Source organism: Eleginops maclovinus, chromosome 6 (genome assembly GCF_036324505.1).
Source record: "Eleginops maclovinus isolate JMC-PN-2008 ecotype Puerto Natales chromosome 6, JC_Emac_rtc_rv5, whole genome shotgun sequence".
NCBI lineage: Eukaryota > Metazoa > Chordata > Actinopteri > Perciformes > Eleginopidae > Eleginops > Eleginops maclovinus.
Window position 1 is genome coordinate 14,298,698 of NC_086354.1, and position 107,864 is coordinate 14,406,561.

Consider the following 107,864-nt stretch of genomic DNA (forward strand, 5'->3'; position numbering starts at 1 on the left):
CATCTAAGTGATAGTCTTCATGGAATTCCTGTTAAACAGAGGCATTTCTCAGCCTGCATACCTCATCCTATTGAAACCATCTGGTCTAACGTGTGAATCTGAAATCTTTTACAGATCCACACAGCAAGAGCGACATGCATTTGTCTTTGTGCATGCGTGGAAGTTTGAATTGTCTCTATTATTTTCTGTGCTGAGAAACCAATGTTTTCTGACTGCTGCAGCCTGAGTCCTGATTCCAAATTGTTAACCAGTGAGAAAAATAGCTTCTCCAACACTGCCTTCTTCAAAATAAACACATTCACGCACACATGGGAAAAGGGTAAGACATAAGAATACTTAAATGATTTACTTCTCGTTTTATGACGTGGATGTATTTCAGTTTGATAGGCAAAGTTGGCAAAAGATGTCCAAAGCCAACTGACAGTACCCTACGTCAATGCTGACCCCACATCCTGCACAATTAGTCATGTTGTGATGCAAAACATGGAAGGATTGGAGCTGAAAAGCATGGGGAGAAAATAAGTCCATCTAACTTCATGATGTCCTTTGGTACAAGCATTTCAGAAAGGCTAACAATCGGGCAAGGCACGCAACCCCTGAGCCAGAGAAAGATCACTGTATCTCAGTTTATTTCAATAGTTTGATTTATCGCGGACTTGAGACACTTATAACAAAATCAACAAAAGCATGTCCTGCGGTATTAGGAAATGTTTTCTTGTAGAGGGTTGAATGTTGAAAATCAAGTGTTTTAGGAGCTTTGTTATTTCAGTCAACCACATGATTCATGTTCCTGAATAAGATTCGATCAAGTTAAAGCTCCACGATATAACACTAGTATTATTCAAACCCTGCTGAATGCTGTAATAAACAAAAAGTGGAACTCAAAGGCAACATGGCACATTGCACAGAACGCAGGATCTGGAGGGACAGCAGTTTAGCCATGACAAATTATCTATAAACATATTATTTAAAATGTGTGATTTGAGAGGATGCAATGTTTTTACTTGAACAACATTATTGTTCAAGTAAAATCATTATTTGTATTAAACAAATAATCCCATGTGAAATCAGCCACTAACAGACATTCAATTCATAATCTCCATTTAATTATCCATGTTCAAGTCCTTATTGTTACTTTATGGCATAACTTCCAACTGTGAGAGGTGCATGGTTCTGTCTGTCGGTCACTGGAAGCATTCTTGGGTGTCGGGGAGAGGCCGAGAGATGTTGTGGAAAGCCCACTGCAAGATGCTGTCAATGGAGCCGTGCTGGGACCCAGAGAGCAGAAACAAACAGCGGGATCAATCTCTGAACACAAGGCTGAGTCATGGTGACATCATTTGGCAAGCTTGTACATTATGATGTCCGTGACAACGATAATGTTACACAGCGACAATCGTTATCAGATTATTACTGCTGTTATCAAATTATGTCAGGGTATGTTTGAAGTCTTAGGTCATTCGGTCATCACATTCACATTTCCTCCGTGTGGGAGTCAACTGAAAAGTTCAGCCAGGAAACAAAATCAAATATTTCCTCGTTATAATCATCTTAGTTGGTTAATGTGTTAGAGTTGCTGTATGTATTTGAACAGTTTTTGATATATGAGGTGAATATGAGGCCCTAAAAAGGTCCAATCCTTATAATCATAAAGAATTCATAGATTTTTAAGAGTAAAAACATTTTAACAACCAGAAGGTGAGAAACGCATATTGTCTATTCTGAAGAAAAAACTAAGAGTATGTTGGTAGTATTTGAACAATGACAGTTAATGAATCTGGCCTTCCTGACATGCATTAAAGAGGCGTTGTTTTGTGGGAAAACAAGCAGCTTCATGGCAACTCATTCCCTGTGTGTGTGACATGCATGGCTGTATTCATATATCATGTCTACATCTGTGTTATCGACATGTAACTGTGCCTCACTCACGTCTCCCAGGATGGAGTCCAGCTCATCTTTATGAGGGACGGGCTCAGGGACAGAGGGGGTCTGATCATGAACCGCTGGGGCGAGCTAGACACACACAAAAGATCCACATCATCCTACAATCCATCATACTCGGATAATGAAGATGTATATATATATTATATATATCATGTGTAAACACACGTGTAGACACACCTGTAAGACTCTGGATGATTCAGACTCCCTCCCAGCGGAGCCGCCCCAGGGCAGGGAGCAGGACAAGCAGATGGATCTCCCTCTAACAAACACAAACACACAGATGGTGAGTCAGAGTGTTTCTGTGGTACATTTCTCTTTACTGTCAATCAATATGTGAGCAACACTCTTGAGCAATAGCTTTCAGATGGAAAACTGAACTGTTTGCTCATCATGTAAAAGGTATTATGCAATGATTTGACATTTATAAAATGCTGCAAACTCCAATGAGGTTTCAGGTTACATTTCATGTTCTGCTACAAAAGGTTAAGGAATCTCAAATTCATCACCAACTATCACACAAAAACTAATAAGTACATGATATCACAGATTAAAAAATGTTTCATTTCTGTTCAGTATCTCTTGTAATATTGAGATTTATCATTGAATTTTATTTGCATTCTACACATGGAGAGATTACTTAAAGGACATAGTGGGCCAGAGCCTCTTGGGAAGTAACAAGAGACACAAAAAGTCCACAAAGAGGTGCACAACTACGGGTAAGAGATGCACAATAACCCAAGACACAAAACAACCAAATCTCTGGCTCTTGTTCTCACTGTATGTCTGAGGGGAGGGGTCCCTTTACATGTTTGTGCCCCGGGGCCCATGGTCTCATAATCAGATCATGAGTATACATTAAATTGCACACCCTGCTGCAACTGTCCATTTAAAATCCATTAGTCACCATTAGCAAGATAAGGATTAGAGCCTTAATGCACGTTGTTGATCAACACAAACACAAACAGGAATTCAGGGAAGGTCTTTATCAGCGAGGACGTATTTACACTCTGATGCATGGATCACATTGAGGCGGAGATTAGAAATGTCAAGTTTGTGGGAAGTATGCATGTCATCTTTTGAAAACGTATAGACAAAATGATAGTGAGGAGAGTGTGTCTTACTTGGAGAAATGGCAATGCACGTGGAAGCGCTGCAAACACTGGAGGCAGGGAGTCAGGTCTCCCTCTCGCTTACAAACACCGCATACCTCCCTCACACTGAGCAGATCTCCATCTGAACACTGGACACACATTTGATGCAGTTTTAGCCAACATCACAGAGTGACCAAATGGTCAGAGCAACAGTTTTTCTGTATGGCAAAATGAGTGACAATATGAAGGCAGCACCAATCAGATCATCGAGTTTTTACCTGGCTGCGGCCACTGAGCTCATTTGTAGTCGCTGCGACAGCAGTAAGAGACGAGGATGAGAGCGAGGAGAAGAAGGAGACGTCCATGATGGAGTTACTGGAGCTTGTGTTTGTTTGCTGGGTCTGGGCAATGAGTGGCTGTGATGTAAAATGTTATGACCATGATCAGTACTGGAAAATATCGAGCACAAACCATTCCGACTAAAAACTAATTTAACACTTTATTGTTGAAAATGTATTATCAGATAATAAAGTTTTAAAAAGCAGTGTGTTTAAGGCTACTGTGATGCCCATAACAAATACAATAAATGTAATATACTAGGATACAATAACCAATTAAACAACTGATTAACTAACCGACTATCTGACGATCATGAAAATAACTGTAAATATTATTTATTTCAGGAAGCAGATCATTAATAGTACTGTCCATTACTCAATGAGTCAAACAATAACCATTATGATCTGAAAATATGATATCATGTTGTGTGGAAGCTTTTTAAAGAAAATAAAAAACTAAATACAAACCATTTTAATGAATGCATACAGTCTTTATATATTTCCTTTTCTGATACTTACTTGTAAATGGTGATGGGCCATCTCTCTTTTCACCTTGTTGCCACCGCAACAGTCACACTGCCACCTGCCACTGCAAATAAAAAAATATAATGATACATTAAAACTTATTTTCAAAGCTTAACGTAACAATAAATGACACAAAGTCAGAGGGTGATTCAAATCTTTCATTCTTCACCATGGTATAGACGTGAGTGGAGGGACAAGGCAGGTCAGATGAAAAGCTCGAGGACATCCATCACAACAAATCAGCTCCCCCCCGTCCTTACACACTGCACACTCATCATCATTATACTCAACCTTAAACACAGAGGTACAGAACACTTAAGACACATAAGTAGACAAACTCAACTTCATAAGGAAATACATGTGACTGTGAATGAGGGAAGGCTGAGAGGATCTATACCATGCGTGCGTTTGTCTCCCCCTGGTGGTGAAACATGTTCTCAGCAGCTTCGGATGCTCCATTTGTTTGCTCCGGGTAAAACTCTTCACCCACTTGTATTCCTGTTAAAAGACAACCATATTGATTTGATAAAATAATAGTTGCTTATTTCAATACTATGCTATTTGATCCAGCTCGACGCATCATTTGAATTCTTCAATATAATTAAAGCAAAGTAAAAAAAATTATTTGTACATCATAATGATCATAAAGATACACATCATTTTCACTAATACGTGGATTTACAGGTTTTTTTTATTTCGTTGGTTTTCTCTTGATAAGTGTGAAGAGTCTATGTCGAGGAACAACACGATAAAGAGAGCGTAATTGTTCTGAATATTCTGCTTTTTATCTTGCTACTGGCACAGGCCAATGGTGGTTAGAACCATGCAACACATTCACACATTTTAATACTCCTAAAGAACCCATTGCCAACCTACATGTAAATCAAGTGTTGGGGTTACATTACTTTTATATTGTGATTCTTGGATTAGGTTTTCCAACAGGTAATAGGTAAATGTATTGGATTACATTTGTAAAGTTAACCTTTCAACCTGCTGGGTAGTTTTATCGATATTTGTAGTCTTACCGTCTGAAATAAACATCTGTTGGATATGGATCTTCTCTGTGGCTTCATGGCTGACTAGCAGCTCAGTTAAGGAGGAAGAGGAGGACAGAGAGACTGGTCTCTGGACAGAAGATGACACCGCATCTGTGGCAGAACTAGGGTTCAATGTTTCTGTCATATTAAATTATCATATAAACATATTTTGTAGAATATGACTGATTTGTAATTACTGTTTCCAGATGTTGGCAGTGGGACTGCAGCTTCACTCTTCACTCTGTACAGTCTCACTTTGCCCCCTGGAGAAAACACACACATTTCATCATCATCATCAGGAGCTTAAACATGTTCTTTGTTAGAAATCAGAGTCTGGGCCGATGCATTATGGGAAATAACCTGGTCCATCGCTTGTTTTGGCATGATACTGAGGTTGCAGATAGTATGATTTTGTCTTTCTGTCCTCGTGGCTCCTCTTCTTGATGTGAGATGTTTTTGTGTTTTTAGACGATTTCTTCTCACCTCTGGCATCTGCTGCATCCCATTCTGTCAAAAAGATGGGAGAAAATAAATAAATTCATACTATAACTTTTGACAAAATATTTTGTTGAAACTTGAATGTTACGGACTGGAGTGAAGGTTAGTGAGCAGCGTCTGCAGTTTAGGGTAGCTGTCCAGGTTGTACTCTTTGGACAGGTTGCTCCAGAAAGCCTGGATGGTGGATCTGCTCTGTTCCAGGACCCAGGACAGAAGGGAGTACATGGCCTTATGGATCCCTTCACTGCCTTCCTTCTCCAGAGTGTCCTATGAAAACAACAGGGGGTATGTGACCTCCTCAGTCTGAATTGTTGTCGCAATCTAAAAGAATGCTCCTGGATTATAATCTCAATTACAAAACAGGAGAATAATGTCATTACATCGCCTCAGCTTGTTTTCAGTGTTTGATCGTTGCGAAAATGGCAAATTCTTGTAATCAATGTGGAATAACAAGTGAAAAAAGGCTTTTGTTCGTACCTTCAGTAGTTGGTCAGTGATGATGTTTTTGTCCACCAACCCGTAGACAAGAGGGAAAGGGTCATCTACCGCCATGGCGATATCTGTCCGCAGCCCCCTCAGCAGAGAGCGGAGGCTTGTGTCCCGAAAAGCTTCCACTCTAGACATGATCCACTTTGTGTGTGAATGAACTCCAAATTGATCCGAGATCATATAAGAAGTACTTCGGATGTAAGAGGTGTGTCCTTCTCAGGGAGGAACATTTTGTACAGGTGCGTCGTTTCCTGCTTACCTTTATTTCATTATTGATACATTTGCTTTTTCTAGATTAATTGTTCAGTCTACTAATATAATAGATATGGATAATGTAAACCGAAAAATGTCCATCAGCTTGTCAGTCCAAGGTGTTGTCTTTAAATGTTTTGTTTTGTCTGTCCAAAACCTACAGATATTCAGTTTTATAGGATATAAATCAGAGAAAAGCAAAACATATGTGAAGGGCATTTGTTGCAGAAGTATGTACACACATATTACTATGCATATGTACAACACTGACGCCACTGATTTTGAGTGGCTGAGGTTTTTTTCTCCACATTGAAGGTTTCACCCTTATGGAAATCGAACCAATGCCCTTCCACATCTTGTCTGAGTGTGTCTCTGTGGAGTTCACGTGTCCACTAACAGCAGTAACTGTCTCCCTCCGTCTGTTGACCCTCATGGGGGTTGTATGAAAAGCTGTCCATCTAGGGGAATACCTGTCCTCTTGTATCGGGAGGACTTAGTGTAAATGTCTTTAAAATGTCATGTGACAGTTTCCTTCTTAAAAGGTTCTTTCCACCACAACTTCCCCATAGCTATCAGATTTTCAGACACTGACTCACTGTGGGGAGCTCAGGATTGGTGCAATAATTATGACAAAAATTAACAGTGTCAACAATTCAGTGATCGGCATATTGATGAAATAGTTGGTTGCTGTGTAACTTCATTCTTTGTACACTCAAGAACAATAAAGACAGCCTTTCCAAACTGTGCAGTTTCTTCTATTATATCCTTTTCATTATTGTGACTCTTTGATTTAAGTCAATCCTTAACAAAAATGAAAGACACTGGAGCAATATGGCCTATTATTTTTGTTCTTGCTACCCTTTTCCAATTTAAAATGAAATGATAGGGTACTTTTCTGAGAAAGATTTTTGTCAAACCTTGTATTACTTTATTTAAATTTTCATAAGGGACCACAGGGTTCTTTCACTAAAGATCCCCCCCAAAAAAGTAAGGGTTCATTTTAAAGCCATTGCCAATAGTCTGTAAGTAAAGGCATATCATTGACCCAAAACTACTTCACCTGCACTTTGACCGTATGTTTCTTTAGCATTCGTCAAATGATGCTCTGATGTTTCAGTTAATTGTCATTTAAATATCAGTTAAGGCTCACTGTGGGCTACTAAAAATACCTATTTGCTTAGTGCAAAACTTTTCTTACAGTATCCAGTGACTTACCCCAACATACTCTGACCCCGGATAGTGTCACCTCTGGAAGGAGGCAGGCTAGTTGTTACTCCGTTTTCAGTCCATTTGCTAAGCTAAGCTAACCATCTCCAGTGGAATTGACAGATATATTAGAGTGGCATTCCTTCTCGTCTACCTCCAGCTTATATAGCAGCAAAGTTTGCTTCTAAAAACAATTATTTAACTATCTGTTTTTATCTCTGCATTTCAACATGTGGATTTAATGAACTACCTGCTACTGTTAACGTTTGCTAACTATGCGCTAATGACAACGGTGCTCAGCAAACAGCCAATCAAAATCGTCGAGGGGCAATCTGCCACACCTGTGCCATTCACACAAAGGCATTTGTTGATACTCAAAAACATATAGGCTACTTTAATTGTTAGAGAAACCCTATACTTACATGATGTAGGCCTCTTCTATATTTCTTAGTTGTTTGTAAATACTACAGGGATGTAAAACTTTGTGAAAGAAGTAACATGTTTAGATCTGTGAAACCGAAAATGAAATCATAGTTTAAATACACCATTTTGCTTTCAGGTAAATGTTGATGGTTAGGAGAGTGAAGCCCTTTAATCTGTAATTTATTAATCATTAAACATTATTACATTATTCATACTGGTGAACAAGGACCACTTCTACAGAGGGACGTTCACAACATACATATTACATTATTATATACAGTGCAGTGCATTACAGTGGATCGTTATATGTGTATTAACGGGATGAAGGGATTGGGATACTGGGAAGGAGAGAGGGTTTGAGGAAAGGGGAAAGGGGAAAGGAGTGTTTGAAGGGAGGGGGAGTTGTGATAGTAAGTTGTCTTTTACTACTTTTTTTTTCAACCACAGTACAGTTTGTTCTATAAAAGTTAAACCATAGAGAGATAGAGTGCCACATTTTCACAGCTACTGTAAGGTGAACCTACTGAAAGTTGACTCTTGTGGGAATATCAAATGAGATACATTTTGTCATGAGATGCTATAGAGAGATGCTATAAAACATTCTAAGATAGTCAACCTCCTTCCAGGGTATGGAGACCCTGGATGGCAAGTCAAAGATCAGATCAACGTGCATGCGTGCTGCAGACATTCAGACGTGTTCGGCCATTGAGAGTGGCCGACCCCCCCACTATTTCTTCCTCTGTGTTCAGGCATCATTTTTGGTGCTTTCCCTTTTTATATATAAAAAATACAAAACATAACAGCGAAAAGAATTCTGTTGGTTGTCCCGTTTTTCATTTTTCCAAAACTGTTTTTGTTCGTTTTCATTTCCTCATTTGGTTGGGCTATTTTTTTCCCCTTTTCTCCTCCAGTCACTTACATATTGACAAAGTATACAATATTTTACAACTGAACAAGACTGAAAGATAACATTTGATTTGTCCAATGAGATACAAGGCCCGCATCCTATATCCAATTAGAGAAGTCAACTGGAAGCTAACCAGTAGTAAGCAACACAACAAGCCTATGGTGTGAAGGGAGCTGTCCGATTTCAGCTCTGCATTAACAAGAGCACCCGCCCTCAGGGACAGTGGGCTCTGCCGGTTTGATCAGATTGATGTCAATCACTGGGAAGAAACGAGTTAAAGAAAGTCAGGGGATAGGTGAGAGAAAAGTCAAATATTATGACAAAATATCTGACAGTAAAATGGCAAAATGCACATGTTCTTAAACCTTTATGAAATGTATGTTCTTCTGGACATACAAAAGGCCTTATGGAGCTTTTTTTTTTACATAATACCCCTCATGTATGTACATACTCTGTACAGTATGTACTATACTTTATAGGCTGTATTAAAAAAGGAAAACTAGTTGTACGTTTTTGAATGATCACATTTCAGGAATTGAATGAAGTAGTCTCATGTATAATGTTTCCATGAATAATTTACATGTATTGATAAGTATCTCTTTTCAATTACTCCCTTATCCATCCTCCATCACGTATCCTCGATGTAAGTCACTTCCCAGACGACCACTATGTGGTGCTGTTCCTGTGCATCCACATTACGTTCTTGGCTCTATGCATTTCCTCAATTAGGCAAAAACAATCTAATGGCTGATGCCTCAGTAGACAGTAGGCAGGGCGGTCTGTTTGTGCTGGTGCCAACAACCTCTAAGAGATTAAAAATAAACTGCCCGTTTCTTGGCTGTGTGGTTCTTGGCACAGCAATTCACAGCGGCTATAAAGGATACTGCCTTCAGGATTTGCATCATCCAAACTTTCCATTCCAGGTAGGGCTGCTGCAACACGACGAAACAGCTATGAGGAGAGAAAGGAGGAGAGGAGAGGAGAGGAGAGGAGAGGAGAGGAGAGGAGAGGAGAGGAGAGGAGAGGAGAGGAGGAGAGTTAGGTATTAAAAAGAAGATTAACAAAGAGGAGGTAGTAAAGGAGAGAGCATTTAAGAGATAACAAGAGTAGGAGGGTTACATTTATCCTTTATGAACTGCAACCTCTTTGTGAAGATATAATTAGTTTTACATACAGAATGAATCCTTTAATATGTTTTAATAAGTTACATTTCAGCTATGTTTTGTAGAGGATGCAATATTCATGGTACAGTCTACCTCTCTTTTTGTTTGCTACTTTTGCACCGCACCCACTATTGTCAGATGTGCATACTATTCGACCTAAATTTACAATATATGTACATATGGATTCCTTTATCTATTGAAGTTGATGTTTGAATTACCTTGGATAGACAAAGAAGTGGCAGAAAAAGCTTGGAGTTAATGATGGCCAAAATGCTGAGAAATATGGTGAAACTGCGGGGTTCACCTGTTTGACATTGCAGCCGGTCTTGGCACTGGTCTCGATGAACATGACGTTCAGCTCTTTGGCTCTCTGCTCTCCTTCCTCGATCATGATTTGCCTGCAAGAAAAATCAGGCCAGGCTCAGCAACATGACATCGAAGCATAATTTATTCAGTACTGACATGTTGAATTTTACGACTTGCTTTCTGCTCAGTAAACAAAATATCTTCATGTCAAAGACTACATTAGCTAAATGTTGTATCTGACATATTCACCTCTTCTCTTCCAGATCTGTTTTGTTGCCGACTAACATGATGATAACGTCACTTCCTCTCTCTGTCCGGACGTCATCGATCCATTTGCAGGTCTGCTGGAACGAGTTCACATCTGTGTAGACAAGACACTTTGTTCAAATCCAGTCTTTTTTGTGTTAACTATATTATAATCCCATGTAAAAATATTGCTTCTTTACTGGGTTGTTCTGTTTTTCAGACAGATCAAAACATACAAGACAATGCATACATGCTCATAGATAAATTATCACTCACTTGTAATGTCATAAACGACAACAGCTACAGTAGAGTCTCTAATGTAGCTTGGGATGAGACTCCTGAAACGCTCCTGCCCAGCAGTATCCCACAGCTGCAGCCTTACCTGTATTTACACCACAATCACACAAACACACACACACAGAAGCTGTTTCAACATCATACTACACACCGTCTATCCAGGCCTTGGGGTAAGTACACATCCAAAGTGATAGGCCAGTATCAGATCGTGTGCAGGCTTACCGAGCATAATATCCTGACAAAAAAATACTATTAATACAGCTAAATGGATGATCCATGCAGGAAAGGACTTTGACTTCTTAGGCTAGAAGATCAAAGACTATTAATAGCAGAAATAAGCTAAGTATAATCGTGTTAGTCTGTGAAGTGAGAAGTTATTAAGGAAATCAAATCACAGATTAGTGAAACCAGAGTGGAAATTGGGACATTTTTTACTCAGAAGGTTTACTGGCTTTAAAGGACAGTATTTATAAAACATGAATTCATCTTTATATGTTTACATGAATTTTAAATGACATTAAAAGCTTCCTACTGTTCGGTCTTCCAGGTACATTGTCTTAGATAGGAAGTCTATTCCAATGGTTGCCTGCGGTGGAGAAAGAACAAAAGATCATCAGTATTATACAGATTTTAAAAGCTAAATGTCTCCCTGCTCCATCAGTTGTTCAGACCAGATTGACTGTTGTTCAAATGAAGGAAAACACAAAAAGAACAGCCAATAAGCCCTGGAATTGAATCAGACTGAAAAACGAATTCAATTTGTATCACCCTCAGGGCTCAATCATTCAGACTTGTTACGTAGCTAACTCCTAAGAAAGGCAGGGACAGAAAAATCTGTTTTCTCTTTTTACTAAAAGCCTATTACTGCATAGCATTTCCTTTTGATAACTGCAGTACAAATTAAATTATTTTATAAAAACCCTGATTTGTAATTTGCATATCAAACAGCCATTTTTGACATTATTCTGTTAGTCTGTCACTATTTTACCAAAAAGGGCTTATTATATTTGAAAGCTTTATTGTGACTAGTGTTACTCTATTTAATCAAATCTATCATCAGAGGATTATTGGCAAAGAAAATGGCAAGAAGTAGAATTTATTCAAGGTGTACGTAGTAACTTCTTCAGTGCAGTATCATGCATTATCTTCTTTTTTGTGAGGCTGGTCCGAGTCTTACCTGATACGTGTTGTCGAAACTGTCATACATGAATCTAGTAATGAGAGATGTTTTCCCCACTGGAATAGAAACAGAAGTAAATTCAATATAACGATATGACAGTTTGTCTGTTCAGAAAGTGACAGAAAGATATTAAAAGATGTCAAGATGTGTAATAACATTCAATCACTGCCATTGTAACCATCACTTTTAAAAGAAGGAATATATTTCATATCTATTTCGAAATAGGAATATGACATGAAAAGTCAAAATCTGCCGTTTCAGTCATATATCCACAATGCAAATTATCTGAAGTTAAATTGATTAATATCTTCGATAAAAACCTAATTTTAAGTAACTTCCCTTGCATGGCAAAACAGTGCATTTAATTGTAACGTTAGTAGACCAAATAAATGTCTACATTGTGTGTTCTAAAGAGAAGAAGTATATAAATGAATGTGATAAAATTAACATCAGTATCTATCAATATTGCAAGAATGAATCGTTTTCCAACATACATTTTTTCACTGCTCAAAAAGATGTGTTAATGTTCCTCACTATGAAACAATGTGAAATAAATGCTTGGCAATCAGCAATGGTCATAAAGGGAAACAAACTAATGAAGCATTTTAGGACTATTACTGAATTTATATTTATTATCAAAACATCCTTAGATGATTTCTTTAATTATTCCATTCATTGTTTAGTCGATGCCTTTTAAACATCGAGCCTGGTGACAAATTTTTTGTCGCATCAACAGTGAGAAGAAATACAAAATAAGCAGGAAACCCTCACATTAGAGGAGCTGACCATTCACAGGAAATGTTTGTTCAATTGATTAATTTAAAGGATTTATTGACTATCAAATTGTTTCAATTGTTGTATTATTGTATGATGGTTTATGTTTTGTTTTAATGTATTTTCAAATGTTGTATTTTGTTATAATGGCCCATCTAGGGCTGCATTGTAAACCAGATCAGGCCATAAATGCTGTGTTATGTGGACATTTTCTAGAAAAGCTCTATAAATAAATTATTATATATCTAATTGTCCCTATAAATATAACATGATATTGACAAAAGAATGGTTGCAGATTTCTTTTCTGTTAACCACCGGATTGATTGATGGACTAATTGACTCGGTTCTATTTTCTTTTATTCTTTCGTTTAGTGATGAGGAAAAATTGTGTGGTAGAAAAATAAGGAAAAGAGAAGTTGTGCCTGATAATTATCACTAAAAATGCACAAGGCCATCCTAAAGCAAACAGATGTATGTCGGTGTGAATCATGGTGACTCCTCAGAGGATCAAGGTGAACCAGATTCTTATTTACATCCCACCATCTTTAGCACCATTTTACTTCACATCTACAACATGACTGAGCAGTGGAATTTTGCAACAGGCCCCAGGCCCTCATGCAGAGTCTTTCAGGGCAGACAGCTGTGGTTTTGAAGCCAGTGATGGGCAGTGGCCACACCAGGCCTCGATACAGCACCATTGACAGCAACATTGCAGCGCAGGCCACACAAACACACACACACACACACACACAACACACACACACACACACACACACACACACACACACACACACACACACACACACACACACACACACACACACACACACACATAGGGAGGCTCGAAGTCGACACACAGCCTCCTCATAGACATGCAGCACACACACACACACACACACTGGGGCTTTACAATGTAAGACACCAGTCAAGCTGTTGTCATATTAAGCCTATTTATGTGTATTCTGCTGCTGTATTGTATGGGATGTGTGTTCCTCTGCTGCCACTCTGGATGTCTGGTGTCTGAACACGTATTCAGGCAGCTTTACAGCGCTAAACCATTATCGATCAGCACCTCCCGAATTTGTGCCATCACATTAAATAACACACACCGTCATCCCCACCCTAAAAAAAAAGATGGCATATTGAAAACATAGAATAATGCTGTGGCGCTGTCAAGCTCGTTTATATTTTATTATGTGTGGGACTGAACCGGAGACTGCGAGCTTTAGAGATGCTACAGACATCGCCAGCCTAGGGTGTGTCCCGAACTGACACATGGGGGACTGTTTATTATCTTTTCCAAATAAAAGAAATACCCCAGAGGAAAAGGAAATTATTACACACTGTCATGTAATGGATTAAACGATTGTTCTTGTTAGAAATAAGCGATGTGAGAGAATTATAGCGGTTATCTGAAAACAGGCTGAGAATATTTTGTCGGTCACTGCAGTACATCAAAACATCTGAATTCATATCGCCTGCTATGATGCGAATTATGACAATTGGCGACAACTAACAATTATTAAGGCTATTCAGGGCAATGAGCATTGAGTGGTCATGATAGTTATAGTAAATCCAAGGGTGACATTTACATGCATGCGGTTTTTTTCTTCTTCTTCGGGTAATCAGATTTTCTACAGTCACATATTGTGCCCAGAGGTCCATGGGCGTGAAATTAGCAAAGCCGGCCACATCCTTTAGATTCAGATAAAACTTTGTAAATCAACAAGGATAACATACATGGCCTTCCACATATACGCATGTTAAGCAATAGAGGGGAGTCAACACCGAAACCTCCCAAAGATCTGACTCACCGCTCTGCTCGCCCAAAAACACGAGTTTAAATTTCCTCAGGGGGTTCCCCAAATCTCCTCCAGCTGACATAGTGGCAGATAAAGAGCTCAACTTGGATTATTTTATATGTTCTTATTGCTCGGCGTCTCCTTCGTTGTGGGTGCGCAGGGGGATCCTCCTCTACTCACAGAATGATGGGAATGCAGCTCAGCATCCTCCTGTCAATTTACGGAACTTCTGCGCATGCGCGACCTCACCTATTTTAATTCGTCACCTTTCAATAGGAAACCGAACGAAACTGTGTTTTTAGTGTAGATTTAAGATAATAACAACGTGCACGATTGTTAAACATAAGTAAATAAATGTTTGGTCGATTAGAGTTAATGCCAGTGGTATATTTCAGCTATTGTAATTTGAACCTTTCATTGAACCCTTGTATTTAAAGTTAATGTTAGGGTTAAGGTTCAACCTATTTCTCAGACGAATATTATACTTTTAGCTTTAATATATTTCTTTGCCAGCAATATCGGCTTTACAAATTAAAACATGTGATGAAATGTTTCATCATCTTAAAATATGCGTTTTTGAATCAAACAAGCGGCAAATTGCAATGTGCGTTTATGCATTATTGACAATAATCCATAAATATAGTACAGCAATACAAACACATTATTACATGTATTGGAGTAATTCTTTACCACTGTTTGGCAACTTTAACGTAAGATTTGATTACAGAGTGCTAACAAATTCTATCAATTCTCTGAGATCTTAAAGAAGGCATTCAATTGTATGAGTTTTCGGTGGTCCTGCTGTCAGAATACACATATTATACATCGTAAGCTTTTTCGAATACAAAAAGGATTTTGTTTGTGTTTGCAGTAAAAAATATATTTAATCGAATGCCTATCTTCAAGGCCTTTGTCAAAAATTGGGATATAAATAAATAATAACAGTAATCATAAACTCAGCTTGCCATAATAATGATTCTCAACATCATTTTATTCAGCTTTCGAAAACACACCGACATGTCATCATTTTGTGCAAAATTATTGAATGTAACCTTAATACTAATGTGCAAATTCAAACAGCTCTGCCTCCTTCTCCTTCCAGAAAGCAAAGCTACGGTCAATATATTTACAAATGTCTTCGTTGTTGAAACAAGAGAAGTTAGAGTCCCTGCCGCACTCATCTGCAGCCACAGTTTGAATCACAACTTTGGGTACTAGTCTGGAATCTGCCAATATGGAGGATGATGGACAGTGGCACGGTCTTGAGTCCCCAAAGAAGCGAACTTTGATGTCTTCGAAGCCGTCGCTCCACTGTCGACTCCCTGCCTGGATTTCCTGAAGAACGGCCTTGTGGAAGTCCCTCACCTTCTCCCAGGAGAAACTGCCGACATGGTCAAAGACTTCGAAGCAGAGTAGATGCCTCATCTTCCTCTCCTCGGGCAGCAGCTCTTGCTCTAGGATGTGGAAGTATCCCACCATGAAGAGATCAAGGGTCAAGCTGTCATGGGTCACTGCAACATCATCCATATCTGGCAGGAATTGCTCTGGTGAGAATATTACTCGAGAGGAGTTTGAGGAGGACAAGCAGGACTTTTTCGTTTCTTTGAATCCTAGTTTATTTCTCCAGCAGATAAGCACCTTGTCTACAGCACGTCGTTGTTGGCAGTATTGAAACATGGAGGTGATTTTCTGTTTGGGCAATGCTGCTGTCACTCTCCCAGGCAGTGCTTCCTGTCCCTGGCTCTGCCTCGCAGCTCTCACTGAAATAGCATATGCAGATTTCTTCCAGTGGCTAAGGAACAGCACCACAATACGCTCTTTCCTTAAGCTGGTAGTCTCCATCACAGGTTTAAGTGTTTTGAGAGGATCGCAGTGATTATTCAGGTTGTTTACTGCTGAAGCTCCAAACATTACCTGTCCTCCTTTCATAACCCCAGCAAAGGGATAAATGCTGCCAATCTGACCCTCAAAGTTGGACCTGAGGTTTCTGACCGACACCCCGGACTGTTGGATCTCCCGCTCCACTCGCTCCCTTCGGGCTCGGCTGTAGCTGTTGGTCTCAAGTCTATGGCTGAAAGCGGACGCCATCCCTATGTGAGGAATCCTACGTCCACTAGAGTTCTCGTCATGGGCCGGCACTGCCTCTTGGTCCTGTTGCACCAATCCCTGGTCCAAATCAATTCCTAAACTGTTGCTAACACCCTGCAAACCCTTCATCTCCCCCATTATTCCATTCACAAAACTCCTCTCACCCCCTTCTTCTGTGGTTTGCGTCAGATTAGCCACCAGCAGCGACATACTCTTAACAATATCTGAGACGCGACTACACCACAGTGGCAAAGTTGGGTGCATTTTCCCCTCAGCGTCCATGTTTTGTAGGACCTCTTTGTTGAGGGAGATGTTCACAATGGGATCAGGTAAAATGGACCGCAGCTCCTCGGTGAGCCTAGTCAGCTCCAGCTCGTAGGCCTGGCAGCGCTTCTGTAGAGAAACAGTCTCAATTTGCTGCTGCAGGTACACCAGGTCATCCTCTGTTAGGAGCTCTCCAAAGGGCCCCAATACAGCGTTGTGGGTTTGGGAGTACTTCCAGCCATCCACTGGTGTGTAGCCATTAGTCATGTCCTGTTAGAGGAATGAATAGATTTTCAGAATTAATGTTGAGTGATAGGATTGCTAGCTGATATTTGGTCTACAGGCCTTTACATGCACTCCACTTGTTCCCCCCAAGCTCAATTATCGCCCTGGTAAGCGCAACCCTATTCGAGAAACACTAACTTAAACCAAATAACTTAACTTATCTTTTTTAATCTATACACACAATATTTATTGCACGTCTGGCCATCCTGGAAGAGGGATACCTCCTCTTTTGCTCTCCCCGAGGATTGCCATTTTTTCTCCAATAATTATGGGGAGATTTTCCTTTTCCGCTGCGAGGACTAAGGACATATGCTGTACACAGTTTAAATCCCAAATGTTTATTTCCTTATCTGTTTTTTTGATGTATGGATTATAAGATTGATTGGTTGGTTGGTTGGTTGATTGATTGATTGATTGATTGATTGATTGATTGATTGATTGATTGATTGATTGATTGATTGATTGATTGATTGCTTGATTGATTGATCGATCGATCGATTGTTTGAACCACTCCCTACCTCTTCTAATCCTACCAAATAGGATTGGGTATGCAGAAGCATACATATCCAATAACATACATTGCCCACATATTTTACTGAGATCACACTAAAGTGCACTTGCTTACCTGTCTCCTCTGTTCCTCCTCATCCTGTAGCCTGACCTGCAGCTGCCGCACCATCACCTGTCGCTTCCACTCTGTGATGGGCCGGCCGGCTTCATCGTGAGTCGGCACCAGGGAGTCGATGTCAGCCAGGATCACATCAGTGTTCGGTACCTCCTCCAACAGTTCATGACTATTAAATTGCTGCACAACCATCTGAGACAGTAGTGGTCAGTATTAAAGGTTTGTGAAATACATCACTTTCATAAAAACCTAAGACGAGTATTTTTTCTGATGTTCTTTCATTCTTTGTATACCATATGTCAAAACTAAAACATCATGAATTTAATCCTCACACCCATTTTCCATCCACATATTCATCACTTAGTTTTGATACAGTTTTGTCATTTTTATTGAGACCTTACGAGCCAAGGCCTAATAAACTATTCGCCTATCCCTCTGCTAGCTATAATTGGACAACAGTAATTGTCCAATTTAGTCTCGTATAATTATATAGGGTTGTGTCATGTATGCAATTATCGAGTACATATCCAAGAAGCTTTTTCTGTTTTATTTTAATTGTTTTAAAATACAACTTACCGTTTGTCCAGTAAAGATGGCCGCATTCTTCAGAGACTTAATGGACTTCATGTGGGACAACAGGGGGAGATCCCTGTCTGGAGGCTTCAGGTAGCTGAACGATGTCACCACTGTAACATAACAGAGGGTAAATGTCAACAAGTAAATCTTCAAATTAATCAATATTCATTTTTCTTGTTTTTTATGTGAAATAATTGTGGTTTGTGTTGGTTTACTGTCATTGTACTTAACGTAATAGTCCCTGTTAATCACCTGAGGAGGCCAACTGCACATTCTGCATGGTGCCTGATTGGTATTTCTTTGAAGGGGCGGCAGGGGTCACAGAGGAAGAGGTCACAGGAAGTGGTGAAGGGTTGCGAGGCAGGGGGAGCACCTCTTTCACTGGCTGCTGGGGGACACACAGCAGGGGTGAGCCATGATTAAAGGGACAGTTCTGCTTAATGGAACACTTCAAATGCCTTTATCCAGGCATTATTTTCTGTTTTGGTGGCTTCATTGCTCATTACTGTTTACAGTATAGGGAGGTGTTGAATGAGACTGTTAATAATGTAATACGTTTTGCTGATATTTTAGTGAAAGGCGATTTGTAGCCTACAGTAATCTACTATTTTAAGTGTAAGCACTCTGCAATGATTTCAGCAGATTATTTTTTAGTTTTCAAATGCATTCATTCTCATTCATTTCCTTCATGGTCCCCTTGGGATGCTGAATACATTCTGTCATATCACAAAAAGCAGGTTATATTAATAAAAGCACATTTGAAGGAATTAGTGATTCTATTAGTTACACCTGTGTTGTCCAGGTTCAATTCTCCTATTATCTTTTTCAGTCATTGCACCGATGATTGGTCACCTTGCTGTTCTCCATGTTGGTTCTTTTCAGTCACAGTCCAGTCTTCTGGAAGCAAAAGGAGCTCCTCTTTCTGAAAACGACCTTAAGAATAACAACATGTGACAAAAACTAGATAAAGTGAGCAAAAGAGGACCCCTCCTGGAGAGAAATGCGACACAGAGCATCAAACAGCAGTGAGTATAAACAATCTCAAAGTAATCTTCTAAGAGACCCCCTTGATGCCACAAGGTCAATGTAACAAACGTGGCTGGTAGTACTTGGATCGAAAACAAGAAGTAGTAAAACAGGAGCCCCGTCAGAGTAGGTAGTGTAGGCTGCACAGAGTGCATGAGAAAGTGTGTTAGAGTTATGAGAGACATAATATCCTGCTTCAGGTAACCTTCCGGATTTCTCAAAACCTCCACGCCATTCAAAAGCCTAAATAATACACGGACAATTACATGTTTGTCCTAATTAGATGCATATGCAAGAAGTCGGATGCAAAGCTTTGTGAATGCTTTGTAACCAACTTGCATAATTAGAATTTTAAAATAAGTAATGTTAAGTTAATGTGTCACCTAACATAAACCTGTGATTACAAAAAGGTTTGAAACACACTTGATTCTTTTATAGGCCAGATCAATTATATGTAGTGCCCTTACCAATCTGTTGCTTTCATTTCACCTCAATGGCAAAGGTTTCCAATACACAGGAAATTAAAACATTGTTTTATATATATAAGTTGGGCTTTGATGGTTAATAAATATAAAATGTCAACTTTCCAGAGAGTAATCACACAATTATGTGTGTTTTAATTTCAAATAACATAGCTTCAAAATCTATTTGTCAGTTGCCAATACTCGTGTTCCTGAGTTCCATCTCTTAACATTACTTTGAAGATCTGATAGTATTATTTTTAAATATATTAATGCATGCAGTACTTACAATATATCCAGGAACTGGGAAATCCCCAACAATTTGAGAGTAGATTAATTCTAGGAGAAATAATTTAAAAAATAAATGATATTGAAAATAAAGACAAGCTGTTCACTCCAGAAGGTGTTGTCTCTCTACTCTGGAGCAGCCAATAACCAGGCACACCAAGGAGCAGCATCACCTGGACCCAAACCTCAGACGGGGGCCCTTCTTTGTGTGCATAATTAACGAGGAGGGATAGGGTGACTGCATCAGGAAGTATAACAATTGCTCTGTGAATGTATGTAGGAGACAACATACTGTATGCTGTGTGTGTGTTTGTGTGTATGTGTGTGTGCATGGACACCTTCTCACATGTTCACATGTTCACACTTGAGACCGGAGATGAAAGTCAATATCCGAGGCTGCTGCCAAGTAATTCACATCTTGTGGCACACACATTTGGCTTGGAGCAACCTGTAGTTTTGTATTTCAATGTCAGCATTTAAGTTAATAGCTGTTTGTTTTAATTGAACACGTTACTATAGCAACTCCTACTGGCACAGTTTCCTAGCAGTTAAGCTAACGCTGTTCCATCAATCTTATGGTCAGATTTGTGACCAAGCAAATAAATTGCCCTGCATCTTTTATCTTCTCCTCATTAGAACAGTAATGTAATGGATATCAAGGGTGCTGGAGGGGGGCTGCAGTACAGTATTACAATAGCTGTGGCCGATAGCCTTTTGAACCATAGGTTAATCAATTACTGTTAACCTGCTCCATGAAATTAATGTTGATCTTTCAGTGGTGATACTTTTCTTTGTTTTGTTGTTGTTGTTTCGTTTTTTTTTCAACTCAACTTATTTGACAGTAACTGGGAATCTCCTTCGGTAGAAAGCGAGACATGAGCGGTGTGAAGGTTTTCTGTCATCGAATCCACACCGACATTGTCTCCACTGGTTGGTTAATCTTCCTTCACAGGCCAATGTTTACTAAACCAAAATAGTTTTCGTGTTGACTCCAAGAAATCAACAGCATTGGAATATAGTGAATCATTCCAAGTGAAAGGAATTTGAATTAATCAGCAAGCTCTGAAACAGACTGCTCTTTCTGGTAACTGCACTTCACCTAAGGAGTCTAATAGAGGCTATAACATTTTCAAAAATGTGTGTGTGTGTGTGGGGGGGGGGGGGGGCGGATCTCAAAGATTGAGTGTGGATATATAAGTTTAATAAAATGGAAGCACATTTCTGTTCATCTATTTTTTGTGAATCCATTTTCATTGTCAGTGTATTTAAGGTGCGGTCAGTATATGAATTACTGATATGTTAACTATTTAGCTCACATTGAGAACAAACAGCTAGTGAATGTGAGGAGATATTTAATCAGATTAAAATCACTGAATGCACCTCTAACGTATTTTTTAAGTTTTGGAGCAAATCTTTTCTTTACCAAAGCATCTTGTTTTCTCATTTGTTATCAATATATTCTTTTCCACAATTGCTTTCATTGAAGATTTTGAAGGCAGTTGCTCTCTATTGGTGGTATGTCAATCTTCCTGCTGTGCACCCACAATACAATCAAAAAGAGGGCAGTTGCACAGAGATATTGAAACAGAACACATGATTAAATATTCAACATCCGTTACACATAAAAGCCCTGCAGATATCTTACCAAACTTATTGTTCATCAATAGTGGGATGTAACCTCAGTGTCTGGCCTGGGCCTTTGTGTGCAGTCCAGTATTTCTGCCTGTGTAATAAGGGGGATTAGTGTGACCGGCCCTGATGCAGCTAAGTACATGGTGAGTACATGATCAATAATGGAGGGCTGCAGAAACGCAGAGCAGTCTCACACAGCAGGCGTTCACATGTGTCTATACTGAGCAAAACAACAAACTAAAGTTATAAAAAGCATTATGTTGTATTAACGATTTATGAGGAGAAAGAAGTACTCAGATTGCTTAAGTAAAAGTGGAAATACTAAAGTAAACATAAAAATAGTCAGTTATAAGCAAAGATTTAAATTAAAGTACAGAAGTACTTGTGATAGACCAAATTGTAATGACTATATACTGCTGCTGGCATCGTAACCTATAAGTACATTTCAACATATTTAGTTATCCGTTTTTTTTATATTTTGTATTACATTATAATCTGAATCTGTAAAGTAACTCAAGCTATCAAATACATGTAGAAAAAGAAGTAATGCATTTGCTTAAAAAATACAGTAAAAAAGACATTTAAAGTAGCATAAAATAAAAATGTATCAAACAAAGTACAAGTACCTCTTATAGTAAGTACAGTACTCGAGTAAATGTCATTCATTTCATTCCACTACTGTCAATGTATTAGATTGTTCTGTAAACAAGAGCCCTCTCCTGTTGGGGACATTTTGTTTCTCTCTCCACATTTTCCACCAAATGAGATGGACAGAGCAGGAACAACTTGTTACAGAAGACATTGTCACGTGTCAGCCAGGAAACATGGTGTGCTGCACAGAAGTAGTCACAACAACTCTGGATAAATACACAGCTTTTTTTGGTTTTAACTGTTCTTTAATGGACTAAAGGCTGTTTTTTGATATTTACAAAACACAGAATCAAGATTTAAAGATCCCCCAAGCACATTTTCAGATAAATCAGAATGCGATGGTTATTCCTGCGCATAACCGTCAGTGAAAAAACCTGTTTTATCTGTCAGTTGCATATGAACAATCATGTTTTTTCTCATAAATAGGAAGTAATGAACGCAAGATCAAAAACTCAATACCTGATAGCCATAATTCTTCATGGACAAAGTCATCCTATTCTTCAAATTGTACGGGTGATTTGAGAGTTTAAGGGTTTTATTTTGGAAATTAAACTAGAAATTTAGTAATTTTTATGACATACCTTTGATGAATAAGACTGACAGTCACAGCCAGTATTATGTATTTTCTTTTTTAGATGTCAGTATGTATGTATGTATGTATGTACAGTGGGGCAAAAAAGTATTTAGTCAGCCACCAATTGTGCAAGTTCTCCCATTTAAAAAAATGAGAGAGGCCTGTAATTTTTATCATAGGTATACCTCAACTATAAGAGACAGAATGAGAAAAAAAAATCCAGAAAATCACATTGTAGGATTTTTAAAGAATTTATTTTCAAATTATTGTGGAAAATAAGTATTTGGTCAATAACAAAAGTTCATCTCAATACTTTGTTATATACCCTTTGTTGGCAATGACAGAGGTCAAACGTTTTCTGTAAGTCTTCACAAGGTTTTCACACACTGTTGCTGGTATTTTGGCCCATTCCTCCATGCAGATCTCCTCTAAAGCAGTGATGTTTTGGGGCTGTCGCTGGGCAACACGGACTTTCAACTCCCTCCAAAGATTTTCTATAGGGTTGAGATCTGGAGACTAGCTAGGCCACTCCAGGACCTTGAAATGCTTCTTACGAAGCCACTCCTTCGTTGCCCTGGCGGTGTGTTTGGGATCACTGCCATGCTGAAAGACCCAGCCACGCTTCATCTTCAGTGCCCTTGCTGATGGAAGGAGGCTTTCACTCAAAATCTCACGATACATGGCCCCATTCATTCTTTCCTTTACACGGATCAGTCGTCCTGGTCCCTTTGCAGAAAAACAGCCCCAAAGCATGATGTTTCCACCCCCATGCTTCACAGTAGGTATGGTGTTCTTTGGATGCAACTCTGCATTCTTTCTCCTCCAAACACGACGAGTTGAGTTTTTACCAAAAAGTTCTATTTTGGTTTCATCTGACCATATGACATTCTCCCAATCCTCTTCTGGATCATCCAAATGCCCTCTAGCAAACTTCAGACGGGACTGGACATGTACTGGGTTAAGCAGGGGGACACGTCTAGAACTGCAGGATTTAAGTCCCTGGCGGCGTAGTGTGTTACTGATGGTAGCCTCTGTTGCTTTGGTCCCAGCTCTCTGCAGGTCATTCACTAGGTCCCCCCGTGTGGTTCTGGGATTTTTGCTCACCGTTCTTGTGATCATTTTGACCCCACGGGGTGAGATCTTGCGTGGAGCCCCAGATCGAGGGAGATTAGCAGTGGTCTTGTATGTCTTCCATTTTCTAATAATTGCTCCCACAGTTGATTTCTTCACACCAAGCTGCTTACCTATTGCAGATTCAGTTTTCCCAGCCTGGTGCAGGTCTACAATGTTGTCTCTGGTCTCCTTTGACAGCTCTTTGGTCTTGGCCATAGTGGAGTTTGGAGTATGACTGTTTGAGGTTGTGGACAGGTGTCTTTTATACTGATAACGAGTTCAAAAAGGTGCCATTAATACAGGTAACGAGTGGAGGACAGAGGAGCCTCTTAAAGTAGAAGTTACAGGTCTGTGAGAGCCAGAAATCTTGCTTGTTTGTAGGTGACCAAATACTTATTTTACAGAGGAATTTACCAATTAATTCATTAAAAATCCTACAATGTGATTTCCTGGATTTCTTTTTCTCATTTTGTCTCTCATAGTTGAAGTGTACCTATGATAAAAATTACAGGCCTCTCTCATCTTTTTAAATGGGAGAACTTGCACAATTGGTGGCTGACTAAATACTTTTTTGCCCCACTGTATGTATGTATGTATGTATAGTAAGTATGTATGCAAGTATATATGGACAATATAGCACGCAGCAGTCCTACAAGCTGATTAGAATTGTGCATAATAATGCTAATCATCCATTCAACATCATATGAGGTGTCACATGCTGTGTAATGATAAATGCAAACAACAAACATTGATAAAGGTGACAATCATACACATCACACTTAAATGTTGCATAAGTTTCAACACTCATTTATTTTTATTCGCCTTGTTTTTTTTTCTTCACAACTTTTGTTACGTGTCCACAGACATGAGAAATAACTCCAGAACACTCAAAAGCTAAACGTGAGCACTGAGATTAAAACTTGATCACAGGCTGAGACCCGATTCTGCTTCTGTCAAGCAGCTCAGAGCAAGAGTGGCAAACCTGGGATCATCTACTCTGTCCACGATCCCCACCTCACCCACACTGAGCTGAAATGTGCAAAACTGATCCCCGCTCAGCACTCTTAACTCTGGGGTGACGCTAGACGAAGCAGCAGGCCAGTTATTCTAATTCATCATGGTATACAGAGGAAGAGAGAGTTAATATCATCTGTGTGACGAGACCCAACACAGAAACATCTCCATTTATATACAAGACGGAGCCAGGAGGAAGGTTTCCAGTTAGTCATACAAGGATCATGAATGACAATACTTTACAAGCAGCACTTCAGGGGGGGAAGCTGTTGTCATTAGCAAACTGTAAGGCAGGAGAGAGGGACAGAAAACAGCAGAAGATAAGTGGACCTGCATGCTTTGATCCGGAGCTGTGACAGTTAAAAAGCAGCCAAATATAAATTAATCAACTCATTAAGCTCTCAACGTTTATTGGCCAGTACACTAAAACTGTCTCACAAAGTGTTTTCTTTTAAACATGATATCCTTGAACTATTGCGGCTGGAAGCCTAGACAGTCATCTGTATATTAAAACATGGAAATAATCAATGCATTTTGGTGCAGTATTGTTCGTGGTTTGATTGCTGAAGCAAAAATGGCACAGATTTAAATCTAATCCTCTCCCTCCAGGACAGGGTTGTTATTGGTTAATGTTTTTATACAAACCAGTATTTTCCATACATTCCTAACATCATGATATGAAATCATATTAAATAAAGATGCTTTGTGCATAAGTGCAAAATATAGAACATAATCCATCTTCTAAACTTTATAAATAAACCTTCTCCTTTGTCTTCTGTTCCAGCAGACAACATACCGTATATATATAGATATATATATATATCTATATATATCTATATCTTTAAACATTTTACAAAACAGTTGATTATACCCAAAATGACCCAAAAATCAATGATGCTATCCTATTTATTAGATTTTTGTAGTGTAAGGCTGCATTGCTCAACAGGTTGGTTGGCCTGTGGCATACAGAGTCCTAAACACTATATGTTATCTGATTATGTCAGGTTTAACAAAAGCAAATATCAAAGAGGGCAATGGGAAAGACAAAATGGTTGGCCGACCATGTCTTTGACAGATTTCCAAAAGAAGGAGGTGAAATCAGGTGTAGATAATAATGCATTTAATGCTATCGAATTATCAAATAATGTACACCTTAGGTATATTTAGTTACTTTTTTCTTTCCTGTGATAATATGGATCTCAAAATAACATTTAGGGTCATCTTGGTACAATGCAAGATAACAAGACAGTCGGTGAAAGCGACTACAAATCATTCCCTGAACATAAAAAACAAAACAACACCAAGCGAATCATACTGTACTGGTTTCTGACACAAGCATCAAGCTGTGAAATATCTAGCAGCTACAGTAAAAAAGCTAAGAGGGGGGGATTGCTTTTAAATGCAAAATTTACAGTCAGTGATAATGAGATACACGCTGCACTATTACAGGCTATACCAACATACTATATAGCATCATCAATAATATTTCCTCTCCAAAACAATTACATAGATCAAAAAATGACGGAAAAAAAAAAGGATTCACAGCCTCTATATTTACTTTACGTAAAAGCCCAATCTTGGGCACGTTATAAACTTTAGCATTGATGTGAAGGAGGGGGAGAGAAGTGAAAGAGGTGAAGAAAGGGAGGCACTATCTGGTGCATGGACAACACTCCTGCCCACCCAAAGCAACCGCCTTCAGCAGATCACAGGTCCATCGTCAATTACAACCTTTCATTTAGCTACTAGAGGAGCCGTAAACTTATTAGCTCTGCTGGCCCATAACAGACAGAATAAGTGCTTATTTGATTAAAGTTAAACAGTTGTGGCCCTGGTGCATTTATCATCTTAGGTTAATTTAGATATAATAAAAAAAAAAGTTGTTCAACAATTTGGGAAATAAGCTTGTTTGCTTTCTTGCTACATGGAGTGTGAGATTTGCGTACCTGCGAGGATGGTGCACTGGGGTTCATGCCTAGAAAACAGTTAGCAGAGCCTGGCGTTGAACATAAAAACTGCCTCCATTTATAGACAAAACAGTTAGGCTACCAGAACCTTTAAAGCTCACTGCTATGCATTAAATCTCACTTGTGTTTTCCTTTGATTTTGTCAAGAAATATTCGGGCACAAACATCATACTTATTAAATGAGATATAATGTGCTAATAGTGAGTTTTAGAGTTGCAGCTGGCACATTTAGTTACTTCTGGACATGCTAACTGTGTCCCTCTGGTTCCAGTCTTCATGCTAAACTAAGCTAACGTTCTGTTGGCTGTAACTACATAATTACATTATCATTCTGCTCATATAACTCATAGCAAGAAAGCAAGTGCATTTCCAAATATGTCAAACTATTTCTTTTATGTTTTAAATATCTGCTCAGCAGCACAGTGGACAATGATTTGAAACATTAAAACAAGAAAATAATGCTTTGGTTAAACAACTGAGTAAAAGATACATTAACTCAACAAAGACAGTAAAGTGCCATGCAACAAAACTGGTAAGTGGTCCTGTCACAAATAAATAACAGTGCAGAAAACTTACAATAGCAACAATAAATATCATTATGCTTTACGGTTCTATGTGCACAAGGGATTATTACTTTAAAAAATAAGAAGCACATAACAAGAACAAGGCAAGGACATGAGTTATCTCTCTTGATATGGGATTATTCTGCGTTATTTCAGCCAAAGAACTCGGTTTTCGTGGAATCAGTTAAAAAAACAACAACACATGAACAACAACGTACCCTTTTGTCCTAGCAAATCCCACATGCTACTTCAGTGTTACAATGACTATCTGAAACCTCTGCAGTGAAACAAATACTCTATGCTGGAGAACACCAAGCAAACCCAAACTGAGGTAATGTACAGTATACGACGGATATATGCAGAGCGATCATCCCTGCACTTAACACACTTCTACAAAGAGAAACATCCGGTTTGCAACTTCCCGCTCGCCTGATGCCATTAATTATAAATACATGAATGGCGGATTTAAAATTGGGACTTATTCTTACGTTATAATGACTGAAGGAGGGACTGACCACTGACTAACTCTCTACAGGGATTCACAGATACTGGATTATCTACACCAAAAGCTAATCAAAACTAGTCCCAATGCCCAGCAGAGGTAAGTTTATTTACGGGTTTGGGTGATTAGTTTGTCTTATGTTTCTTCTAAAGGTCAGGTTGGAGCACATCATGCAGGGTTTTGAGGAAGGACTGCAAAAAAGACATGAAGGACAGTTTTGTTGAGTTTCAGGATGAGCAAACAAGTGATGTTTGGGACAGGGACGGTCATCATATAGAAGGGTATTTAAGTGGTTTTATGTATAAGTTTGTTTATATGGTCTATGTTCATTAGAGCAGGATGCTGAGTTGAGCTTTTGGATTGTATTGTTTTGTTTTTTTGTTGTTTTCCACCGGGTCGGTTCACCTCTCACATCCTCAGGGCAGCAGGGACCGACTGCACCGACTTTCTCCGGGAGAGCTTGGACCTGAGGACAGGAAATCGAAGAGCATTGTAAATACACCCAAATAATTTGTGGTAATCTGCATTTTGCATGTCATGTTACCAATCATTTCCAAGAACTTTTTTAACAGATCTAGACTAAAAGACGTTTTTCTCTATATTTAATTATTGTATGCTTGTTTGTGAACAAATTCTAACATTTTTGGAAGTTATAATGTACCTGATGCACACCGACTTAAACACAATGGAATGCATAGTTCACAATACTATGTGAGGAAAGTTTATTACATCCCCTAATAGGTTTGATCCATCAATGCCAAAACAATTCAGGTCTCAAACATACGATACTGTTGTATGACTTTACATATGCATTTATTGTACCTGATTTTAAATTCTGTGAATTCTTGGTAATGTTCAATCTGTAAGTCTGTTAAAGTCCTTCCAAAAGAATTACCACTTTTCTTCATTTCGGCACTTAAGGTATAACCTATAATAAATAGTGGCCTAAGGTACTCTACTACTACAATACTTACCTTAAAGGGTTTATAAGCAGAAAAGGTTGAAAACCCTTGCTCTAGGTTTTATAATTGAAATGTTACACTACCTCTATTTTCCCAGTAGACAAACTGTAATCATTAAGATCTCATTTCTTTCTAGGATTACTAAATGAAACCACAGGATCTGTAAAAGTGTTACATATATACATATATTATATTTAAGAGCAACATCTGTGTTTCTAAACAGATTTTCCTTATGTTTTATGTGTATTTTTACCTATACAGAGTCTCCCCCACTCACCTGATGGTGCCGGCTAACAGAGGGTTGAAAGCATACAGCCAGTCATGCATCTCTTTGTCGTTGGTGGCCTGCAGCAGAATCCCACGATGCTCAGTGCACACAGCAAACGTGTTGGGAGTCTGGTAACAAGAGGTAAATTAAGTTAATTAATCAAGTTTCCTGCACAACAATTTATCCATTGATCTTTATCTTGTTACTATTGAGCAGAAGCTTGGTAATACCCGCAGCAAGGTTTGTTTGTCTTCGCTGTATTCCACCTTGGCAGACGACAGGTTGATGACAGCTCTCTCCACGCTGTCCCTCTCGCTGCGATACAGGTAGACGTAGGGCCGGCGCACCACCACGAAGCGCTTCACCCAGCCGCTGGTGTGGGGCTCCAGGAAGTGCAGGTAGCCTTTCTTTGACACAATAGGGCTGCACACCATCAAATAAATACAAATGTTAAAACAAAACTGATTAACCTTTTCTTAAATAATGATTGTTTCCGAAATAGGAACTGGGGAATTTGCAGTAACAAATAAAATGTTAACTTTGTCCACAGTGACTTAAATTTAATTATAGTCCGAGTGCTCTGACCTGACACGGATCTCCTGTATGTCAGGAACAAAGGTGCATCCTCGGAGAGTTTTCTTCCTGTCTACCGGGCTGTATGGGTCCAGATCTGGAGTGGAAGCTCCTGAACTGGGATCAGTGTGTCTACGCGACACAAACAAGGAACAAGGAACATCAATTAACAATTTGAAAGCTCTACTGTATATATTGGCCTTTAAACCTGACTGACGCTTTTTCTTATTCCACAACAAAGGTTTTTAATTATCAGATATAAGCGACTGTTCTTGTAATTTAGTTAAGTATTTCTATTTTATGCCATTTCAAAAGGATATATTGCCTTTTTTACTCCACCAAGCTCAACAGATTTAGATGTTTAGGTAGTGACAATCGTCTCCCCACGCTGACCTGCTTTCTACATTGAAAAAACTTACATGTTACTGCATCAGCACTAATTATCCAATCTGAAATTGTTGACTTAATAATTAGACATAATAAAAGAACAGCCTGAAAGGAAGGGTTCTGCTTATTAAGTACTTTCAACAAGTGTATTTGCTGATCATGCTGTTCTACTTTTAATAGAGTAAGATTTTGAATGCAAGACCTTAGACCAGGACACCAAAAGTATTTTTACATTGTGTTATTGCTAGATTTAATGATTTGCACACTTGATGAAATAACAATACTTTTGCAGAATATCTGGTATTGCCTGATTTTGAGCTGAAACACAACATTTCTCATGTACAGAGTATTAACATTTTAAAAATATGACAGGTCAATAAGCTGTTTGATACTGATAATGAGTCGAGTAGCTGCATGTAGTTTATACCTAATGTCGTAATTCCCCTCGACCAGTGAGGGGCAGGTGGAGGACGGAGTGAGCGTGCTCAGTCCAGACGAGCAGGAGTCTCTCATCAGCGACGCGGACATCTCAGAAAGCTAAAGTACACACACACACGCGCACACACATCGAAACACATTCACAACAAATCATGCATTGAGAAGCACACACACAAACACACACACACACACACACACACAAACACACACACACACAAATACAAGTACAGACAAAACATACCGGCAAACAATTAAGCACGGACAACACACACATGCATTCAGAGAATAATTCAATCAGTATGTTTGTCATTTTCTAGCGATGTACAGTAGAACCACCTCTGCACCATTTTTAATCCTCATTATCTAAGAGCCCCTCGCTAGTTAACATGTTTAGGAGGACATGCAGGAGTAACATCGCATTAGTGGGAGCCCTGCAGGCTCTGGAGAAGGGGGGCAATGAGGGAAGATGCCAGGATAAAAGGAGGAAGGGGAGGGAAACCTCAAGTATTTTAAGGCATGAAATATGGAAAAATAAAATTTGGAATAAATAGATGAGCAGTAGACCTGGGTCAATATTGTGTAATATTCAAGGTGTTTCTTATATGATTGATCAAGCTCAAATTCAAATAATTATTTGTGAATTATATTAAACCCCAGCCTACTGAGTGGTTATAGGGTACTGCAGGAATGAGTTAGCATTTTAATATTTCAGGATCCCTCATCTCAATTTTTTTTTTAACCAGAGTAATGTGGTGTAGTGTGGAGAGATGCCTGAAAGACCTATGTAGACCGTGTTTAACACTATATTAAGAGAAATGTATTTTTTGTTACACAACATAAAATACATCAGTAAATATGCCTTACTTGAATTTTAAATATTTTACCTTCCTTAAAAATGTGATGCAATATAATAAAGATAAATAGCTAGTTTTCTGCAATTATCCAAAATCTAAAATTAAATTCCCCATAATAGGTCACCCCTGCGGCATTTTGTTAAGAAATAATGTTAAGAAAACAGAGCGAAATGAAAAAGAGGAATAAAGACATGGTAAGAAAGACAGGATTATGTGCTGAAAAAAATGAATGAAAAATAAGTGAATGCAATGGCAGAGTGAGGGTAAAGTGAGGGGCTTAAGTATTTTGTGGAGGTTATCGCTAAAGGTTGGAAAGGGATAACGGGCCGGGTTAGAGGGCCTAGGCTGGGGCTCACCTTGCTCTCACTGGCACTGCTGCTCACCTGGCTGTACTCCCTGTTGAAGGTGTGCATCAGCAGACGCAGACACTGGAGAGAAGATGTGAGAAAGAACAAATGATGTTGAATAAAATCTGAAGTTGATCAAAACAGGTAAAAAAAAGCCTCAGGGAGCAGCAGTCACCTTGGCAGCCAGCTCCCTCTGCCTCTGGTTGGGGCTGTCGAGGGCAGGGCTGCTGCCGGGGCTGTGGCTGAAGACGGGACTTTTTGCAAAATCACAGATGTCGCTGTTCTTGAAGAGCGCATCCTGCCCGGCCAGCAGAGTCGCCTCCAGCTTCTCCCTCAGCAACAGGTAGTGCCTGGTCTTCTCCACCTAAAAACATAAGCACATACACACTTCAACGGGTTGGGTCTTCTGTGGGTTGTACAGAAGAGGATCTATATATGCTTTCCTTTGCTGAGACTAGATAAATGCACCAACGGTACGTTTCTTTTCTCTTTATCTCTCTTTAGTGTTCTGCTAATTATTAAGCGTTCCATCTGCAGAGTCATCTGTCAAATAACTTTTCTCATTCCAATTATCTAGAAGTCATCTCACTAACAAACCTCTCAATTTTAAACACTGACCTCCTGCAGTAAACTGAGCTTCTCCAGCTCCCACTGGTGATCCAGGATGAGGCTGTCGCTGCGAGGCCTCCACCCAGCCAGATTCTCCTCTCCTCTGACATACGCAACAGAGGTGTCCAACACACGCCTGCGACGACGCTGCATCCCTGAAGAAGAAGATGTTCTGTGAGGATTTCAAATTCAAATAAAAAGACTAGTTAAACAGAAACCATTATATTTGATTTTGTTTTACCTGGACTTCCATTGTCGGCCACATGGCAGAGGGTGACTTCATACACTCCAGTGACGCGGTTACTGAGAAAGAAAGAATTTCATTCAGAATTTAATTACCAATGTTATCGAACACATTTCTGAGATCGAGAATTTATCAAATTCCGAATCAGAACAAGATCTAGTATGTATCTAATCCATAAATGTGTACCTCTCAGAGGGCCTGAGGCAGCCAGTGCTGAAGAGGTTTCTGATGGAGCGAGAGGCTGGCAGCTTTGCGTCACGGGAATAAAACACCATGCAGAAATCTTTGGTGATCACTGTCGGCTGAGTGCAGTTCTCCATCTAGGTAAAATATAACAAACAGCAACAAATCAAAATCCAGGCGAGTCTGATTACACATTGGCAGAATTTATTATTTCATATTAACATTTTTTATCTATAAAGAAACTAAATCTGTACAGAAAATGTCACTTAGTACAGTACCTCTAGATAAGCAGAGAGGGTGATGTAGATCTTCTCCCCATAGGGAGTGACTCTGTTCAGGAGCAGAGAGTTGTGCATGGAGCTGTCCCATGCCGCCTCAAATCGGTAGAAAGTTCTGCAGCAAAAACATACATTTAGTCATCTACTGTAACCACACAACATTTAGCAGATAAGTGTTAACCTCATTACAAGCCTGTGAGCTAATATTGTTATTTTGTAAATAATAATAGATAAACATTTTAAAATGATTGTCATTTATACCTATGATCAACTCCCAAGGAGACGCTGGCATTAGCAAAGGATAAAGAGAAACAGGAAACGAGTTAGAAACTTTTAACTGCGGATGTTAAAAGTTTGAAACCAGCAAACCATACTGATCCATGCAAAATAAAAAATGCATTGAGGCCAAATAATATTTGATTATAAAAGGCACATTGAAGCAATGGTAAAAATATAGGTTTTAGGTTTGTTAACAAATTCAAAGAGGGAACCTTCGTTGAATTTCAAATACACAGAAAGATAGTAAGTAAATCAGAAATGTGATGAATATACTTGTCACTGTGTTTTGGCCAGAAATATCCAGAAGACAGGATGTTGAGGGACAAGATGTTGGGGTCTATGATGGTTTCATCTGCCTCTGGTGTGTTTCGAATACGACCTGACGTTAAACAAAACAGTATGAAATCTAAATCTAACCAACTGGGCCAATGATGTTCTTAAATTGTTGTTTTTACTCACCAATAACCAGCTCCTTCACCTCTTTCCACTCAATATCATTTCCAGTCTCATGAGCGATGGAGACTGTGATCCTCCTCTGGATGCCCTGAAGACAAGATTCAAAGAGTTGAGTGGGTTGGGCTTGATGATTCTCATTAATGTATTTTATTTCTTTTTACAGTTTTGTTTTTCTTCTATACTGTAAGAAACACAAATGCTGAATACAATAATGAAAATAATGTATTCTAGGCTATATACATATATAGTCTGATGATATTGAACAGCTAATATAAAAGTATGTAACTGGTAAACTTGATGTTGGTTCAGACCTGATGTAAGAGGTAAGTGCCGTGGCAAGGCATCCCACTCCTGTGGTCAACAACCGCTGGGATGTAGCTATAGAAAGGGAGACAATTACCACATTAATAAATACTCACATTTTTTACTGAGAATATTTGATTTGCTGCAGCACCAGAGATAAAAGGGAATATTTCTGCAAAGAGTATAGAAAAGCGGAAACACAGCAATAATCACAACTCACTCTCCGTTAGCTTCCAGCTCACAGATCTCAAAGAAGACCATCAGGTCGTATTTGGCATGACAAGGTCCGGCAGTGGAGCGAGTCAGAGTGCTGAGCTTTGTGGCCGGCACTGGAGGAACAAAGAGGAAACAGATTCAAGAGTGAAACTGAGTCAACTTGACTGTACTGTCCGAAATGAATGGTATATTAAATGGGAGGCTGAGAAACAGATCATAAAGTGGAGATTAAATCATGAAATATATAAACTTTTGAAATATCCTCAGGCACATTGAATATCACTGCTTACCTGGTTTGGATAAGGGCATCACTCTGGGGAACTGCCTCCTGGAGGGTCTCAGTGGACTAAAAAGACAAAGAAACTAAATACTACGAAGCTTTCTAAAATATCAGCTGGTGGAAATTAAAGGTCAAATTTCTTCCTTACCTGATAAGGTCTTTGCAGAGCGGAGGGAAGGGCTGTTTCTGATAGTGACCAAACACCTCGAAGACAATGGGTTGAGTCTTGATGTACTCCACAAAGGACTTAGTCACCTCCACTGTGATCTACCAGGGAAGAGGGAAATTACATCTTAAGCAAAGTCCTAACACAGTTGTCTGTATCCAGTAATATGTGTTAATAATAGCTCTGAATGTTTACATTTTGAACATGGTAGAAGCCCAGCGGAGGTCCTCTGCCCGTGTTCTTCAGCGGCTCAGTTGAGAAAGCTTCATCATGGCGGTGGATGAAGCTGGAAAAAGGGAAGCCATTAAATTAGACGGACCTCCCTTTGCTCTTCCTGCACAATATGCTGACCGAAAGCACCCAGCTGACCACCACAGATGATGATCACTTTGTGTAATACCACAAACCACATACATTAACAATCAGTGAACATACATGAAACTGTAAATAGTAGTTAGTGGATTGTTTCCAGCATTCAGGACACATTAAGCATTGAGTAATATGTTCAGTAACAGTTGACAGGTATATATGTGCAAGCATTATCATTATTTAAAAGCAGTAAGTCCAATTGAAATATTTAACTAATTTTACTGATTTTTAAATACAGTTTCACATTTATATTGCATGTTTTGCATTTTGCTTTCCTAGAAATAGATTGCTGACAAAGATATGTGCATTCAGTAATAAATGTCAGATAGATGATTTTATTTCCAGCACTTTAGTGGAGAAGGCATGCTTGAAACTCACTTGAATTGGCAAAAGATGTCGGCATATTCGGCTGAAATGCTGGAGGCCTGCAGGACGGTGACTCTGAATGTGAAGGTGCTGCCGATCTTCAGGTGGGACAGAACTTTCTCTGGGGAAAGGTCCAGAGGGAGATCCAGTCCCAGAGCTGAACTCTTCACCGGGCTAAGGGGAGCCTCTAGGATTTCTACACAGAGACACAGAGGAACAGACACAGATGTGTTTATTTAAATTCTTTATATATTTTTACTTTTAACTTAAGAATGTATTATATAACTTATTAGTTTACGATGAAAAAAAGCTAGGTAAACTTAAATATAAAAATATATTAATGTGTGTTGCTTTGATCTAGACTGTTAATGTACACTGTGGCTGGAATGATTTTCACTGCCTGTAAAGGTTTTTCCTATCACCTGGACAAGTGTTGTTGTTGACTTCATCTGCTGAGATTCCTATGTCTGCGCTCTGTCCTTCTCCCTCCACGATGCGAAGTTCCTCCTGCGATGTGTTGGATTGAGAGAGAACACCAGGACACGACTCGGTCTGGAACTGGACCAAAACAGAAAAACATCAGCCTGATCTTACACCAATCATATACTGTGTTTACTCTTTTGACTTATATTGGTTGTACGGGACAGATTCAGAGAACTAGAACAAGTACCTTCTCAAACTGTTTGTCTTCAAAGGAGATCTTAGCAGTGCCTGACTGCCTCACACCAGAGCCGTAATCAGGGGCCTCCTCATCAGCTAAAAAGATACGAAACAGAGAGATATGAGTTTGTTTAAACAAACTAACGGGCATGTCCAAGAGTACCAGACTGTGTCTGATATTCAACCTGTATTCGTACCTGAGATTGCCTGCACAGCCACTCTGAGGAAGCCTTTCACTTCTCCTTTCTCACTGACGATGGCCACGCGGTGCACCAGGGGCACGGGGTACAGCAGGTTGCTCAGGTACACAAAAGCCCTGAGGAGGAGGTAGGAGGGTATGAGAGGATGTCAGTTTGTAACAAGCATTTATAGTGTAATAAAATAAATAGCAGGGTTTTAACTCAATACTGCTTCCAGGAGGGAGGAGACGTACCTGCCGACCAGGCGGAACCAGGGGAAGCGGTCGTAGAAGGGGTCTCCTCCGGTCAGAGCGTGGTCACAATCCTCCACAGCGCTGCTGGGGAGCTCTGCAGCTCGGTCGTACATCTCCCTCATCAGGTCCAGCCTCTGCCTGCAGGGTGCAGCGTGAAAAGAGAGAAAACCCGTTAATAATGACCTCCCTCACAAGAGTTTACTGTGTGCACTGGTTGAATGGTTAAAAACGATATGATGACTAACTTAAAATAAAAAGCATATTATGATGGATCAAAGACACTGTTAGAGAATATTTGGTTTAATTCTGGTTAATTTTAAGCTTATATTAAAAAGATATTGGAAACGAGCCATGGCTTGTATGTTTTTAGTGTTGTCTATAATATATTATTATCAGATAAAAGGGATGCCACCTTCAATATTTCAATCATTTTGGCTACATTCTTTTTATCATTAGATGACACTGTACCTGAGTTTCTCCAGAGTCCAGTAATGTGTGGCTCCATTCTTCTGATCTTGGACTTCAACGGCAACGATAGTTCGGGGGAAAGGTCGTTTCTCTCTCTCTTTGGCCACGCTGGCAGGCAGCAGGTCGGGAGGCAGAGGAGAGTAGAGAGTGTCTGTCAACAGGACGAACTGGAACTGCACCTGTGGACGACAAGAGACATATAAACATAAGTTATTGCTGGTTTAAACCCCTCCTGCATCGTATCTGCAAAATGAGGATTTTCCTGCCTTTAAAATATCATTTAAGAGTATAGTTACCATTGCAGTTGTAAATAAACTCTTCTATCATCACAACAAAGAAGAAGACTGGGAAGGTAACATTTGTCATTATCAAATATTTCTATTAATAGTAGGCTCCTTTCTTTGATATCAGCTTTGATATACAGTACATTACCAAAGTAACAATTCAATATTTTACTTATTAATTTCAAAAACTGGATGAGGCACAATGCAGTAAAGTTTTATTTAAGCCTAAATAGGCATTATCATACACACCTTTTGTTAAAAGGATGGCTGGACAGAGCTTACATGCAAAATACAGCACTGTGTAACTTGTGACTCACGACAGAAAATATGTCACAGTGCTAAAAAAAAACGTTTTACAGTAACAAACAACCCACCTTTTTCTTCAGCTCCACACTGATAGCATTGGCCTCTTTGAGGAAGATGGCGTTACCCCACAGCAGATCCCTGAGAGAGGTGAACTGGTAGAAGCGCCACTTCCTGAAAGCCCACAGAGCCAACTCTGTCTCACGGGGTGTCCACGGCACTAAAGGGGAGAGTCAAATGATGTGTAAGTACGTTTGACCAAATAAAACCTGTTTAACAGATCATTTTATGATGAGTGAGTTAAAAAAGTGACAGGGTCACCTTCTTCTTCAGGCTCCTCTTCTTCCTCAGGAGACTCCAGGTAGCGGGAGTCCACTTGTTTCTGAAGAGCCTCTAGTTTACTCTCATAGTCCTGAAAGAAAACATATGATTCAGATTCAGTTTTCATTACATTGGAAGTTTTTCTGTATGAATGTGCACTCACCAGCCTCTGCTGCTCCAACAGGTTGCTGGCTTCTTCTCTCTCTTTGCGGTATTGATCCTCGAGCTCCTGAAGCCTGAAAAGGATTCAGAACTATATGTCAGAAAAGTTATATGACTAAATGTAAATAAATAAAAGGGTGTGTTCTCCAGCCACCTCTGCTCCATCTCCTGCTTCATGTCGATGCCTTGTTTCTCCAGCAGCTCTCTCTGAGCGAAGGCCCAGTCAACCGGCTCCACCGGCGTCTCAGCGCACGGCGTCCTCTCTCGCTCCAGACGAGCCTGCTCTGGGTCGTTGAAGCGAAACACATGGCTCTTTCCCATGATGATGCGGTTGCCTAAAAAGTGTGTATGATAACAAGTTATTCAAAAATGTAATGATCATTTCAAAACCAATTACATTTTTATCCAGCAAGCAAACTCATTGCTTCCAGTAAATGGTCATGTAAAATGACAATTCCCTGTACAACGCAGAATAATAATTATTAATAGATTAATATTAATGATAATAAAATACAGTATATTGTTAAGAAAAGCCAAGTTAGAAGTTTATTTGGCCATTGTGATGTAACACAGAGTTTTCTCTTAGACTCTCTGTCTCCTCTCTTGGTACAGTTACTTGGATTTACACCTTTTTTTTAACAAAATGATATGAAGCTTCACACGTACCAGACCGCAGGACGATGGGGGAGCTCACTCTCTTCCCGTTGACGTACGTCTCTGAGCCCTCACATGGCTCCATGATGACGCATCCTGTTTGAGGAAGTTGTATAACTTTAACAACAAAGTCTTATAGCCATACACATTAAGAAGTATTCCTTTTTAATATTGTTTTTATGCAACGACATCTATTAAACTGTTATTTTTAGGACAGAGCAGCAAGTCTACCTTCTCCTTGAGGGCCCGTGGTGCTGCTGAAGGTGCAGTGCTCGTCTCGGATAAAATGGCCGCTGAGAACAATGTCCTGGCGAGTCTTGGCATCTTCACGGCCAACCCTAAGGGAAGATGAGGTAATCCATTAGAGACATATTCACAGAATCTCGATGACATTTCAGGAAATAAAAAACATTTCTAATAATTACTTTGTGATGCCGTCTTTGATGTAGTACAGCAGACACTCTGACATCAGAGGGTCTTCATTCAGGTTCACCAGGTGGGGTGTCTAAATAGGAAATAATGACAGACGTGTTCAGTCTGTGGACGGATGTCGTACATATATTAAATTATTTTTGCAAAAGGGAGGAGCATCTTACCTTTTTTGGAGAGAAGACGCCCAGAGTGCCTCCATCTTCTCTCATGGCAACACCCATCTCAGCCAGCAGGGCCTCCCTGCAGGAAGCAAACACACACGATGATCACATGGCTAAAAATATGTTGTTTGTATTAACATTTTCAATATCAACTGGCAATCCAGAACTGAATATATCCTTTTAGACAGTAAAACAAAATACAGCTCAAGGGTCAAAGCATCAAAATGGTCCATATAAAAATGATGATAATAAACAAATCAAAAAACGTATTCGCACACACACAAGGCTGCATACAATACATTACATAAAAACAAAGCAAATGTGTCAAAAACAAGCAATATGAAAGTTTAGTTTAAATTAATTGTAGATTTATTGGGGGTGGGGGAAGAGTATTCTATTTTAATTGCATGAAACTATGAATATATTTGACAAACCTCTCCATACGGATGGCCTCAGTACGTCGCAGCTTCTCTTCCCATGTCTCATTGAGCTCTGCAATGATTTTCTCAGTTTCCTGTTGGCAAAATAAAGACAAATATGTTACATTAATACACATAAGGCGTTAACTTACTTTTACTTTCCAACTGATTTCTGTGCCTTTCCTTTAATTAAATCATTCTGGCTCTGCTTGTGTCCACAGGCCATTATCTAACCTCCCGTATCCCGTCTCCACGTCCTGAAAAATGTTCAGCATCATCGTTCTTACCTTGAGCCTCTCGATGGCCTCTTCACTGGCCGGGCTGAAGATGCGGTCTTGGAGGTTGTTGATGGAGCCAGCGCGACTGGACAGGACCGAGAGCGAGGGGGAGGGACTCATTCCTGTCATGACATTGGACACTGCGGAGAGATCACCCCTTTGATTGACAGCCTGGCGATTATTCACAAAGTTCTTGTAATCGCTCAGGTCTGTCAGAAAGAGAGGCGTTGCATGGGAGTGAGCAAGGAAGATAAGGAGGAAGGAAAAAAGGAAGGACAGAAGGACGGAAGGACGGAGCAGACGCCAGGCAATTAAAGAGAAACATCAGGAACGAGAGGAACACGCAGAGAAACGGATAAAAAGGAAAAACGTAGGGGCAACAGGGAGGAGTACAAAAGAAGAAGAGAAAGCTCAAATAATGGTTCAAAGCAGCAGAGGTCAAATCTATACCAAAGCCATCGCAGAATGAGAGAAAAGAAAAACTTAAACTGATAGAGGCTGAGAGTTAGAGCCTTTTCTTGACACTGAAATACATGTAGACACATTCGACAAGCTAGCAAGCATGAGGATGTTATGAGTAATAAAACTATGAAATTATATACATCACTATAGTGCATTAAGACCAAATACAGGCTAATGCTCACTTGTGTTGCAGGTCTTAATGTTTTCAAGTGTTTTTTCAAGCGCAGCCTTTGGTTGCACAGCTACCGGGGATGCAGGCCTCTAAGCACCTGACTCATAACTGCATTTAGCTCCACACACAGAGAACCAGGATGCAATGAAAGAGTCCCCAAGCAATCTAAAATGGCATCCTCTCAGTCTGTGCTTTCTTCAATGATCACTAGTGGTGCAAAACAAAATGCATAACAAAGCATGCTTTATTCAAAAGCTGACTAGGGCTCTGTTTGCTTTCCTGTTTCTGCAGATACAAATTGTCGGGCAGCTCAGGTTCTTAATGAACGGCTACAGGATTGAAGCTTCTCTGTGAAATAGAAAATCCCAGCCAATTTAAAATTGAGTTATGAGGATGAAAGTTTTAGGAGGCTGGATATCCTGGATTAATTAAGAGAAAGAAAGGGTATATCACCATGGAAACCAGAGCTAATGGGGAAAAATGGAGGCCATTTTGCAGAATTTGTTAGAAAGAGAAACTAACTACAGCTCTAAGTGCTGTACACTACTAAGTGCTGGCTCTCCTAACTTATGTCATGTCTGACTTCACATGTTCTTTCTAGAGATTGTTAGTCAGGTGTCTTATGTGTTGGAGGAAGAAGGCCAGCTCAGGATTCATTTCTTTTAGTAGCAAAGCGCAGGCTTGCTCGAGTTATACACACATTTCAAACCAGCGATGACGGGGTCGGTGCAGCGATACGCTGATAGGACAGAGGAGAGAAGAGAATGGGTGTGAGAGACACCCTCACTCTAAGTTAAACTGTCATCCTCTGTCTTCCATGTCAGAAATAAACTGCACACAAGTCTAAAATCAGGTTTCTTTTGTGTGTATGTTTGTGTATGCCTATGTAAGTGAGCATTGTGTTTCTGGGTGCGGCACTCACTCTCTATGATGTCTCCCAGACCCTGAGAAAAGAGCAGGTCTCTGAGGCGAGCCACCTCCTCTTTGAGCTCACGCACCAGACGGTTGTTGGGGTCCTCGTTGATCACAGCGTTACAGCGGATCTGTTTAGCGCGATCGGCGTACCTGGAGGGACAAAGGTCGTCTAGTTTAAGAAGACACTAAGCTATGTAGCATGATTCCTCTACCGAGCCGCTCAATTTATATGCAACAAATTGTTAAAAGTCTTTCCCTACATCTCTTCTGCAGGTTGAACATTAGGAAAGAAACAGGTTTTCTCACCGGAGGGTACTGAGGGTCTCATCATAGTTGATATCAGCGGGGCTGAGGGCGGCAACCATGGCTGTACGAGAGTTTCCTCCTGTAACACAGAAAGTGAGAATACATTATCTGGCAGAACATTTATTGTTATTGGTAAAAGCTAACGTTTATGATTATATTTTATATCATATTTTTTATTATTATTATTATGTATGCATACCCAAGTTCTCCCTAAGCAGCCAAGTCAGAACTGAATCTCTGTAGGGGATGAAATTCTCCACCTTCTTCTTCTTCTTGTTCTGCACACAAAATAAACACAAATAATTATCTTATCTGAAAGTATTGTTTTCAAAATATTTTATAATATTATATAAAATATCCAATTTGCATTTAATACTGCTTACTGACCTTGTTTGGCACAGAGTCCTGGTAGTTGGAAAAGAAATGCCAACATTTGTTAATTTGACACCTAAAAGAATAGTTTTTAAATATATGTTTCTGATGAAGTGTGAAAAAACATACCACTTCAGCCAGAGCAGAAATAACCTTTCCCAGTGTAGTCAGAGATTTGTTGATGTTTGCTCCTTCCTACAAATAAAAGTCAGTCTCATTACGAACTGTCGATCTTTTAATACATTTGTTTCTCTCTCTAAACAACCGCTTTCTCCTCTCACCTTCAGCCTGGTCCCTTTGGCTCCGGTGGAATCGGCTCTCTCACTGCCAGCCAGGTCCACCAGGCTGATTTTGCTGACCTGATGATACAAAACATTTTCAAAATAAGATGCTCTGTATGAAATGACCAAACATCTATCTCAGCTAGCATATTTTCCCTGATCTTCAGTGGGGGAACTGGCAGGAAAGTGTTACATGTGGTTATCAAACAATACACTAACTCATTCGATGATAATAATAATAAGATGGCCTCCACTCAGGTGATAGAAGGCAATTACATCATTGTTTAGCATCGCTAAGGCTGGTGTGGTGAAACGAGAACAATAAAGCTATTCCTCTTATTGATCTGTTATTCTGAAGAGCAGGACAACATCATTTCAGTCATGTAAGTTGATTTGTAAGGGAGTTGTTATAAGTACCTTTTCTGACGTGTTCTCTGAATCCATGTCGTGTTTCTTCTGCGTGAAGATGATGTTGAAGACAGCATGGGAGCGGCTGCTGGTCTCATTCATGTTGGTAGCAGCCACAGTCCTGAGAATAAGGAATAAATGCCATGTTTGGTGCATATCACTGATAGATTATCTGCTCCATCCATCTTCGGTTCCAGCCACTGATTTATGTATTCATATAACTCTTATATCCCTCCATAACACAGTATAATCCGAGGAGTCATTCAGCCTTGCTCTGTTACCTGGCCTTATTTCCGGAGTCCATCAGATCCTGGATGTCATTGTACGAGGTGACGGCTAATTTCGAGAGATCTTCCACGTAGGGTCCCATGAGAGGGTGCTCTCTGACACGCAGGTTTCCTTTGTTCTTGGGGTTCAGCAAGTCACGCACACGCTCACAGTAGATCTCCATGTAACTCACCTGGAGGAGGCACAGGGTCGGTGATCTTGTTTTGTCAGTTATCAATCAGTTATTATGTATACTGGTAGCTCATGGGACATTATAAAAATTCAAATCACGTACAGGTTTTAGATAAATGTAACTATAATACCAGCTACATTTGTACAATATTTTAATAATGAGATAAATGTGACACTACAGGTAGGTAAATATTGTAAAATGTATGCCTCCATAACATCAGACGTTATTTTGTTATGGGATTTGTTTACAAACTGAGGCTATATATGAGAAACCTTGAAAAGAAAAGCCTTTGAATAGAGGTCCCTCAAAACTCGACTTACCTCCACGGAGTAAGACAAGCTGTTATCGTTATTGGTGTCATTGAACTTGGTGAAAAGGTCCTCACACATCTGAAACAAAACAAAGAGTGTCAAGGGTGTGTTAAAACTGTTATCTTTATTTCATTCACAATGATTAAATGGAATTTGATTTGTGTAATTGTATAATATCTGGTCAGCGCAGCATTCTGTATTACCAGAGGTATGATTCCTTCCTGGTCCTGCTCCTGTCGTCCCATCATGGTGTAGCTTTTTCCAGCTCCTGTCTGACCATATGCAAATATGCACACATTGTAGCCTTCAAAGGCATGAAGCAGCATCTCCTCTCCGATGTCCTTGTACACCTGCAGCTGGGACGCAAAGTTGATGTCCTCTGGCTGTGGAGAGAAATAGATAAAAGAGATGAGTTAGAATTTTTCAGAGCATAAACAAGCTCTGAAATCAACACGTTTCTTCCACCATGAGGTTGCATAATATAGAAATGTAGATCGATATTGAATATCAGTTACCAGTGGCTTGTTCTAACAGATCTTACATGTCCTTATCTGACCTGTTGTACATTTATTTAAAAATAAGTGTAGCAGTGAAACTCACCGTGGTGTGTGACCAGTAAGAATAGTCAAAGTTGAAACTCTTGTTTTCTTTGGGCTGTTTGGGGTTCAGGATCGCTAAAACAGAGCAAACGAGGCATCAGAAAATGTGTAACTCTAATTTTTACTAATCATTATAGTCTATTTACTGTCAGTTTGAAAAGATCGCACGACAAAGTGTGAAAATAACTTAATGCCACCTATTGTGAATATACATATTTTGATAAAACACATTCCTTCTCTCCCAACCAACATTCCTCAGTAGGATGCTACTGTAAGATAACCTCCCCCTTGTTTCCTTTCACCTCCATATCTTCCATCACTAAATAACAGCAAAGCATGCTTCAAAATAGGGCAGGGTGATATACCGTAAATCACTTTACTTTTTACCAAATCCCTCGATAACGAAATACATGTTTACCAAAATGCAGAGTCAAAATATTTATACAATTACATTTTCATAATTATTGTAGATACAAAGGCTAAGTGTCTAAAGGCAAACAATAGACTAGCAAATCCAGCCTAGCAAGCCTTAAAACGAGTGAAGTGTCATGATATTGAATCAGAAGTGACATCATTTGTAATAATTTCTCCAAAGTTCAGAGAGGATTTACTTTATTACAGTTAGTATCAAATGCAGCGTTAAAAATGCACTGTTCATCCTTTTTTATTAAAGGGACGGGGAAATGTGCACCCAGAATATGAAATAAGAATTGAGCAGGAGCAGATGAATCCACTGCAATGCCCCCTGTGGACACATCTTATCATAGCTGCACAAATACATCCTGCTGTTCCATGCACTCAGCCAGAAACCACACAGGGAGACCATCCAACAATCGGCTACACCCGCTTACTAAGAGAGGACAACTGTTGGGAACGGACTCACATTAAGAGACAGTGAAAATAATGACATGAAATAATGAAGGTTTGTATCTTGGCTAAAATTAAGTCATACTCCTCTTTCTCTTTCACTCAAAAGCACACACACCAGCTGACCCTAGGTCTGGGCTTAACCAGAACAAGGAGGTCTTTTTGGTGTGTGCAGCTATGGTGAGAGCAGAGCTGCGACGGTCCCCACACACACACACACACACACACACACACACACACACACACACACACACACACACACACACACACACACACACACACACACAGGCTGGCCTCAGGCCTGACTGAAGCTTTTGTTTCTCTGCCATGATGCTGCATGCCTCCATGCCTACTCCCTTGTTGCTGAACGACAAAACTGCCTACCAGACAAATAACTGAACTAAAATGCTAAATGTGCCTCAATGCAGGCCGTAAGAGTTAGTTTCAACGAGCAGCAATACGTCTCTGCATTGCTGGGTTTCGCACTCATGACATAAAGGATTATTCACAGTATATATTAACAGTAAATCACACTTACTGTATCATATTTCTTGATGCATTCATCCAAATGTATAAATCAATATTTTCTTTTACGACCCATTCTTTGTAGCATCTCTCAAAGTCATGTCATATGTGTTGTTGTGTCCTTAAGAGACCCCCTTTTTTTCAAATAGTCTATTTTTAATGTTTTTTATGTGTTATAAAGACTCATCACAACCAAAGATTTGTACAATCACAAATGTAAAGTATAAAAATGCTGCTTTCATAAATATCAAAGCATATTATTGGAAAGTGACTGATAGACATTTAATAAATGTGTTCCAATTACCGATTCAAACATTTGTTTTGGTCATAATGTGCAGTGCTAGCATTATTGTATCTCTCAACACCTGGTAAACATTAAAGTCCACACCCATCGGATTTAATATATAGCTTTTAACTCTAGGAACATTTAAACTGACTTGACCGTATACTCACTTGTGGTGTTTCCTGACATCTGTATGATGCACTTGCTGTCCTTCCCAATCTCTCTCGAGTTGAAGGGTCGGACCCTCACGGCCACCTTTACTGATGCCGCCGCCATGTTGCAGGAGGTTGTGTGAGGGAGCAGAGAGCTGAAGATCTATGTGGCTACTCACACACACACACCTGAACGAGTAGACAATGAGAGGGATTGAATAACAAGAGACATGTAGGATATAGATGGTCTCAGATGGACACAGCACTTGTTTTGCACAGTGATACATTTCATTAAACCTTTAATAAGGCTGAATGCAAACAAATACATAAATAAAATGAACATCTATGGCCTATTGCTGTTATTGTAATTAAATATTGAGAAAAAAGGGCCTTGTAAGCTGAATTCAACCATTAAAACTGACACATATTTTTCATTTTCAAACCCTAATCAGTCAGCGCAAGACAAAAAGCTCCCAAATCAGGATGACTGAATGTCTGGGACATTATATGGCAGGAAGATCATCAGCATCCCTGCTATTCCACAGAAAAATGGCTGCATCCCTTGGCCTCATGCACCTTGGATGAAGGCCTTGTGTTGAAACTGTATCACCCTGTTCCTCTAAACAACACACAATGTCTAGGAACAGCTGTGATGTGTTTCACTGCATGTTTACAAATATTAGCCTCCCTACACTTTTGCTTCTGGCTAATTCCCCAAATAATGGCTGTTATGTTTATTTTAACCTGTTAATGACTAGACCAGACAGATTTTTAACAGTAGGCTGTAATTTTTTCAAGGCAGTGACGCGCACATCCATCTTCTGTGTCTGAATCGATGGAAAAAAGGCACCCTGAAAATACTTACAATAAGCCTTTATACTGTATGATCATGATAACATGTAGGATGAAACACATTTTCATAGCATTTAAGGAGACATTAGTGGTAAAAATGTATCAGCCATGTAAATATTGTCTCCTCCATCTTGCTTCGCCTGCCGCACCTCAAAGACAGGCCGCGTAAACACAAACGGCACAAACACCAAATCATCCAACACTGCGTCAGAAAGCAGTTCAGCTCATATCATTAGAGTTTAAATGACATCCACATCTTTTATAACATCATATATTTATCTACTTGATTCGGGATGTTGTTGATTTTTAAAAGATGGATTTGATTATTTAAACACAATTGTTGACAGCGGCAGAATCGAACATCCTGACGCAGCTTCCTTACGCGTACAAAAGGCCTCATAATCATCGACACACACAAATACCGTCCTCACCGAAGCGTGACACCCATTATTACCGAAAGAAAAACATCTCAGAGGATCAGTGTCTTACCTCAACTCAGACTCGACGACCGCAGAGGGAGAGTCCTCTGCCCATTCAAAACAGCGCCCGGATGCTCCGGTGCCTCCTCCTCGGATCTCCTCAGAAGCTTGTATTTTTCTCCGTCTTTTCTCAGCCTACAACCTGTCCTCGCCGCATCCATACATGGGGAATCCGTCAGGAAGGAGAGTCAGCCTCAGCTTCAGCAGCAGCGCTGGATGCGTCAATAGAAACTGTGTTGAGAGGCAGGCAGGAGGAGGAGGAGTCAGGGCCGTTGTGGATCAGCAAGAGGAAGGGTGCGGGATGCTTCAGCCGCCCGCCGTCGGTCTGTCTGTCAGTCAGTCGGTCTGGAAGCAGGGAAAATGGCGGTGCCGCTGTGGCACGGATGCTGGGAGTCGGTGGTGACATCATCAGCATCATCAGCAGCGGTGGGGGTGGGGGGGGGGGTGCATTGATGGACCATTATAAGCCTTCGAGAGACAAATAAGGGTGGAAATGTTTTCTTTCAGTGAGTGTAACTGTCAAAGAACAAGCATCTCTGGGCTGAGATTTTTTATTTTAGGGGGAGAAAGGAGTCAAATGTAACCAATAAAGATTTCTGGTCATTTGTATGATCAAACATGATGACAAGTGGAGTGCTCATTTGCATGAATCTGATCATTGATAAAATAAAATGTTTACATATTAGAATCAAAAGTTTTACAAAAGGAATACTTGCTATCTCTTTGTATAACTGTCAACATCACACACAAAAAAACGTTTTCTTTGGGGAAAAACTTTTATAAATGGATTATATGGTAATATAGGCCTCAATAAAAATGTTCAGAATATACTGTATGTAGGAATGAACTGGGGAGCCTGGTTTATGCATGGGCTGCTGAAGAAGATTCAATACAGCTGAGCAAGGTCAAACTAGAAATCTCTGCATCTGCATCACTGAAGTTCAGTTGCAGTTTTTAAATCAACAACAGCACCGGAGATAATGCGTGCATGCTTTCACCTCTCAGCCCCAACCTGACGCAGCAGTATTGTGAGCACAGAGCAGGATCAAAATCAATTCAGTTTTAAATTTGGCAAACGCTTTTAAAACAAAATGTGACTGTCACAAGCTAGGGAGTAACTGGTAAAGCACTTTTTATTTTTGAAAAATTATTTTCATAATCCAGCATAGGCCTACTTTTTTATATGGAGAGCCCATTTCTAAAGCTTCTTTAGTGAGAATATGGGGACATTTTAGTATTACTGGTTGTTAAAAAAGTATAAAGAGGTTATGATAATGTCTTACCAACATTTATTACTGAATAAGAAACCAATATATCTGGGAAATATTGGAGTTACAGTCAGTTTTATTTATATTTACATTTTTCCAAATTAGGATTTGAATTGAAGATAATAACACAGTTTTGTCTTTTAAACTACGATATGATGGTTGAACTGGCTATGGCCTTGTGCATAAACTGAGGGTTTATGGCGTCATTCATGACAGTTTCATAACGCCCCCTGTGGATGAACTTGTACAGACATGCCTTTATCTTTCTCTTCCTCTCCGTCTTTCTCTGTCCCTCCCAGCTCCTCCTCCTGTTGTGCTTGGGTAGATTTTGAATGTTATGTTCAGTGCAAAGGCCAGCACGAGGAAAACATTGAGTCCAAATCTATTTGCCAGAGGTGTAATTATTTACCCAGTCAGACCCAGAGAGAGGCACCTTCTGGTGACCCTGCTGGCTGTGACAGTTAAAGCAATATAAGATTATACTCAGCTACTGACAAAAGGCTAATAATAAATATGATCTCTTGAATTGTTGGATCAAAATCTAACTTTTGTTTTCCTGACTGATTGTAAATACAATTATAAAATGGAGCAAAACACCACTTTATAGATTCTTTGTTCGTGTAAAAGTTTCACCTAAATGGTTTGACAGTGTCAATTTGACCTCTTTCAATTTTAACATTTCTAAAACCATGATTTCAATTAATGAACAAATGAAGAAGAACTGGATGACATTGTCATTTACGTAATTGTAAAATAATTGTTGTGTGGTGTCAATTTAAGATTAAAACTGCTTGTGCACACTACTTGTGTTATGTATTGAGAATTAGACAAAACTAAAATTCTATACCATTAATGATACAGAGTCCTCATGCAGGTTGCGCATCTCTGTACACACCTGGCACTAAAACTATGTAAAAGTGTTACAGGTAGTCAGAGGTTAGCAACCAAATCTCATTTCACTTCATTTCTGCACTGTGCATATTCTACCAAATCCTGTTTGAGCTGGAAAATACATTATGATTCACCACACGGATAAACATTTAACATGAGATTCATTCTGATGCCTGTTTTGGCCTGACACCAAACTCAGGTGCAACTACAGCAGACACCTGTGTGGGTAAAAAACATTGAGCCCCTATTTATTTGCAGTGTGAAAAAAGAGAAACCTCTAATTTGAACAAGAATACATAACAAAGTGAATGGAATTTCATATACTTTTGAATCTCACATTACAGAGAACACTAAACATGTGATGCTTTTGCGCAATATATAATAAGTCTGTGTCTGTTTGAGTGTGTGTATGTATGTATGTATGTATGTATGTGTGTGTATATATGTGTGTGTGTGTGTGTGTGTGTGTGTGTGTATGTGTATGTGTATGTGTATGTGTATGTGTATGTGTATGTGTATGTGTATGTGTATGTGTATGTGTGTGTGTGTGTGTGTGTGTGTGTGTGTGTGTGTGTGTGTGTGTGTGTGTGTGTGTGTGTGTGTGTGTGTGTGTGTGTGTCGTCCTCTGAGAGAGCAGATTGGCTCTCTGAGAGGAGACTCCTCTTGACAAAAGCAATGCTGGCTCAGACAGAATCAACAAACCTCCTGAATCTGACCTGAACCGGTTCCATCTGCATGTCTTAACTTTTCCAACAAGTTCAACCAATATGAATTACTCACAAAAACAGTTGTGGATGCCTCTCAGTTGCGGATCAAAACTGCAACAAAGAATGCCAACTGGAGAGTGTTTGCAATGGCTACACTTCTCTTACATTTTGAACAATTTCCATGGTGACCTATAAAGTAGTTACTTTACTCTCAAATCCGTTAAATATTTATACTGATGGAATCATGGTTTTTAGCACCATTTAGTAGGCATGTTTAAGTTCATTTTTAGGGTCTTTGTCTTCTCTGTTACTATGGTGTTTTGTAGTTTGTAAATGTTAGTTAGACAAATGTTAGACAAAAACACAATGTGTTAGTAAACTAAATATTTTAGCCCACTTTTCTCAAGCTTCAAAAGTCTTACCAAGGTTCTCCACTTCACATATCTTCAATATTTCCTATGATTCTTTTTTTTTAAATATATATATAATAATAATAATAATAATAATAATAATCCAAAACTAGACCAAAGAAAACAATGTCCTCAAAAAGATTCTGAAATCGTTTAATTTATCTTAAACACAGTTTCAGTTCCACACTTAACACTTAACCGGACCAAAAATAATTTCATAACATGATTTTGTTATACACATCAGACAGTCAGAACTCTTTTTTTTTATTTCGTAAGGTTCAAATGTATCAAACTTGTAATATTAACAGAAGTCAACGCATCCTACTTATAAACTACGCTTTGTCTCCATTTGGTATAATACTTTGACTTGATTTACCATTGTTTTTTTCTCTTTTGCTGAGCCTTAACTAAAGGGCAGGGTTAGCTCAGCTGTGAAGGGAGGCACAACGCCCCATGGCCAACAGGTCAAAGACCTGTTTGTTTTAAATATTTACCTAAAACTCCTGGTCAGGTTCATTTTCTCAGTCACTCGGAGCAGGCCTCTCAGGAACCAGTAGCAGTCATGCAGCGGGCTTTGTTCAGCAGGAGCGCGCTGCTTGCCCATCAGGCAGCAGCGACCCTCGACAGTCAGCTGGCCGCCAGGAGCGCGCCTCTGCTGCACAGACTGGACCGCTCCATGTCTACGGTCTCCATCCCACCGCCGGCATGCATGCTCCGGCCGCTGGAGGTTCCACTGCGTTATTTGTTTGGACCGGGACCCTCAAACGTTCCTCCACGTATCTTAGCCGCACAGGGCAGGCCGATAATTGGCCACCTGCATCCAGAAATGTATGAGGTAAACGCTCAATATTCACTTTAATAGGTTCTGAATACGTTTTAGTTGAACGTGTATTATTATATTACATATACATGTTAACAATTAATTTTCTTTTTTTCAGATTTCATTATACAGTTACCAAATAGATATTTCTACAATATCAAGAATCAATAGCCCATGGCCAACTGCATAACGTATACACTCACTGAAATCACTTCAAGTGGTTGGTAACATTAACTGAATAATTAAAGGAGATTTGTAAACTTTGTATTTTCTATCCTTCAGATCATGAATGACATCAAGCGAGGGATCCAGTACATCTTTCAGACAGAGAACAACATGACTATAGCTATGAGCGGCTCCGGGCACGCGGCCATGGAGTGTGCAGTGTTCAACACGGTAGAGCCCGGAGAGAGCGTGCTCGTTGGCATAAACGGAATATGGGGAGAACGGGTCGCAGAAATTGCAGAAAGAATGGGTACGTCTTTAAGCAAGGTTTTACGCACGTCTCAATTGGATTTCTAAAGAACATACACAAAAGTTTACACGGATTGTGCACTCCAGCATTATATCATGCATTCATCTACCAATCTATCTCTCTAGTGGTGGAAAGTAACAAAGTGAAACTCAAGTACTGTGCTTAAGTAAAGTTTTAAAGTACTTTAATCTAATCATGTCTATGTTCTGCTACGTCTGATACTCTACTACAACTGAGCAAACATAAATACAGACTATTTAAAAACTGTAGCAGTTCTAGTTTAACTTAAGTGGATTAAATGATTACTTCTTTCACCGTTCTATCTTTTTACAAATTATGACATTTGTTTGTATATTTTTAGGTGCTAATGTACATAGAATGGTAAAAACACCTGGAGGATATTTCAGCAATAAGGAAATTGAACAGGTAGGCATTATAACTTACTTAAACAAGAATAAACAACTAACATCTGTAATCCCTCAACAATAACTTGTATGAGATTATATGCGACTTCCTTGAATAACAAGAACACGTATGTGATTAAACTCACTTCTACATCTTTCTGTAGGCCATAGAAAAACACAAGCCTGTCCTGTTTTTCCTCACACATGGAGAGTCTTCCGCTGGCCTCTGTCACCCAGTAGACGGCATTGGAGACATCTGCAGAAAGTAAGCCTCCTAAGTTATCTTCCTTATTTGCTAATGTCATTAAAATTACTATTATATGTTATTTGGTTATTTTATAAAATTACCAAATAACATATAATATTTCCCCCTGCTTACTGTCCTATCTCCCCCAGACATAACTGCCTCTTCCTGGTTGACACAGTTGCATCTCTTGGTGCAGCCCCAATTTTTATGGACAAGCAAAGTAAGACAATGATCATTATCTTCAATTTACACCAATACAAATATTATGTCGTCTCCAGATAATAAATCCAATTATACTGTTCGCTAAAATATTTACAATTACAGGTATATCAGTTTCTAAATGTATCAGTACTATCAGCCATTCATTTGAATCACTAAAGGGATAGTATTTATTTATTTATTTTTAAGTATTCATTTTGTTCAATCATTTTTTCCTTGATTTTTGGAAAGGTCATAAAGTCCATTTTTTATATGTATTATTTTGGCACAACAAATAAAATAAAAAGAATTAAAACAATGAATAACAAGCGATTACATTCTGTCAGCTGCTACAATGTGCTTGTGTGTGTTGTAATCTGCCTCTTATTGTGCTTTCAGATATTGACATCCTGTACACTGGTTCTCAGAAGGCTCTGAACGCGCCTCCTGGCACAGCACCCATCTCCTTTAATGACAGAGCATGGTGAACAGGAGCTTTCTGCATGCATCTGTCCATTTGAGTGATATATTTCAGCCACTGCAAGGATTATTAGACCATTCAAGTATCTATTTGTCTCCCTGTTACCTCTCAGCCACAAGATGTTTAACAGGAAAACAAAACCAGTATCCTACCTATTTGACATGACATGTCTTTCCAACTACTGGGGTTGTGATGGCCAACTAGCGAGACAGTAAGTCCACAATGGCTTCATTCCACCTAAAACCTTATTTTAACTGAAAGTAGTATTATTACTGTTATGAAAAGTTTTTGGGAATTATATTGTGCTGGATATTTTATCACCTGTGCTCTGGTCTTTAGATACCACCACACCGGTCCAGTGTCTGGATTCTTTGCCCTGAGAGAGAGTCTGGCAATTGTTGCTGAGAAGGTAAAGGCAAATGATATATATTATTTAGTATCTTAGTCTATGTGATCTTAATATTTATTTACATTTACACTATACTTGTCTTTATGACAGCTTGGAATGGATAGGGCATTGAGGGCTGTGATAGGGGCATACCAGGTTTTTTATTTTATTTTAATAAAAAATAACACAAGTGAGATAATAAAACTAGAATACCTAGCAAAAACATACAGCAAACTATCAATATACATCCAGGTCCAGCATTTCTCAGTAAGTAGGGGCTTAGACTGGGAATCGTAGGGTCACCGGTTCAAGTCCCCGAACAGACTTGAAAAAATAAGGAAAGTGATTGGACTGCTACTTGGAGAGGTCCCAGTTCACCTCCTATCCTTGCTGTGGTGCCCTTGAGCAAGGAACCGGACACCTCCAATCCCCCCTCCCCATTGCTCCCCGGGCGCTGCACAATAGCTGCCCACTGCTCCTAGTACTAGGATGGGTTAAATGCAGAGGACCAATTTCACTGTGTGTGCTCTGCTGTGTGCATGTATGTGACAAATAAAGAGGGTTTCATCCTCCGATTCTATCTACAGCAACATGAAGATCTTGGAGAAGAATAAAGGTTGTATTTATCAGATCCTGCCTTTTTTATATTTTATAAAAAGCTGAGGCAGAAGCAGTGTTTTAATTTTGCTAGAAAAAGCACACAGCCCTCTGAATTGGCCTCTATTAGTGCAGTAGTTTTGACTTGGCAGTGTCTCTACCTTCTGGTCTGATTGTCACGTACCTCCATCGATCTTTGTCTCCCTCTAGGGGCTGGAGGAGTCCTGGAAGAAACACAAGGAGGTGGCAGCCTACCTGTACAGAGGACTGGAGGACCTGGGCCTCAAGCTCTTCATTCCTGATAGGGTGAGACAGAAATCAACAAAGCTAGACGCTGGATAAACAACACTAAAGAATATAGATACACAACAAGAATCAGTTTGGAGCTCTGTATATCGCCGCACTACACCAGAGAGTAATTTTGTGACATATCCTGCAGGACTTGAGGCTTCCCTCTGTCACCACCATCGCCATCCCTGAAGGCTACAACTGGAGGGAGCTACTGGCCTACATCATGAAGCACCACCATATGGAGATGACTGGGGGCCTTGGTCCTTCCATGGGCATGGTGAGTTCTTGCAGTCAATATGTTAACACTGTAGAGACACATTTATGCATTTAACATTAAAATAATTATCAGCTGACTTTTATGGTAGCCATTCTAGATGTGACCAATAGTCTCAGCATCTTTGCATCAGGATGCTCTAAAAACTGAATTAGTTCCCCCCAAATAACCAAAACCAAGGGAAATAGCTTCATTCAGAATATGTTGTTCCCTTTAACTCTATTCAAAAATAAACATTAAGATCAAACCACTTTCAACAGTTATAGCAAGAGCAATGTTGTCAGTTGGTTCTCTTTACAGCCTTCTGAGTCATCCTGCTGAGTCATTTTAATTCACTTTCCACCTCTCGTTTCATTAGGTGATGAGGATTGGATTGATGGGATACAACTGTGAGAAGACCAATGCTGACATGGCACTGCATGCCCTGGCAGACGCTCTGAAGAACTGTAAAAAGAGCAAGGCTTAAGAGACCATTCTCCACTCACCATTCATTAAGTAATCAAACATTTAGTGTCCCAAAAATGCTAGAAAAATTGGTTCAAGATGTTTCTGTGTTTTTGATGGCTGAGATTTTTTTAAAACCTAAGGCCGCCATGTGCCTTTCTTGTGGAAGTAGACTAGTTTTGAAATAAATGAGAAGATGGTATTATTATGTTCCACTCTCAGCGCACTGAAAGCTGTCAATAAAGTGTGCTTTAATTTATCAAACAACCATTCTCCTGCCTTAATGTGTCATCATAACATTACGATGTCAAAAGCATGCTCAAAAGTCTATACATGTGCTTAACCTTCTCAACTACATTACCCAGGATCCCCTTCTGTGATTCCCGTATATAAATGTGATGAACAACACTGCCGCAGATTATTGAGTGACATTATAGAGCATGCTTTCATTTACTTCTGACTGATTTATACTACTCTGTTGACTGCAGTTGGGATTACAAATGGCGTGTCCTGCAAATCAGACAGGTAGGACGATGGTTAACATTCCTTCAATTAGAATCAATGTAAAATGTAGGTGCAAGCTGCAATGTCGCAGTGATCAAAGGGTAACTTGCAATAACGTTACTTAAGACGTATTCTGTAGCTTTTTAGCGCAATAATTGACTGAAATTGATTAAAGTGCAAACGTTACATGTGTCCTGAAGTTTTTATACCAAGCGTGCCATTACATTTAAGATACCATTTAGCTTCGAAAACCGAAAGTAGCTAACTTCCGTGACAGCAAACAAACCAGCGGACAGGTGGAGTGGTTTCAGTGCTGTGACTTTTATATGGGCTATATTGTGGTCAGGGAACCAAAATGTTGCGAAATGTTGCTGTGTTATTTGGAAAGTGTTACTTATATTATTTCAGTGAGTGCTAAACAAAACATTCACCTTCATCTGAATTTACTGAAGCGTCTTCTTCTGGTGTCTGCTAAATCACCGTCGCACGATTGCCACCTACTGTTAGAAGGGGAGAGCTGCAGCCCTATAAGTAAACTGTATAGTGCATTTTCATTAGGACCCTCCTTTGCGTCTAATCCACATTTTCTTCCCTCCCTTTTGCAGGAAAACACATTTAGGTGGCACTGTATTTCACAATCTACAGCAATTTCTGAATTTTGTGTTTTGCGTTTTACCACGTAAAAGGTGTCCAGCAGTGACTCAGTCAGTAGGGGCCTGGCCTGGGAATCGTAGGGTCGCCGGTTCAAGTCCCCGAACAGACTTGAAAATATGGAAGGCGGACTGCTACTTGGAGAGGTCCCAGTTCACCTCCTAGGCCCTGCTGTGGTGTCCTTGAGCAAGGCACCGGACACCTCCAATCCCCCCCTCCACATTGCTCCCCAGGCGCTGCACAATAGCTGCCCACTGCTCCTAGTACTAGGATGGGTTAAATGCAGAGGACACATTTCACTGTGTGTGCTCTGCTGTGTGCATGTATGTGACTAATAAAGAGGGTTTCATCCTCCGATTCTATCCATCTACATCGTCAGCAAAAATATGTTAATAAAATTAATTTGGATAACACCATTTAAATACATGAAGTGGAAATAATAATAAAAACACACCTAAAAAGGATGCAGTACAGGCAATATTTGTATAACTATGGTAAGGGTTCTCGTTTCTGTATCACATTTCCAGCATAAATTGCAACAGTTGTTTTATGCTTTACATAAAAGTGAATGATAAACTAATAACTGAGATTGACTGATAGCTTACACTTTGATCAGAAAACAAATAAATGCATTAAAGTGAAAGAAAAAACAAGAATAAATATATTTAAAAACGTTAAGGAGAAATGACTGAGACATGCCATTTTATTTCGTATCTAGGTTTTTTAATTAAGGTGTCATTTGTTTGAACTCAGCTCTTTTTACTCCCAATTGTATGAAATTTCATTCAAAATTAATGATATGCTGAGTTACATAAGTGTATTTTTATTTGTGATATCACCCAACACCACCTGATATTGATTTCATTTTTTCTATATTTTCATGATAATGCAGCGTTTGATGATATTATTTCATGATAGTTAAATGTAAATGTTTTTTTTACCATCAGTGGAAATGAACCAAGCCCTCCTCCCCCTCGACTGGCTTCTGGGTACCTGGGAGTCGGATGAACCTGGTGAGGGCTGTTTTCCCTCCATAAAACCTTTCCGCTACATAGAGATGCTGAACTTCAGCCATGTGGGACAACCAGTCATCAACTTCACGTAGGTAACTCTGTGAGAATTTAGAAATGTCACACCAAGCTGAAAAACTGTGTTTTGAGGTCCTCTCTGGTTTAATCTCTCAACTCTTTTTTTTAATAAACTTTATGTTCTATCGTTTGTCGTTCTTATTTGGACAGGTTCAACGCCTTCCATACAGACACCAAAAAGCCATTGCACAGGGAGTGTGGCTTCATTCGAATGCAGCCGGGAGCCAACAGAGTGGCATTCATTATCGCACAGAACTCAGGTGGTTACAAACATGTTGATGGATATACTGTACCCTGTTTTTGGTAACCAGGCTTCTTTTGTATTTCTGTAATATGTTGTAACTTTTAAATTACTCAGATGTGCAAAGGCATGATATGCAAGTATTTTTTGAGGGAATTGGAAGTTTAAATTGAATATATAAATATGAGGTGACTCAGGACATTGGTGAAAAGACGTATTCCAGACATAACATGGAGTAATACCTTTTTCTTATGTACTCAACATAAAATAATGCATATAGTGATTTTTTTCCTGTGACTTCGCACTTGTTTTGAGTCCAGTGTTTTTTTTTGTTCAGGTCTAGTGGAGATTGAGGAGGGGGAGCTGACCGGGCAGCAGCTGAATCTGCAGAGCCAGGCGCTGGCCCGAACCTCCTTTGCCAGAGAGCCGCATGTGCAGAAGGTAAAACTGACTCTCTGATCCTGCATCATTAATCATTGATAATAACTACTGCAGTGCCCACACAGTCAGAAAAAGCATCAACAAAACATAACTTGTTTTTTCAATAAATTATTTTTGCATCCGCACTCTTCAGATTTCTCGAGTGATTCAGCTCCGATCAGATGGGAGGCTGGAGCAGACGATTTCCATGGCAACAGACAACCAGCCTCTGATGCAGCACTTGCACATCACCTACCGTCGGTCATCATGACCCGACGGGCTGCTCGGCTTCTTATAATAGCAATACTTTGGTCAGGAGAGCTAGATAATGCTGAGAGAGGTCTTGACGAATAATCACCATTAAGTCAAATAATCATTTTAAACTATTTGGGTTAGGGTGTGCATTATTACATTACATATAATAACTGGGATTCAGGCAGTACAGTGAGAAATGTGTGGGGTTATATTCAAAAATAGAAAAGGCCATGTGGAGTTTTTTTATGAACAAACACAAGTTGTGATTACATTCAATTTCAGTAACCAAAACACCTTGTGTGTGTTCATGAGGTTTTAAAAAAGCACTTTATCCTCCTCATAGAACAAGTTATTTATATTACTCCTATTTACAGCCTTGTTTTCTGGCGAGCAGTCTTCCTTCTTCCCTGCCTTTGCTGGCATTTTGCTGTATATCTCAACACATTACCATCGTCTTTAGGTTACTGAAATAGAGTTAAGCCAGAAACTAGAGGTATAAAACTCCACAGGGACAATTTAATTAAAAAATATCTCTTATTGCACTTAATGGCTTTGAGTAAGTACAGGTGCTTGTGTTATATTGTTGTCTGGATATTTATTCTTGGAGCTGGTCAGCTTTTAAAGCAATGCTGAACTAATGTTGTACTGTCTTCTCGTGTCTTTAACTTTCATTGCACTATGTTTAAAATGAAAGCTAAATTAACTGCTGTTTTGCTGGGATGAATGAAAAGGGTTTATGTGTAAAAAGTCAGAGAGAGCTACTATGAGTGTTATTGTAGTTATGGTAAGAGTTTCATTGATGTGTTTCAGATTGGTTTATGTCTGCCAATAGACAGGTTCATAAATAATGTTCTCACACGGGTTGCATTAAAGTTATTTGACTTAATTCATTTGACTGTTTTCATTTATTTTAATATCTTAATGTTCTTAATCTTGTCTGTTTTATTCAGCAAATGATATTAATACTGTCCTTTTATCTACATTTTTGTGGGGCATTTTTTGCCTTAAGTAAACGAGGGAGGATCGTTGGTCTATGACACTATGACATGTCAAGTGGGTAGTATCAAAAGAATAAACAAAGTCCAAGTGTTTAGATTTCTGTCAAGTTTATTATGGCTTTTTAGAAAAAAAACATTCAGACACATTTATAAATTAACACTGAAAGTTACAACCATCAAGCATACCACACAATCATCCTGGAGAGCCGTGGTCTTTATACTGCAGTGGATTCAAGTCATTTGAAATACAAAATAAAAATCATAAATACAGCTTTTTACAGATTAAAAAAAGGAATCAATTTCACCAAAACATGTGCATACAGTTCAAACCATTCTTGTGTCCTTAAGTTCTTTGGCCAAAAATGAGACCCAACATCTCTTGGCCCACGATGTGTAGAATTGCAGCTGCAGTTTTAGTCGTATTTGGGAAGACACACTGCTTGTGCTTTGGTGAAGTACAATAGCGTAAATCAAAGTGAATGCTGTTGAAACACCTTGCCTTCATCATGTGATAGCAGGCCTTTCCAGCTTCCGAAAACTCACAAGACCCAGCCAGCTGAGCACAAATTTTCATTTCAAATGTGGCTTTCCCCTCCAAATATTCAGGTTTATTTTCCAACACCAAATAAAAGCATGAGGAGTGCAAAAGACCTCACATTCAACCTGAACACCATCACACTTTACAGTTACAACACTGGAGGTTTTAACCGCATCAGTGTAAGCGGTGTGAAAGTATGCAGAAGAGGTGGAGTGGCACAAACTTGTTTCAATGGCGTTTATGCTCTTAAACATCACAGTGACAACTCTTTGGATGAAGAGAAATCCCTTATCGGAAACTGAGATGACACAAACAAGATGCTGATGAAACATTTGTCGATGGTCACTCAGCAACAGACTAATACCGCACGCAGGCACAGACCATCTCAAACCCATCCATTATGATTGAGTGTGAGATTTTGAATCTCATTTAAAACAATGATGATGACTCCTTTGCTGATTCATGGTTCCTTCATGATATAGACATACATTGTAGTGAGGAAATATTTCAGGGACTCAATGGCAGATGACAGCCAGTGGTGCTCAGGGGTGAGATCCTTCTTTACCACACATTTTGTCATCTCCACCTGATGAAAGGAAATAATATTAAAAATGTGACTTCAATAACCTACACATATTGGGGGATAACACTTCCCCAACACACATTTAGGAACAAGGCAGCCCTCCAGTGGTGAAAATAAAAGCTAGACTTGCCAACACTTTTCTATTAACCATTTACACAAGGTAAAGCTCTGAGGTGAACTGACTATGCACAAAAGTTATGCCCAGGTTATTATTTTCCTTATTTTTGTTAACATTGGGGTGCTGCCTCTTTTTACTTATAGAAAACAAATGATTCACAGTACATCTGATCTTATTTTATCATGAAAAAACTTATACAAGCACATTTTTGTACTCCTTTTAACCAAGAGAGGGCAATAGAAACAAATGAACTGCAAGTATTTGTATCAGACCAGCCAACAGGAAGCAACAGTCTGTATGAAAAAGTTACATTTGCAAACCCATAACTGGGCCTTTTCTGATAGAGCTCCTTATTTTGTGCAACTCCCCTCTGACTCAGAGCTTGTGAAAGCAAACTGAGCTCTGATCCATTAAAAAGATAACATATCAGTCACGTAGCTTCAGCATAAGTCAGAACGTTTTAGCACGTTTTAACCTCTGAAAACAAGATGAAATCAGGGTATTTTCCCTCTTACTTTTTCAAATGTTAACTTGTTTGATTTGAACAAAATATTTCCACCAAAAGTCACAGTAACATCATAATGCAGCAGCATTAATCATGCAGAAATCGCATCAAAAGTTAGTGCACAAACTACAAAATTCCTGATATGGAAATTTCGCATACCCATCCTCCCCGTCTCTTCAGCCAGGGAGCCAGGAACTTGCGGACAAACTGTCCCAGACTGTCCACTATGATGTGCACGGTGGTGGGGTAACCGTGTCGGACACAATCCACCGCCAGGGCTCCGGCTACTGCATACAGGGCCACCACCTTACCCCATGTTATACCTGCATCGAGAACAGAACATGCATCACCGGGTTAAGTTTTATGTCTTTTTTTCCCATCTATGGATAGAGGACCTTCTCTGAATTTTGCTTTAGATATTCAAACGGTGATTTAGTCTTGCACTCACAAAGCAGTTGTTTGAAAAAATATCTTACTACAATATTCAGAAGCCTAGCCTAGAGCATCTACCCTCCAGAGAGGCAGTATTTCCTGACTGTTATCAACAAACTGCAAACTGCTTTATTTACACCAACATAAACACTTTGCTTTCCTGTTTTCTTGGGTGCCAATCCTAGTCAACACCCATCTAGTCTAGCCACATGTGAACCAAAAGAAAATAGGTTTTAGAGTCAGATTTTGTTACATTTGCTTGTGTTTCTTTCTTGGCATAATTTCTGGTAACTGTAAACTACATTGCATGAATTGATGTTTCTGTAATAAATTACTTAAGCTCTTTCCTTTTTTCTTCTCATCAGTTTTACTGTTGTTTCACATTTTATCAAATGCAAGTAAGTAAGTAATTTTGACCTCTTAACTCCTGCTAATTTGAAATGAAACTATGTGTAATGTTGGTCACACCCCCATGTTTGTTACATTGCTAAAACGTCCAGGAAGCGTGTGTTCACAGTACATTAGGACTGAAATAAACTACCTGTAATGGTGGTTGAAATAATGGCATCAGTGTGATGTCTCCAAAAGAGGACAAAAATGAATGACCCAGTCTTATGAAGCTCCTCTATCCTTAAAGCCTGTTACATACTCTGTAACCTGACATGAAGCAGTTGGTGTACTTTGTACTTAAACAGACTGTAAATAATACTATGTTTAAGTCAACAAACCAGAGCATTTGCATTAATGTAGCTGATAAGACGTCTTTCCAGCCAGTTATAAATTTAAAAGTCTGTTGCCTTTGCATGGAGGTGGGCGAACACTGACGCAGTTTCTGCTATGAGGAGGTCGACAGGTTCAGAAATGATTTCGCATTCACCACTAAGAAGCAGAGACATAAAGCTGAAAAAGGAACATTCTTTGTCCTTCTTTCTACCTAAACAATCCGATAATTAATGGCATTGAGCCATTTCTAGGTTCAGTTTCCATGGCAGCTGGGATGTTATAATGACCGTCAGTGATGCAGTGCAGGGTCTAATGGCATTAGTCTCCTGTGGCCAGCATGCATTGTCATGGCTGACCTACAGTGTCAGGGGATAGAGCGAGCTCTGGGCAAGATTAAATGAGATAACTGTCCATGAAAGCTGTCAGAGCACGTCACTTAACACTCCCTACTGAGGAACAGGCCAAGAATAGAGACAAGATAGTCAGGGATAAAGCTGGAGGAGGGCGGAAAGCGGAAGAACAGAAGTGGGAGGCAGGCAGAGATAGATGGAGGAGAGACAAGCAGTGTTGATTTTACTGAGGGACACCACAGTACAGATGGCCACTTAACCACCTCTTTAAATAAACATGTGGTTTGATATGTAGATTCACTGGGTTATCATTTCTTGTGGTCATGTTAAGCTCTTTCATAGTGAAGAATGACAAAGAGCCTTTATAGAACAAATTCCATACAGCAGGAAAAGCCAACTAAGATGCATTTTTCTATTTATATTCAGGTTTCAACAGCTTCCCAGAAGGCTGGAGCAGCCTGGGTTCACTAGTTTGTTATTCTTCAGAAGGAATCCCACGCTTTTTCCAAAAATGTCACCCTTGTGACGTCTAAACAAGGAAAAGTTTAGCAATGCATGACAATTATAAAAAGAGAATCTATTTTTTATCTTTCCTGGAAACATGACAATCTACACTGTGGCCAGACCCTCTAATCTCTCCCAAAGGCCCATATTGAGGACAGAGGGTCACTCTCTTTATTTGAATACTTCAAAATGTCAGTGGTACTTTATTTAGTGCACAAAGTAGATCTGATGTCAAGTCAACTTGAAACAAGTAGAATTTTGTGACCTTACTAGACCAACCAAAACCAAAGGCATCTCTCAAGACCAAGACTGAGGAAAGATCAGAACAATGTGACGTGAAGATCAAACCGCAGGGTGTAATTCACAGTTTAGTAAAGCAAAAATACATTTTGGTTACTCTACCATGTGACACATGCCGAATGTCAGACCAACTACCAATTACAGTAAGTTTAGTTACACTTTCCATCACCTTTTATAGACTGTGGTACATTTTTGTGAATCTTCAACAAATATAATATTTATCAAAATATAAGTTGATCCCTAGGGCTGTAAGAAATATATATTGTGATACAGGTGGGGTAAACTGACTGCAAATGTTATTTTTTAGTGCAGATTTAACTAAAAGTAAACCTATGATGTTGGATGTTACGAGGACTGTGATAAAACTCAGATTCCACTGTTTTGAATGCATAAAAGCATAAATATATGCATATGGTTGTGTGTTCTTTATACTATGATGTATATCAAATATTTAGACCTGATTCAGGACCAAAAGTGGGTAGGGCGGGTTTTAAGTAGAAGAACAATATCTTAATGTTCTAAAAATAAGGCAGAAAACTCTAATTTATGAAACTCCATACCCACAAACTAAAAACAAATCAGTGTCTAAACTTAGAGGTCCCAAAAATCTGTGGGAGCTTTTATGTGCTTTTAGATGAAGTCTCACTCCACCTACTTATGATTCACAGCCACTCGCTCTCACTAAAAGCACCTCGGAACCAAAAGAGCCTGATGGAAACTGCAGAGTCACACCTGTTAAATTGCAGTAACGGCCCTCATCAACAGTCACAGACTCTGTGGAAGTGTAAACCACTTCCTGTGCTGGCTGAAGACTTAGAGCTCAGTTCGGAATAAAGATACCAACATACTACTTATATTGCTTATGACGGAGAATTAAGTAGGTAGCGAGTTTCAACTGCGCTTAATGTTTGTACTTGAACTTAATTGAGACACTAAACAAACCCCAAAATGCATTGCATCTAATGTGCAATGGCTGCGAGGCAGTTGGTTGACTTAATGATAATCAATCGTAATCATTACCATCAATGGCAAGAAATGTACGGGTAAACTTACATATGAAAATGTACTGGAGCCAACTAATTTAACACTTAACCCTGCCATAAAACAAAACCGTTCACCACCTGGGCACTGCTTGACCAAGGCAACAAAACCCCCAACTGTTCCCAGACGCTCTGCCACACTAATGCATGTGCTGCATGTGTTCATGTGTATAAGGAACTATATATAAAACTATGTGTGTAATGTGTCACCAGAGTAAGACCCTGAAATGTATTTAAAAGTATGTATTTCTTTCTAGTTTTGGGCATATTGCTTGATACTTTAGTGTGAACAGTCTGTTGGTATTAGCATACTTAAGTCATTAGATTAGTATGCAGCACAAGCAGATTGAGTATGTGGTATGCAGTAAGTTAGTATGCAATTTCGAATACAGCCTTTATGTTTAGTTTAGATAACAAACAGTCTGCTATATCGTCATCATTATCATCATCATCATCACCTTCAGCAACAGCCGTGTACCTGTTGAGAAGATCTCTGTCGCCACACCAATGAAGGCATCTGAAACCATGTTCTCCATGGCAACAGAGATGTTGAGCTGCCGCGCCACGTTCCTGTACAAACTGGGCTGTATACACTCCAGCTCGTCGCCTAGGTAACAGACACACAATAAGAGAGAGAAGCATTAAAGGTCTGTGTAAACCAATTGTTTAAATGTCTTGGTTAAACACGCCTTCAAACAACCTTTACACTGATTTAAAGTATTTTACTCTATTGGTGGAGTGTCTCTGAGGTTAGGATGTTAAAAGAAAGACTTGTATATATTTCAGAAAATAGGACCGTGTGCTTTAGCTAATGTGTTAATTGAAGTCATCCACCTGTAATTATTTGGTTCTAGATATACACACAAAGACATTACTTTCTCTCATTTGAAAAACATCAACAGTGCAGTATGTGGAAATAAGGGGTGAACAATCTGGATAAATAAATCTCTATATATTGCAGTTATTATGAGTGATTGTGCATTTGTGACTTTTTGCAAGGATCGGTCCCAAAGAGATTTTTTCTTAAGACTTTAGTCTACAATATATACATTGGGACAGCATCCCAACATTTAATTTAGTAGAGTATTTTGACATATATTTTTCCTTTAACAAATATGTTGCCTCGTGGGATTTGGATATAATGCACTAGAAGTCTCGATATTTCAATAAAATTCAGAATAATTGTTCAGCACTAGGGGAAATCATTTAAAGTCATAACTAAATAGTTATTTTATTCTGGTTCTTTATATTGAAGTTTTTTCAATCATCTATTCTAGCTCTGTTGAGTCATCGCAGCTCTCAGCCTACTTTTATCTAAAAGTAGATTAGCATCTCTGCTTTTGACCCAAGAGCAGTGATGATATCACCGTCACACTGGCTTCCGTCTGAGATCTCAATAAGGGTACAAAACATCGAAGTCTATCAATCATCTTGAAGCCTACTAAAAATACTCTAAAAAAACATGCAACAAATGTTATTTTGAGAGTTGTCAGTACTGTAAAGTCCTGTTCCAGGGGATAAAACATTTTGCCAAGAGGATTCAAACAAACTTTTGCAAAGTCTTAAAATCCAAATGTTTTTTGTTTGCAAGAGGATCATTTCTCTTACTCCTCTTGTTGTATTTCTTGTTGCAACACAAAAAAGGGATCTTTTACCTTTCCCCTGTTTGTTAATTATTTTCTAAACAAGCAGGCATACTTTAAAGGAATTTCGGTACAGATTTGGATCTATTGGATTAAAAGAATGTCTTAATTAATATAATAAAATAAATAAACACATTTTCTATTTTAATCGGTATATTTAAAAAATCATGTGGTCTGTGGTTAAGACATTGACAATAAACCAGAATTTCCTCTGACCTCTCTACCTCTCGTTGTCATCTTTCCATACAAGGTATAAATTAAATTAAATTAAAAAAGTACAAAATGCCCCCAAAAAATACTTAAGACTGTCATTTTTGACTCGCTGAGAGATGCTTTTACTTTTTTGTTAGGTGTTACAAGACTTTGCCATTACAAGAGTGTCTAGGGAGTTTTCTGGTGAGTTTTACTGCTCAGTGTTTACTGCGCAGTGTTAGCTGTGCTTTGCTTTTTTGATCTAGTTAAAAGAATTATGAACAAACCACTTTGTCTTATTTGAACTATATCCTGGTCATAGGAGGTTCAAAGTACACAAAGAAATAACAACTATGGCCTTGAATGTGTACACATGTTGGTCTAAGATGTCTTGAAGTTCACTTTTTCTGAGACTTAACAGTTCTTTAGGTTTTTTCTTACCAAGACAGAGAAGCACCAAAGAAACCTCAGCAAGTGCTGCGTTTGAGGGAGAAAGGTTGAGTTCAGTTTTGGACCATCCCAGTCCGTTCTGGTTGAGTCTGGACAGTATGTAGTCTCTGCACAAGGCTTTGGACTGGGACACCAGCTCCTTTTCAGTCAACGATCGGTCAAACACATCCAGGACTTCTGCAGCAAACACAGAGGACCGGCGCAGGACTTCCATGTCCTCCTGCAGGGTTATCTGGGTCAGAGAGTGTCTGACCTCTTGGGATCAGATGTATCTCAGCGTGCTGTCTGTTAATCCCAGAGGAACAAAGTTTATCGAGGAGTACAATATGGCAGCTGTAAGGACAGAAAAACATTACTTAGAGGCGGAAAGAGATAACTGGTTGAATGCATGATTCACATATATTCAGTTTGAAATGTTTCTTTTAGAAAGGTTGAGAGACAAACTCAATTTTATTGAATACAATGGTGCAAAAAAGAAAGCATCTAGATTGATCCTGCTGTTACTACACACTTTTTTTTTACATTCACAAGGACTTTGGGTGGATACAGACACTGATAATCTAAATCAGACCAGAAACTTACATAAGAATATGATGGAGGCGTTATTGTTGTGAGTCACATGGTGGGATAGTCAAGATATTGCTACATTTCTTGGGTTATGCAACACCAAGCTGATACCACAAGATGACAAGGGAAACATGTTTGAGAGCAACAGCCCTCTAATTTAAGCCTAACACGTTTTTTTTTTTAAATGCACCTAGCATGCGTTTTTCAGTGCAACATAATGAAAGGAATACATTTTTTTTAAACAGTAGATGTAGGCCTATCAATATTTAAAGCTTGCATGCAATATCATACTTACCTTCAACGTTGTTTCCACATTGAGATGTCTCCGCTTCTGGTGTGATAAATATGGTTTGCCAATTAATTATTTAGAAAACCTTTAACACCAGCTGATATGTTAAAGTGTATCCCAGTTAGAAGAGCCAGACAGTCGTAGGAAAATAGCTCGTCTACTCTCAAAAGAAACAGTTTCAGATATCTAGGAAGCAGCGGGCTAAGTTTAGCCTCAGGTCTCATTCCTCAAAGAGCTCATGGTCTGATCCGTCCACTTGTTTCGCCGGAAAGCAAAGACTGATCGGAGGGACGCAGGGAGAGGACGCCTACCTGTAGATCCACCTTCCTATTGGCGCTCAATAGGAGCGTTTGATTCAAAGTCAGGAAGAGCCCGGAGGAGGAGTTTGATGCCTGTTATCTTGCCTCCCAGAAACTAAACAGGACTAACCTTCCAACGGCCGGCAGGGGAGCTAAATCATCTGCATCTGTATTTTCATTCACAAATCTGTGAAAACTACTCGGAAAAAAACTATTTTTTGGCTCTATTTTATTTATTTTTTATTTGACTTATTACTGATTATTCTGTATCCACACCTGTGCGTATGTTGTAGCCTACCTATAAAAACGGAAGCCGAGTGTATACAATTGTGGAATAAGTGAGTAACATAAATGGGCATTCCTTGGTGCATGTGTAGTCTGCAGGTGTGACGAGATGATTACCTTCCTGAGCAACAAGTTCTTTACCGCAGCCAAAAGTGTCTCACCTTAATCCCGTGCAGGGCAGATATATATAGATCGGCTCATGTAGTACTAAGACACACTTAATTGGGGCTTTACGGGTTTTACATGCTCGTTGTATAAAGATGTGAAGCTATTGTTTTGTAATTTTCTTATTAAATCAAAATAAAATTAAGTTTATCCACTACGAGCTCCATAAGTAATGTTTTATGATGTTATTAAGTAAAATTCAAAAAGGTTTTTTTCAAAATATTTGTTCATGTATTCTGTAACGTAATAAAAAAGGAAAAATAAGGTCAGTCAAAAGAGAGAAGCTGTTATTAGCAACGTTTAAAGACTCATTCAGACATGTATCCCTCTATATCAGGTGTATGTTTTATTATTAATGCGACAAGAAAAACAAACCCTTTTTCTGATATGAGTATTTGCCAAAAGTATCACAATTATTATGCATATTATTAAGGAAAATGATTTTACTCCAAATATCAATGAGTTTAAACTAGTTGTTAGTTCAGTATTTGGCCGCTGAGTGTCGCGGTTACTCCCTTTACAGTTGAGCTCAACATTGTTTCCATTGGTCCCGGGGGTTCATTCAAAAACACAAGACAAAATTAACTTCTCTAAACTAAATTGATAATTAAGTCATAACTAGTTTGTGTCTTGGAACATAGCTAACTTCTTATTGGTGCATGAATATAACACTGTAACACTTGCAACTTTTACTTTTTGTATCATAGTCTGATCCTTGTTTTCAATATGGCAATGACATGTTTCACACAGATCATGCCAAACAAATAAAAATATAAACCTTTGCCTTTTGATATTTTTCTCTGCTGACAGCAGAGTCTCCACAAGCTTGTCTGGACTATAAATGCTCTGCATAAATACTGTTATTAATTCAGTTTAAAACCCTTTGACTGAAAAGACACCAATAATCTGTCTGACTACACTGACAGGTTATGTTCAGCCCCAGGTTGGTGATTGACAAAGCATTGTGGGACCGGTTTACCTTTGACACAGTGGTAATCGTACCTCTAGTGGAGCAAGACTTCAAACACTAAAAGCAATATAAAGTATAATAATTATTTTAATAAACCTCAATTTACTTGTTCAAACTTATGTTTGTGTCACTGTGACTTCCACTAAAAATAATACCACATTATTATAACAACATTCAGGTTAAACTGCAATCTCCTTTTATTTTTAATAGTCCCGAAATTAATTAAAGTTTAAAGTTGGTACCTGTTGATATATACTTTATAAAACACAACCTGTGCCTGAAGAGATTGATTATGCTTGAGTTGTGCAAGTGATCCTGGAGAAAAATGTAAAGAAAACCTCGCCCCATTTTGAGTCAGTATTCACATTCATTTGTTCTAATGAGAAACCTACATTTTCAAATACAATGACAACCTACCCATCCCTAGTTTGTATAACAGGTTGTACAGAATATTATAAGTAAGTATAAATATGTTAAGGTAATATTTCAGTTAAGTATAGTTCATTCAGTTCAGTTTAATTTAGTTTAGTTTAGTTTAGCTTAGCTTAGCTTAGCTTGGTTTAGTGTAGTTTAGTTAGTTTAGTTTAGTTTAGTTTAGTTTAGCTTAGCTTGGTTTAGTGAAGTTTAGCTTGGTTTAGTGAAGTTTAGTTTAGTTTAGTTTAGTTTAGTTTAGTTTAGCTTAGCTTAGCTTAGCTTAGTTCAATTCAGTTCAGTTTAGTATGGTTTGGCTTAGTTTAGATCAGTTTAGTTTACACATTTTATACGTATACAACTCAAAAACGCAAATCAAATTTAATAAATCAACAGTGACATATTTTTTATTTAGAAATATTGACCAACAAAATACTGATCTGAAAAGGTGTAGGCTCAAACCTTAGCCTATTTCACCAACATTATTTATTATGTAAAATGGTCATTAAATGTATCATGTGTTAACATTGAGTAAAACAAACTAAAATAAATGAAATATATTTATATTATATATACCTCAGAAGTCCTAAACCAAAATGTATAACCCATTGTTCAGTTTTATAATTGTTATCTCATAATTTTAGAATATATATTTGATTTTTAAATGTATTGCAATGAATGAAACACAGCTACAGTTGACAACTATATTACCACATTGTGAAACACCACATTCTCTACATTAGACACCTTGAATGGAATCTAGTTATGTCTCATTACAAACGACACATGCAGTGCAGCTCTAGGGAAACATATATCACTGAAAGGTTGATTTACAAGCCTTAGTGACTCTTTTGTGAAACAATTTCCCTGCTTTTTCAAAAAGGACTGCATTGCATGTCCACATTCATGATGACTGACTTCATTCATTCATGTTAAGCAACTGAGCTCAGCCTTTAAAGTCCAGAGGAATCTTTCCTGTCAAATTTTTTGATAATTAGCTCATTGATTACGAGCTGGTATGTCTCAAGGCTGTTGTCTATTCTCTGGTTATGCAGTTAGACAGAGAACTATGTGCTTCGGATGTTATGCTGTTTTGTTGTTTGTTAGTATCTGAGAAATTCTATTTGGCCAAACCTTGTCTTACATATTAAACCAATGTGAAACGGTCACAAGACCTACAAGAACAGGGAGTGTGTTGTAATATGTAGTGTGATGGCAGCTATGAAAAACAGCTGACCAAGAGGTTAGAGATAATGACTCCGGTTCTCACATTCAATCTTGGTCAAAAACATATAAGACTGCAAAACATGGAAATGTTTCTGTCATGCTTTGCTTTTCGTTGATCTTTAAGGTAGACAAAGGGGAAGAAGAATTCAATTAATAGTAACAACAAAATATAAAACCCCTTATTTAAACCAACACCTTTTTGATAGATATTGCCTGAGTTGCATACAAACAAAAGAAAATGATTCCTTCACTTGATGTGACTATTACTTTTAATACAGCACGGCTTTATCGTATTGACAAACACTTGAGAATGGACTAACTGATTATTTCCCGATCCTTGGTTGTAGGCAGCTCTGCAAGAAATTATTTAGTGCAACTTTTCCTTTGCAGAAACCCTTGTTGTTTAAACAGCTACATCCCCCTCTTCAGAGATCAATGAGTGAAACTGAACTGGTGAATATGTTAACAATGCTCAGTATCTCTTCCATTTGAGATTTTGGTGACCCGAGGCAATTGAGCCTGAGGGCCTCACCTCCAAGTGGCCATACAGTAGCCGCTGGTCAAGCCTTCTCTGTAAAAAATACTTCCAAGAAATATTCAACCCCAATTTGTGTGACAAACAAACAAACAAACAAACATTGAACTTAACATCTTAAAACTGTGATGAAATTCTTTGAGCAAAGAACTGGAAGAATTTTATTAGAGAGCCCCGAATGATGTCAGATAGTGAAGATTTATTGGAAGAGAGACACAGTAGTGACACATCCTCCTTCCAAACCAACTCTGAAGTCCTTGTCCCCCTTGTCCCTGCCACTATTTTTCTAAGAGCAGAATGAACAATAAACTGCAAGAGGCTGCAAATCCTGTCCCTGTCAGGGTCAAACTGTCCCCAGGGATGCATCCACCCGATAAGATGGGCTCCCAGATGTCTCTCCAGCTCTCTGACCTTCTCCATCAACTTTGTTCTGTTATTGTCTGGAGAAGAGATTGTTTGATATTCATATCCAAGACACAGCTGCAGCTGAAACCCAGAGAGTAGGAAAGGGCCTTTTTCAGCAATCACAGAGAGAGAATGTTGAAGCCCAAGGCTGTTTGCCTGCCTAGGAAGGAAGAGTGAGAGAAGAGGTAAAAGCTAAGATCATTTAAAGTAAAACTAAGCGACCTCTGAATAATTCCCTATCAAAAACCACACCAGCATGTCATATTTGTGCATAAATCAAACATTTATTGATTTAATGTCTGTGGTTTTCATGCATGCACTTCATTGAAGAGCCACCATGTGCTAAACTGTCATTCAGTATGTAAACAGACAGAGGTGACTCCTTCCCCTCCTTCCCCTCCCTCCCCTCTCTCCCTCTTCCTCTCGTGTAAAGATTCCTTTCATTCCAGTCTGCCGTTTATCTATCGTACGACTTGGGGAGTACATTTCAAACTTCCAGTAGCCCTCACGCCCATGCCTGATGAAACAGGTAAAACCAGAAACTCTGGAGAACTCGTCATAGCGGCAAGGGTTGGACGGCTACTCAGCCTCTGCGACACCACACAGGAAGGGATGGGCATCTTAAAAAGTGATGTTGGGTTAGTTAACATGTGAAATCTGATTTCACCTTTAGCCTAAATCATGTTTGAGGAACATGTTTGCAGTTGAATTATAAAAACGTTCCTTATTTACTCTTAAACTATTCCGATTTTTAACAGGACAAATTAACCTGTGACCTCGTAGTTTAATAATTGTGCGATCCTTTATCGAAAGTGTTTTATCATCATGTGCTTATTAACTGGAGCATGTTCAGTCTTAAACTATTTGGTTATTTAAAAAATGTTCAAATTTAACTTTGTTTATCGATAATTGTGTCATTCTTTGCCCCAGAGTGTGGATTTCTTTAACCAAGGCCTGTAACTCCATGACCCCATCCCCTTTAACACCATTGATCAGGCAGGACCAATCGCAAAGAGGCTAAGTGAGGATATGAAGGTGGGGCTAAGCACTGAAACAGGGTGTGGTCCTGAAACTAGCAAGATTTGTAGTAGTGCCCCGGGGTTTAAATTGACTGCCTGACTGACATTCCCATAGTTATCTTAGTTTGCGCTGTCTCTTGCTTCTTTTCCATTTCTTACCTGTGAAGCTTGTGTTGGATTTCCAACATTTGAGGAAAGCTGGAGGCTACCACCCACAGGATATCTCTGCATGTGTCTGGTTTCCACCTGATCACCTCTCACTGCTGCTGCTGATCTGTTTGATTCTCTGGATTGAGTGCTGCCTGCTGTGGCTGTGCAGCTGCCTTCCTCACACACAGGAGTGAGGACTCAGCCGGTGAGTAATGTGTTACTTATACAACTGCAAGTATTTTAGCTTTCAGAAATTTGAGATTTGTACCTCTGCTTCTCCTCTGGAAATGTCCATTTAATGTTTCTTTTACATTTTTCATGATAAAATGGCAGACTGCATCTTCCATTTTACAGTTCAGAATAGTTTATCTGGATTAGGACAATAAAACTTGATTTTGTGGCTTTAAATAGAGAAAAGTGCTCTGGTTTCCCTCCCTGGAAATCCCGGATCAGCTTGTATCTTGGTAGTTTAGGAAGTTGGCTATGCTGGCTATAAGGGCCATTTTCTTTGCCTCACCTGTTTGACTTGCTCTGTTAGTCAGCAGGAGAGTATTTCATTGTCTTCACATTGACAGAAGGGCTCAGATGTTTCACAATCCATGTTAAAACGTTCATTGTTTTGTTTTTCAGTTGTTGAATTAAATAAGAATTTCATTTTTTAATAGAAGCACACATACTGCTAAAACAGTAAGGATGTGTAGCTTAAATGCTACATTTTTGATAAGGCAGTGAAATGAGCACCTAGATGTATACAGATTTCTCTTTTATATGTTTTTTTTTACACAAGGGCACTCGGGGGTGTTTGAGCTGGTGCAGCTGTCTCCTGTTTGTTCAGTTAGTTAGAAAGCAGGAGGACAGGTTGCTTTGTCACTTACCTGCCCAACCAAACATACTCACAGCTCGGCTTCATCCCCTGGTTTCTGACTGTGTGTCTCTTCTTTTTTTTTCAGTTGTTATTATAGGACAAGGAACAAGGAGTCATCATGTTGCAAACAGCTGTATCAATAATGTCAAAATTCAACAGTTTTGTAGAATTGAGAACTGGTAAGTGTCTTTGTCTCTTTAACATTTTTACACCACTGCTTTGTTAAGATATGAATGAATGGCTGTTGATCTCATGGCATAATGGTACAATTAAGGTTTCAAAAGTGTACTTTCCTAAACTACTTCATTAATCTAGCAAAAATGGTGTATAACCTGCATATAGTTTTCACCAGATATCTGTGTATGTTTCCATTACTGACATGCCATTAATATGAGAAATGTGTATTTTTGTGCTCCCCAGATGAACGAATCAAAAGTTATCCCCTCATGCAGAGCCCTATAAAGATGAACCTCATCCTGTTGGCCTATGTAATCTTCTCAATGTACATTGGACCTCGCCTGATGGCCAACCGGAAGCCCTTCCGTCTCAACACAGCCATGATTGTCTACAACCTCAGCATGGTTTTACTAAATGCCTTTGTTGTGTATGAGGTAAACTAAATGATTAAGCAACTTGCAGACTAAAATCCATATTTTTTCTTAAACCTGATATATTAATAAGTGCTGATGGGTTGTTGTTTTATTTATATCTAGTTCATGATGGCCGGATGGGGAACCACCTACACGTGGAAATGTGACCTTGTTGACACCTCAACCACCCCTCAGGCCTATCGGGTAAGTCAACTGTGTTTCCTTTGCCTCAGAGCAAAGAAACTCTTACTACCTGCTGAGTCCAAAAAAACGAGCTATTTTGACTGTAAAAATTGTGACTGGAAGGATTTGTTGTTTTGCATTTTAATAATACAGTTGAAATGTCGATTTTTATAGAGCTTTTGAGACAAACCAAACTTCTTCAACTTCAAGAATTTGGATTTATTCGAAGAATTTGACATTGTTCTTGACATTTTTGACTTATTTTCAAAGTACAAAATAAAGATAAATCTTCCTAACCTCATTTTATTTCCTTTGGCCTGGCCATAATGCTCTTTCATGGTTTGTAAATGTTGTGAAGGCAGAAAAACGTTTTAAGATTGTCCAGTGTCAAATATTTCACATTAACTAAATTTTCTTCTTTTTCTTTCCCAGATGATTCGAGCATGTTACATGTTTTATATGTCAAAATATATCGAACTCCTTGACACAGTAAGGACATTTTCATCTCAAACATTTTCGTTATTTGATTGTCTGACCTTTGTGCATGTAAACTTAAGCTTGTTTTACATTTTTATTTTAGGTGTTCTTCGTGCTGAGGAAGAAACAAAGCCAGATCACATTTCTCCATGTATTCCATCACTCCTTCATGCCCTGGACATGGTGGTGGGGCATCACCCTGACTCCTGGTAAGTTTTACTCTGCATAACATCAATGTAAACCATTTCACACATAATATGCATAAACAAAGTATTTTAGCTCTTGAAATGGCTTAAAACCTTCTTTTTTAAATTGTCAGTGTGCTACTATGAATCCAAAAGAAGAAAAGTAGAAGGCTAACACAATAATTGAGGAGATCTCTGTACAGATAAACATGTTTAATCAAATAATTTCCTTTGTTTCCACCCTTTCAAGCTGGAGGAATGGGCTGCTTCCATGCAATGGTGAATGCAGTCGTCCACGTTATCATGTACTTCTACTACCTACTCTCTGCTTCAGGACCTCGCTTCCAGAAATACCTTTGGTGGAAAAAATACATGACCGCCATCCAGCTTGTATGTCCCTTTTTTTTTTTTTGTAAATGTTTTAATATTTTGCCATATTGTGATTTTTATTTTTATCTTTATTTTTTTATTTTATAAATATTGGATCTAGCTTAGAATGAGATTTTTAAAACTAATTTCTCCTTTTTATCTGTTTTTTTACAGACACAGTTTGTCATCGTCTCAGTTCACATCAGCCAGTACTACTTCATGGAAAAGTGTGACTACCAGGTTCCCATGTATATCCACCTGATTTGGATGTATGGCACCTTCTTCTTCCTCCTCTTCTCTAACTTCTGGATTCAGGCCTACATTAAGGAAAGCGGCTTCCTTCTGTGGAGGAAAGGCCAAAGCAGAACGGCTCAGCCAGTGAACCTATGGCTGTACTGGCCAACGGGAAACATCTGGAAAATGGAAATGGGCACCACCACACCAACGGCAAACTCCTCATGAGCAAAGTAAAGGAAATATAACTTTGTGGCTTTGGAAATCAGAAGGACACATACAAGAAATCGATATAGAGCTACCTTGAAAGTGTCATCCAGCATTCAGATCTAGTAGCATATTGGATTGGCGCAATTTCAATATATTACTTCTAAACCTTACATTTTTTATATAAATCTAGTCTTATGCACACTTGTTTTTGGATGGGTGTTTTGGTGGTGATCTCTTCTTGCCACATTGTGTTTGTTAATTGTTTTGAAAACTCTTAACTGTGATGAACACTATGAAGATTGGTGCTCATTTTGTCACTGGTATTCTTCAACTCAGGCTCGGTCCACACCAGCCTGACCTACACTACTGTATGGCGGGCGTGACTATTGTTCCCTGAGAATATCACATAGTTTCCACTAAAGACCAACACATTTAAATACATGCTACAAAACAAAGCTGTTGTTGTAAATGTCAAATATTCAGTTTTGTTGTTTTTATTTATCTTTTTGAAATAAATCTTTTTAGATAAAGGTCTGTGTCATTTGGAAAGCAGTTATGGTGTGCACTTTTCAAAGACATACAACACCTCAATTCTTTTTTTCATTCAATTTTTAAGAATTATGGAAAAGAAATGTTATACTGTATATTACAGTATTGATGCATTTAGCATAATTAGGTAGTGACATATAAACTGTTCTCCATTGTGAGTTTTTGAAACCCGGCATGGTCTATTTTCTCAGCACACTGCATGAATTTAATAGACTTCATATTAAATTAAATTAAGAAAAAAGAGCACAGTTTCTGAATATCCCTGCAGAATGAGTATTTCTTGGTAAACCTACCAGTGTTTTTATTGTTGTATATTACACATGTGCACTGATGACAGATTAAGTAGTTTTGAAGCACTGCCAGCCTTTTTAAAATTGTGTTCGATATTTGCCACAAATACATCAGCTTGAATGTCAAGGTGTATCATGGAGCTGTTTATATGTTACGATGAACCCTCACAATGTTTAGTAGTTCAACCTGTTTCTGACTTAAGCAGAAATAAAGATGTTTTGTAATTCTTGTTTTCAAATGTATCCCATCAGAAGTGAATCATTTATATTATTCTAACAAATTTCTACACCAGATGGATCCTTAGATTTGCTAAAAAATAAGAGGGCAAAGTATCAACACATGGAAACAGGTTAATGTATATTAAAACCTTAATGTTTATTTTGTGGATCTTCGCTAGAGAACTTAAAACATGAATGTAATGCAATGGCGCAGGTTTGTTCAAGATGAACTGCAGATCATCTGCCACAAAAACAAGACACCAAGCATCACATAGTGATCATTATCATTTTATCTGTGCCCCCTGGTTTCAGATTCCAACATTGTTGCCTATGAGTCATGCTATCCACACACGTACTGAGGTTGATAAAAACATGTCAATTAACCATGAGGAGAGAAAAGGTCACTGCAGTAGTTATCAATTCCTGTAAATCCTAAATATTGACCGACAGCTTTAGATGACAAGCAATCAGCTACAAAGGTTATAGTTTACAACAAAACCAGTCAGACAATACATTAGTTTTGTTTGTGAATTACATTAGTCAAACTACTTCCTTCAGATGCTGGGCTTGAGAAAAAACTGGTTGTGTTCATTAAAGAATCAGTGACCATGCTTTATTAAAATGAATCCAAGTGACACCCCTTAAACTTCAGGGAACACCTGCAGCAGGTGTTGGTTTAACATCAGACATGATGACCTCTAGTGAATTCTATAAACACAGCAAGTCGGTTTGGAGAAAAAGCACAGCGGTTTCTGAGTATACAAGGATCCAAGTGATCAGACATTGACAACAGAAGTTGAACCCAAAGCCACAGCTAAGCTTCATTTTGGGCAAGAACAAAAATATGTGGTTTGGTAAGTGTTACGATAAGGAACACATTTAAAAAAAAAAAAAAAGGTATATGTGAATTACTAGAACATGCCAAGTAACTTACAAAACATTAGGTAATCAAACCATTTATTTAAAACCAAGGCCACTTTATAAATAACAAAATAAAAAGCAAGGCCATATATACACTTTCTGCTTAAAAACACTAATCCTGTATGATCAATTGAGACCAACAGCCCGATACAACGCAGCAGGGAGTTGCCAGTTACAGCTAAAACACTGGGTTGATATCTTTAATGTGGTTAACATAAAACATTTGTCCATAACTCATACTGAATGAGCCATAAGTCTCTTCTTGGGACAAAGCACATCATCTGATAGACTGGTGAATGACACTGCTGGTTGAATTGGCCAGCCTGTCTTTGGCCTTCTTCTTAATAGGATCCACTTCAAAGCTCTTCCACAGACGGATGGTCTCGTCTCCAGCAACAGTCGCCACAGTGGAAAAGTCTGGGCTCAGAATCAAACTGAGAACTCTATCCTCGTGACCTGTAATCAAAAAGTAATACATTCAGACCAACAGCAAGCAAGCAACAATTCTGATAACAGCTTCTTTATTTTTTTGTTTACTCCTCAACATCTTGTCTTTTTTTTTTTTTTAAATCAACTTACCACTGAGCTCTGCAACCCTGGTTAGAGAGGGGTACTTCCAGATAACAACATTGTTGTGGGCATATCCATGGGCGGAGACCAGCTCCTTGTAGTTTGGGGCAAACACCAGGGAAGAAATCTGAAATGCAAAGTTATCATTTGTGATGAGAAAAATGACACCCATGTTGTAATGTCAAAAATCTATCCTTTTTGACTGAAAATAAGCACTGAAGTTATGGCTGTGGTATGTACCTGGGACTGAGTGTCAAGCGAACTGATGCAGGAGCCACTGTTTACATTCCAGATGCGAATGTGACGGTCACTGGTACCACCTCCAGATGCCAGGATATTTGGCTGCCAAGGACACCAGGCCAAAGCCTAGAATGACAACACATCCAAAGTGAGTTTTTCAAGCTTTACAAAGTCTATGGAATAAAATTAAGCTGGCATTACTGCAGTTCTGGAGAACTACAGTAGCATTTGTGTCAAATAAAAATGCTACTGCAGTCAGCATTTGTGTCAAATAAAAATGCTGAGGGTCGCATGTAGATGCAGGATCAAAATGATGGGGCAAGAACACATAACAAAGTGGTGTGAGCATTGGTCAAAGTGCAGGGAAGTCTATTGTGTCGGGTTCTTGTCTGTACATCGTATTTGAGAGTGTAAAGGAAAGAGTGTTTAACTTTACAGTGAAATAAAAGTGACTGTAGAAAATGGCTAATGAGATCACTTGGGCCATTTTGATGCTCGAGCTGCTCACCTTAACAGCTCCTTGATGTTCACTCCAGCAGTGGACAGGCTGGTTGGCGCCGCCATCCTGCACACGGGGCCAAACGTACACCATGTTGTCATTGCCCCCACTGGCCAGGTATCGCCCATCAGGGGACCACTGCAGCCCACACACTTCCTGTGAGTGACCACTGAGCGTCGAAATGTGGTGGTCAGCCACCCTCACATCATGATGGTGGATGTGTCCTGATCTTGAGCCACTAGGATTGAGAAAAAACATATTTGAGTCCAATAAACACACGCAACTAGAAGTTTGTCTTTTGTAAACAGAAACTATGAAATCACTGTACCTGGAGAGAACATGGTCATTCCAGCTCAGGCTCACAACTCTGGCCGTGTGGCTGGCCATGCTGCGTAGACGCTTCTGGTTGTAAACATCCCATAACTGAGGAAAAAAAAGCCATCATTAAAAGCAAATGCGGAAGCAGTTATTTTGTTGCAACAATTCCTTATTTTAAATACTATGTGCATGCCTTTTACATAGTAGTGTTCCATTTTCATCATCTCCATCTATACTTTGCTGCAACAATGTAAATGTCCACATTTGTGGGATGAAATAAGACATTTGATTACAAGTAGCATGTTCCTCAGCACACTGACCTGAGTTTTGCAGTCACTGGTTCCAATAGCGAGGTAGCTTCCCTCTTTGGTCCAGGACAGTGAGCAGATGTAGTCCTCTTCACGTTCCAGCTTCATTAGAAGAGTGATTTCTCCTTGAGAGGCATCCAACAGGTACACACAGTTATGAAGCGCCACAGCCAAAACATTGCGGCTGCTCCAGTCAAGCAAATTCAAATCTGGGGAAAAAAAAAAAAATGAAATTAATGCTGGCCAAGTTTACAGTAGTACCTGTTTGCATAATGCTCCAGATATGTACATCTTTACATTTAGTATAGAAATTAGAAAAATGTTCAATAGCTAACATGCATCAGTTATAAGGAAAAACCTTGAAGTGTCAAACTTACAGAAATCATTCCGAAGCTCCGGAGCATCCAAGATTCTATCAGGAGTTGAAGATATGTACCTTGTCTTTTTGGCAGAGGCGGGAGTGGCACTCTGACTATAAAGGACTTTCAAGTTGTTTTGAAAGCCTGTAAATAGTGGAAAACAAATAGTAAATTAACAGAAACCTCATTTATGTATGCATGCGATAGTGATGCAGCATGTTGACATATCCTTACCTTCTGGAGCATTCAGAGGCTTCCCTCCAAGATGCAGGATCTTTGCATCTTCTATGTTGTATCCGTTAAGTGACATCGACATGGCCTTTTGGTTGTCCTTTAAATAGACATATGATTTTAATAAATACAATCCTTATTTAGCCATGAGATCACTAAAAGATATCAATTTTGTAAAAAAAAAAAAAAAAAACGTACTGCATTTAGATCGTTGGTGTCCACTGCTTCATTCTCCTTAGAAAGCAGAAAGCTTGCAACATCCATTTGTTTGGTGTTTCTGGTGGGTATGAAGCGGTCGCCTCCCATCTTAGAGGGCGTTTGTTTTTTATTTTTGCCTACAATACAAAGAACGTGTTTAACATTTGCCGAGATAAAAGATACAGGGCGTTTTCTCGTTGCATGGAAAGAGTTGCATAGTACCTGGTGTTTTGCTGGGCGTTTTTGATGTGCTAAGAGACACATTGGCAGACTTGCCAGGCGACAGGCCGTTTAGCGCAGACGCGTTTGAAGAGCTGGCCTTTCTCTGCCACCTCGCCATGGGAGCGTTTGTGATGGGCATATCCAGCTTCAGGATACTGTGGATGTCGTTCTCAAACCCGAACTGCGCCATTTTATCCAGGTTTTCACACGGTCTGTTAGGGCAAAATATAAATAATAAGCGTAATGGCCGACAAATACTAACGCTACGATCTATCAAGTAACTTCAGCTACTGTAATATTATTACAAGTGCAGTATATCATAGCTAGCTGACCATAAAAGTGAACGATAACACGTTAGCATTAACTTCAGTAGCCTTCACAACTTGAATATTATATTCAAAAGTGGGCCTTTTACAATCAAAACATTATGTTCTCACCTCTTAAATGAAACGTGGACTTCACTGCAGCAACGCTGTTGTTCCTCTGTCGTTTCTTTCTAAAGTTTGAATTTCGGGTGGATGACGACACACGGTTTAAATCCCTGTAAGCGCTCCTGTGATTGGTTTGTTCAACAAGCGGACGTTATCAGCAGTCATTACTATGGTAACGTTTACGAATGCGTTGATGTGATTGGTGGGAAAAACTCCCTCACAAAATATATACCGCCACCTATCGGACAAGTTATGATAATAAGGTTGTGATGGTGTGAAACCTAAACAAGAACAGAGGAGAAATATGAAAAATCTAAATGTTCTGAATAAGGATTAAGAGCATGCTAGTGGACATAACTTCGTTTTATTTATTTTTTTGTCTTTTGTTTTATTATTATTAAGCTGTTGAAACAAGGACATGTAGTTAGATAGATTTGAATCTTGTTATGTTCTGGTAAAATCAAGCATTTGTTTCTCTGCGATTTGATTAGAAACCAAATGTGTTTATGGATATAAATTAAATTAATAGGATTAAGTTATTGATCAATTAGTTGAAATTTCCAACTCAGGCAACAAGCCCGTAAAGCCCCAAAAGATACAACTAAAGTAATATTTTAGAGTTGTTTTTTATTGATTCACTCAATATTCTTGTAATACAGACTTTATTGAAGACACACACACAACAGCAAATAATCTGATTCTTTGTGTATAAAAAACCCTTTGCGCAATCCAGGTAGCATATATTCTTGAAAATAACATAAATAAAATATACAGTATTTGTTCTCAGTGGGCTCCCACTCAAATTCTGTAATCATGGAAAATCTGGTTTTGACATCAAAAAATCGTAGTGATGAAAATGACTCACTGTGTTTGGAGCATTCAAGTAAATCCTAGAAATTAATCTTGACATCAAGAGAAACATTCTGTCTCTGACTAAAACTTATATCACATCGGGTCCTTCATGTATTGGTTGGTGTCTCATAAGATTATATGTGTTAGGGGAGAAGAAGGATAATGGGAGGCAGCTGATACTGGTCCTTTTGATTGTGTTGCTAATGTCAAGCAAGATCACTTTTATATAAAAATGTTTTCCAGGGACATAAAACAATCATTTTGGAAATTAATGTCGATCTGGAAACTTCTTAACCATCATGAAATCATCCAACAAACACAGTTTTAAAGTGTATGACCATTGATGAGGTGCTAATGTCCAACTCTTTCCCAGTTATATTAGCCATCTGTAAAAGCCAGTTCAGCCCTGTCTGTTTTTCTTGAAAGTTTAGGTTTTTGACACATGTTTAACAAGTCCTAATACTATTAAACCGGCTGTTTAGTTTGTGTTATTTTTGAGGAGTGTATTAAGCAGGCGTTGTTTTTCAAATAGATTTTAGAGTGCAAGACTAAAACAACATTTCAATCATTATTAAGTTGCCACTACACTATCTCATACAGATGTTAGGAGGCAGAGTACAACACAAAAATCAATAACTTATTTTTATATATTTGTGTGAAGCCCAAACCTGTCATTATATAAACTGGGACGAAATTCATCCTTTCTTGGATTAGAATAGAACACATTATCATAAAGGCAATCTGACCCTTGAGTGAGAAAATAAATCTGACATATATTCCATAAAAGTTACTTTAATAGAACATGTTCTCAAATTTCACACAAACAAATAGTTGGACAACATATAGACAGTCACAGAAATGCATCACAAAAACCATAAAAATCATAAGTATGCAACATAGAACAGTCATTGGATAACAGGACACGTCAACAGTTGTCCCTCCAGTGTTTGGCAGAGGTCAGTGTGATTGTGACAGAACAAAACACTTGGTTTCAGCAGGACTGTATCTACAGATTATATATATATATGACAAGTTGTGACATTCTGTGTATTAACTTATTTAGATACTGTTCGTGCTTTTAGTAAAACATGTCCCTTGTATACAGTACGTTTTCAAATACATTTATTTCATACTCAATCCAGAACTGATTAAAAAATCTGCCCATATGGTTATTCATTTAGCAAAAAGAAGCTTGTACATCACTTCAGGCAGTGATTATGTTTTCATTTCTTTGGCTGTGTATGTTTATAAGAATATGTACTAATATGAATATATATTAAAAGCATATGCAATAAATGCACTAGTGTGATACATACATTAAAGTGCATTAAATAATCTGGAATCAAGAACACAATGTTTCATACATTGGGCCAGCTGTTACTGTTGGAACATTTTCTTTACATTAATGAAGCAACACTGTAAAATGGTCAATCAGCAGGTGGACAGTCGACAGTAGAGATGAAGTGAAAGCTCAAACATGGTTCTGTTCATCAGCTGGAGCTTTGAACTACAACGTACGGTAGCCATTGCCTTTTATGTCTGGAACGGTCTCACTGATGTTTTTTGGGTAATGTATAATCGAGCCAACAACGCCTGCAAGAAAATCCAAATGCACAGATTATAGACCAAAAGAAAGAAGAAGCTAACAAAATAAGCTTAGCACTCTCACTCGCTGTTCTAAATTATTAGACGTCACTCCTAAAACCATTCTTATGAGCATTCACTGAGTTTTATTTTTTAAATTATGTGTATCCCTGTGTCCCTAGCTGACCTGACAACCACAGTCATAATCTGTATGTAATTCAGTAATAAAATGTTTTCAGTAATAAAAGTGAAGCCATGGTGAATCAGAATGAACAAAGAAAAGAAACATGCCCATCCAATGGTATGTGGCTTTGAGATGATTTAATATGTAACTCTTCCATTCATCCCAAGACTGTTAACTTAAAGGTTTACAGGAACTTCAGAGAAAACATAGGGAATACTGTTTTCTTACCTCCAGGGTGCCTCAGACCTACGCAGAGAAAGTGAGAAAGACAAAGCACATGACTATGCTTTATATTCCACTGTGAGCATGAGACTCCATACCAAAATCATGTGACAACATTAGAGCCATGATATGGGGCATTTTATGATGGTGAATAAAAGAATATTAAATAGCTGCGACTGTTTGCTGACATCATGAAGCACAACATTTCATATTGTATATTTCCCCGCTGTAGGACTAGTAAAACATTTCTGATAGCACATTTACTGTTTTGGAAGGCTGTTTTGAGTACATATCTGTGATGAAAGGCAGGGCTACTTATATGTGTAATACATATGTAAATGTAAAAAAGAAAAACTCTTTACTCACCCTGTTTTTTAGAGAGGAGGATAGTGATCATGATTAGCCCAGTAAACACCAGGATCGCCAAGATTGGAATGAGGAACTGGGGCAAAGGTATCCCTGGAACTAGAACAATTGAATAAATTAACCTGTTGTGTAAAATGGTCCTGGTAAATCCCGGTTTTCTCAAATTAGTTTTGAAAATATTTAACAGTCCAGCCAAAGAGCCTCTTTCCAGATGTATCTAAAGACTAGAAAGTAACAAAGAAACGAGGAGCATAGTGAATGGCAACTTTAAAATACCGAACAGTAGATCTAAATTTGAACAACCATATTTCTTCCTAAAGGATCTTCAATGCATTTCCAACAGAAATAAAAGTAATTCCAGAAATGAAATGCTTTACAAAAATTGGCTAAGAGCATTTTAAATTTATAATTTTCCTGTAAATTACCAAGGTGTATAGTGTTTGTGCATTTTGACTGTATTCCAATATTTGGAATGTATTGTGTATTGTGGTTTTTTGATACTGAAAGCTGTTTATCTTTAACTAAACTTGACATATTAAAGCAAAATTGGGACAACAGTTGATTAGCCAAAGCAAAAACTCTATGTAGCATATCAGTGTCATGCTCTGTATTATAATCATGTGAATTGCATTGATCCTGTCTATTAAATTTAATTATTTATCAAAATCACACATTGGTAATTTAAAAACATACTATGTGTGTAACATGCATTGAAAGGTTAATTGGGTTGATGTTATTTACAATTTATTTCAAAAGCTAAAAAGAATATACCAGACTGCTCCTGAGAAAGTATCAGTTCTTTCATCAACCTGACGCATTCCTCCCGCAGGCCGGTCTTCTCCATTTTTGTGTGCTGCTCTTCCTGCTCCCACAGCACTTTGAAGGCCAGTGCTTCCGGTATGTGTGCTGTCCAAGTGTCAGTGTGGTCCAGGGTCAGATACACCTTTCCATCATAGAAGACACGGTCAGCCCAGAGCAGCAGAGACCCCTCCAGTATGCATTCACGAGAACGAAGAACAGTGTGGTTACCTAAAGAGGAAGAAGAAGAAGGCTGTTGACAAATGTTTGACTGACCATCCCTGTCCGAAATTGTACATGACGATTTTCGTACTCAGGATAGAAGTCTGGTTCACATTGATAAGAGTTGGAAGGAGTGCATCAACTGATATGCTTTGAATAATGCTATCAACTTGCTGGCTTTTGCGTTTTAAAGAGACTCCATTGAGAAGGACTTGCTCTGCGACTTGCTGAGCCCCCCCCACTCCCCACTGCTGGACCTGCACGATGATGGTGTCTAGTGAGGGGAATATAAAATACATAGATTAACACTCAAACATTAAAAAGAAAGAAGAATTCTTATATTATAGTAAGCTATACGTACTGGTAGGAAAGCTTTCATGTTATGACACAAATGATTAAAAACAGGCTGAAATGTAAGCTAATATGTGGAGAAAATACTCAAATGTAGAAGAAGTGCGGTGTAATATTTAAGTTTGCATAGCATACAAAGATTAAACCTGTGATACTTAAGGTAAAAGGACTCATTCTAATAAAGGGTCCTTTTCCGATTGTTAAAATGATCAATTCTTTTACGTCACAGGTTTTATTTTGTAATTGTAGTCTAAAGGGCACTAGGTCCAACCACATTTAAAGTTTAAAATGTTTAACTTTTATAATGCATTGTGCATGGGTAATCTGTTATGTATCTAGTCTAATTGCATTTGTAAAAGTATAAAAAGTAGTTTGCACTGTGACCAGTTGTATGAGGTAAGTTATCATTATATTACTGAAATCATTTAAAAAAAAATTTTTTTTACAGTCAGACAGTTACATATTTAGATCATTGCATAATGTTGGGATTTGCCTTTAATAATCTGTTCCACTAGGTTTGTAAAAACAGCTGTGTGACACCTAACTTTATGTCATAGTCCAATACTAAACCACAACTAAGGGCATAAATAGTCATAGGGTGTAACTAACACTGTGTCAATAAAACTGAGCCAAAGACAGGATTTATCGCAGGGCTATCGTATTGACATAGTGCGGTTGAATATGAGAGTCTAGTCAGCTACAATAACCTTTTGTGCTGCGACAAGTGGAGGAGTAAGAGTTCACACTTTAATGATTCATCTTCACAAACAGAATAACTAATGCATGAATAGCAACACATGATAACGTTAGCTGCTTGCAAAGGCTAACTACATGTATAAACCAGTTTTAACAATCGTGTGTACACTTGAACAGAAGGAGAGCAATTTAATAGAAAGAGACAAGCTTCTTACCTACTGGAACAGGAAAACACAGTGATAAATCGCATAAAGTTAGCACAAGAAGACCAAGGAAATTTCCAAGAAACTGCATTTCTAACGCGAATTGTTGTCCCTGTAATGTTCAACTGTAAAGAAGGGATAAAAGTCTTCGGTTTTATAAATAGCAAGGATTGTTTTAAGCCATTTAAGCGAAACCAGGCAACTTAAAATAGACAAGAGTCAAAACGAAATACTGCAGACGATCACTGGCATCAACACGAATCTCCTCCACTGTTTCGCTTTGACACACTTTTCTTTAAATCCTCTGATTGGTGATGTAGCTACAGCGTAACTGGGAGGTGCTCTTTCAGAATCAGTTTAACAGGTTAGTGCCCTAGAAAGTCAGTTTGGAACTGACAAATAAACAACCTCCTGAAGTTTGAGGTGACCATCCAAACCAACACAAACACTGAGACTTAGTAGAAGTTAGTTCAACGATGGATTTATACAGAGAGAAGTTCAACCAACCCTGAAAGGGGTAACTATGGTAACAGGTGTGGCAGTAGCTTAGCTTTGTAAACCGAGGGTCGCCGGTTCGAGTCTCAAACAGGCGTAGCAGCTGCTTGCAGGTGCCACTCACCTCCTGTGCACTGCCGAGGTGCCCTTGAGCAAGGCACCGAACCCCCAGCTGCTGGCACATATGCCTGTATTCCATTGCAGTCATTCAGAATCAGCATTACGCGTCCAACAGAGGGGACATTTACATTTGTTACAGCAAGCAAAGAGCCAAAGATAGCTTAATATCACTCAAGAACCATGCATAAAAAATATTAAAAGATAAAACAAGAAATTATACAATAAAAAAATACACATCCAGTAACAGTTTAGCGATATAGCAGCCAGGTGAAAATGTTAAAGGTGGAAGTATATATATATATATATATATATACACAGTATATATATATTGCAAAGTTATTTAAGGTAAATATAAGTAGTACTGCACAAACAGAAGTTTTACCGTAATGTTTGTGTATTCCTAAAAATATGTAAACAGAGATGAAAACTGACATTCCATACGGAATGAACAAAGGTTTATCTTTTCATATAATGGCAACAAGAAACCATTCACCATGGCCTCAGGTAAGGACATAGTCCTAATTTCAACTTTTTGTCTTAAGTTTAAAACATGATCATTTTCAAATAGTTTTACTTGATAGTTACATACATCTATAATGTGCGTTGTAGCCTACTGTACAGCTGCCAAGTGAAAATACACTTTTTACTGTTTGTTTTTTGTTCGATAAAGCAACGTTTTTGTGGCCAACATCTGATTAAATGTTTGTTGTTACCTAGTGGTAGAGCTGATCAATATGAACATGCTAGATTTTATTTGAACAATGGTTAGAAATAGGGAAAGACATCAACTGTGTCTGGACACTGTCAACTCAGGGTTAACTAACTGAGAGTTTCTGGTAAACATATATACTTTGTGGAAAGGCCCCTCCACTTTGTTTTCACGAAAGACTTCGATGGTAAGGCAGTATGACATGTCTTAAAGTCTATGTATATTCAGTTGCTAGTTTACTCTCTTTACCTGTTTGTTTAATATTTCCTCTGGGTTAGATGTCACTTTATTCACATGTCACTTTATTTAGTATTTAGTATTCAGCTTAGTTTTATTAGTTATCTTATTACTGTACTGCCATTTGCACTATACGTATTGATAAAGAGGGTTTCATCCTCCGATTCTATCTATCTACATGTTTGAGGTCTCTAGACCATCACATTATGTTAACCATTTTAATACATCATTTTACATGTTCCCACAACACTTTCCTGTTTTTGTTGGTAATATTTAGCTTTCCTAACTGACGTCTGCTTTGTCATTGATTCTGTGACATGCAGTTTCCAAAAACACATAGACTGTTTTCTAGTAAAGCTTGATCCTGCATGTTGTCAGTTATTGTTCATTTTAGTAAGTAAATTATTCAAATGTATTGTTTTTCTACTGGTACAGTTTGTTTAATGTTTGGGTATCTCAGTCTCCCAGTTACATTTTTGGACTGGTAGGAATTCTGGGTTCCTATCTCAATCATATCTAATGCTTCAGATAAAAAAGGTATGTTATCAGAAAAAAATGACATAGCAGCAATACAAATGATTAGATGTTTAGAGCTACAGCATCTTCTGTATGTTATATTATGTTATGTGATGTATACCAAGGATAATTAGGTGTGCTCATGGTGTCACCAGATCTTTAACCTTGCCTTCAATATCTCGCAGGCAGATTCCTAACATGGAAGGTATGCAAGGGATATGGAAATGATTGTATACACAGTCTGCTGTGAAAGTGCAGGGGGATTCACAGAGAGAGGGGGTTTATGAGTCTGGCTCTTTATTCTTGATGTAACCAAATATGGTCGGCCTTGCAGTGATGTATTATCTTACAAGCTTGTGATCCTTCTTACTTTAATTAATATTTTTCTTAAGTTAAAAAATGAAGATAAGTTAACAAACCCGACATGAATAAAATGAATATTAGTTAAATGGAAGTAAATAGAAAATACAATGAGGAATAAGTAAAACACTGAGAAGCTGGCCCCAGTTGTCAAGCTTTTCAAAAGTGAATGAGTGAACAATGTGTACAGTCTTTTCATTCATAAATATAAATATGTACAGTAGCATGTACAGTGTAAAGTACATTAATGAATGCCTCATCATAGTATTACTGTATCATTATTGTTATAATAATAATAATTATTATTATTATTAATATTGCTATGTCAGATAACTGATGGAGTCGAACCCGCTTTTCCTTTGGAAATTCAGAAAAGCAGTGTAATAGGCTTCAAAGTAAAGAAGCCATTTGGTGCATTGTTCTGTGTTTTGTGTAAAATTCAATAAAGAGTGTTAAAAAAAACATCTCAAAGAAGCCGTTAGATTCTACACGACTAGAATTTCAGTTCATACGCAGTAACCGCATCATTTCAGTGTGTGGCAACAGCGCTCCCTGGTGTCTGGACGCAGAAAATTCCTCCTCCTGATTGGCTGATCGGTTGTCAAGAGTGTTTACAGGAAACATGGCTTCCCGGTCTGTTGGAGAGCTTCAAGAGATGGAAGGTGAGTACATTTATAAAAAATATAGCCGTATTATGATTGTATAACCTTGATAAACATACATTCACTAAGACAAAGGTATCGGTTTTTATTTGAGCAAATCGGAAGATTTTTGATTTATTGTTAATAACACCTTCATCATTGGCTGGCTAGCTAACATGCTAACAACAACCCTCGTTAGATGACGTTGTTACCCACACTGTAAAGCTAGTCATTATCTAATTATAGTTTCCATAGCTGCGTCGTCCTGCGTTATGTGCTTTGAAACTGTATGTTATGTTTAAGGCAGATCATCTGCCGAAAAATGTTTACAATGATAGGTGTTAAACTGCCTACTGTGCTCCATCAGCTACCCAGCTAGCATGGTTAGCAGTGTTACCCCTGTGTGTTAACGTGAGCAAGCTAACTACGACTTTAGTTAGTTTCTTAACTGGTAAGATTGGAAATACATCTGCGGTCACATCCACAGCAATTTTCATTATCCGATGGTGTTAATACGTGATACGTGTCATTGTGGTTTGGCACACATTAACGCATTGTTACAGAGTCTTGTTTAAACCTGAGAGATCTGGTTTTAAACCATGTTTTGTTACAGTCAGAGAACGGTTTGAGGTTTTTACATGGCCCCCCCAGAGTCCTCAGTGGGCTAGTTGGAGCTGGGCGTCAGCCTAATGTGCCACTGATAAACAGCTTTGCATCTGCATGGGGTAATTTAGCTATTATTCTTCTTGTTTGCTGACTATAGTGGACAGAAAGGGTGAGTCTGAAGAGTCTGGTGATGATGAGACCAAGAGGAGGAGTATCAATGGCAACGTGGACCCCAATCAGCCCGCTACCACAGGTAAAGCATCACATCTCCAGCAAAGGAGATGTGACACAAGTCAGCTTTAAACTAATGTAATCAATTATGTGACACAGAGCTGTCAGTCTATCAGGTGACACCAATACATAACCATAAATCCTCTCAAGCAGCCATGTGTGACTATATCGTGCTTGACGTAATGGTCACAGGGTTTGTACAAAGTCTTGAGAGTTTGGAAACACTTTATTTCAACTGTTATATTTCCAAGGTTGGCATTATGCTTGAATCTGATATTTTATTTTCAACATCATTTAGTGTTTCCTTTATATGATCCCCTAAGGTCAATCAAAGATATTTTACAATGAAACAGTCCCCCCGACTTCTCACAGTAGATACAGAGCTCACAAAGACCGCTAAGCATTAAATGATCATAATCAAAAGATATTCGGCATACTTTTCTCCCCCAATTGAATCTATATTAACAATTTCTTTGTAATGATTCTGGATTTTTGGTTTAAGTTCTTGAATTTTACTCTTGGGTCAAATGAATAAATCTGCTTTATTCTTGCTCTCAACAAAGGTAAAGAAGAGTCTCCTGTTGACATGGACACCATAACCTTGGATCCAGAGGAAGAGGTAAGAAGATGGTCTAGAAACTATGCTACAGTTTGGCCGTAGCTACTGAACAAAATGTTTCTGTTATGCTTTTTTCTAAAACATCCAATCCTATCCTCCATTTCTTATGACACCATTTGGTTAGATGATTAAAAAAGACAGATTACTTTGTGTATGGTAACATTTAGTGGCGTGGAGACAAAGTTGTTTTAATTTGCATTGCAATGTTAAAAACGTTTAAGTATAATGTTCTTCTGTAGGAGTTTTTGTTTTTACAGGACAGTATGTCATGTCACCCTTATCTGTCTTTTTTTCTTTTTAGGATGTTGATCTTGTTCATTGTCGTATTGGAAAGATTGAAGGTTTGGAGGTCCTACAGAAGTGTAAAGTAAGTTACTTTTTTACTTTTTAATCATATGAAGGGTTTGCATTAAATACAGTTATACATTATTTCTGTTAATTGCTTTCTTTCCATCTATCTCTTTGTACAGACACTGTCCTTAAGACAGAATCTTATTAAAAAGATAGAAAACCTTGACAGTCTGAGCTCACTGCGGGAACTAGATCTCTATGACAATCAGATCCGTAAACTGGAGAACCTGCAAAACCTTAAAGAGATTGAGTAAGTCTAAAGTAAACTATTGTCTATTGTTCATGCATATTATAGAGATTTGATTCAGAATGGCAAATCATAATTTCTACACACTTTTTGCTTAATGGAAGTTTCCTTAATTTAATTTTTGTGTAGCTGAAATTGAATAAAGAACACCCATCTCAGGTCCATTTTATTTCTAATTTTCATACTTGTTTGACTGTCCACAGGCAGCTTGACGTCTCATTCAATATGTTGAGGAAGGTGGAGGGTTTGGAGCAGCTAACACGGCTGAAGAAACTTTTTCTGCTACATAACAAAATTGGCAACATTGCCAACCTGGATCACCTCACAGGCCTAGACATGCTGGAGCTAGGCTCAAATCGCATCCGGGTAAGGCTGTTGGGCAGTGACATGTAAATCGATACTACTCGCAAATTACTTGCATAATTGTCAAATCATTATGTGGCATTTATTTCTGTAATTTTAATTTGGTTGTGTTTCTCTTTCATTGTGTTGTGTTCACAGGTCTTAGAGAACCTGGATACCCTTTCATCACTGCAGAGTTTGTTTCTTGGCACCAACAAAATAACTACCCTTCAGAATCTGGATGGTTTGCACAATCTGACAGTTTTAAGCATTCAGGTAATTTGCTATTTTAAAAACATGTGTTAGTCCTTTTAGAAAAAGAATAATGGAGAATATAAGAAACAATGATTAATAATGTTGTGTACTATTTCAGAGTAACCGGATTACTAAAATTGAGGGCCTACAGAATCTGGTCAGCCTGAGAGAGCTCTATCTGAGCCACAATGGCATTGAGGTCATTGAGGGATTGGAAAATAATGTGAGTTCAACAGCAGACATCAACCGCCTATTTTCTAGAGCACTCAATGCAAAGTCTGTCGATCATGCAGTTTGCATACATGTACAAAAAGAAATTCTATGTACATTGAACCCTGTTTGTTTCCCCTCACAGAAAAAGCTTACAACCCTGGACATTGCTGCCAATCGAGTAAAGAAAATTGAAAACATCAGCCATCTGACAGACCTTCAGGAGTTCTGGGTATGGATAGTTTGCATAGTTAAACTAAAATGTATTTTAACAGTCTTTATTTGTTAGATTTTGTATTTATTGCCCACAAGCGGAGTTATAGTTAAAAAACAAAAACATTAACAAACTCTTATCTCTCCTTGCAAGTATTTAATAGTGTGTTAAAGATGTTACTAGGCCATTTATTGTCTCCACATCCTCCACACTGTATGTTGCCACAGTGCTTTACATTTGTGATTGATCTATCTTTGCAAAACAAAACTAATTCTGTCTTCTCGGTTTTATTGTCTTTCAATCCCTCCCCAGATGAACGATAATCAGATAGATAACTGGTCAGATCTCGATGAGTTAAAGAATGCCAAGTCTCTGGAGACGGTCTACCTTGAAAGAAACCCTGTACAAAAGGACCCTCAGTACCGGCGGAAGATCATGCTGGCGCTGCCCAGTGTCCGCCAGATCGACGCTACCTTCATCCGCTTCTAAACTGCAGTGTAATTCACCTGCTGATTCACAGTGTTTTTCCCTCACCCCACTGCCTGCCCGTCTCACAAAACAAACTTAATTTTGAAACACGCTGGCCTCACAGAATCATATCGTCACTTCATACAGAAACACACATTCCAGCATTCAACATCACCCACGGCTCACGCAACATACATGTATGCATGTATGCACTCACTCCCACCTTGATCTATGCTATTGTGTAAAAGCTTATTTATTTATTAAGCTGGATACAAACTGTGAAAAAGATTTTACCCTATGCCCATTTCATAATTTTTACTCATTTTACTTTTGTAGTTTTGCATGTGGGATGGTGGCATTTTCCCTCAACACTTCAGGGCCCATCAGGAAATAATTTTTTTTTGTAGTTTCAGTTTTGTTTCATACATCACGTTTTTGAGGTTGCACTGCTATCATTTGAGAGGAAAATGATGTATTCTTACTGTTTGAGTAATTCTGATGAAAGTTATGGTACACAGTTAGTAAAAGAAGAATGAAACATTAAAGGGAAATTCAATAGTAAAATATAATTTACACATTTTAATCCTCAGAATACTGCTTATCTTATCTTTTGGTTTTCTTTAAGCTTCAAGATTTTCTGAACAAGTAACTGAATGTTACAAACAAAAAATAAATCAAATGAAGAAACCTACAATGACACAACGCAAACTTGTGTCTGTCTGCAACTGATGAATCATTTCAAAATAAACTGCTATCATTACTAATGAGGGGCAAATCTTGATGTCCAGCAATCTTGTCTATTCCTCGTCATTGTCCATATTTTTTACAGCCTATTTTCTGATTATTAAGAGTGACCTCGGCATACAAAAACCTCATGAGAATGTAAAGATAATTAAATGAAGATGTTGCTGTAATCAGGTCCCAATTTATTTTCTTCTTCAGTTTTTAGTTTTCACCTTGAGTACATCTCTGATTACAGCTTGTGATCTCTGTAGAGATACATCGTCCATGAAATTAATTTCAACTGACAAAACTAAAGCAAAGATTTTGAAGTTTTCCTAACAGCAGGGCTGGTCTTAAATAAGTGTTAACTAATGTAAGATAAATTACATTTTAAAAACATTTTGTTGTTTAAAATGTTCTTTTGTATATAGACAATACAGTGACACATTCAAGTTTCTCATTTGGTCCTCACTTTTAATAAAACGATAATGTTGCCATAAGACTTATCAAGCACTAAGATTAAAACTTTGAACAAAAACATAATTACCTATTTTGTCCCCTGTGTATGAAGTTTTAGTGCACTAAATTTTCTGTCGGGTTACAATCAAAAGGTGATGCATCTTTTATAGAAAAATGATTTTCCACCTCAGGACTAAAAGGTCAGGTTTAGACACAAAATACTTAACAAAAATGTTTTCTGTGCCACATCAAATACTGACCATTACCATATGTTTATCTACACCACGGCCTAAAATTTAACTGCAAACGGTTATTGATCTCCTTTTGGCAATCTTCTGTCTTTCTAAGGAATTTAAGTTATTATCAAAAATATTTATAATTTAGAATATTCATGATGTCATATTACTGGCAAAACTGAAGGACATTATTTATATAAATGTAACGTTGGGTTATATTCAGATTAATTATAATTTATTTACAATTGGCCAGTTGGGCTGTGAATGTAGTTTGCCCACTCGTGTAGAAATTCAGTGCCATCATTCCTTTTGAAAAGCAAAATGTTATTTTTCTCTCTTGTTTTGGCCGGACAGCACAGCACAGCAGATTTGCTTGAGTTTATGTAGTTAAGATAACTTGACCTTGACTGGACTCCGAATGAGCGATTATTCTAATTGCTTGTAGCTGATTGTAGTCAGAACAGAGCCAAACTGAATGTATAATGCAAATAATAAAATTACATTACTTCAAGTGAGTCTATGCCGTTTTGATTTGAGAGGTTTTTTATTTGTCATGACTATTACAGTTTAATTTATAAACTGAAAAGTCACCTTTTCTTGATTTCAGTATCTTTCAAGACTTTCTTCCTACCTAGCCTGTTATAGTAATTGTTTTAACAACAAAGAAGTAAGATAAGATAAGATGTACCTTTATTAATCCCCGTGGGGAAATTCAGGCGTTAAAGCAGCAACAGAGTGAGAATGAAAAACAGGACAGTACGGTTTAACAAAGGATAATAAATAAGATTAAATTAAATTAAAATTATATACAGGTAAGTAATTGTTAACTGTTAAAACAAAAAAGGATTTATGGATTTAAATGAACATATATACATTTTTGTGTCCGGATTGTTAAATATATTTACATTTATGTATGTATTTACATTTATGGATACAGATACTGATGCCGAATTACAAAACTGATTTAAAAAGTATTGAAAGTCTTCTTGGCCTTTTTGGTTCTATGCATCTTTAAGTTAGATGGATGTGAAATTAATAGTGAAAAGTTTGTACTTTACTTAAAACATGTTTTTTTTGTTTATTAATTTAAACTTTTAGTCCACTACATTTTTGAAGCAAACATTTTGCTTGCCTACATTTATTTTTTGAAAACTTTTATTACTTTGAGGATTTAGATAATCACTTTATAAAATAAATAAACTAATAATTTATGATTGTTATGCTGGTTATGATATCCAACAAAAATAAATAATTAAAATTAGCCACATTTTTACCTGTTAAATGATTAAATCCATTAATAATTATTATCCATATTCAGATATTACTCTGGAGTGGGGCATTTTGCATAATGAGTACTTTTTCATTTTTGTACTAAACATTTTTGTGTCTAATATATGTATATATTACTTTTTTTTTTTTTTTTTTTGTATACCCCTATTTACTCCCCCTTTTTTCCCTAGGCTCTTATCTTTTTATGTTGTATGTTCTTGTTTATATTTGCACTGTGGGACTGCTAGAAACGGTGTTTCAATTTCCTGTATGTATAACACATGTGGAAATGTTGACAATAAAGTGGACTTTGACATTGAATGAGGAACGCCTTCATCCGGCCCTCTTTAACACTATTCTTATCAATATGGGCTCTGAGAGGGCATTAAAGCCTATCTCCAGGGCAGCTGTCTTCTAATTCCAACGATATCTTGAAAGCTTGAGCTACCGTCAAATGTCGTAAAAAAATATAGTATAACATATTATTAGAAAATGTAGGTAATATAATCACATTTCTTAAATAAATCATATAGCAAATATTTTATAGTAACACGTCTTACTGTTCATGTGCATACAAATCTAAACCTAATTAACTACATAACCCACAATGCAGCACAATCATATGGTGACGTATCGTCCTCGCGCCGCGCCAGGCAGGGAAAAAGGACGGCGTCGCGCATGCGCCACATTTATGTTGTTGTTTGTGGCGGTAAGATGGCGGCGCTCGGAAACACCTCAGCTCCGGGGGTGAATGGGTTAATACAACAATTCACAGCAATAACAGGTAAAAATAACATTATATTTTACGTTTGATCCATCAAGAAGGTTTAAGTTATCCAACAGTAAAAGCCCCTTTGCCCAAAGAACCAGGAAATGAGTGTGGAGAGAAGAAAACGGCGGTCAAGTGTTGCTATGGCCCCTGCGCTGTCAATGCTGTGCAGAGAGGAAAAAGCACTGCCAGTTATCTGCTAAACTCAAGCGAAACACGCAGAAAAGGAAGCATAAAACCATCCGATTTTAATAATATCTGCCACAGCCACTTACAAAATATCTTATTTTCTTTGTGGTGTTTTTTACAGACACTATTTCGCTAGCATAGAGCTGGTTTTCTGTTCTTCATTACTGCATGTTGTGTGATAATGTGGAATGGACGTCGCCTGTGCAACATTTCCCTTCTTCATCACCAGCCAGGCTTCACGTTGTGTTACTCTTCAATCTCACTGTGATGCAAACCACACTCGGATAAGCTCATCCATCTATTTGCGCCTAGCCGTTCAGATTTCCTCAGTAGTTTATGTGTGCTTTGACCGGATGGACAGTGTTTCAGATTTAAGTTATTAATCAGAAAAGACAGGGGACTCAGTTCGGGGGCTGCTGCTGCTACACTTGGAAAGTGAAACGGACATGCGCAGTACACACGGAGAGATGAGTGTAGCCTGACGGCACTGTTCACTTCAAAAAGTCTAAAGTTACCCTCAGATCTAGTGTTTTCTGACATGCTAAATGTTTCCATCGTTTCTTTTCACTGTGTCGAATCATGATCTGGAGTAATAAGTAAGATTCTGGAGTTTTAGCTGCTTATTTGTAGCATACAATTCATGTAGCCGTCACTTGAGTTATATCACTGCCTGCTATTTCCTAAAGATTACCATAGCTTTTGTATAGACCGGATACATTGTTTCCCTACCGTTCAGGCAGTAGATTGCCTTTCATTCATTTTGTTACAGTGTTTAAGTCAACTTGCAGATGTGGTGGTATGTCTTTATGAAGTTGTACTGTCGTTGAATTTTACAAGACCCCGTAGTTGAAAAGCTTCCATTTGCATTTAAACGAAAACAGGACGTAATGTTCACAAAATCGATGGAAACAATGATTTTCACATTAACAACGTGTCTAATAAGCTGTTCCAGTTGTATGCCCTGCATGCATTCCTCTCAATGAATGAATGAAAGAGAAAGTGTGGCCCACTGAGGGGGACATTTGTAGGTTAGGAGAAGTGTGTATGTGGTAGTAAAACAGTGTAGTAAACTGTTTAAAACATGCATAAATGATCATGGTACTTTAAATACCATCGTACAAAAGGGGAAATAAACCGTCGATTCCTACACAACCAACTGTTGTCTGTATCCGATCTTGGTCACAATTCCTTAATAGTCAAAATAAAGGATCTGAAACAAATATTGTAGCTTATAATTTAAACAAACATTGGCCAACATATCAGCAGTTTTTAGTAAAATAAATGTAAGCCATAAAGGTAAACCATTTTTAAAAACTGTTCCAATGTTATTAAAATGAACAGTATTCTATTGATAGGTAACAAGTGACAACATGCAAACATCAATAAAGTCCATATAGGTTATTTAAATATAAATCAGATATTCTGCTGATGATCTATGGTCTTCCATCATGTATAATTTGTTCTATGACTCACATGGAGAGTGTGAATTGTCACACATATGTAGCATTACAGTGTTAGTCATAATGGGGTTTTTTTTAACATCAGTAACCCCATGTCCAATGCGGTTTTAGGAGCCACCGAGAGTGTAGGACAACACATGTTGGAAGCATGTAACAACAACCTGGAGATGGCAGTGACTATGTTTCTGGATGGAGGCGCGATCGCAGAGGAGCCCAGCACCAGCTCCAGCTCAGCCGCTTCAAGCAGCAGAGCTCCCCCTTCAGAGTAAGCTGGGATTCTTCTTTGTAAGCTTGTTCGATACAGTATGAGTAAAATCCTTTTTTGGGGACATTTATCACTATCCTAAAGATACACTTTTTTCATAGTGCTTTATACATTCTCTCCTTGTTCAAATGTGTTGTTGTTAACCGTGAGCTGGGAGGAGATTTTGGGTTCGGTACACTGCTGTGATCTGTGTTACTTTTGGGTGATATAACCAAATAAAACTGTTTTTATAACTTGATAGATACCAGATGTTTTCTTTAGATTACTTTGTTCCTTAGAATAATACGGTTTATTTCCCCTTTTGTTCCAGTGAAGTACGAGCACCTATTCCCCAGAAGCAGGATATATTGGTTGAGCCTGAACCATTGTTTGGAGGTATTATACTTTATTTGACCTCATGCATAAATATGTCCAACTAAAAAGTTGTTTCTGGCTGATTTTGACTTTTGATGTGTCTGTAATATCTGCAGTGCCAAAGCGAAGAAGACCTGCTCGATCTATATTTGATGGTTTCCGAGACTTCCAAACAGAAACAAGTAAGTAATATCAAACTTAAAGAGTTGTATGTGAATGCAGTAGCATTGAATTGTTGCTGAAGTAACAACTGATTAGATATTATTTCACCTTTCTCTTTGTTCCAACTTTTATCATGTATCTTTACCTCCTCTAATGACTTTTCTTTCTTTTCCCAGTTCGTCAGGAACAGGAGCTGCGTAACGGTGGCACAGTGGATAAGAAACTGAGCACCCTGGCAGACCTTTTCCGTCCTCCAATTGAGCTCATGCACAAAGGCAGCTTTGAGACGGTGAGGAGTCACTCACCTGACATTTTAAACACACTTCTTTATGTGTTTGTGTGAACTTTCTGCAAAATATCAGATGTGCTGTGACTGTGTAGATCACAGGTGGGAAACCAGGTCTGCCCTGCATGAACTGCAGAATCTCTTTTTATGGAATAAACTCATTTACAGTCATCATTTTACATACTCTTTGGTATGGATGCAAGTAGAAATGCACAAAGCATTGTGAAATCTTAAAATAGAGTACATTTGCATTCCATTTTGAAGCCTGATTGGTCCAGTGGGTAACTGGGTATTTTGATTGATAAAAAGTGTTTACCTTTTTTATATAATAGCAAAAGAAAAGAAGTAAAACTAGTAAAGAGCAAACGTGTGATAATATTAATCTCATTCAATTCTTGCTCATTTATACTATCAAGTTGGCTTGAATCTGACCATATGATTTAAATGTTCTCAGTCCACTTGGTACAAATCCAGACAAAAATATATTTTGGACTTGGACAGAAAAAGGTGAACCTTTTTGTACTATATGTTTCCTGTTGTTCATCATTGGGGTTTGATTCTGATTTCAGCCACTTACTTTGAAAGTCTTTTTCATCTTTTTTTTTACTGTTTACATATCCTCTTGACCATGAATTGAATGTGCAGTATTTATGAAATCAGATTTCCTAAAGTTAAAAATGAAAAACTGCTAACCACCAGACATGTGATCGTTTTCCCACCTGTAGATAGTTAAGGTTTCCTGGCTATAAGGAGACACAAGTTAACTTTGTAAATGTAGTTATCTGGCTTTTTCTTGCCAACTTTAACAATCACATTGCTCACTAGTTGACTAAATGTATGTGTGTTTTTTGTGCTTACAGGCGAAGGACTGTGGACAACTAGAGAACAAGTGGCTCATGATCAACATTCAAAACGTTCAGGACTTTGCCTGCCAATGCCTGAACAGAGATGTTTGGAGTAACGATGCCGTGAAGACCATCATCAGAGAACATTTCATATTCTGGCAGGTGTGTACTTTCAAATCACAGAGCCATGTTTTGTCTGTGTTGATTTTTATGTTCCTGCAAACTTTGTGTTGAGGTCTCTGCTAAACTCGTTTGAGGTGAAGGAAGAGTTGAACATGATTATCCATATGAGAAATGAATTAAGTCAGGGATGCCAAAGTTGAGACTGTCGACAGCACAGCAACAGAAACGGTATGTGAAACAGTGCTTCAACTGCAAACACTTTTTAATACCCAGTGATGTTGTAGTAAGCACTTCTTCTAGAGCAGTGGTTCTTAACCTTGTTGGAGGTTCTGAACCCCACCAGTTTCATATGTGCGTTCACCGAACCCTTTCTTTATTGGAAAAATAAAATAGGATTTTTTCAAATTCAAGACATAGGTATATGTTTTACTGGTGCACAAAATGAACCGTGCATCCACATCACTGTGTTCAAAGAACAAAACCAGCGAAACATGATTTTCACACAAAAACATGATGAATACTTACTGCAAATCAGTGTGACTTCTGCTGTTGCCTTTGAGAGACCATTTCAGAAATGCGCGGCTTCACCTTGGCAAGTGCCACTCTCATGTCATTTTCGCAACAAAGTCTGTTCCTTTTCTTCGTTTTTATGTCCAGCATCCTCGAAAAGGATTGCTCTCATCCTCCCTTCAGGTTTTCTTCCTTCTCGATGATGTTGACTCCACCTCCCTGCATCTGCTGATTGAGACGATTGAGAGCTGCGAAGATATCAGCCATGTACGCTAAAATGAGAATGAACTCAGAATTTTTTAAGCAATCTGCATGACAATATTGGTACTCTTGCAAAAACAGGGCTAATTCCACACGCATGGCAAAAACAAGATTCAGCACCTGTCCCCGGGATAACCACCGAACGTTAGAATGGTACAGAAGTACCTCGAATTCAGAGCCCATTTCTTTACACAGCTCACTGAAGATGCGGTGCCTCAGTGCACTATTTCGCACATAGTTCACGCATTCCACTACAATTTTTAATACTTCTGCCAGTTTTGGAGGCAAGGTTTTTGTTGCCAACACATGCCTGTGCAAAATACAATGCGTAACAATGATGTGTGGTGCATCGGCTTTCAGTAGCGCACCAAAACCAGACTTTCTTCCCAGCATGACTGGAGCTCCGTCCGAACAAACTGCAGAAACCATATCCCACGAAAGATTGTTGTCTCTGAAGAAGTCATCCACAAGTTTCTTCACATCGGCTGCCTTAGTTGTTGTTGTTAAAGGCTTACAAAATAAAAAATCTTCCTCTATCACGTCGTCTTTCACTTAGTGCACGAATACAGCAAGCTGGCTTAGATTGGAAACGTCTGTGGTCTCGTCGAGTTTGAGGCTGAATTTTGCCGGGCTTGAAATCAGATCTGCCAAGATGTCTTTGCTCATATCCTCTATTCTGTCGCTGATGGTGTCATTTGAAAGAGGAATTTGGGATAACTTAACTTCAGCCGCTTTTCCGAGCATGATATTCACCATCTTCAACACAGCTGGTTTTATGAGTGTTTCACCAATGGTGTGTGGTTTGCCCTGCTTTGTGATCAGGGAAGCAACTACGTACGATGCTGTGTGGATCGGTTTGTTGATGGGTACAAAGCCGAGAACAGGCAGAGTAGCCTTTTCATCGAATCTGGCTCTCGTCACCTTGAATTCAGCAAGCGTTGTGTTCTTGTATTCCCCATCTCCATGCTGCTTAAGGAAGTGTTCCCTTAGTTTTGCCGGTTCTAGACTAGAATTGGCATTGCAAATCATGCAGTTAGGACGCTGACTCCCATCACGTTCCGTTATACATGTGAATCCATATTGTACATATTCGTCCGATCACTATATTTTTTTTGCTCGACATAATTAATATGAAGGGATTCAAATATTAAGAAAGAAATCCCACCAAGTACCATCACGACAGTCACAAGTCGACTACTGAGCGCACCAAATTCCCTGCAGCACAGATAGGCCAAGCGATGTAGCGTGATCACCTGCAGCCAGTGATGGCCAAGCTGGGCGTGTCATCACGAATCATATGAGTCGAGTGTGTGTTTTGACCTTTGCCGAACCCCTGAGACTGACTCATCGAACCCAGGTTAAGAACCACTGTTCTAGAGAAAGCCTAGCAATCAGAACAAAAAAATATCACTTTGTCCTGAAGTTTTCTTTATCCTAATATTCACATGTCACCAAATGAAGTATCTTATCTGATGTGGTCTTCATGTATTGTTTTGTGCTTTTTATTTCATTACAGGTATATCATGATAGTGAAGAGGGACAACGATACATTCAGTTCTATAAGCTGAACAAGTTTCCCTATATTTCCATCCTCGACCCCCGCACTGGTGAGTGTTCATGTGAAGTTGACGCTTGTTTTCAATGACACCATGTGCCTGCTATTTTTGGTGGGAAAAGAAAATGTATCTCTTTTGCGAGACATAGGGCCGTGCCAAATCATTTTTTGAAAACAAAAAACGGGAGAATGTTTTTTTTATAGCCCAAGCGAATTGTTTACACCAACAAATATTGATTGAGCAGAACACTTGGTTAGATATATTTTACAACTCATTTTGACGTCTGGATTATTGGAAATGTTTTAAGACACACCTGAATTTTTTTCCTACAATTTGTATGACACTTATAATATGAGTATGTAGGCTATTCTATATTAGCAGAAATACAAGGTTTAATCACAACGAATAAACATTCAAAACATCTTTTCTAGCATTCAAATAGTGATTTATATATATTTTCAATGTTATAAATACATTTTCAGACTATTGGGTACAGCTCTCTTTAGGAGACAACACAACAGCATAGGAACAATATCCTTTAATAACGCCACATGACTGAGAAAGAGATCCTTGAATGATTAAGTGATGGGATCAAAGCACACCAACAATAGCTTTTTCATTAAATAAATAATGCAGATAAATGCACTGCATTGTCGTCTGTGTTATTATATAACAGCACAATCAGTAGAGTGAGCAGACGTCTCCCCCCCGCTGTTCACATCTGACAAGTACTTTGAATCAATACAGCTTAACACATCGCCTTCTGCTGACTAAATGTTTTATACCTGATGTTATTATTGACTTATTCAAAACACGTTCACTTCAGGTCAGAAAATGGTGGAGTGGAACCAGCTGGACGTGGCGTCGTTTCTGGAGCAGACGTCTGGCTTCCTGGCAGAGCACGGGCAGCTCGATGGGCCCCCCTGTCAACCTCCCCCCGCCAAACGAGCTCGCTCGGTGGGTCTCTCCTCTCATGTGTCGCCTCTTACTCTGTTTCTCTTCTCTGCTATAATAAGAGCTGCCTTCTCTCTCTCTGGGACTTTCTTGTAACATCAGAGCTTACAATTATTTGTAAAATGTAGAGCTATTATCTTGGATGTGAGTTATTATACATTGTGAAAGACCTTCACTGTTTTCTTTGCCTTCTTCTAAGGGAGAAACGACATGCAAAAAATAACATTTTTCAAAATGTATTACACTGTACTATCTGCATGAAAAGTCATCGTATTACTCATCAAAATGTTCAGAATTTGATGGACAGATACTTTATTGATCCCATATTAGGAAATTGTTTAGTTGCAGCAGCAGTGTGTTCAGGCATTCGAATATTTAAAAGGAGTAAGGTATAAACTTAGCAACTAAAAACAAGGTTGTTGCATCACCAGTATTGGCCCATGCCGCAACGCATTTGCCAAAAATGTATTAGTTTATTAAGTTTTACCACAGCTTTTGGTTACTGGACTCTGCTCTTTGACTTGTTTTCTACAGCTGTATACTCTGTTTTCTGTTCTAGGAGAGTCTGATAGATGCCAGTGAAGACAGTCAGCTGGAGGCAGCGATCCGAGCCTCCCTACAGGAGACGCACTACGAGTCCTCGAATGCCCCGGAAGCCCCCGATTCCCCCAGATCAGAGGAAGAATCGGACGCAGAGCCTTTCTCTGACAGCGAGGGTCCTATCTCTGTGGATGGTTCAGACAGCGAATGTCCAGCACCCCATGAAGAAAAAAGTTTTTCCAGCAAACACGCCTCGCTTCCACCAGCCACTGCGTCCCAGCAACGTCTACATCCCGATAGTTCCACCTCTTCCCATAGAAAGTCTCCATACAAAGAAAACAACCACAGTCACAAAAAGGAGGAGAGTAAAAAGAATCACCTGGAGCCCTCAGCTGCCGCTCCTCGTCATCCTCAGCCTGACGCAGATTCTGGAGGAAACCACTGTTCCCCGGCAGCAGAAAGCGCCGGACCTTCCAAAAGCAACACCACCGAAACCTGTGACGTGGACTGTCCTGACGACAATGGTACGACAACGTGTTAAAATCCTCAAACTGTCATAATCACAGTGAAAGAATGAGGATGTTTGAAAGATATTAACCATCCTGTGTTTTTCTTTCACATAGGTCCCAAAGCCAGGTTGATGCTCCGTTACCCGGATGGACAGAGGGAGCAAATTTCCTTGTCTTCTAAAGCAAAACTTTTGGTGAGAACACAACACAGTAACTCTATTTTTAAGAAACACATGTTTTGGAAATACACTTTTTTGCTTTGTTGCTGAAAGTCCAAGAAGATTGTTGCCTCTGTCGAGTCGGTACACCAAGAATGTTGTGTGAGCCAAGAGGCGATTAGCTAAACCTTTATATGGACGGGAAGAAAGGGTTAAAAAGTGTGCTTATCAGTACATTACGTATATAGCATCTGTTAAATATGTCAATTACGTGTGGATTACAGTTCAGTAGTGGTGATAAGGCATTTTTTAAAATTATTTGTATTACTATTTTTAGCTTTATTGCCTCTATAACAGCTACACTCCTTCTCTCTGCTTTTCCCCATGTTCTTATGCTAAGCTAAGCTAACCGGCTGCTGGTTTCACATTTACAATACAGATGTGAGATGGGCATCGATCTTGTCATCTAACTCTTGGCAAGAAAGCAAATAAGTGTATTTCCAAAAATGTCAAATTATTGCTTTAAAGTATTTATGCATATAGTTGCTGGTCGTCACTTGTATTCCAACAAAAACACAAAAGCTGTTTAGCTAGTTTTTTTTTATGGCATTTTGAGTAATTTCCTCCACAACAGAGAGCGGGTTGTTCCGTGACAAGCTACTGTCAATCGGAATTTGGTGAGGTGACACTACTTGCCCTGAAATTAATATCAGAGACAAGTCCCTTCCTAGCTTACTGTTTTTACAGGAAACAAATTATGTGTAATCCAACTGCCTCCCGCTCGCCGATTCATGAGAACTTTAAGTGAAACAAATGTGAGCACTTGAGTGAATATGAATACCTAATACTGACCGTTACTTTCCTTTTTCTCAAGGCGCTGGTAAGACACGTCCAGTCCAAAGGTTACCCTAATGAACGCTTCGAACTCGTTACCAACTTTCCCAGAAGGAAGCTCGCCCACTTGGACTATGACATCACGCTGCAGGAGGCGGGGCTTTGTCCACAGGAGACTGTATTTGTTCAAGAGAGGAACTAGCCTTTGTCAGACACACTTTCACTTTTTGCTTGTCTGTATCTCTCTGATAGACCTCACCCCTTCAACAATGACCTGGGACAGTGTCACTGGCCTTGATCCCATAACCTTCAGTTCTCCTGGAATTAGGCCCGGTTTTTGCCAAGACAACTCTGAGTGGGTGGACAACTCTCCCTGCCACTCTAGTCTGAATACTGACGTCTCTACTGAAAGCCTATTCCCTTTGTAGTGATCTACAATTGGCCAGTAAGGTGTCACGGATGCCGGCACTCATTTTTTTAATGTGATTTATTCTTTTCTGATGCAGGCTTCATATTGTTCTGAACATTGAGGCACATCTGGATAGAATATATACAATAGCTCATATTTAAATAAAGAAAAGCCTACTAGCGGATCACTGATTTGATGATGACCATCCACAGATTTGTACAAAAAGACTTTTACCTCCCAGAAAGGATGTTAAATGTCAGAGTTTATTTTCTTGCTCATCTTGTTATTGTCTGTACCCGGGGACAGGTAAAGGAAGGCTCAATTGTCGACTATTTTGACCTACATTTGGTCTCCAATACGGTCAATGTTTGAACTATTGTAATTATTTTAAAGACACTAAAAGAAAAGGTCTGTAAATCACAATTCAAGAACATATTTCGGACATATTCGACACATGTAGATCTGAGAGGATTTGGGTTGCAATCTGCACATTTTTACTCAAGTTTGTATCGGGTAATTAGAGACTGGTAGATTTTTTTTGGTTTCAACTTTTGATACAGAAGGGAATGAATTAAGAGTGGTACATCTCATCAGTCGGACCTACACTGTACAGAGATGGCTTAGAGAGACTGATATTTAGCTGTAGTCATTGTTTCCTTTCTTTTTTATATGCTGCCAAGAAAATATGCTGATGTTGAAATATAACCACCAAAACAAAGGGAGATTCTGCTTGGTCTTTTGTCATACTTCTACTTAACTTCCAAGGCATGATCTGATGAGAAAATAGGTATTGGTTACAAACATAGGAAATATAGAAAACTGGAAACAGCAACTCTTAAGAAACAACTGCAACAACTTGGGTATCACTCTGCAATGGGTTTTTAAAACAGCTGACGCTAGTTTTCCCTCTGACTTGATTTATTAAATGATATTAGTAAGGCACATTTAGCTACTTCATTAAATTATTGTT

General features: G+C 38.6%; 12 protein-coding genes and 1 long non-coding RNA gene across 17 annotated transcripts; 5 read left to right on the top strand and 8 right to left on the bottom strand.

Annotated features, from left to right (window-relative positions):
- Positions 1–331: 331 nt before the first annotated feature.
- aire (autoimmune regulator) lies at positions 332–6,057 on the bottom strand. The gene is made up of 13 exons (XM_063886577.1): positions 5,911–6,057; positions 5,526–5,700; positions 5,296–5,442; positions 5,133–5,198; positions 4,924–5,046; positions 4,296–4,396; positions 4,068–4,189; positions 3,893–3,962; positions 3,314–3,451; positions 3,066–3,184; positions 2,122–2,203; positions 1,930–2,013; positions 332–1,268 (listed from the first exon to the last, which is right to left on the bottom strand). Exons 1-13 carry the CDS (start codon positions 6,055–6,057, stop codon positions 1,185–1,187), a joined length of 1,458 nt encoding a protein of 485 aa, XP_063742647.1. The 3' UTR covers positions 332–1,184.
- A 1,887-nt stretch (positions 6,058–7,944) lies between these two features.
- Positions 7,945–14,701, bottom strand: rab6bb (RAB6B, member RAS oncogene family b). The gene is made up of 8 exons (XM_063885112.1): positions 14,491–14,701; positions 11,900–11,958; positions 11,255–11,308; positions 10,702–10,807; positions 10,429–10,540; positions 10,178–10,271; positions 9,595–9,661; positions 7,945–8,969 (listed from the first exon to the last, which is right to left on the bottom strand). The coding sequence occupies exons 1-8, from the start codon at positions 14,558–14,560 to the stop codon at positions 8,905–8,907; spliced, it is 627 nt and encodes a 208-aa protein (XP_063741182.1). The 5' UTR covers positions 14,561–14,701; the 3' UTR covers positions 7,945–8,904.
- Positions 14,702–15,537: 836 nt separating this feature from the next.
- Positions 15,538–19,183, bottom strand: espnlb (espin like b). The gene is made up of 7 exons (XM_063885913.1): positions 19,169–19,183; positions 18,569–18,704; positions 18,317–18,426; positions 17,741–17,932; positions 16,731–17,100; positions 16,680–16,689; positions 15,538–16,582 (listed from the first exon to the last, which is right to left on the bottom strand). Exons 1-7 carry the CDS (start codon positions 19,181–19,183, stop codon positions 15,538–15,540), a joined length of 1,878 nt encoding a protein of 625 aa, XP_063741983.1.
- A 5,662-nt stretch (positions 19,184–24,845) lies between these two features.
- kif1ab (kinesin family member 1Ab) lies at positions 24,846–48,038 on the bottom strand. 4 transcript variants are annotated; one of them, XM_063885983.1, is made up of 49 exons: positions 47,715–48,038; positions 46,392–46,562; positions 44,548–44,621; positions 44,151–44,330; positions 43,957–44,025; positions 43,458–43,636; positions 43,186–43,297; positions 42,769–42,846; positions 42,617–42,682; positions 42,503–42,520; positions 42,315–42,393; positions 42,116–42,194; positions 41,817–41,959; positions 41,595–41,633; positions 40,270–40,400; positions 39,998–40,077; positions 39,567–39,642; positions 39,396–39,475; positions 39,202–39,308; positions 38,983–39,066; positions 38,471–38,651; positions 38,318–38,390; positions 38,155–38,245; positions 37,905–38,053; positions 37,247–37,425; positions 36,779–36,916; positions 36,543–36,661; positions 36,356–36,441; positions 36,108–36,243; positions 35,698–35,881; positions 35,146–35,236; positions 34,933–35,051; positions 34,795–34,850; positions 34,509–34,617; positions 34,297–34,363; positions 33,989–34,073; positions 33,803–33,908; positions 33,512–33,535; positions 33,251–33,365; positions 32,976–33,109; positions 32,787–32,848; positions 32,555–32,700; positions 32,112–32,300; positions 31,946–32,017; positions 30,725–30,834; positions 29,923–30,042; positions 29,568–29,760; positions 29,347–29,465; positions 24,846–28,573 (listed from the first exon to the last, which is right to left on the bottom strand). In XM_063885983.1, the coding sequence occupies exons 2-49, from the start codon at positions 46,495–46,497 to the stop codon at positions 28,516–28,518; spliced, it is 5,091 nt and encodes a 1,696-aa protein (XP_063742053.1). In that variant the 5' UTR covers positions 46,498–46,562; positions 47,715–48,038; the 3' UTR covers positions 24,846–28,515. The 4 variants fall into 4 exon arrangements, with proteins under 4 accessions (XP_063742053.1, XP_063742055.1, XP_063742054.1 ...); XM_063885985.1 differs by lacking the exon at positions 41,595–41,633; XM_063885984.1 differs by lacking the exon at positions 33,512–33,535.
- Positions 48,039–51,491: 3,453 nt separating this feature from the next.
- Positions 51,492–56,289, top strand: agxtb (alanine--glyoxylate and serine--pyruvate aminotransferase b). The gene is made up of 11 exons (XM_063885391.1): positions 51,492–51,815; positions 52,083–52,275; positions 52,637–52,701; positions 52,844–52,944; positions 53,076–53,146; positions 53,524–53,608; positions 53,718–53,816; positions 53,945–54,014; positions 54,801–54,896; positions 55,030–55,158; positions 55,514–56,289. Exons 1-11 carry the CDS (start codon positions 51,543–51,545, stop codon positions 55,619–55,621), a joined length of 1,290 nt encoding a protein of 429 aa, XP_063741461.1. The 5' UTR covers positions 51,492–51,542; the 3' UTR covers positions 55,622–56,289.
- On the bottom strand, positions 51,497–53,900 carry LOC134865720 (uncharacterized). Its single transcript, XR_010165989.1, has 2 exons — positions 52,826–53,900; positions 51,497–51,794 (listed from the first exon to the last, which is right to left on the bottom strand). It is a non-coding gene; the product is annotated as an uncharacterized LOC134865720 (long non-coding RNA).
- Positions 55,969–59,644, top strand: thap4 (THAP domain containing 4). The gene is made up of 5 exons (XM_063885394.1): positions 55,969–56,124; positions 57,702–57,855; positions 57,993–58,102; positions 58,421–58,524; positions 58,658–59,644. Exons 1-5 carry the CDS (start codon positions 56,100–56,102, stop codon positions 58,772–58,774), a joined length of 510 nt encoding a protein of 169 aa, XP_063741464.1. The 5' UTR covers positions 55,969–56,099; the 3' UTR covers positions 58,775–59,644.
- A 203-nt stretch (positions 59,645–59,847) lies between these two features.
- Positions 59,848–68,334, bottom strand: bokb (BCL2 family apoptosis regulator BOK b). 2 transcript variants are annotated; one of them, XM_063885393.1, is made up of 5 exons: positions 67,997–68,334; positions 67,126–67,419; positions 65,328–65,456; positions 61,660–61,823; positions 59,848–60,880 (listed from the first exon to the last, which is right to left on the bottom strand). In XM_063885393.1, the coding sequence occupies exons 2-5, from the start codon at positions 67,346–67,348 to the stop codon at positions 60,755–60,757; spliced, it is 642 nt and encodes a 213-aa protein (XP_063741463.1). In that variant the 5' UTR covers positions 67,349–67,419; positions 67,997–68,334; the 3' UTR covers positions 59,848–60,754. The 2 variants fall into 2 exon arrangements, with proteins under 2 accessions (XP_063741463.1, XP_063741462.1); XM_063885392.1 differs by having other exon boundaries at positions 67,126–67,467; positions 67,997–68,327.
- Positions 68,335–73,329: 4,995 nt separating this feature from the next.
- Positions 73,330–77,647, top strand: LOC134866118 (very long chain fatty acid elongase 1-like). The gene is given in 9 exon segments (XM_063886096.1): positions 73,330–73,661; positions 74,407–74,500; positions 74,742–74,932; positions 75,035–75,115; positions 75,527–75,583; positions 75,675–75,780; positions 76,007–76,146; positions 76,300–76,447; positions 76,450–77,647. Coding segments are annotated over 8 exon segments (942 nt in total). The 5' UTR covers positions 73,330–73,661; positions 74,407–74,439; the 3' UTR covers positions 76,608–77,647.
- Positions 77,648–77,759: 112 nt separating this feature from the next.
- Positions 77,760–82,059, bottom strand: cdc20 (cell division cycle 20 homolog). The gene is made up of 11 exons (XM_063886095.1): positions 81,931–82,059; positions 81,494–81,705; positions 81,272–81,408; positions 81,077–81,173; positions 80,861–80,986; positions 80,496–80,692; positions 80,186–80,280; positions 79,867–80,095; positions 79,359–79,484; positions 79,128–79,245; positions 77,760–79,004 (listed from the first exon to the last, which is right to left on the bottom strand). The coding sequence occupies exons 2-11, from the start codon at positions 81,681–81,683 to the stop codon at positions 78,826–78,828; spliced, it is 1,494 nt and encodes a 497-aa protein (XP_063742165.1). The 5' UTR covers positions 81,684–81,705; positions 81,931–82,059; the 3' UTR covers positions 77,760–78,825.
- A 1,493-nt stretch (positions 82,060–83,552) lies between these two features.
- On the bottom strand, positions 83,553–87,701 carry LOC134865407 (uncharacterized). Its single transcript, XM_063884897.1, has 6 exons — positions 87,415–87,701; positions 86,244–86,426; positions 85,904–86,161; positions 85,133–85,231; positions 84,773–84,790; positions 83,553–84,369 (listed from the first exon to the last, which is right to left on the bottom strand). The coding sequence occupies exons 1-6, from the start codon at positions 87,491–87,493 to the stop codon at positions 84,284–84,286; spliced, it is 723 nt and encodes a 240-aa protein (XP_063740967.1). The 5' UTR covers positions 87,494–87,701; the 3' UTR covers positions 83,553–84,283.
- Positions 87,702–90,405: 2,704 nt separating this feature from the next.
- Positions 90,406–94,814, top strand: ppp1r7 (protein phosphatase 1, regulatory (inhibitor) subunit 7). Its single transcript, XM_063886700.1, has 10 exons — positions 90,406–90,501; positions 91,244–91,339; positions 91,881–91,936; positions 92,238–92,303; positions 92,407–92,537; positions 92,738–92,900; positions 93,036–93,152; positions 93,250–93,354; positions 93,487–93,573; positions 93,868–94,814. Exons 1-10 carry the CDS (start codon positions 90,462–90,464, stop codon positions 94,042–94,044), a joined length of 1,038 nt encoding a protein of 345 aa, XP_063742770.1. The 5' UTR covers positions 90,406–90,461; the 3' UTR covers positions 94,045–94,814.
- Positions 94,815–97,388: 2,574 nt separating this feature from the next.
- ubxn7 (UBX domain protein 7) lies at positions 97,389–107,616 on the top strand. Its single transcript, XM_063886483.1, has 11 exons — positions 97,389–97,494; positions 99,240–99,393; positions 99,704–99,768; positions 99,864–99,929; positions 100,086–100,198; positions 101,056–101,202; positions 103,451–103,541; positions 104,317–104,447; positions 105,004–105,508; positions 105,608–105,687; positions 106,526–107,616. The coding sequence occupies exons 1-11, from the start codon at positions 97,389–97,391 to the stop codon at positions 106,685–106,687; spliced, it is 1,620 nt and encodes a 539-aa protein (XP_063742553.1). The 3' UTR covers positions 106,688–107,616.
- Positions 107,617–107,864: the final 248 nt, after the last annotated feature.

What these genes read in the sequence shown, in the direction of transcription:
- bokb (XM_063885393.1), bottom strand. Translation starts at nt 67,348, where the DNA reads ATGGAAGTCCTGCGCCGGTCCTCTGTGTTTGCTGCAGAAGTCCTGGAT. An exon ending in TTTGGTGCTTCTCTGTCTTG is followed by an intron (nt 65,457 to 67,125) that starts GTAAGAAAAAAC and finishes TCTGTTACCTAG; the next exon opens with GCGACGAGCTGGAGTGTATA. An exon ending in TGAAGAGACGGGGAGGATGG is followed by an intron (nt 60,881 to 61,659) that starts GTATGCGAAATT and finishes TCCTTTCATCAG; the next exon opens with GTGGAGATGACAAAATGTGT.
- ppp1r7 (XM_063886700.1), top strand. Translation starts at nt 90,462, where the DNA reads ATGGCTTCCCGGTCTGTTGGAGAGCTTCAAGAGATGGAAG. An exon ending in AGAGCTTCAAGAGATGGAAG is followed by an intron (nt 90,502 to 91,243) that starts GTGAGTACATTT and finishes TGCTGACTATAG; the next exon opens with TGGACAGAAAGGGTGAGTCT. An exon ending in TTGAGGGATTGGAAAATAAT is followed by an intron (nt 93,355 to 93,486) that starts GTGAGTTCAACA and finishes TTCCCCTCACAG; the next exon opens with AAAAAGCTTACAACCCTGGA.
- aire (XM_063886577.1), bottom strand. Translation starts at nt 6,057, where the DNA reads ATGTCTAGAGTGGAAGCTTTTCGGGACACAAGCCTCCGCTCTCTGCTG. An exon ending in ACTGCCAACATCTGGAAACA is followed by an intron (nt 5,047 to 5,132) that starts GTAATTACAAAT and finishes GTTCTGCCACAG; the next exon opens with ATGCGGTGTCATCTTCTGTC. An exon ending in AATCATCCAGAGTCTTACAG is followed by an intron (nt 2,014 to 2,121) that starts GTGTGTCTACAC and finishes GTGTGTGTCTAG; the next exon opens with CTCGCCCCAGCGGTTCATGA.
- espnlb (XM_063885913.1), bottom strand. An exon ending in TGTGCAGTTGGCCTCCTCAG is followed by an intron (nt 18,427 to 18,568) that starts GTGATTAACAGG and finishes GTTATGTTACAG; the next exon opens with TGGTGACATCGTTCAGCTAC. An exon ending in AGGAGGAACAGAGGAGACAG is followed by an intron (nt 17,101 to 17,740) that starts GTAAGCAAGTGC and finishes TTCCTCTAACAG; the next exon opens with GACATGACTAATGGCTACAC.
- kif1ab (XM_063885983.1), bottom strand. Translation starts at nt 46,497, where the DNA reads ATGGCGGCGGCATCAGTAAAGGTGGCCGTGAGGGTCCGACCCTTCAAC. An exon ending in CGTCATCGCTGGTTTGAAAT is followed by an intron (nt 40,401 to 41,594) that starts GTGTGTATAACT and finishes ATCTCTCCGCAG; the next exon opens with TGTCCAATGTCATGACAGGA. An exon ending in GCTTCTACCATGTTCAAAAT is followed by an intron (nt 35,052 to 35,145) that starts GTAAACATTCAG and finishes CTTCCCTGGTAG; the next exon opens with ATCACAGTGGAGGTGACTAA.
- thap4 (XM_063885394.1), top strand. Translation starts at nt 56,100, where the DNA reads ATGGCGTGTCCTGCAAATCAGACAG. An exon ending in CAACCAGTCATCAACTTCAC is followed by an intron (nt 57,856 to 57,992) that starts GTAGGTAACTCT and finishes TTATTTGGACAG; the next exon opens with GTTCAACGCCTTCCATACAG. An exon ending in CATTATCGCACAGAACTCAG is followed by an intron (nt 58,103 to 58,420) that starts GTGGTTACAAAC and finishes TTTTTTGTTCAG; the next exon opens with GTCTAGTGGAGATTGAGGAG.
- rab6bb (XM_063885112.1), bottom strand. Translation starts at nt 14,560, where the DNA reads ATGTCAGCTGGAGGAGATTTGGGGAACCCCCTGAGGAAATTTAAACTC. An exon ending in ACAGATCTGGAAGAGAAGAG is followed by an intron (nt 10,272 to 10,428) that starts GTGAATATGTCA and finishes TTTTTCTTGCAG; the next exon opens with GCAAATCATGATCGAGGAAG. An exon ending in CCGGCTGCAATGTCAAACAG is followed by an intron (nt 9,662 to 10,177) that starts GTGAACCCCGCA and finishes CTCTCCTCATAG; the next exon opens with CTGTTTCGTCGTGTTGCAGC.
- cdc20 (XM_063886095.1), bottom strand. Translation starts at nt 81,683, where the DNA reads ATGGCGCAGTTCGGGTTTGAGAACGACATCCACAGTATCCTGAAGCTG. An exon ending in CCAGTGACTGCAAAACTCAG is followed by an intron (nt 80,281 to 80,495) that starts GTCAGTGTGCTG and finishes TTTTTTCCTCAG; the next exon opens with TTATGGGATGTTTACAACCA. An exon ending in CGCTTGACACTCAGTCCCAG is followed by an intron (nt 79,246 to 79,358) that starts GTACATACCACA and finishes TTTGCATTTCAG; the next exon opens with ATTTCTTCCCTGGTGTTTGC.
- LOC134865407 (XM_063884897.1), bottom strand. Translation starts at nt 87,493, where the DNA reads ATGCAGTTTCTTGGAAATTTCCTTGGTCTTCTTGTGCTAACTTTATGC. An exon ending in GTGTTTTCCTGTTCCAGTAG is followed by an intron (nt 86,427 to 87,414) that starts GTAAGAAGCTTG and finishes TCCCCTCACTAG; the next exon opens with ACACCATCATCGTGCAGGTC. An exon ending in GAACCAGACTTCTATCCTGA is followed by an intron (nt 86,162 to 86,243) that starts GTACGAAAATCG and finishes CTTCCTCTTTAG; the next exon opens with GTAACCACACTGTTCTTCGT.
- agxtb (XM_063885391.1), top strand. Translation starts at nt 51,543, where the DNA reads ATGCAGCGGGCTTTGTTCAGCAGGAGCGCGCTGCTTGCCCATCAGGCA. An exon ending in TGCATCCAGAAATGTATGAG is followed by an intron (nt 51,816 to 52,082) that starts GTAAACGCTCAA and finishes TCTATCCTTCAG; the next exon opens with ATCATGAATGACATCAAGCG. An exon ending in AGAAATTGCAGAAAGAATGG is followed by an intron (nt 52,276 to 52,636) that starts GTACGTCTTTAA and finishes GTATATTTTTAG; the next exon opens with GTGCTAATGTACATAGAATG.
- ubxn7 (XM_063886483.1), top strand. Translation starts at nt 97,389, where the DNA reads ATGCGCCACATTTATGTTGTTGTTTGTGGCGGTAAGATGGCGGCGCTC. An exon ending in AACATTTCATATTCTGGCAG is followed by an intron (nt 101,203 to 103,450) that starts GTGTGTACTTTC and finishes ATTTCATTACAG; the next exon opens with GTATATCATGATAGTGAAGA. An exon ending in GGACTGTCCTGACGACAATG is followed by an intron (nt 105,509 to 105,607) that starts GTACGACAACGT and finishes TCTTTCACATAG; the next exon opens with GTCCCAAAGCCAGGTTGATG.